The following is a 144,179-nucleotide window of genomic DNA, read 5'->3' as shown; positions in this document are numbered from 1 at the left end:
CTGGGCTGGATTTGAACTCACATTCCTCCTATCTCAGCTCCACAAATCGCTGGGATGATCGGCCCATACCGCCAGGCTGGTTGGTAGCTACATTCTGTATACCTGGCAGATGGTGGAACCTCCAGGAGAAGCCTGTCTGTGAAGGGGGTTTCAAAGAAGAAGAACCAAAATGGACGTGCTTTGGTTCAAACAATTAAGCAGGTGTCAGGAGGCCATCAGACAATCACCCAGAAGATAGCGAATCACTGAAACACCTCTGACACGCCCCCATCCTAACCCCACCTCCCACTCGCTCCCACCCACCGAGTGAGCCAGAGGCTATATCATCACCAAGTCCTTCATAACAGCTTAACTTCAAACCCCTGACTAACAGATGATGTCATCGCCAACTCTTTTGAGGTTCAAAGCTAAAGGCAGAGACTCCTTTTCAAGGCTGCTGAAGCCTGTGTTTTCCTAGATTGTAACCCTAATTAGCCTCCCAATAAAGGCAGTGCTCTTTGTTTTTGACTTGGTTTTATTTTGCTTCCCCCTCTTTCTGAATCTACTTTGGGTGTCAAGTCTAAGAGGACTTCTATCCTAAAGTTTCTCTGCTCTCCCTTCATCTGAAAGATCCCTGCCTTAGATTCAAGCCATGCACCTAACAGGTTGCATGTGGGGTGAGGTGCGGTCTGAGTGAGTTTGATTTTTTTTTTAATGTTCTTCTGTCTGTAGATGCTCTTGGCTACTCTGTGGTGACTTCTGATAACCAACCCCACCCTCCTTATGATTTATTTCATTTCTGTATTTTGCTTCCTTAGGAGCCTAGGGCTAGCCTGAGGGTTTGACTGACTGGAGCAACAGCTTTTTTTTTTTTTTTTTTTTTTTTTTAAATCTGGAAACTCAGTGCAACGTTCCCACTGTACCTCCTGCCCAGCTTCTCTTGCAAAGTTGAGAGGGTAAAGTGAAGACATGTTTGACAAATCAATTTTATAGTCACAAGTCCTCAGAGCAGATACGGGTGAGATATGGGTTCTCTCTTGCACAGGCTACCTTCCCTCACAAAAATACTGACCTGGTTACTTATGTGATCCTTAGCATACAAATCACTGTCTTAGTTAGGGCTCTGTTGCTGTGAAGACTCACCATGACCCAGGCCACTTTTATAAAGGACAGCAGTCCATGGGGCTGGCTCATAGTTTCAGAGGCTCAGTTCATTGTCATCATGGAGGGAAGCATGTGTGCAGGCAGACACGGTGCTGGAGAAGGAGCCGAGAACTCTACATCTTGGCAGCTTGGCAGCAGAATGGGGACTGTGTCACACTGGCCAGACAGGAGCATATAAGACCTCAAAGCCTGCTTCTAGTGATGCACTTCCTCCCACAAGGTCACACTTATTCCAATAAGGCATACCTCCTAATAGTGCCACTCCCTATGGGCCAAACACTCAAATACACGAGTCTGGTGGGGTGTGTGTCATACCTATTTATACTAACACAATCACCCAACAACATTTTATTTATGCTCAAAGGGACAGGTAACAAAGTAAGAACATATATCTATGTTCACATTTTTCCTATATTTCTTTTTTTTTCTTTTCTTTTCTTTTCTTTTTTTTTTACTGTAAGACAGAGTCTCACTAGGTAGCCCTGGACAATACGGAATTCACTATATAGACCAGGCTGGCCTTGAATTCTGAGAAGTCCATCCACCTCTGCCTCTCTAGTGCTGAAATTAAAGGTGTGTGCCAGCACACCCAGATATGCGTATGTGGTATGCGTAACTATGCACAGATATCTAAATATCTGGGGTCACGAGAAATTTTCTTGGGTGGAGAAACGGTTGGGAAGGGGTTTTGAGTAGAAACACAGAAGTCCGATGAGGATCGCCCTCAGTTGAACAGCTTAACTCTGCATAATCACTGCACATCTCAGCAGCTCTGGCAAGTCTTGAACCAGAAATAACTTACCCTGCATCACCAGGACTTTCTCCAGGATGTACACTCAGTCCCGTGTGCTATCTGAAGCTCACAAGCTTCTTTTCTCAGTGCTGGTGTTCAGTACCATCTCGGAGGGCAGGCAACCATGTCCGACAGCACAAGAAATGAAAACCAACAACTAAGACAGTTGCTGTAGAGGTCTGCAGGTCACACTTGACTCCTTCCTCCAGGGCCAGCAGCCTCCTTGTGGCCTGGGGGAGGAGAAAGGGGCACCTGGATGTTAGCAAGGCATGTACTTGGAAGTCTACACAAGCAGATTTCAACCATGACAGTGTAGCAAAGGTTGGTGCTATAGGTGGGGGCTCCTCTGGGCCTGGAGGACACTTGTTGTAGACAAATAAGCCAGTGGGGTCAATGATGGCTCTGTTAGCATCATTAAAGGCAGGGTTATCTCAGTGGTAGCTCCCTACAGCGCTTCACCCTCATCTGAAAGGTGGCTGCCCTGCCACAAGGAACCATGGCTGAGGTCTCTTCTTCCTTGTCAATTGGTGCCATTTTATAAAGACAGCCTGCCTCTTCGTAGTCTTCTTTCCAGGGGGTCATTTTGGATTTGTGCATACATTCAAATCGCCCCACATTCAGCCAGCAGGATCCCTGCTTGCCGAACACCTTAGCATGCCTCCAAGCCGTCTTTGGACACATCCTTATTCTGAGATGGAAAGACGCTTCAAGCTGACTTTGTCATGTCTCTCATGGTGGTCCAGATCTGTCACATTTCTTTTGGTAGAGATTGGTGTTTTGAATTCCAACTCTAGGTGCCTGGTGTGCTCAGTACTGTCCAGTGTCAATCATATGTCTATCTGGTGATACCTTTATGTCTAGTCCAGTATCTGTGGGGTCTTCCCCACTCCCCTTTAAGTTTACATCTCCTTTCCCATCCTGACATTTCCCAACACCTATAGATGCATACAGTCACCCACTCTTACAACATGCCAATAGTTTTGAAAGGACCACCCTACCATTCCTGAAAACAAAGACAGCAAGCTAAGACTTGGCATTTCTTAGCAGCTCCTTGTCCTGAGATTTGTCTCTCTGGAAGGACTGCAGAGGAAACCTCAAAAACCCCTTGAATTGCTATGTACCTGTGGGGTGATAACAGGATGACAGATAGCTACCTCTGCTACCCCATCTGCTTCTGATCAAAAGGGCATTAGTGACACACACCTTTAATCCCAACACTTGGAAGGCAGAGGCAGGTGCATCTCTGAGTTTGAGGCTAACCTGGTCTACAGAAAGAGCTTCAGGATACCCAGAACTACACGGTGAAACTGTCTGGAAAAAACAAAACCGAGAGTGGGGATAGGGAATAAATAAGCACACATTTGAACATAAATAAGAATGGAAGAGAGTTTCTTTGCAGAGAGCAAAGATGGAGATTATTTCCCAGGATATTAGAGTGGAGACTTTGTTTCACTTGAGGGTAGAATGGATGTTGTGTACACTGAAGCAGTCTTCCAGAATGTGAGTGCCGGGCTGGCGCTTTCTTCACTCTTCTAAGCAAGTAAGAGTGGAGAGGAACCCTGAGGTAGGTTATGGATGGACTCAGAATGTTACAGTGCTGCCTGGTGAGGCGACCATGGGACATCTTGTGAGCACCATAGGTCAAAATTCAAAAAGGGATGTTGAATATCTCCAACAACTTGTGTGTTGAGGGCCAAGGGCCAGATGATGGATCTTTGGGGAAGTGAGGGATTACTGAGGCCTTGTGTGTGTGTGTGTGTGTGTGTGTGTGTGTGAGAGAGAGAGAGAGAGAGAGAGAGAGAGAGAGAGAGCGAGTTAGTGCAGGTAGCAAGGCTATGAACTCTGCATGAAGTGATGGAAACTAGGAGGTGGCTTTGGTCACTGGGATATTGTTAGGGGTGTGCCTTATCCTGGCCCTTTTCTGTCTCTTTACCTCTAGTCTATCGTGAGCTGAGTTACTTTGCTCTCCCATGGGTTCCTGGCCATGGTGTTCCGCCACCATGCTGGGTCCAGAAGCAACAGGGCAAAAGATCAGGGATGGAAACCCGTGAGACCATGGATCGAAACAAATCTGTCTTTCCTTAAATTGCGTTTTCTGGGATATTCAATCACAAGATGAAAAGTATGATACACCTGGTATGATTTCTGTTGCTATGGCAAAGTCCCTGAAGCTAAGTAACAGAAAAGAGAGTTATTTGGCCCACCGTTCTGAAGTTTCAGAGTGGCCGAATCCGGATGTCTATGGGGAGGCCATAACAGATGGCCTCATGACAGATGGTCTCACGGTTGTGGGAATGCATTTGGAAGAGGGATTCAGGGCAGGTGCCAAACTTGATTATATCAACCCATTTTCTCCAGAACTAATCCAGTCTAACAGGCAGACTTAATCCATTCACAAAGTTAGAGACGACATGACCTAATTACCTTTCACTGGTCCCCATGTCTTAAACGCTTCACCACCGTGGCCCCCACACAGGAACAAGCCTGAAGCATGCTAGCCTCTCAGGGTATATATCCAAAGGGTGGCAAAGCCAGTCTCCACTGGGGCTTCAGACTTACCCAGCATTTAAACTGCTGACTGCAGGAACTGTGCCTGTTGAAGGTGGCCGGCAGAAAGTTCCAGGCTTTGACTATTTCTCTCTGGGATCATTGCTATTGTCCTATGAGGACCCTGCAGCTGTGTTTGGTCAACAAACTATTGTTACCAAAGTTTGGCAGCTGGGTTGCCACTTTGACCTTTATTTCTCCTAAATGTAGTAACACATGAGATCAATTAACACTATGCAAATCCCACTATTTAGAAAAAGATTTTACTTTTCTAGTGTATGTCTCTATGTGTATGCTTGGGAATGCTAGTGCCTGGGAGGACATAGGTATTTCCTGGAGCTGCACTTACAGGTGGTTGTGAGCCACCTGACCAAGGCGGCAGGAACCCAGTTCGGGTCTTCTGTTAGAACAGCACATGCTTTTAACTGCTGGTGAGCATCTCTCTGGACCCATCGACATTCTAAACACTGTAGGATTTCTTTAATTGAGGTGCAAATAGTGCTACATCCTGGAGGAGTGGCTGTGTGAAACGCTGTATGGGCAACAAAATTAAAATATCCCAGTTAAAATGTTTCTCCAGCTCTGTAAACAGCCAAATGCTTGTGTCCTGAGAATTCAGCCTATTATCCCCACCCCCACCCCCTGCTTCTTGAACCTACCTAGCAAGGCCACTATTCATCATCTATGTTTCCTTGGAAACCATTGATAAGATTTCAAAACACTTCAAAACAATATAACCGTTCTCTGAGATGTTTCCATGGTTGCTGGGGAAACATGGTCCTCTTTTTGGCTGCAGGAGGAAAGAGGTTGGGGACTCCCATGCTACAGGCAAAACTGGATCTCCAAGACAAGCTCACCCTCTGAGAGGAAGGGATGTGGACCCCCAGGTCGGCCCAGCTCTGCTAAGTGGAGTCCAGCCTCTGTCCCCTGGTTACTTATTGTAAAGGGCCAGGGGCTACACCCTTATTCTCCACTTCCTCCAATACAACCCTAGACAGAAACTCTGGGGAAACACATTGCCTTGCATTGTACAGCACTCGGGTTTCTCTCTCGGCCTCACTTCCCTGGTGTTCTCTCTGCCCCGCCCCGTCCCCACTCCCATTCCCCACCCCTGACACTTTCTATGTCTTGTAGTTCAAAATCAAGGGGACAATGAACAAGGTATTGAAGAACCACAGACCCAGGACTTCATCTGGCTTCCCAAATCCCACTGTCTTAGTTAGGGTTTCTCTTGCTGCGATGAAACACCATGACCAAAAGCTAGTTGGAGAGGAAAGGACTGATTTGACTTACACTTTCACATTGTAGTACATCACTGAAGGAAGCCAGGACAGGAACTCAAAATGGGATAGAATCTGGAGGCAAGAGTTGATGCAGAGGCCACGGAGGAGTGCTGCTTACTGGCTTGCTCACATGGCTTGCTTAGCCTGCTTTCATATATAATTCAGGACCACCAGCCCAGGGATGGCACCGCCCACAATAGGCTAGGCCCTCTCCAATCCTTCACTAAGAAAGTACCCTGTAGGCTTGCCCACAGCCCATTACGGAGGCATTTTTAAAAATTTATTTTGAGAGTTCCTCCTCTCAGATGACTTTAGCTTGTGTCAAGTTGACACACCAGTTCATAAAAAGCTGCATCCTGTGCATCTGGGTGGGTTTGTAAGATGAGTGGGTACAGGTCTTGGATCACACCTGGTACCCACACATCTCTTATATGACATGTTGCCTTGTGAGGCTGAAGCCACATAGGAACAAATACCTTGGCAGTGCTGAGGCTTCTCTGCATGGGAAAGATGGAAGAGCCCCACTCCCAGGGAGGGAGGCTTGCCTGACACTTCATCTCCTTCCTGTTTGCCTCCTCACAAAGTCTGTCCTGAAATTTACCATTTCCTGTACCAAGCCCCATTGCGTCAGACTATTAGCAAAGAAATGAAAAGCAAACAGAGAACGGGCAGGCCTTGTCTACCCTGATGACTTCCTTTCTGAGCTCCGCCTTGGAGAAGATGATCCCTGTGGGATCTCTGCAGTTCCTTCCTCCCTATTCCTATGCTTGACCAGGGCCTTGGGACCCTCTTCCAGATAAATCAATGGCCTTGACACACCCTCCTTATAGATACATGGATGACCTAAATCGGTTTCTTTAGTTCTTGACTTATTTTTAGTTACTTGTGAAGTCATTGTCCCAAACAAAAGCATTATCTCTGGCAGAGGTGGTGCTTCTGGTCTGCCTGTCCTCTTCTGCATGAGGCTGGCCTCCATAGTCTCGGGGTCTGCCACCTCCTTGCTGTCCTGTACAGATAGGCTGTATTACCTGGGTGTGTAATAGTGAGAGGTTTCTCCTTCCACCCTTCCTGAGACCAGCATGCATTGCTTTCTTGTTTAGGTCAAAAGTGCAGCCAGTAATAAACATGTCTCTTGTTATTCATGATCAACCTGAGTCTGTGTCTCCTTCTTTAATTAGACTTTTATTTATTCATGAGAAATGTGCACACACACACACACACACACACACACATACATTGAATGAAATATGGTCGTACCCACTCCCCATTTCCCTTCTTTTTTAAAAATTTTAATTAATTTTTATTTATATGAGTACACAGTAGATTTTTTTCAGACACACCAGAAGAGGGCATCAGATCCCATTACAGATGGTTGTGAGCCACCATGTGGTTGCTGAGAATTGAATTCAGCCCTCTGGAAGAGCAGTCAGTGCTCTTAACCACTGAGCCATCTCCAGCTCCTCCATTTCTGTTCTTCAACACCATTTTTTCCTAATGCATATATATGAAGGGGGCGGGGAGGGAGAGAGAGAGGACCCATACAAGCCAATGAATACATGGGTGTGAAGCTATCCATTTGCACAGGGGAAAATCTACCACTTTGAAAGCTCACAAAGGAACGGTTGGTTCTCCCTCCCCTGCCACCATCAATCACTAATGGGTCCCCATTAAGGGTGAAACCTGGAGCGCTCCTCCCTGTCTGTCCTGGAAGTCTACCTGGCTTGGTCTTATGCAGGCCTTGTGCATAAGCTTGGCTACCATGAGTTCATGAGTGTGACAGCCATGCCATGTCCAGATGATGGCTTCTTACAGCCTCCCCTGCCCCCACCCCGACATCCTTACTTTTTTCCCACCTCCTCTTCTGAGGTGTCCCTGAGCCTTGGGGAGGAAAGGAAGTCGAGATAGATGTTCTATCTAGAGTAGAGCACCCAGCCTCTTCTTTGTGTATCTCTTGTTTCAACCTTATGCTGTTTTCCTCAGGAGGCAGCTTGGGCAGCACTTCCCCACCTGAAGTCCTCTATGCCATGGCCCCATCCATGGATGTCACCAGGGACTTCCTTACCTGACTCGGGTACACATAGGTCTCAATGACCTAACTCCTGACCCGAGTCTCCTTTCTATGTCTCTGCAGATCTTGAGAGCTGAGCCAGTGGGGAAGCCAGCTCAGTGTGCTCCCTTCCCTTCCCCACATGTCCTCCCACAGGTTCACTCTCTGGCATATTTGTACAGATCTATGAATGATTGATGCCTTACTGTATTAAAACACTAGAAAATAGTACTATTCTTGGCCTTTCAGCCTCCAGCAGTGTATCCATTCTCTGGCCTGTCAATAGGATTACACAGTGACACCAGCAAGTCTAATGTAGAACAGGCTGCTTCAAAGGTTGACTCTCGACTTGAACACACAAGCAAAGCTGTCAGTAGGAAACTAGGATCAGGACCAGGTACCATAGCTGCCTACAGCACAGCATGTGGGGAGAGTTCCTCAGAGTTATGCATGGAATTATTTCCACATGGAGCAGCCCAAAGGGCTGATGGGAAAGGACATCAAAGAGCAGACCAGAGACAAAGAGGGTGCAGAGGCCTCATAGAGAAATGGATCATAGAGGAATCCCCCAGGATGATGACACAGAGGAACCCCCTGGGGATGATGAGGGATCTAGAAACATCACCCAACTAACTGATCAATTAGCGAATGTCAGCCAACAAACAAACCATGCAATTTCTCAGCCATGAAGTATCAGCAAAGATATATTAATGTTATAGTTCTGAGGAAACTGGGTGGCAAATTGATGGAAAACTAAATAATAGATGGATTGGGCTGACTTCTCTCCTTTATCTTTTCTCCATCTCTGCTGCACTTGGAGATGCTGTACACCCCTGGGGTCCACTGTGATCAAAGGTTTGCTCTTGCGTGTGGTTCTGTGAAAAGGTTGTACTCTCGGGAGGTCTTTAGGTCACTTGGGTATGAGGAATCTCTTGTACAACCCCAAGGGCAGTTCTCCAGAAAAGGATGTCATAAAAGCCTCTCCCATCCTCTGTGACACTCTCTCTCATTTAAATGCCTGTTCCAGAAGTGACCACTTGCTTCTGCCATGATATAAAGTCACCAGGGGACAGACCAACAGGGCTGCCCACCTTGGGTTTCAAACCTCTAAATCCATGAGCCCTCTCTCTGTAATTAGCTGGAGTCAGGGGTTTTGTTACAGGGACAAAAAGCTGACTAACGCATTATGGAAGGTGGGACATAAAAAATTTATGGCTCCTGTCAACTTATGAAGGACAGCCTGAGCCCACGTTGGTCCTCTAGATCCAGCCCTCTGTGACATGGGGTGACAGGACTAACCTGAGGTTACCTCAAGACATTCAACCAGAGAAATCCAGTAGGGAGTCAAAGAACCCGGAAATGACAGGCCATCTCCAGCAAATGAATAGCACGAAAGAACCAGAGGTGGGGGCACAATTGTCATAGTCACAAGAGAATGAGCAGCCCCAGAGCAGAGAGCAGAATGGATGGAAAATGAGCAGAGATGGGTTATTAGAGGGTATTAAGGGATCACTGCTAATCTTTCAGCTGTGATACTAATATTGTGTGTTTAAACTTTAATCACTTTCTGGCTACAAGTAAGTCCTTGGATTTTTTTTTTCTTTTCTTTTCTTTTTTTTAAGATGAGCTGACACGATTTGCTTTAAATGCTTCAAACAAGTAAAAATCAGTTTTAGGAAGGACAGGATGTGGGCGATTGTTAGAGTCAGCATTGAGAAGCCGTTATGTTCTTTCTATTTTTTCCTAGTAAAAGATAAGAAAGAGTAGTTCAGGCCAGTTTTTACCTGCTGTGCCATCTCACCAGCTTGAGTCTTTTACTCATAATTATATTATTTCAGTTTTACTTGATTTATTTTTGCGTGTTTTATGTGTTTTGTGGTGCCATAAATAGGATTTGTTAACTTTCTAATTACTTTCCATTACCCATAAGATGATAGTACTTTTATCAAATTAACCTAATACAGATGGTGTTGGTAAACTCACATTTGAGGTCTAACAATTGGTTTAATAAATTCCCTGGGATTTGCCACACAAAAAAGTCTGTCATCCAAGAGCAGGAGGAGCCGACCTGCCTGCCTTCCTTGCCTCTCTGATCTTTCCTTTTTATAAAGTTTTTTAATTTTTAATTCTGTTATTACCATTAGTACGTGCACGCTGTGGGCTTTCTCCTTCTACTTGAGTTCTGGTCATCTCTCTGGCCCTCCTTTTTCTTACCTCATGGCTAGATTGTGGTTAAACGTAATGTCCATGCCTTGTACTGGATCCCAGGAGGACAATTCAGTCCTTTTTCTTTAAATGTAAGTTTGATATTCATTTTCACAAGGACTTTTTTCATTGTGAACTTTCTACTGTTCCCAGCATTAGCTCAAAGTCAAGTTTTGTCAGATTTTTTTTTCATGTTAATTCTCTCTTATTCTGCAAATCCTATCCACTACTCTGTGAATTTCCAAACAATATGGCAACTATACGGTCTTTCTTAAACATTTTAAAATTTATTTTATTTAATACTTATGAGCACTTCCTTGCATGGGTGTCTGTGCCCCATGTGCCTGAGGAAGCCAGAAGAAGGTTTCAGATGATCCTCTGCAAAAGCAACAAGTGCTCTTTGCCATTGGGTCACCTCTTCAGCCACCACCACCCAGTATATTCCAGACGTAACTGCTATCTGATGGGTGGTTGTGGGCTGGTGTTCCGGAGGTCTCACATGGAGATCTCTGGTGCAGCCAGGCGTGCGGGTTCAGGCAAAGGGGAGAGAACTCAAGCAGGAAGGGAAGCTGCTTCCACTGCCTTCCCTGCTGCTGCTGCCCGGCCACCATTTCAGCCGCTGCAAGGACTTCAGCCAGGCTGAGCCAGCAAGAGACTGGCTAGTGGGCACAGAGTGCAGAGAAACCAATGGCGGCGATTTCGAGAGAGCAGGTCTCTTCCCAAGCCGTATTGTTAGAGCTCTTATGTGGGAAGCTCTCAGACGACGGAATAATTCCTGGACACCTTTAATCCTTCTGGATAGGGTTCTTATGTACAGTTTGGAAATGGAGCAGGGTCTGAGAACAGGTCAGACCTAGTGGCTTGGCCTGAGAGCTTGGGAATACCTCATCTACGTATTTGGGGGTGTGGTTGTGCTTTTATGTGACTGGTCTGTCTTGAGCCTATGTGACCTGTGGTCATGTCCTCACCTGTAGAGGAGGGACTTGGGGCGTTACCCTATGCAACTCAAACCTCTTTACAGGGGGATGTGGGGAAGGGCTTTAGTTGTGATAGAGGGGCCTGATCTCCAGGAAAATCAGGAAGCTTCCTAATGTCCTTTAGGGTGCTCGGGGCTTCAACTTATCTCGACTGGGAATCAGGATACCTTTCACCACCCACAGCCCCACAGTTGCCTTAATTTCGTTGATCAGTTCTATATAGATCCTGCTGGCCTGAGAAATCTTCCTGCTTCAATCTCCTGAGTGTAAGGATTAGAGGCATGGGCCACCATACCTAGATGTTCTAAGTTTCTTTTTATCACCTGCCTACAGTAATGTCATATAAACATAGACAGAGACGTGTGGATTCGATGTAGGTATAGATAAAGAGGCAAGATATAGACTGGCACCTGGGAACGTTTTGTTGTGTATCATGATAATCCTTATGTTTCTTGACTGTTTTGTAGAGTCTGAGAACATCCAGAGCATCCCACAGCATCCCCACAGCATCCCACAACATCCAGAGCATCCCACAGCATTCCCACAGCATTCAGAGCATCCCAGGGCATCCCACAGCATTCAGAGCATTCCAGAACATCCCTACAGCATCCCACAGCAATCCACAGCATCCCAGGGCATCCCATAACATCCAGAGCATTGCAGAGCATCTTAGCTGACATTTTCTCACACACTTCTCTCCCACCTCCCCACAGAGTCCATTTGCTGGAACTTTGTTTGGATGTTCACTGGACTGCTCGGTCCTGTTCTCTAGCTCACTAAAACAGTTCCCCACTCCTGGTCTCCATTTGGGTCATCCCTCTGTATCTCTAAGCTCATTAATCTTTGCTTCCCTGGCATCTACTCAGACTGTAAAGCCATTAGTTTCTGTTTTGAGTATTGCATTTTCTAGCTCTCACGGTTCCATTGTCTTTTGTTTTTCTGTTTTAATTCCTCCTCCCTCTCTCCTATTATTTTCAAGTCCATTTCTCACTATGTTATTGTTCTCCATGGGATACGTTTTTAAAACATTTATTTATTTTATGTATGTATATAGGTGGTTTGGTTGCATATGTGTGTGTGTGTGTGTGTGTGTATGTGTGCGTGTAGTGTATGTGTGTATACAATGTGAATACAGTGTCAGCCAGAAGAGGCTAGAACAGGATGTTTTATCCTCTGAAACTGTGAGCCAGATGTAGGTGCAGGGAATCTAACTCAGGTCCTGCAGGAGAACAAATACTTGTAACAACTGAACCATCTCTTCAGCCTTGTATCAGCTGTTTTAAAAAGTCTTTCTCTGTTAAATATGTTTGCTCCATCATTTACTTCTTTCCTGGGAATGTGTAATGCTTAGTGCTGTCACCTCGACAGAATCTAAAATCACGTGGGAGTGAAGCTTCAGGAAATGTCTGTAGGAGATTATATTAATCACATTAAATTGAGGTGGGAAGACCTGTCCACTGCGGGCAGCACTACCATTCCCTAGGCTTGAGATCCTAGACTGTATATAATAGCGAAACAAAGCTGAACACTAGCAAGCCCATATTGCTCTCTTCTAATAGTTGGCTTAATGTGACCAGATGCTTCAAGTTCCTGCCACCTTGACCTTCTCCAAACTCTGTTCTAATTGGGAGATAACACAAACCCTTCCTTAAAACGCTTTTGACTAGTCATTTTATCATAGCAACCAGACAAGAAAGTAAAGCAGTCTGCTCTTGTAACTGTGTGTCACCATCTCTCCTCTCTTCTGGCTGGATACTGGGTGTCGTGAATCCTCCATTGTGAAGGGTCTACATTCCCTTGTCTTCCTTTAAGAAGTGACTCAGCATTTGTGGCTGGCATTGCATTATTTTTGAATCAGGCTGATCTAGTTGAGACTTGCCTTGGCTCCTGACAGGGTTCTTGCCTGTGACTAATGTATAACCTTTTGAACTGTTTCTTGGATGCCCTGCCTGCTTGATGTAGTCTTCTGCCTGTCTGGTCAGAACCATGCATTCTAGCAACTGCCCAACAGTTCAGTAGCTGCCACCCTTCTTCCCTCCCCAGGCAGATCTTGGGCTGTTCAGCACAGTGATGGTGCGGCCCAAGTATGTGTAGGTCCACAAAGCTCTTCACGTTGACAAAGCTGGGCCCTAAAGCTGCAGGTAGCGATGTTCGGTTCCTGCAATTTTTCAGAGCAAGGACAGACATTTAGAGTTGGAGTTATGAGATTTTTTTAAAAAAACTATTTTATATGTTTTTAAATATGATGGCATTTTTGTTTCTTTAGGCAGCCCTAAACACAGCTAAAGAAGCTTCTTTAAGGGATATTAATAAGGTAAGCAGAGGGCGGAAGAGATAGCCCCGCAGTTAAGAGCACTTGCTGTTCTTCCAGGCTCAGATTTCACTTGGCAGCCCACAACCATCTCTAACTCAGACGCCCTCTTCTGGCCTCTGCAGACACTGCAACCATGTGGTCCAGACATACATGCAGGCAAAACACCCATACACATAAACAATTCAAAATGATTTAAGAAGTGGAGAGGCAGCACACAAAGAAACTCTCTGGCCAGCTAGCACCGGCTGTAGCCAGCCCTTTGCATAAGATCAGTGGTTTTCAACCTGTGGGTTGTGCCCCCTTGGAGTCTACGGTCCTTTCCACAGGTATCACTCTAAGACGAACTGAATATCAGATATTTACATGACGGTTCATAACAATAGCAAAATTACAGTTGTGAAGTAGCTGCAAAAGTAATTTGGCGGTTGGGGGTCATGACCACATGAAGAACTGTATTAAAGGGCCGCAGGACTAGGGTGGAGAAATAGTGCATTAGAACATAACCAACAGCCCTGTGCTCAGCTTCTGTTTAGAGGCTCTGCCATGTGTCCCTCCTATCATTTCCCTCCCCCCTCCCCTCCCCTCCTCCCACAAGTTCCCTTTCCTTCTATTCATGCCCTACCTAATGCCATGTTTAGTTTGTCCAATCCCTGCCCCCTTCCGCTGGCCTTCAGGGATGTGAGGTGTTGCAGAGCCAGACAAAGGCTCACCCCAAGTCTCCTGGGGAGACAATTGAAGGCAACAGTCTTTGTGAGGGAGGCAAAATCAGAAAGTAATGTCCCTCAGAGCTAGGAGGGTTTTATTACCAGAGCTCAAGCAAAGCAAGGGCCATGGGGATGTCACCCACAGGAGGATGGGGATAGATATAAGAAAAAGAGACATCTCCATGGAAGGGGCTGCCACCTTGTGCTTTCAGAGGAGGGGAGGGTCCAAGGTCAGACCACACTTCTGGGCTTAGCTTTCTCAGCTGCCAACTGTGACCTTTGTGAGCTTACATGGTCTCCGCAGAGGCCCTGCTTTAGAAGAGGCATGTAAGCTGGCAGACTTGACTTTCATTCCCGAGTTGTTTGAGAACAGTCTCCGGCAATTTACTGACTGGCTGGAGTTGTTCCGGTCCCTCTACAGGATTGTGGGCAAACTTCCACAGAGAGGCTATGACCCCTTACACAGCCCACAGAGTGCCTAACTTTTGATGCAGCCCCAGACACTTTAAAATTCACAAGTCGTTGGAAGAGAGCCTAACATGTTCTAAAGACTCACACTTCATGAGATACACTTCCTTTAAGATAGGTTAGAGTAACGATAAACAAAGAAGATTTATGGGAAAGAGACCCGGATTCCAATTCACCCTCAGAGCTTTCATGAAAGGGCTGACAAGCCCCAGAATTACAGCTTCTCAGAAGTGCACAGCTATTCCCTTGGGTGTGTAGGAAGTGTAGATCAAAGGTACTTTGGGTGATTTTAAAAAATACCATCTTGTGCAGTCATGAAAGGGAGGTTGGGTCAAACTATTCCTAGTAATTTTTAGTGAAAGGTTGAGTCAAGGGTTGCGTATTTTGAGTTTCTTCTTTCAGAGATGGAGGGGATTTTGCTCTTTTTTTTCTTAGACCGTATTTTTCTAAAGATAGACTCAATATTTTCTTCCCTTATACATTATAGCCCAGCCACGATCTCCAGTTGTATTATGATACAGTCATTGTGTCATAATAAGGGGACATCTGGAGGCTGCAGTTTCCAGCTATATCTCTTTAAGATTAAAGATTTTCCAATTCAGATTCCATAGTTAATGTAAAGAACAAGGAAAGGAGGTGGGGGGAATGCTTTTAAGTTTGTGTTTTAAATAGTTTAGCAGGACCTGCTGGCACATGGCTATAATCCTAGCCCTTGAGAGGAGGCTGAGGCAGAAGGATGCCTCTGAGTTCAAGGATACTTGGGGCTACAAAAATAGAAAATCAAATTTCTGTTGAATTGTCTATCAGTTAACAAGTTCTTGGTCTTTGGAAAATTGTCACCTTGCACGAATTTCCCTGGAAAAATTATCCTTAAAACCTTCTCCAGGGAGTGGCCCAGCCTAGAAGTTCACTGGCAGTTTATGGGGTGCAGTGGGACCCTCGGCTGTTTGTGTCTAAGGTGCCATAACTTTTAGAGGCTGGCTGCTGTAAGATTGGGGGGAGGCCTGTAATGGAGATGAGGAAACATCACAGGAGGACAGGAAGTCAGTCTACCTCACGGACTTGAACTCTGTGTTAAAGCCGAGGGTTGCACTGGCAGTCCGGTATGTCCTGGGCACCTCTTTGGTCCCATGAAGACTCTCTTCCTCTGGATTCAGCCCTCTCCTGCTGCCTTCCACCTGTCTCTGTGCTGGAGAGCGGGCCTCCTTCCCCACTTGAATGCCTAGTTAGGAGACAATCCAACTTGTGTTCTCAGACCCTCCGAGTACCCAGCAAAGGTCTCGAAGAAAGACCTCCGAGCTTTCCTGGCCATGAAGAACATGAACAGAGCAAGGTCTGTCCTGGCCTGCCTTATTGAGCTGTTTGCTGATAACAAAGGCAGACAAAGAGGGGCTGTGCCCAAAACTGGGACTTTGGCTGTGCCTACAGATGAATGAAGCAATCTGATTATTTTATCTATTCTTCTCTTCTGTCTTGGGTTGTTTTGTTTTTGTTGTTGTCTGTTTTATTTTTTCTCTCTTTTTCACGGCAGGGTTCTGTAGATGAGATGAGGCTGGCCTCAAACTCCGAGATCTGCCTGCCTCTGCCTCCTGAGTGCTAGAGTTAAAGGTATGCACCATCACTTCCTGTCACACACACACACACACACACACACACACACACACACACACATATTGGGGCTGACAAGATGACAGGTAAAGGTACCTGTCACCCAACCTGATGACCTGGGTTTGATCTCTGCCATCCACAAGCGGACTCCTGAGAACTGCTTTCCGATCGCCACGTGGGCCATGTGGCATAAGCTCTCTGAGTAAATAAATACATTTAAAATTTTTAAATACATATACACACATGTGAGGTCCTTTTTCTACTTGTGTATTAGGCAGGATGGAGGTTAGCTACAGTTACAGCTCTCAGAGAAGTTGAGGCAGGAGGATTGCTTTAGCCTAGAAGATGGAGACCAGCCTGGGTAATCTATCTAAAACAAATAAAGGGGGGGGGAAGGGTGGGAAACAAGTAGGTAATCACAGATAAAAGTAAAAGGCACACATTTTGCTTCCATCAGGAATCCTTCCGGATGCCCCAGATGTGTCCACCCTTTTCTGTTATCTGAACGGTAACAGAAGTCACTATATACTGTTCTCAGCCAACATGAGTGAGACAGGGAACTCTGACCTCTCGCCATACTTAGATATCAATTTTCTGGCCTAGTTTTGGATTGTGTTTCCCAAGCAAGTGAACTCTTAGGCTCTCCAGCTTGGCCAGGGAAGCCCCTTTGTCCTGGCCCCCAGGCCCCTCCTCCAACCCCCCGATTGGCTAGGAAAGCCAGTTTGTCCTGCACCTCCTAACCTCGGAGTGGCCAGGGAAGCCAGTTTGTCTCCCTTTCCCTGCCCCCTCCTGCTTCCCACCCCCACCGACCTTTCTTTTCTTATAGACAGAGTCCCTGGTGATCTGTGGTTACATTCTCAACCTATTATGCCCCTACCTGAGAAACTGATAACCCTAGCTGTCCACTGCATGGCCCTGCCAGCTGAGATGCCAGACGGTCTTGGCAGAGCCTCTGTGGCAGAGTCCTTGCTTCCTTGGTAAGGACAGATGGGGTTCCTGTCTGGAGGTGCCCAACCGCTTCCACCGTGGAGGAAAGCCAGACCCTGTGGGTGAAGGCGCTTGTAGGGAGAAACAGGAAGTTGGTCTCTTAACCCAGATCATTCATCCACAGGGATAACCAGTCACTTGAGAAAAAAAAAAAGAGTCCTTTCAGCAACACAGCTGCTCTGGGTACCAGTGCCATCCTGGCAGCTGGTAGATGGTGCTCTTCACAGGCAGGGAGCACAGATGCATTGCTGGCAAGTCGGGGGTGCAGGTGGGCTCAGCCGGCATGAGCTACAGACACTTCCAGCTGCCTCTGACTTCCATTTCCAGACTCCTCTCTAGCTGATAACACTACGGAGGAGACGGAGAAGACCGTAGGCTTTCTCCCAACAGGGGCGTCCTCTCCCCCCAGTCCTGGGCCAGCAGCTAGGTTTTTGTGGATGGTGAGCCTGTTTAAGGATCTCTAAAAAGCTGTGTGTCTCCTCAGAAGACTGAGACCAATTTAACACAAAATGCATGCACCAGCTGGGGTTCCACAGACCTTTCAAATCCACGTGTGGGTCCTGGGTGGGGGAATAAATAACCTTGTTCAAGGTGTATACACCTAATTCTGATTATCTGTGGATTCATGCCCACTCTGTTGATTAATTGCATGCCAATTAGATACTTTGATTTTTTTTAAATTTTGCAAATTGGGGTATTCGTTCTATTTCTTGGGTACTTACAGCCAATTCCAAATTGCTGTCATTTCATAAATTACTGTCTGTAATAGCTGGAGGATTGGGAAACTAGCATTCGCTCAGAGAAACCAACTAAACAGTACAAAGGAGGAATCACTGAAGCAGGCCCCCCTCAAATGCCAGTCTCCCATGAAGGCCAAGTACTTCAGGGGTCTAACTCCAAATGCATTTGTTTCCGTGGAAGTGTGGGTTCCACACCTATTGGTGGACTTGTTCCTTTACTGTATCCTGGAGAGCCTTACCCCAGTCATAGAGACTGGCCAAACATTTTGCTGCATAAATGTACTTCAATCTATTTTCCTGCACTGCTATGGGTGGATGTCATGCTTCCTCAAGTCCTAAGAAGTCCCCTCAGCTCAGCTGGTCTCATGGCTGTCTCCTGGTCAGCCACCAGAGTGTTCCCCACCAGAGGAAACTAAAGCCCAAAAGCCAGGGGCCTGGAGAGATGGCTGACCTGTTAAGAGAGCGCTCTCTGCTCTCAGAGGACTGGCGTTTGACTCACAGCGCCCACAGGATGGCTCACGACTGTCTGTGACTCCAGTCCCAGGGGCTCTAAGGCCCTCTGACCTGCTTGTCATCAAGCACACATGTGGGGCACAGAGACACAGCGGGCAAAACACTCGTGCATATAAAATTAAACTAAAAAAAAAAAAAAAAGACAGAAGAACGTATAGTAAAACCCTTCTTCTGGGCTGAGCAACATGGCTCGGTAAGTGAACATGCTTACTGTGTAAGCCTGGCTACCTGGGTTAGATTTTCCAAAACCGACATCATGGTGGAAGAGAGAATAAAGTCAGCAGGGTTGCCCTCTAACCTTCAAATGTATGTGGCACACACATCACACACACACACACACACACAGACGTACACATACACACACACTGCATACTCCCATAATAAATAAAACGTTTGAAACTTTGTTCCGCTTAACCATTCCCTCACATAAAACATCCAAAGCTAGATATTACCTTTAACCTCACCATTTCCTTTGAATTAAGGATTATTTTTGTTTGGTTTTGTGACTGTGTTTGTGAGTGTGTGTGTGTATCTGAGTGTGTGTCTATGTTTCTGTGCTGAACTGGCTAATTTTGTGTCAACTTGACACATGCTGAAGTTACCACAGAGAAAGGAGCCTCAGTTGAGGAAATGCCTCCATGAGATCCAGCTGTAAGGTATTTTCTCAACTAGTGATCAAGGGGGAGGGCCCAACCCATTGTGGGTGGTGCCATCCCTGGCCCCGCCCATTGTGGGTGGGGCTATCCCTGGGTTCTATAAGAAAGCAGGCTGAACAAGCCAGAAGAAACAACCCAGTAAGCAACATCCCTCCATGGCCTCTGCATCAGCTCATTCCTCCATGGCCTCTGCATCAGCTCCGGCTTCCTAACCTGCTTGAGTTCCGGTCCTGACTTCCTCTGGTGATGACAGCAATGTGGAAGTGTGAGCTGAATAAAGCCTTTCCTTGCTAACTGTGTCTTGGTCATGATGCTTTGTGCAGCAATAGAAACCCTGACTAAGACAAAGGAATACAAGCATAGTGAGATATTCTTATGACAGCCTGACCATGTTTTTGTTAGGTCTGTGGAAGAACTTTGGAACTTTGGGTTAAAATAGCCCCTGGGATGTTAAGAGCTCTCTGGGATGTTTTGTGGGAGCTTGGAAGATAAAGTTTAGAACAGTGCAGAAGATGGAGGCCTGGATTGTGAAATTTCAGAGGGAAGATTAAAGACTCTTATCAGGGCTGGGCCATTGCGGTTTTGATTGTGAAGATTCTGTGGTTTTGGCTAGCTGGGGCTGAAGAATCAACTGTGATTAACAAGATACAAGATTACTAAAGCAAAACTTTTACAGTATTAGGACAAATGATGCTGCCTAGCTAGAGCTAAGAAATTACTGATTAAGAAGAGACCAAAATCACCAAGGTGAAATCTTTGGAGAGTGCTTCTCAAGGGCACAGAGAAGCTGTGTTCCAGAGGCAGCCACAGTTGTACCTCGTGTTAGCAGCTGGATTTGCTAATGTATAAGAGTCACCCAGTTAGTACTGGTTTTGAAATATGAAGGGGTATCTGCTGGTGCTTGGTACTGTGAGAGGCCAGGAGAGGTCATTGGTGAAGGTACAGCCTCAGTGGTAATTGAAGGCTCAGGACTGAAGGGGTCACACAGAGTAGTTGAGGCTTGACACCATGAAAAGAGCCTATGAGAGGCTATTTGTGAAAGTGCAGCCCAATTGCAGCAGAAGACAGCAGTGCTTGGGAGAAGTTAATATGGGATGACCACCAAGAACCGCAGCAGCAGTGGAGTACACGAAGCTGGAGCCTGGAAGCCAAGCAACGTGTTACAGAGAGCAAAGCTGAAGAAGTGATCTAAGCCTTGGAGGAGCCCAGAAGATCATGAGTGGACCCCAGACACTGGACGGTTAGAGTTTGATTTTGATTTTATTTGATTGCGACTATGCCCTGATATTTTTACCTCTTGAAGTAAGAAAATGTTGGTGGAGTCCACAGTTAAGAGACTTTGAATTATAAAAGACTTCAAATTTCAAAAGAGTTTGAATATTTTAAAGGGATTGATAATTTTATATGTTGAATTTGTAAAGACTTTTAAAGTTATTTAAAGTTATTTAAATTTGGGGGATGAATAAGAAAGTAAGGGTTGAGGCTTCATAGTGATGTTTGTCTGTAAAGTTGATTCAAGCTGGAGTTATTAAAGAGAAAAAAGCCTTCCTTGAGAAAAGGCCTCCATGAGATCCAGCTGTAAGGCATTTTCTAATTAGAGGTTGATGAGGGAGGACCTAGCCCATTGTGGGTGGTACTATCCCTGGGTTGATAGTCTGGGTTCTATAAAAATGCAGGCTGAGCAAACCAGAAGAAACAGTCCAGTAAGCAGCACCCCTCCGTGGCCTCTGGATCAGCTTCTGCCTCTAGGTTTCTGCCCTGTGTGAGTTTCTGTCCTGACTTCCTTTGGTGTTGAACAGCAATGTGGAAGCATAAGCTGAATAAACCCTTTCCTCTCCAACTAGCTTCTTGGTCATGATGTTAAGACGTGTCTGTTTCTGTGTGTGTGTTTCTCTGTGTGTCTGTATGTTTGTGTGTCTGTGTCTATGCTTGTGTGTTTGTGTCTGTGTGTGTCTCTGTGTGTATATCTGTGTTTCTGTGTGTGGGTGTGTGTTTCCTGTGTGTGTGTGTCTTAGGCTGGTATTAGGCACTGTTCTGACACTCTCCACCCTCCCTATAGCCTTTCAGATGAACCCAGGGCTTGATGTTTCACCAAGCTAACCTGCTTCAGGCATTCCCTATCTTCACATCCTTCCAAGTGAAATAAAAAGGTGAGTAGCCATGAGTACTGCAGAGCCAAGTCTTCCTGCTTGTGTGGCAAACACTTTGCTCAGAGGGTAATCTCTTTAAGCTAGGGATTTCTGAGTCACATATAACTGCTCCCTGAGCATGCTGGGTCTGGGAATTCAAATAAGAATGATCCCCCTAGACTCATAGATTTGAATGCTTAGTTCCACTTAGGGAGTGGAACTGTTCAAAAGGATTAGAAGGATGTGTGGCTTTGTTTGAGGAAGCTGACCTGGGGTTCAAAGCTAGGTCCAGTCTCTGTCTCTGTCTCTCTGTCTCTGTCTCTCTCTTTCTCTGCCTACAAGTCAGGATGTAGAACTCTCAGCTACTGTTCCAGCACCATGCCTACCTGTGTGCCACCATGCTCCCTGCCATGATGATAATGGATTAAACCTCAAACTGTAATTTAATGCTTTCTTTTGTAAGAGTTGCATTGGTCATGGTATCTCCACAGCAATAGAACAGTGAGAAAGGGACATCGCATGTCGTGAGGGGACTGGATGGCTACATGTGAACTTCAGTGCCATAGCTGTGTGAGCTTGAGAAAATTGCTTAGCCTTTCTGTTTCCTCTTAGTAATATTTAATCTGAGAGTTTCTTCCCTGACTTTGACCATCTAGTTTCCAAATAAAAGACACATATAACTTTTATAATAAGCCTCAATCAGCACTAGAGCTGGGTAGATGTTAGGAATTAGTTCTGTTTGTCTTAGTTTGGCCCCCAAAATCAGCTATCTGTGTGTCCAAGCACTGAAGGCCCCTTTCCCCAGTTGGTTTTTTATTGATCAGTAAATAGCCAATGGACAGTGGCTGGGCAGCATGAACGAGAAGGGAGGTTCCAGGGATGGGGGAAGGGAGAATGAAGGAGGGGGAAGAAAGATAGCCAGGAGAAGGGATAGGACAGACCACGCTGGGAAGGAACAGGAGGGAATAATGGCTGAACTGTAGATACAGGAAGGAAAGCAGCCTCCAGGACTGCCCAGAAGTGTCGTGGGCAGCAAAGTCAGAGGGTATCCCAGAAGAAGTCAGGGAAGTAAAGATAAAATATGGACTTGGGAGGTGTTAAACCAGAAATACTGGAGGAGAGTGTTTGCTGGCCATGTGGAGTTTTAGAAGTGCCTAACCACTGAGATAGTCAAGGCATCTCAAAATTAAGGTGGTGTGTGTGTGTGTGTGTGTGTGTGTGTGTGTGTGTGTGTGTGTCTTTCATTAACGAATCCAGAGGGCTCTGCTGGGTGGCTGGAAGCTCCACCCCTGGGGAGCATAGAGCAGATTAACTAATTCGCTGCTACTGGCAGATATCTACTCTAAATGTTATTAAATTTTATTTTCTATTAATAACCCCAAATTATAACTTACTATTATTTGGGCTGCTCTTAACTCCAATTGGCCAACCTTCAGGACCATGCTTTCTTGACTCCCAACCCATGGTGTCTTATCCTTCTCTCTGCTGCCTTCTCCCTCTTGTGGTCTCCTCTGACCCCAAGGCCAGGAACACCAAGGCCCACCTACTGCAATTCTGTCCAGCTGTGGGCACCTTTATTCACTAGTCAGAAAGAACTTGGGGGCAAGATCACACAGCATCCCTTGGGTCTATTTGCATATATGTATTGGTCTTGGGGGCAACCAGACCTTGGGGGCTGGCACTTAGTATTGTAATACATAGCAACAGAACAACCTCGACAGTTTCCTTTCTTAACTATGAAACATGGGCAGTAATTGTACCTGTCACATGAGACACTGCCAGGATCCAATAAGCTCTTGTCTCAGAAGTGCTACCACAAAGGATGGTTATCAAGTAAGCGCTAAGCAAGTATCTGCGGTTTTTATTAGTCTGGGTGCCAATGAAGGACGCTCAGCGCGGGCAGAAAGGAACAAATGCAGGAAAAAAGTTCATGCATGACCTGGCAGCCAGCCTACCCGGCACACTGTATTTCTAGATAAGAAGCATGGCACACCATGCCCTGGAAGTTGGAACGCTGAGTTCTGAGGTAGTGTGAGTAGCTGGTCTGCCGATGAGTCTGCAGTCCCTATATCTCCCGCAATATGCTTCTTCCGCACAGAGACCCTGCTGGTCTGAGCGTTCACTATCCAGGTAACGTGCGAACCAATCACAGCCGACAGGCTCCTAGCGTGTAAGTTATTGTTCATGTGCAAGAAAGCAGATGCAGTTCCCTGAAACCGCCTTCAGACTGACTTATCTTCTTGCTTTTTACTGACCTCCAGGCATTGCTGTCTCGTTGGATGCCCCAGTATAGATGGCAGGGGCACTCCTATAGAAGCATGTGTATTGGCCACAGTAAGGGACCAGAGAGCTCTGATTCATCCTGTAGAATCACACAGACCACTTCTTCCCTGAAACTGAAGGCCACGGAGCCTGCCCTGCTGTGAGAAAGCCCTTTTGCAAAGTCCCAACTGCAGACTGGTCCACATTGATTTTGAGACCTGTGGGGCTGCAAGTTACTGAAAGGCCACTCACTGCTCCTGAAAATAGCCTATCTGTCAGTCCTTTGCTCACACCCTGAGGTGACTTCTCTCCTCCTCTGGGAGCTCACTGTGCTGCTGGGAGTCACCAGCAAAGGCGATAAAGACCCCGTTGCTAAACCCTGGGGCCATCTCTCCCTCATGTGGGGGCAACTGGGGTCACAGTTACGTAATTTATATCAGAGAAAACTCCCAGAAAGCAATGACCCGGCTTTAATTAAAGCTCAGAGGGCAGTGGCTGCTAGCGGGACAGGGAGAGCAGCCTGCAGGGTATATTACTGAAACAGGAATCACATCAGAAACATCCCAGCCCCCTCCAGACTCTCACACTACAGTCCGCTCTCCAGCCCTGTGTTTTAGCACTGGGTTAAAACCAGTTTTCCTCACACCTTGGTACCCCTAAGAATGTGTTGGAAAGCTTGCCGGATGCAGATCCACACCCCCCTCCGCCCCAATGTCATTGCCTTTCTTGTGTACCTCCTATTGGGTCTAATGTCAATCCATGATCTGCACCACTCCATTAAAAAGGAAAATCAAATGGTCTCGGTTGAAGTCCCTCTGTCTTCCTTGGGGTATGGTGTTCAAGTCTGACTTCTCCCATAGCTGCAAGAAGAAAGTATCATAATTATATTTAATATTGAGCCGGAGATCTGTTGTCCTCTGAATGTCTTGCAAAGTAAGATCAGATATTGTAAATGATTTTCAATATTTAATTCAAAATGATTGTTGTTGTTGTTGGTGGTGGTTTGTTTGGTTTTGATACAGATTATCTCGATGAGGCCCTGGATGTCCCAGAACTTGGACTAAGCAACCCTTGAACTTGCAGATATCCCCCTGCCTCTGCCTTCCACAGTACTGGAATTAAACGCTCATGTCACCATTCCTGGCTTATTGTAAGTATTTAAATAATTTAAATAATGCAAAGAGAGGTACTGTATGCTGAATACATCTTGAAAATAGCCCTATCAGTAAGGACGGGGAACAGCTGCCTATCTGAAGCACCATACGATTGAAAGGCAGAGCTCACCTCTGAGGAAGGGAAACTATATTCCGGAATACAGTCATGTGTAAAAAAACCAAGTTCCTTTCATTTGAATGCCGATTTCTGTTTTGGAGTTGGAGCCCCTTTCATGGAAAATATTCATTCCCAGCCGACAGGCTCCTCCCAGTTCTAAGGGGAACACCTCCTCAGGAGATCATCCCTCCAGCCAGCTTAGGGTTCAGTGTAAACTACATTCTCTTGATTTTGTTTGGGAAACAATGAAACCTGCACACTGTGGTTTTGGTTAGCATTCCTTCTAGGCTCTGCCCCACAGTCACCTGGCAACAGCCAGGTGTGCCAGACTCACCATAAAAGGAGCTGTTTTCCCTCCTCATTCTTACTCTCCTACTCTCTTACTCTCCTCCCTCTGTCCCTTCTCTCCCCATTCCCCTCCCCCACCCCTCTCCTTATGTTCAAGGCAGGCCTCTACTTCTCTTCTCCCTCCCTCCCTTCCTCCCTCCCTCTCACCCTCCCTTTGTCTTTCTCTGTCTCTACTCTCTCCTCAATGCCCTTCCCCATGCCCTAAATAAACTCTGTTCCATACTGTATCTGTCATACCTCTAGGGGAAGGGATGCCTCAGCATGGGCCCACAGAGGCACTCCCTTCCACCTCACCATACTGTGCCTCTTCCAAACATATTCATGGCTCTGTCTGTCTGTCTGTCTTTTTATAAAATACAGCAGTCTTTGGTCTTCATTACTCCTGCCCTGACTTCCCACAGTGGTGAACTCCTACCTGGAAGTGTACGCAGAAAAACCCATTTCTCCCCAAGAGGCCCTGGGTCATGGTGTTCTGTCACAGCATCAGGAACCCTAACTAAGCCAACTAAAGGGAAAAAGAAAACAAAGGGCCAGGACTTGCAAGACATGCTAGAGACCTCCTGCAAAAGCACATTTACTCTTCTTTTGGTGGCTCGGTAGCTTAGCGACATTAGCCATCAGAACATCTCTATGTATTTTGTACAAATCTAATATTTGAAAATGATAGTGCCTCCCACGTCACAGGGACTGCACATAAATCCCCAGGTCTGTGTGAATGATTTCTAACTAGGTCAAGTACTCCAGAGCTCTAGCACACATTCATCACCTCTTCTCCCTTCAGTTTCTCAACTCATCTGTCACATGGAGAATGTGATAATTAGGGCTATATACGGGTGCTGTGTGAATGCCGCAGAGAAGGGTAATCCAATCTTCTGAAGTTTTTAATGCATAATTACACTCCTAGGCATTTGCTGCCTTCATAAGGAATCTGCCTCCAAAACATGCTCTGGCTCTTTTACACAGGGGCTTCCTGTCTTGAGTTGCTATGAGTGCGGACTTCATTCAGCATAAATCCGTTCCATACTTGTTTCACCAACTAGGCTGAGAGTTAAACAGGAAAGGGACTGAATTCACTAGCTCTCCTTTCCTAGTAGATGGGAAGGCAAACAGCTATATGCCAGGCAACTACCTGCAACCCCCTCAGACCCCCCTCCCCATCTCCTGATTGTTTGGATGTAACAGCCAACTCTCAGAAAGGGTTTGGCCACTCAGAGATGACCTGAGTTGCTGGTGCTTCCTAGAACACATCTGCTGTTCATACCCACTAAGGATGATCTTGCACCCTGGGTATGAGCTGATTTTGCACTTAGGACTGTAGAAAAACATGTGGGTGTGTGAAAACTAAAGCAAGCACCGGTTCTTCCAATGTGTGAATCTCAGCTGGGCTGAACATATGCAACATTACAACAGAAAGACCAGGGAATCAAGACAAGCAGACACAGAACTTTCTAGAAACAGCCTAGAAAGTTCCACTCTCCCAACCCCCCCAAAACATATATCTGTTTAGCAAAATAAAAAGTACAGCCAGGTGCACCCAAAGGTCTCTGGGCATGAATTCCTGGCCTCATTTTCCTCAGAGCACTTGCCTGCCATGGGTGTTTGGTCAACCACAAACTGACCTGTGTGTGTGGATATTCTGGCTGCCCTACTGTCATACCAAGTTGCTGCAAAACAAGAACAGACGGCTGTGGAAAGCAAAGCAAGGGACTTTAGCGTCTTAAAGGAAGATGCCCTAAGAGGAATCCAATCAACAGAGCTGAAACTGGAAGAGATCAACAATCCACAGGCAGATACTTAGGCACCAGCAACCCAAGTGGCAAGGGCTGACTGGCACTGGTGCTCCTGGAGGGATGCCCCTCTTTCAATGTTAAATAGCCAGGGACTGTCTAGTGTCCCCATGAGGAACATACTGCAGTAGCAGGCCTGCCAAGCACTAGGGAAGCTATAAACTGTCACAGTCTCCTGCGACCCCATGGCAGGATCATCTCACCCCTGTTAGAAAGCCAGATACGTCTCCCAATTCACTTGCCTGTTCCTATAGTCACTGGCTTCCAAATCAAAGTTCCTAATGGTGGAAGCTGGTCAAAGTATATATTTAGCTGCAAGGGAAGCTGAGAATCTGTGCCTTGAGGGCTCCGGATATAGCAAGAGTGTTTGCAAGGAGGCAAGACACACAGAGAGGGTATATTACAGACCACCGAGAGCTTCATGGTTCAGGGAGCCATGAGTCAGTAGTACCCCACATCCCTCCTTAAATCCACAGTTCAAGTCTTGAAAAATGTGCAGTGCCTGTCCCCACCCAGCCTTCCACATCGCCAAGTAAGGTAGTAGAGCAGCTGCCATCACTGGCACCCATTGTCAACCAGTGTCAGTCCACAGGTAAAAGGCATGTCACTACCCAAAAGAAACAAAGGGATGCATTTTAGGATTAGGACCAATTTGCCAAAATGTGTTTTAGTGACAATTACAGGGTGATGTCCAAACTCATTTTATGTGAGTAAGTAGAAGTCACATTGGCTCCTCAACAATCTGCTTGGTGGCACAGACACCTCCACTGTAGACGAGGGAAGAACCCAAGAGACAGACTAAGGAGAGAGATCACAAGTTCAGACCATCTGTGAGCAGAGAGGACAAGACAGTAACAGTCACAGGGAAGCTGAGAAGGAACAGAAAGATTGGTAGTTGATTTTCAAGCCTAATGTCCACTGTGGTAGATGTAACAAAAGAGTCCTGTATTCTACGTCCTGTTCATCGGCTTCCTTTCAGGTCTGGCCTTTCTGTCCTCAATCTTTCAACGTGGAGCTGAAGTTCTAGATACATGGCACCTTTTGTCTGATTTATGTCTTAGTCTAATTTCCTCCCCAGACACAGCATCTGACCTTATTGCCCCCACATTCCAGGAAAGCTCTGCATTAATGCTTCCCTCTCCCCCAACTCCCAACCAACCCCAGTGGGGAACCTTGCCACTCTCTCAGAGGCCCGCAGATGCCTGCCTAATCGAACACAGATGCATGGATCCCCATCTTGCCTCCTACATCCTGTGCAGCTCTACTATTCCTGAGTCTGAGGCGGGAGACTGTTCACTGACCTAGATTGCTTATCTGGCTCACTTTGGGGAACCGCTACGACAAAATACTGAAGACTTCCTCCCAATTCTGGAGACCAGAAGCTTGCCATTAAGGAGAAGAATGGGTCTCTTCCAGGATGTCTTGCAGAGATGAACACAGAGGAGAGCAAGTGAACTGAATGCTACGGAGGAGCCCTAATTAATCCAATCACTTCTTAAAGGCAATTAATACCACTTCATTGGCCGTTATATTTCACACCTAATCTAAGCATTTTAATTATTTTTAATCATGTGTGTGTGTGTGTGTGTGTGTGTGTGCATGTGAGTACTGTGCCCATGGAGTACTGAAGAAGATGCCAGGTCTCCTGGAACTGAAGTTACAGGTGGTTGTAAGCTACCTGCCTGATGTGGGCACTGGGAACTGAACTTGGGTCCTCTTCGAAAGCAGTGTCTTCTCTTAACCAGTGAGCCAACTCTCCAGCTCCATATCTAAGTAAATAAATACCTTAAGTTGATTAATTTGAGATGGGGTTTTATTGTGTAGCCCACAGCCTCAGATTCATAATTCTCCTGCCTCAACTTTCTGAACACCCAAATCATGGCCATGTACCACAGCACTTGAGAGGTGCATTTCAAACCACAGCACACATGCCCTGTTTCCACTTTGCCATTTATTTATTTATTTATCGCATATGTTTAATGTGTGTGCATGTGTGTGCATGTGTGTGAATTTGGGCATGTGACTGCTACAGAATGAAAGGCAAAGGCAAAAAGTGGTCTCAGATTGTGTTTGCTCAGTGGGGAAAGGGTCAGCATGGCAACCCAGGCTCTGATCTTCAGAAGCCACTTAAAAGCCAGATGTTATGGTACCCCTGTCACCCTGAACTAGGGGTCTGGGGACAGGTACATTTGGGGGCTTGTTTGCCATCCAGCTTATGCAAAACATGAGCTCCAACTCCATCAAGAGGCCACGTTTCAAAAAAAAAAATTAAATGAATGACTGAATAAAGTGAGGTATTGTATTAGTCAGGGTTCTCTAGAGTCATAGAACTTATGGAATCTCTTTCTCTATATATTAGGGGAATTTGTGATTATGACTTGCAAGTCTGTAGTCCAACTAACCCAACAATGGGCAGCTGTGGAGGGAAAGTCCAAGAATCTAGTATCTGCTTAGTCTCACGAGTCTGGTTGTTCCAGCTGTTCTTCAGTAGCAGTAGGTTAAACAGATGTGCTGGCAAGTAAGTGCAAGCAGGCAGAGACTGAATCTTCCTTCTTCCAACGTCCTTGTGTAGGTCTCCAGCAGAAGGTGTGCCACCAGGCCTGGATCTGTAACTTGCTTTGTCCTAGGCTGACTTTGAACTCACAGATCTTCTTGCCTCCATCTCCTGGGATTAAAGGCATGTACTACCTGGCCAGGGCCTAATCTTTTTATGGCCACTATGCCTCAAGATCTCCATGCCAAAATCCAGGGACAGAAACTCGGGTCTCCCAGCCTCAAGATCTGGGTCATAGTTGAAGCCCTCTAATTCTGGATTGTAGTTCATTCCAGATATAGTCAAGTTCACAACCAGAATAGCCATTTCAGGTATGATAGAGAGCAAGAGACTTTAGACTTGAGCCTTTCACTTATATCACTTATGTGCAAAAGTGAATAAACCTTGGAAACACAAAACACATGTCCATGTTTATACCTATAGCACCATACACACACACACACACACACACACACACACACACACACACTCACATGGAGAATTCCTATCTCACAGGAGCTAAGGGCTGAGGAGTGGGTACTTGGTGAGCTGTTAGACAGGGGCTGCCTGTATATAGCAACAGTGCCCTACACATTTCAAACATCTGGAAAGACTTGGAGAATTTTCTTTTTAGCACAATGTACTTTGCTTGAGAGTTGGGTGTAGTTGTGCACACTGGAAACCCCAGTACCCGAGAGAGGCAGGAGAATCAGGTGTTCCTAAGTATCCCTAAGTATTAAGTATTAAGTTTCAAAACTAAGTATTGAGTTTGAGGCCAGCCTGGGGGTACAGAGGAGTCTGACTCAAAAGAAGAAAAGTTTTTGAGATAAGTATTTAGCTGGATTCAACCTTAATACATTTACCAAATACATTATTATGGTAGTGTAAACATCAGAACTACATAGTATTTGGTTTTTTCCATTTTTAACATTAAAATAAATAATAACTGTATAATAAGTAAAATTATTAAAATTTATGTATTTTATCAGGCATGTGAGGGTGTGTTATCTAGAACCAACTGTAGTTACTGTTCCTCACACAGTACTTTACCAGAGATGTGCCCCAAGGCAACCCACTCTGTCCTTGCCCTTGCTCGGAATCCTTCTCTTCAGTTCTGGCTTCTAACCCTGGATATTGATCTGACAGACTGCTGGCTCCTATCAGCTTGTTGGCTCCTTTGGGACAGCACATCCCTTGAGTCTAGGGCAGTGCCTAGCTGATAGCAACAGTTACTCACTACTAAAGCATTGCTCCCTTTTAGAGCCTCCAGGACAGCTCTCCGCCCTACCTCTCCTCCATAGCCTCTCCCACACCACCTACTTAGAGGTTTAGGTACGTACCTTATGGTGCTGTTCTTCTCCTCTGTCTCTCTGCAGCTGCTCCTCATGGCCCCCCGCGGCCCCCCTCCACTCCACTGAGCATGCCAATCCCCCTTGAACGTCAGCTGTTCCCTCCTGTGTAAGACCTTCCCCAAAAGAACTGATGGTCCCCTGCTGGGACACCTTTGAACCCTGTGTTGGTGACAGGCACTGTTCAGCTCTTGTAGGTGCCACCTAGCCATAGTTGACAGGACAATATGATGTATTCTGAGAAGCCTTCGGTTACCCTCTGTGATGAAAAATACACTCAGCACTATTCATATATATATATATATATATATATATATATATATATATATATATATATATATACACACACATATATATATATGAATGTTTACTATATATTGCATATGCATGTATATTTTATATTTATGGATAGTTTTAAGACAAATCAGTTAAAATGAAAAGTTAAGAAATACAACTTTAGGTACTTAAAAAAAGTCACTTCAAACCCCAATTAATTCCTTCAGGTCTTAGCCCCTCTCCCATCAAGCAAAATATTAAGTTAGAGGATCAAAGATTTTAAAACACCACCCTTCCTAGCTTGGAGCAAAAATATTAATACAAGAGATTTTTAGAATAATGTGCATAGCTAATGTGTGGGAGATTGGCTTCCTAAGAATGAGCTTTTTTTTTTTTTTTTTTTTTTTTTTTGTAATGAAGGGAAATTGCCTTTTCATTTTCATTATCTTCTTGGCATTAATATTTCTGTCAAGAGTTTCTATAGGCAAAGAACTAATGTTATAGACACTCCTGAGAATTCTCAGACCTCTATGTCTGTGAATATTTTTGCAGATGTCTAAATGCTTATCAGTGTGTTGAGAGTCTGGTGGGAGAAAACCTCCATTATTTTGTGTCTGATTGGAAAGTCTCCACCAATGTGTTGGGTGTCTAGCATGGATGAGACCTCCCATTACTGTCTTGAATACCTGGTCAGATGAGGCCTCTGTCAATGTGCCGCATGTCTGGTACTGATGAGAGACTACAGCCATTGTTTGTCTGGTTGAGTAAGACCAACCATTGTGTGCTCTGTGGAGTGTGTTGCCCCAGACCTTCAATCACAGTGCTTAGTGTCTGGTGCAGATGAGCCCTTTCACTGGGTGGAGTTATCAGTGTGTATACTTAAAATCTGTAATCATAATCTTTGCTACATGGACCGAAAGGGATACGTGGCGTATTCACTGTCCTCCTTGGTTTTATTTTAAGCATTTATAGAATTCTGATGTGTCTCTTGCCTTCATCAAAGTGTCAAGAGGTCGGTGGCACAAAGATCAGATTGAGTTCCTTTCAGGCTAGTTTACGAAACACCAAGATTTTTGTAAAGTCTGTGACAGCATCAGGCACCTAATAAAAAGGTTTGGGATATGGTTTGCTGAGTTCTGTTCCTCAAGTGTTCTTTGACTGCCTCAGATCTGAGCGTTCAATGCATTCATTATTTAAGTCTCCACTTGCTTTTGTGTTGGTAGTGAGCAGAGCTCGAAGGCTCCACCCCAGAGGCTGCCTACAGCCATCACAGCTTAAAATTTCTTATACATAGGAAGGACAACAAACATCTTGGGGTTTAGAGACAGACAGACTTCTTCCATGGAGAGCGCAGTGTGTAACCCTGCCAGGAGGAAGGTAAGGAAATAGCCGGGCAGCAAGGGCTTCTGGAGCCAGGTCTGGAATTCCAGCTACTTGGAAAGCTGAGGCAGAGGGATGCTGAAAATCCAAGGCTTTGTCTTCAGAGGGAATTAAAAAATGACCTGGGCAAGTTCCGTGAGACTCTATCTTAAAAATATCAAGAGCCTAGACACAGCGGTAGAGTGCTTGCCTAGCATAGGTGAGGGTCTAGGTTCGAGCCCCAGTAACTCCCTCAAAGAAGACTTCTTTCTGTGTTTCACGAGGGGGAACAGAGACACTAGAGTGTACAGGAAATAGGATTTGGAGCATTTGGGGGAGGGGTTGGTGATAGAGCAAAGATCTTACTTCCAGCCTCACTGCTTGGCTGTTAAGCTCTGGTAAGCTGTGATCTGGAAGGTTCTACGACAAGTTTGAACTTGGATGTTCTGATGAGATGATAAACACTCGAGAAGAGAATTTCCAAAGTATGACTCAGTATGCACCGAAGGTGGAGGTCAAAGCAAAAACTTACCATGGGTAAAACCTGTCTTATTTTCTTAAAAATTAAAGCCTGTTTTTTAAAGCTTTATCATTTTATTTGTAATTACATATGTGGATACGTGGGTATGTCCGTGTGAAAGCAAGAGCCTGTAGAGGCAGCGGGGTTAGAGCCCCTGGAACTGGAGGTACAGGTAGTTGTGAGCTGTCCAGTATGGGTGCTGGGAACTGAGCCCTGGTCCTCTGCAAGAGCAGATTTTAGCCACTGAGCTACCTCTCCAGCAACCCATAACCACACTGCTTTTGTTTGCTTTTAGTTTTCTGAGGCGGGGTCTTACTACGCAGACCAGGTTGGCCTTAAAGTCAAAGATTCGCCTGCTGTCATTAAAGGTTGTACGCTACCAAGTCCGGTACCTAATTTTTACATCTTCTCTTATTATCTGGTCCCAAGGGGACACCTACAAATTCCCAAGCTGTGTGCTACTTGCCAATATCAGTAGTATCTGTGTCAACAGAACTAAAACGCCGATTTTCACCGAGTGGCTTGGGAGGCAAGACGGCACGCTGCCTTCCATGGTGTCTGAAAGCGATGTATCTAAATCTGCTACCTGTGAGTTCTGTGGATTAGTCTGTGAAGATGAAACCACATTAGGTTATGGTGGGACCCAAATCCGGCTATTGGTGTCCTAATGAGGGAATGGACTGGGTCGGTCATCTGATACCTTCATTTTAGACCTCTGGCCTCCGCAATGGAGAAAGGATGTAGTTTTTAAGTTCGTAGCATCTGTTAGCACTGCTCTGGGGTAAAATCCTTGCCTATAGCCTGGGGGTGGGGGCAGGGCACTTGCCTAACCTAATTAAGGCTCTAGTAGTGTCCACGCTTATCGCTTGGAGAAAAATCCATTTTCCTATTAGCCGCTCGTAACATGTAAGTTATTGGGGCTATATGGGATTATGTCTTCAACTGCAAAATGATTCAGCAAATCAGTCTAAAATGAGAACAGGTTTATCTGGACTCACACATCAGGAGTCGATGTCAAGGACTGACTGGCTTTGCTGTTAGAGCCTTTGAAAACATACACAGAAGGGACCACATGGCCAAAGAGGCCATTTACTCCAAGGCCAGGTTAAAAACAAAACAAAAACAAAATCCCAAAACAACAACAGAAACCCAAAGGAAGGGTCTGTCTCCCCACTCACATGGGGGTGGGAGGGACACACACTTCAGTATCCTACCCTCCTCCCATCAGGCCCTACCTTTCAAAGGTTCCACTCCCCACGCCCCAACAGTGACCTGCTGAGGACCAAGCCTCAGGGCCTGTGGGGGACACTTGAGATCCAGGATGGAGTAGACAGAATTAACATAGAAGATGGAGGGGCTGAGCTCACAGGGCTCTGGACCATTTGACAAACCTAGGCTGATCAGAGGCTTAGCTTCTCAATGCTGCCCATGTGTCAATGCTAGAGACACATCTCCCCAGGTCTGGCCTGTTTTGGTCCAGCTGGGATTTTGTCTTCAACTACAAAATAGGTGGAAACTCATCAAATCATGCTAAAATGACAACAGGTTTATCTGGACTAGATCAGGGGTTGATGTCCAGGACTGATTGGCCTGTCGTGGGCTGTCCAATTGAAGATACTCTCCCAAGCAGGCTCTTGATGAGCTCAGCTCCTCCCCACCACCTCTAGCTGGGGTTGGTCCCCAGGACCAGTACCTGCACTCCTGGGTCCACTTTTCCTGACAACAGGAATTACACACCTGGACAAGGCCTCCATTGCATGCTGCTCTCAGCAGGCCCAGAAGATGCCAACTACACTCAGAAACCCGTGATGGGGGATGATGGTACTCTTTCCAGGGGGTAGAGACCAGGAACAAGGAGCAACATCTGCCTCCTTCACTTGGGTGCCTTGGGTAACACTGACTCCCACTTGGCTGTAATAATGAATACACTGCCCACTCAGGAACAATGAACTTAACAAGAAAAAACATCCCCAATACACCAACTGCCACACTGTCAGAGTGACCAACAGGAACCCATTCACTGACTTCATGCCAGGTTTTATTTAAAGAGCCTGGCTGGGCACAGAAAGACACACACACACACACACACACACACACACACACACACACACACACACACTAACCTGTTAAAAATATCCAAATAAAATTTACTGCAACTTTTATAGAATTTAATTTGTGCTACAAGACTTGTTGCATAGGAAACTATTCAAAGCCCCTGAGGAAAAATATCCATGGCTTAAGGTGCAACTGGTTTTGTTTCTTCTTTGGGGAAAAAGGCAAAAAGAGATGCTTTCTGGGCAAAATGAACGTACAGAGTGTGGAGCATTACTGTAGTAACCAGGGAGTCCTGTGATTTAGATCTTGCGGCATTAATACCTACTGTGTATTTTTAAGTCGGTTGGTCTGTGGGTTCTGATTCAGAAGCTACAGTCACTTCAGCTCAACACAAAGGCTGTACACTGATCATCAGCCTGTTCTTGCAAAGCAGATGGTGGGCCTGGAACTGCCCCTGTAAACAGACAGCCAGAGTCTTCCCCATTGCCAGGGTCACTTAGCTGCTAATCTTTCTGGTGTGTGTTCCACTTCCTGTTCCCTCCCCAAATGCTACAGCTACTGTGTGACCCTGGAAGCCAATCAACATGGACCGCATGACCCATCACCTTGAAGTTCAATACAACCCTCTGCAAGCTCCCAGCTTTCCAGAGAGCAGCACTCAGGGAAAAGGTTCCCTGTGCTGATATTTAAATTGCTGGATAATTACGTTACCCCTTGTACTGTTATTCCTAAGGAGATGCTGGCACCCCAGAGAGGAAGAGGTTAAACATGAGGGATGAAGTGTGCAGTTTGGCAACAGCAGATGGCACCTCTACATGCCAGCATGTGATGCCACCTGAAAGGTCACCAGGTGACCATGGACATAGTAAGAGCTAGGGTCACCAGGTTCTGTTTGGGTGCTAGGGCGTTCTTCCCACCTATGGCAGAGGCGGAGCTTCCCTGAGGGAGACAGCATTCGATGGCCAGAATAGCAGGGACCACCTTGCTCTCAGGAGGCATTGTCCTTCAGAATGGTTACGGCAAATAACCAAATACACAGGGGTGAAAGGGACCCCCAAGTCCAGCAGATTTCTTATTTGTTGGAAGAATCTCAATGGTACTAAGATACCAAGCAGGGACTTGGCAGCTTACCGAAGCAAACAGACCAACATATTGTGTGGATGGCCACTGAGGACAGCAAGGTGGAAGGAAGGAAGGGTAGGTAGCCTCAGGGCCACCTACTGAAAGCCATCAGGTCCCCGGACTTGCCTTCTCACAGGTGACAAGTGGAAAATGTCTGCAGAGAGCCAACTCCTTTTCCACTTGGAGTGTTGAAATGGAAGAAACACCTGTGGCCTTAAAATATCCATACACACCTAGGACATAATTTAAAAAGGCCTTTAAAGAACATAAGAACCTCAACAGCATTTGCTTTTACTAAGGTGAATTTTTTTTAAATAACCTTTACAGTCCATTAAAAAATTAGATACCACCTTTCTTATGTCCTCTCTAAGTCTTCTGTTAAAAAAAAAGTGATTTTAAATTTAAACATACATCTCAACAAATAGAAAGCAACAACAGTTGGCAACTGGAAGTAGAAAGCCCCTGGGACCTGCCCCTGAATAGTGGGGAGGGGAAGAGAGTCAAAAGTCCTCAGTCCCTCCTGGGCATGGCTCGCAGATGGGCCTCAACCTGAGCAGCCATCCCTCCCTGTACCACCGGGAAATGGCAGGGCCCCACAGTGGACAGATGATGGGTGGAGTCTCAGCCCTGGTAGGCGGAGTTCCAGTCCTGGTGGGCGGAGTTCCAGCATTGGTGGGCGGAGTTCCAGCCCTGGTGAGCAGTAGGGTAGGGGTCCCACTCAGATCACAAAGTCATCATGGTCTGCGGGGCTGAAGGCAGCTGCCCTCAGGATGTCCAGTGAGTTCACCAGGATCAATGTCCCCGTGAGGTGCTTCCAGCGTCTGGTGATGGGGTTCTTCATCTTGTCCAGGCCTATGTGCAGTTCTTGGATAACATCTCGGTAGCTGTCCCCAATCTGGTGGCTCCAGGTGAGTAAGAAGTCATAGGCGGGTTTCCACATGGCCTGGGTGATGAGTAGAAACATCAAAAAAGAGAAAGGTCAGGACAATGAGCTCCCCCAGTCACTCCTATGGCACAGCAGCAGATGAAGCTGCTACCCGGTCTACACTGGGGAAAGAGTCCTCTGTTTCTGAGTCACAGGATGGAGCACCGACTTTCACCTGTGTCATGTATCAAAAACTGCCCATGCAAAGAAAGCACACACTTATGCTTGGGCCTTCCTGCCTTGTGAGTCTTAAGCAGCTCTCCCGGGGTCACTACAAACAGGCAGCATCTGTCTGGGCCTGACTCCAGCACACCTACCTTTGTCTAAGTTAGGTAACATAGTAGGAATTCAACCAATAGAGTGGACCCCCCCAGGGCACAGTTACCGCACTGATTTTACAGGAGGTAATTTAAAAGTAAAGTTAGCAAGAGAGGACAGTGCACACTGTGGCAGAGCAGGCCTGATCCCTCCACGCCAGGTTCTGAAGATAAGGACCCTCAGAACAGGCTGACGGCTCCCACCTAGCCAGGGTATACTTTGTACTGGGCACACTCTCTTCCTCAGCCTACCCTGCAAGCGTGCTATGAGGTAGATCGTTTATTATGGTATCCCAAAGGTCCTAGGAACGGAGGGGCAAAGAAAGTAAAAACTAAGGGGTTGGAGCCCCACCCACCTCACTGTCTACTACTCCATTCCTGTCTCGGTGAGGAGATTCATAGGCGTCCATCTGTTGCTTGGAGACCTTGGCTAGCTTCTCAGCCAGTTCCCTCCAGCGCTGTGCCACTTCGACAGCTGTGGTCAGGAGCACAAAGTCCTGGATGAGTCTGACCACCAGGCCCTGACAGTCCATTTTCAGCAAAGCCTGGAAAGATAAAATGCAGAATGAGAGACCAGGGTAGGCTTGGTTTGGGGGGATGGTCAACCTGTAGATGATGCCCTTTATCCTGAGAGTTCTAAGGTCTGTGAAGCGTCCAGGCCCTCTGCCCAGCACCATGAATGTGCAAGAAAATAGAGATGCATTACGGGGCCTTTCGGATATAACATGAAAAATAGTAAGACCACAGTAGGCAGGCCACCATGGCTAATGTCCTTTTAAGAGCCACCTACCCATGAACCCGAGCTGGATCGATAACTCTTTCCAGAGGCAGTAGGAGAAAATGAGAGGTACTTCCAGTTATGGGAAAGCCTGACTCAAGCTGGCCAAGCACATCTGTTGTGCTGGTAATAGGACATACTGGCAGATCCCGAGCAGCTAAGTCCAGAGCCCCTCAGACAGAGATCAGAGAGAAAGTCCAGAGGCAGAAGCAGGCCCCAGTTTCTTGAGGCTTTCTCTATGATCGTGGGCACAGGACACCAGGAGTTGACCCAAACACAATGCGGGGGTGGAAGAGTTATGCCTCATGTCAACTACTTTTGTATTTCTGAAAGGGGCTGATTATTGCTTGGATTTTGATATCTGGAAAGAAATTGTTTTAAATAAAACTAAGTATGTGTTTATTTTCGGAAGACAAAAAAAAAAGGGTGACCGACCATGTGTATAGCGGTGTGTCTTGGAGTGGATGTGTGGTGTGCCCCAGCAAATGTCAGGTTTAAGCTTTGATGGGCTATGGGTTTAGGGATAAATTGAGGCAGGAAAGGTCACCTCTGCTCTGTGTTGACCTGGGAGAGGATGCAAATGAACAGAGGACTTGACAGCAAGTCACTCAGTCACATCAAATAAGCCTGGGTATCTATGCACCTGGGTGCCTGGCTCTGGAGGTGGCCTCATATCCTAGGTGACAGAGTGCGTCAAAATCACCTGCTTCGGATTCAAGTCAACTCTTGGCAGGACCCAGTAAACCTGCTCTCTCCCCTGGGGCTCTAGGCACAGGATACAAAGGTCTTGAGAAATTCAGGCCACTTTCTGGCCACTGTTGGTCAGGAGAGTACACAGCCAGGTCCGGGGCAGCCAAGGCTCCTGGGTAGCCGTTAATGACTAGGCTAATGCTTTTGACGTCAGCCATGAGGTTGTTTCACCTCTCCTGCCCTCCACAGGGCTCTTCCCATTCCACTCTTTCTGAGCCCAGCACTGGCTCTACCTGTCACCAGCTGCTCATACCACCCAGTGTGTTTGAGTGCATTCTCCAAACGGTGAAGCACGCCTCAGGATTCCAGCTCTGGGGTTCCCACCCCTCACATGACTTACTCAAGTATACAAAGGCATGCTGGGAAATAACAAAGGAAACAAAACACAATATTGATTTTAGATAGAATTTTGCTAATATGAGGGAAGGGACCGATTGAAATTGTGGCTTGTAGGCCACATGGTTTCTGTCCCAGCATTTCAGGGGGCAGAAAGACATTGCCTGAGAGCAGTTCTTCTACTTTTATTTCTGTTGCTGTGAGAAACATCTTGACTTAAAGCAACACGGGAAGAAGGGGTTATGTGACTTACAATTTCAGGTGACAGTTTATCACTGAGGGGACGTCAAGGCAGGAACTCAACTGCCCAGGCATTTCATACTCACAGTCAAGAGCAGAAAGAAACAAATACCCATCCTGTCTGCTTCTTGCTTTCGGTTTTATACAGTTTCAGGTCTCCATGCCTAGAGAATGGCACTGCCCATAGAGGGCTAGGTCTTCCTACATCAATCATTGATCAAGATAATCCCCATGCGGACATTACCACAGGCCAACCTGATCTAAACAATTCTTCAGTTGAAACTCTCTTTACAAGCAGTTCTAGGTTGTGGTAAGCTGACTTTAACCATCACAGCAACTACAGACAGCTGGGAGGCCAAGGGACATGCTGTGTCATTGTAAGATATTATTTACAGTAACAGTTGGGGACAGGCGATGTGGTTGCTAACCTGCTTTACAAGCTCTTAGGAAAACAGGTAAGCTAGTACTTGGGCTTTTGTTAGTGTGTTTGCTCCTGAGATGCTCCAGTCTGGATGGAAGAGCTTTCCTGCACAATACGAGGGGCATGGCTGATGGAGCTACGTCTTCACCCAGTTAACCACACAGCCAACAGCTCAGTCTCTGCGGCCTCCTAGTCTGCAGGATAAGGTAGGGTTTTCCTCCTGACCCAACCTGAGTCTCTTTGACACTCTTCCAGCCCAGACTCTTATTCTCCTGATAGCCACCCACCTTGGTGTCTTGGGCAGCTCTATCCACTGCCCTGCTAGAGACAAATGCCTTCCTGGTTTGTGCCTTACAATCTCACTCCTTCTCACACACAAAGGGCTCATTGCAGGCTTTTCTCTATAAGTCCCAAGCTGTGATCCAATGAAGTACTGGAGGCTTTGTCCTTAGTGGTAGCTTCAGGATAGGATTCAGGGGTGGGGCTTTTACAGTCCTCCCATGGTTTTTTTGGTGTCACTGTGAGCTCGTTCTACTTAAACGTCTTTTCCCCTCATTCCAACTAACAACTTCTTTCACCAAAAGAACAGAGACTACAGGACCCATTCAAGGTGGTGTTCTTGAAATGGGAAACTGTTTTACACTAAAGGCATTGCTGCCTGGGACTAGAGAGATGGCTCAGTAGGTGACAGCATTTGCTCAAAAAATGCTGTCACTTCAGTATTAATAGATTTGATGTCCCCCTTTAGTCTCCAAGGGTACAAAAGCATGTGTTTATACACACACACACACACACACACACACACACACACACACACACACACAATTTTAAAGTGTATTGCCTTAAACTAAAAAGCATATTACTGGATACAACCCACCAGAGTCCCTGAAGAGTTGGTTCCTTGGGCGTCCTGCCTGTGACCCTTTTCTCCCCAGGCCACTTCAAACCTGTGTTGGCGAGACGACAGTAACTAGAAGGTGCACACAAGCCTGCAGTCAAACTGTTCCTCCCTCAGTGTCTTCACAGAATACACACATGAGCATAAGCATATGCTTCCACCTGGCTTTCAAACAGAAAGCCCTCTTCCCAAGGCTCACATGGTACAACAGAAGATGCATCAGGATCCCAACACCTCAAAAACAGGACATTCTGCAGTTTCTCCCCTTCGGGAAACAACTCCAACCCCCCCACACCGAACTTCAGGCTACAGAACCAAGTCCCGGACCCCTGCCAGGGTCTGGGCCAACATGGATGGAGCTTCTCAGAACCTTCCAAGAGTCTCCTGTCGCTCTCAGCCAGCTGACTCCAAAGTGACACTGGCTATCTATGTACCCAACAGTGCTTTCTGCTCCCTGGACCTAGAATACAACACACAGGCTTCCCAGAGGTTCTTGCACTTTGGTCATCAAAACCACCGTTGCCTCCCATCAAATATGAAAAGGTACCAGAGCTCAGTCTGTTCCAGAAAAGCCAACTGTGGAACACCCACTGCAAAATCCTACCCACTGTCAAGGACAACAGAGCACTTGAGTGACATAGGCCAACAGCCCTTGCTACACCCAGGGCAGGAATGAGTAGAGAACGGAATTATGATGGGACCCATAGGAAAACACAGAAGGCTCAGCTGCTTAGCTGCTGCCATTGCTCACACACCAGTCATTCACTACCCCCACCCCCTCAGTTTTTGAGAATGTCTTCTGTGCCCTGTTTCCTCCATGGAGTTCAGATGTAATGAAGGGCAGGAATGAGAAACAAATGCACAGCAATCTTGATCTTGACTTGAGCAAGCACCAGTGAAGATTCAGAAACACAAGCTTGCCCCATCAGGAGCTGGAAGGGACACTGGAAGGGACATCTGAGAGAATTCATTGTCAGGAGCACCAGGCAAGAAAGACACCAGCTTCCGGGGCTCCCTGCAAGAGACAGCTGCTGCATAGAAGACACAGAGAAAAGGCCACAGGCAGAGGCCTTGGCAGCCACAGGTCCAAGGTGCAGGGGAGGAGCCTGGTGGCGGTGGAGAGGAGCCTCTAGCCTTTGCTAAGGCTTCTCCCTTCTACTCTGAACAGTGGACACCTCAAACCTTCAAGTTCTTACTTATTCTAGTTATAGTTGGCAGAGCAGAGATGTTGACGGTACTAAGGTAGTTGACAAGAAGAGGGCACTGGCCTGGCTGCAGCCAAGTCTATAGAAAACCTGACTGACCCTTGGCCATGAATCCATGAGAAAAGAAGCAGGCGGACGATATTGGGGTTAGCCAGCTTTTGAAGTTTGGCCAGTTATTGAAATTCAGCTGTTCTGGAGGCATTGCCTGAGATAGCTGGGGAGAACAGAACACGGAGGAACCGGTTTTCTTTTTTATTATAAAACTGCCCTTGCCCCAGGGCCAAGTTTCAGCCAAGGCTAAGTTGTATCTCCTCCAGTCAGGACGGCAGAGGGGACACAGTGGTGCATAGAACCCTCCAGACCCCTGCCACAGACCAAAAAGCCAAAAATCTTCAAACATGCAATGTTGAGTAAGAGAGACCACGAGTGAAGTATTCAGGAACTGGGCAGAGAGCCCCCATCCCTACTGCTCGCCCACAGCTGAAGGAACTCAACCTATTCCAGGTAAATGTCCTTCAGCTGTGGGCGGGACAATCAATGCTGTTTATGTTCCATGCAAACGCCCAATTCTGCAGGCAATGAAGGATTGCTGTCAGAGGGCTCTCAGGGAGCACGTGCTACTGCCCTGGGAAGCTCCAACTAGCTAGCAAGGGCAGGGCAGGGGAGGGGTGGGCTCTCTGTGACCTCCTGGAAATCCATTTCAGATGGCAATATAGCAGAAAGAGAGCTGTTCAACCCCTGTGGGAGACCTGCATGCGGAGCCCATGGCTGTCCCCATTTACCTCTGGCTTCTTTCCCAGTGAAACTGCTGCTATCAAATCCCCTGGGACCTAACCGTCAAGGGCCCTCATAAGGACAATCCACACTGCCATCTGCCTTCCTGGGGAGTCTCAGGCTTGTTTGTCCCGTGCTGTGTCATGACATGTTACCACGGGCCATATTCAAAGGCCCTGCTCTACCTTGGAGGGTCATCTGCACTGACTCAGAGATGTGTGATGATGTCATACAGGGGGGCAGGTGGGGATAGGACGTGGAGTAAAAGAATGGCCAAAAAGCTGGGAATAGTGGAAGCAGGAAGGATCAAAAAGAGCTCACCAGTGTTTCTCCTGAGAGTGGTGGTCGGAGCCACACAACAGGGGCGGGTGGCCAGTGGGAAAACACGGGGCTGTTCCACTACCTTATGCTCTAAAGCCCAGGATGCTGCAAGACCGGAAAAGGTCTCCAACAACATCCCTAGCTAGTCTGAGTCAGTGTGTCTCAGAACCAGACATGGAATCTCTCTTTTTCAAGTATTTCTCAGAATGCCAATCTGTTTTATACCAGCCAAGAGTCTGGCCCCCGTGGACTCAGATGAACCCCAGGCATCGAGAAGGTGTTCTCAGTAGAGACAGATGTTGGAGATGCCAGGAAACATAAGGCAAGAACTCACATCAAAGCCAGGCCAGGCTCTGGGGCAAAGGCTTTTACCACTATGTCACAGCCTTTTGGGGACATAATGAGACAGAGATATCCTTCAAAGACCCAGGTAGAAGCTTCTGGATCATAGCCCCATGCCCTTTTCCCATGGTCCTGGTTTGCTCTCTATTGCTGTGATAATCATCATGGCCAAAAGGAACCTGGGGAAAGAAAGGATTTATTTGGCTTACACGTCCTGATCACCGTCAATCAGCAAAGGAAGCCAGGGTAGGAACTCAAGCGGGAGCAGAGGAATGAGAACCAGGGGGTTTATGGGCTTGCTTCCCATGGCTCTCTCCGTCTGCTTTCTTACACAAGTCAGGATGAGCTGACAGAGACAGCAGATTCCTCAGTGGATCGTATGATCCTCCCACATCATTCATTAACCAAGGGAATGCTCTCAGACTTGCCCTTAAGCCAATTGATGGGGGCAAGTTCTCTGTTTAGGTTCCTATTCCTAGGGAATCTATAGGTTGTGTCCAGTTGTCAAAAACTAACCAGCGAATTCAGGACCAAAGGGAACCATCGAGGCTCGGAACTGTAGCAGAAGAGGAGAGAGACATCTTTAAGGACCCCACGACTTCCAACAGTGTCCTCATGACTCGGCCCCGTATAACCCATGCTTGTCCACCCCAGGAAGCTCACCCGAGGTTTGGACACCTCTGCCTAGGACTCACCATCACCAGCTCCTTCTGGAAGGACTTCCGGTCCTTGTTGTCAGGGTTGTTACAGTCTTCCTTCAGCTTTTCCAGAACAGACGCCACCCGCTCTGGTTCGCTGTCCAGCTCTGCCCGGCAGAAGAAGGTGATTGGCAGGTTTCCGTAACCCAGGGCGTCGGCAAAGGCCCGCCAGCTGCTGATGTTCTCCATGAGCAAGGTCCGCACAGAGGCGTAGATGTAGGTGAGGAACTTGCAGGGCCGCAGGATCTGTTCCAGCAACACCGAGGTGCTCAGCTCGGGCCCCGAGAACAGGCTGGGCCGGGCCTTGCCGACAACCAGCACGTTCTTGGTATGCACCAGGCCCACCTTGCCCTGATAGTAGCCAATGTACCACTCTTTGGTCCACAGTTGTCCCTTGAGCCGGATGCGCTCCTCGCTGAGCAGGGCCACGATGTCACCCTTCTTGTATTCCAGCAGGTAGTGACTCTTGTTCTGTCGAACCACCGTCTTTAGAAGCTTGCCAAACTTGAGACTGGACACAGGGCGGTCCTGAAACGTCGGATACTTGGTAGTGACAACAAACGGGGACAAGATTATCTTCCCAACCTCATTCTTCTTGAGAAACCTCCTCTGGCCCGATGGCTTAATGGCGCTCTTAGGGGGTGGCTGTGGGGTCTGGACACAAAACTGCGTGAGGATCGCGTCTTGATCATCCTTGACCTGCACCCTCAGTGTGAAGTCGGACAGCTCATTGGGGTTCTGGGAGATGACAGAGAAGATCAGACGGCTAACCTTACCCAGTTTCATCTGGAACCCTCTTACTACTTTGGCTTGCTCGTTGGCCTTGACCTCATAGTTGGTCATGTTGGAGAACATACACACTCTGAGATCCTGCGGCCTGGACAGGATGAACTGGTGCTTACCCCACAGCTGTAGGGCCACGGGGGCAGGACTGGGAGCCTGCCGAGTAACCTCACTGACCAGGAGGGTCTTAGGGGCGCAATCATGTCCAAAAATGGTCACCACTGTCTTGAAGGATGGATGGATATGTTTGGGACCATAGAGACCTACGGTGACCCTCTTGTTGATGAAATCCCACACGGTGGAAGGGTAGAGGATGTTGGAGCCCTGGGCAACGATGGCTAGGTACATGCAGGGTTCCAGGTTGTCCAGCTGTACCTGTATCGTGTCCCCATAGCTGTAGGCGAGGGGGATGGGTGCATAAGGCCCCTCCTTTGAGTCACTTCTTAGGCACTGTAGGACCACTGTGCTTTTGCTAAAGATGTCGCCCTTCACCTCGGCAGAGACCTTCATCTCCAAGATGATGAATGTCCTCACCTCTAGGTTGCTCAGCTTCACCTCCACCACGGGGCTTATGCTGGTGGACCTGTCACTGTTAAGGTCCAGCGGAGGGTCCAGCAAGGCTTTCATGGAAATCTGCTGCGTCTCCCCAGGGGCTACGTGGCCCTCTGGCACGTGGATACTGATGTTGGTGTCGGGAAGCTGCACAGAGCCCCCAGAACTATCAAGCTTGCACACAATATTTGTCTCCACTGCTTGGGTCTGGCCCCAACCCGGGCTTTGGCCAAGCAGGTCCAAGTCATGGCAGGAACGGGCCAGCTTCCGGTGATTCAGCCAGGCGGTTCGGAAGTCTTCTCGGCTTTGAAACTGTTCCGGGGCAGGTGACTTCAAGCCTGTGAAGAAGCTGGATGTTGGGGGAGCATCTGATTTGGCTTGCAGGACGGAGAGTTCCGAAAGGCTGTAGGAACGCTTGCTTCTGAAGAAGGGGTTGTCCCGCTTGACAGGCTGCTCCGTGTGGAGTCCATTGGTGACTGGGAGCTCATCAAAGATGTTGCCGGTGCTGTTGGTGGTGGCCGAGCTTGATTCAGTGAAGGAAGATGTGCCCGTGTCAAACAGGAGCAAATCCACGGTGCTCTTGGGGTTTAGCTCACCCATACTGGGTTGTGCATTCCCATTCAGAAAGGGGTTCGTTCGGACTCCATTCCAGAAAGGGTTGTTACTATAGGGTCTGCCAGATTCTTTCTGGTCATCTGTCCAGCCCCCTAGCAGATCTAGCTCCTTGGCAACTTCATCGGGGCTGTCCGGGAGATTGTCAATCATGCCACTGTCACTCAGGGTAGAGTTCCGGTAGTTCAACGGCTGCACGTAGGAGGAAGGGATGTAGCCCATCTCGGTGGTGTTGTGAGCATACCACCACTCCCCGCCAGACGTGTCCAAGACGTAGAGGTGGTCGCCCTTGGAGAACTTCAGGGTGGTGAAGTTGTTTGGGCAATAGTCTTTGATCGCAATCACTTCCTTTGCGTTTCCAAAAGGCGTGGGGTTGTCTACGAGCAAGGCACTGGGGGAAGGCACTGCGTAAAACAAAGAGACAGAGAGTGAGGTCAGGCCCACAGGCACAGGAGACACTTCCAAACTGGGAGGGGGAGCTGGGGGGTTGGGGGTTTTGGGTGAGTGGGACAGGCTAGAAACAGATGGTGCCATGATGTAGTCACCAACCTGGCTAGGATAACAATAGAAACCGGCCAGGGTGAAGGTCCACTCAGCCACTTTCCAAGTCAACCTTCCAACTGTGGCAAAGGACCCAGAAGAATGTCCCTCAGCCACCTTAGAAAGACAGACTACATGACAGGTAGTGGACATGTCCCCTTGTTTTTACCTAATTTCTGACAGGACTGTCATTATGGTGAAAGAGAGGTCAGATATGAATGCTGGAGAGCACACTGATGCGCTGGGCAAGGCAGTGGTCCAGTGATGCTCTGGGCTAGGCAGTGGCCCAGTGATGCTCTGGGCTAGGCAGTGGCCTAGTGATGCTCTGGGTTAGGCAGTGGCTAAATGATGCTCTGGGTTAGGCAGTGGCTAAATGATGCTCTGGGTTAGGCAGTGGCTAAATGATGCTCTGGGTTAGGCAGTGGCTAAATGATGCTCTGGGTTAGGCAGTGGCCCAGTGATGCTCTGGGCTAGGCAGTGGCTCAGTGATGCTCTGGGTTAGGCAGTTGCCTGCTGCATGTACAGACAGGGAACAAGGGCCCTCAGATTCCGGTGAAGATCATTGAGTCCTTGTCTTTTTTGGAAGATAGGAAAGGAGCAGAGCAAGTCCTTGATAATCAGGACTAGCTCAGATTCACAGCACCACCCATACCTCACCTTTCTTTATGTGAGTGATTTTTTAATTTGTTTGGAGTCTGACCCCAGCTTACCTCCCCAGACAGGGTTTCTGTGTCTTGGAACTGGCTCTGTACACCACCTGCCTCTGCCTCCCGAGTGCTGAGATTAAAGGCATACACCACTGCCTGGCTGGATTATTATTATTATTATTATTTTAAATGATGTATTATTTTAAATGACGTATGGGACCCCAACTTTTTGACAATCAGAGGTCTAGCCATGCATTGTGTTACCACCCAATAACTACTTTTACTTAAACGCAGCCTGAGAAACAATCACTTTAGAAACAACCCCAGGTAGTGCCTGGTTCTTCTGCCAACCATGCTTGTGAATACCACAGACAACACCCGAGCAGACAAAAGAAGTCATCTTCTTGGGATGTGTACTTAGAAAAACAATGAATGTGTTGAACTCCCACGTGTGCCGGGCCCAGGTGAGATGCTTATTCAGGGGACAGAGAAGATACTCTCTGATGGAAACAGGCATGGGGACATCCCCCAGGGCAAGCACCCTGCCATGGCCTTATTCAGGCTGTAGACATCTGGTCTCTGAAGCTAACAGAGAGAAACATTCTTTCCTTTTAAGATGAAATTAAGTTGTTTGTTTACACGTGCATGCACAGGGCAATAGTGCAGACAGAGGGTAATTTCCAGGACTAGTGGCATCAGGAACTGATTTCATGTCGTCAGGCTTAAGCAACAAAAGCACTCTTACCTACGGAAACCATCTTGCTAGATCAAAGTCTTGTCTAAAGCCTACTGTGGATACAGAAACAAGTAAAAAGACAAAATTCTCAGCTAAACCAATTTAACAGCTGCTTGATACAAGATGAAGTCCGAGGCCACTGGGGCTTCAACTGTCACACTGGCTGCCCATTTTCTGCCAGGTTCTTTCCCCCCCAAAAAAAGGTGACACAACAAATCAGATCTTGTCACCTTGGGCCAAGCTTGGGAAACAGACAAGGAATCTTTTAGCAGGCAGGGGTGTGCCCAGCTTTCCTGGGCCCTGGAACCTTCCCCCCCACTTTAAAAGGATGCAAAGCACATCTCAGTGCCCTGGTGCTGCCGGCTCACCAGACCTGAGCCGAATTGCCTTTTGGTGCCAGGTAGCCACTGGAGCCCCAATTCTCTTGATTTGGCATCTTTCTCAGTAGGCTGTGGTGAGGCCTGATGGTGCTCCGCCTGACACTGGAGTCATACGTAAGTCATCTGAAATCCATTCGCTCCCTTCTAATTTCACTTTTTCCTCCTGAACCTAGCACTTGTTAGGGTAAGAGGGGAAACTCTCCTTTTCCCTCAGAGTTTATTAGAATAAACAGGCCAAGTTTAAATTGAAGAGAAGGTGAAAAATATTCACTAGTGTGCAAAAGGGGGAGTCAAGGAATTCCCTCATTTCTAAAGGGAAGCAGGGGAAACAGGGAAAATAGTGCGTGACTTTTAGGGGAAACTATGTGCTTGGGAACACTGCCATCCTCTCTTTCAGACAAAAGCAGGTGCAACAAAGCTGGTAAAGTTTGTCCAGGTGAGTTTGGGAATCAGGGAAGGAAGGAAGAAATCCTCCTGGGTCTGGACTTCTAGTGGAAGGAATCTCTCCCTGTATCCGTATCACCCCACCCCCGCCCCACTCCGTCTGTCACCACAGTCACTACACTGCAGACGTTAGGAGATTTAGAGTCCTTTCTGTGGTGGACAGGTAAGGAGGAGCAGGTTCAGAGTCCCAGGAGGCATCCTCCTTGTGCCTCAGGCAAATGTGACTCCAGACATGGGACTCACAGAGCTGGGCTACTGCACACTTAGCTCTTACCTTCCTATCCTGTCACCTTTTCCTATGACTCCTCACACATCAAACCTGCCTAGAAACTTTCAAGTTTAGCCTCGAATTGGGGGGGGGTCTTCACTTCCCCCTAAAGGTTCCCATGTCTTGCTAGCATACATGTAAATTGTCTGTATGTATTACACTCATCAATCTCCTGGTTAAAGAGGCCATGTCTGAAAAGGGTGGAAGTCTTCATCTCTCAGAAAGACGTAAGCTCCACAGGAGCCTAGCACACAGTAGGTGGGCAGGGAATATCCATGAACTGATAGTCACATGTTAGGACCAGAATGTTTGAAACCTTTGGCTACCAAGTCACAACAGTTACAAATTGTATTAGTTCCCTTTTCCTATTGTTGTGACAAATACCCAGCCAAGTAATGGCACAGAGAAAGGTTTTGTTTTGGCTCATGGTTTGAAAGTACCATGGCAGAGAATGCACCGTTAGTGGTGTGAGGCGGCTGGTCTGCAATCAGGAAGCAGGGACAGAGGAATGCCAGTGCTCAGCTGGCTTCCCCATTTTCTCCTTTTTAAAATCTAGTCCAGGGGATGGTGCTGAGTCTTCAGCCTAATTAACCTTACTTAGCTCTGTCTGGGAACTCCATCACTGGCTAAAGTGTCTCTTGGGTGATTTTCAATTCTGTCAAGCTGAACATAGGAACCATCACACAAATCCTGACGCTAAAAGGATGGGAGGAAACAAAGTCCCCAAAGGGACAGAGCGGTGTCCTCTCTGGAGTGAACTAATGTGAGCACTGCAGGTAACAGTCAAGGGACACGGGAACCCGAGGGAAGTCACACTTAGCTCTTACCTTCCTGCCTACAGGAGCCAGTCTACAAGAAGATGCAAAATCACAAAGTGTTTATTTATTAAAGACCCTCAGCCCAAGGGAACTGAAGACTGATAACCCTGGAAGGCCAAGCAGGGAGATTCGGAGATGGATGAGGAGAATATGAGCTGTAGGAAAGCCAGAGAATGCTAGGCCCTAGTGGGGTCTGTCTGCTTCCATCTCTTAACTTCTGGGTCTGTCACTTCTCCCCGAGGCGTGGGGCAGGGCTCCTTCTGAATAAGCTCTTAATTAATAAGCTCCACATCTGACTAAGATGGAGACTTGGGAAGGTTAGGTGGCATGGTAGGCCTTCCTCCTGGCTCAGGGCTCTCCCTGACCTTCTGAGAGGAACTCTTTCTTTGATATGTCAAGAAGGGGCAGAGCCAGGAGGACTGGTCACACTGCGCTTATGAGGCCTTCATCCTCAGCCCCAAGAGACAATGCAGGAGAAGTGGGACGAGAAAAGTGGCTTGGGCAGGGTTAGAGGCCACAGAAGCACTTCTCTCCCACATCTGTGCCCTCCAGTAACAGGATACTTACTCATTCTCTTCCCTGATGCAAGAACTAGAAATATTCGATCGAACAAAACAATCAAAGCACTCCATTCCTGTGGTGTTCTCTTCAAGTAATTAATTCTCTTACAGCAATATTTTCAAAATAATAATAAAAAAAAAGGCCAAAGCACTTAAGCATGCTTTGCACAGTCTGAACTACATCAATAGAAATCATCATCTTAGCTTTACCAGACTCAAGAGTAAGAATGGTTTTTACTTAAAAATCTGAGCACTCTCCCTCTAGGACACAGGGAAATACATTCCACTCAGAGACCCGGCTCTCTCATCCCTTGGGGACTACCGTGGTGGACTGTTGTCAATTCCCTCCTGGAGGACGCGCATACATCATCTCTATCCATTGCAGACGACACTTGGGAACGAGCGGACATGAGGACAGAGACTTTACTCATCCAAATCCTCATGGAATCCCATCTTAATGAGACTCGGTGAGTACGGCCTAGACCGGTCATTTTATAATACACAAACCCTCCCTGGGTGTTTGCAACTTCAGGGTCCGGAATAACACATTTTCTATGCCCTGGTCCAAGTGTTTATGTAGGCAAACCATGAATGAGGACAGAAGACCCCATCCTCAGCAGGGGCCTTGGCAAGAGCTGCTTGCCTTTGGAGGTACGAAAGCGATACACCCAGGTGGGACAGGCTGGCATCGAGGTGAGGGAACTTCTGATCAGACTGAGGCTCTTCAGGCCCGAGTGACCTCAGATTCTCAGATGCAGCACACCGGCTCTGTACACCGGCTCTGTACACTTGGCCAAGGCCATTTGCTTTTGGGTCACAGCTGTTATTTTTTTAAATACTCAGCTCTTTCCTCTATGTTTTGAGCACAAAACCATGCATGTTCCACTCACCTTTCCTAGCCACCTCCCAACCCCAAAGCTTGAAGTAAGAACACGTTGCCCCTTACCCGACTGCAAAACAAAACAAAAACAAAAACAACAAAACAAAACAAAAAAAAACCCCTAAAAAGCAAAAAAACCCCTAAAAACAAATGTTCCATTATTTATAGCAACTCCTACTGACTCTGTTGCTAGAACACCTTCCAGTCTGTTCCCCTTCTTTCAAAGAACACCTGCAGCACAGTGCTTAACACTGTGCTAAGCCAGGGCGGGGAGGCAAGAAACCGGTGCAAAGGCTCGGGGGCTGTGGCTCCAGTCCAGGATCACTTAGTTCTGAGTTTGCCAAGGGAGAAGGAACAGAGATAAAGTTCTGAGTGTTCGGTGTGAGAAAGAAGACAAGGAGAGACTTCAGAGTAAGCGGTCAGTGCTATCTGGCCCCCTTCAAGGAGGGCCTGTGTGTGTGTGTGTGTGTGTGTGTATGTGTGTGTGTGTGTACTAGCACGCGCATGCATATGTGATGAACTGCCAATGCTGTAAGAAGGCTGACCACAGTAACACAGGGACCTCGATGCTACCAATGCATCCCAAGGCACAAACCACTAGATGTGGTCCAGCAAGGTCAAAGTAGACTTTCAGGAATCAAATGACATCCTGGTGGGATCCATGCATGTAGCTGAATGGTTTGCCCAACAGCCCAATTCTGAAAGCTAGCCAGCCAGCCTGGTACACTCCATAATAAGTTCTAGGTTCAGGAGGAGTCTCTGTCTCATACACCAGGCGGGTGGCATCTGACTGACATCTGGCCTCCAAGTGAACTTGCATTCATGTGTACCCTAACCCATGTGTTTCCTGCACACATAAGTCAGTAAGTGCATGCATGTACACACACACAACCTTCTCCCTACACACCCAAAGACAAACAGCACTGTTTCAGGGAGGAAGGGCTAGCAGGAAGGTGAGAGGGCGGACTATAAAACTGGCTGCCTATATACCCAAGAGCCATCGATATCCTAAGGCAGGGGTTGGTAGGAACTTACCTTTGACATCATTAAAGCTTGTCTCCGAGAAGCCCTCGCTCAGGTCGATCAGGGTCCCCTCTGACTTGCACCGAGGGAGGCCACTGGAGTTAGCTGCCCGGATGCGCTGGGCTGCCATGGCGAACCTCTTGGGTAGGTGGAGTACTACGGTCTCATGTCTCCTCCTCTAGTTCCAGAGGGGACAGCGGCTGCTGTCTCCTATAGTCACGCTACACGGCAGGGTCAACTTGGCGGGGTGCTTCTTCCTGAAGGGAGAGGAGAAATAATTTCCTCTGGACAAGTGAAACATGGCTTCGAGGGTAATCCTACGGGAGGGGGGGAGACCTCTTTTTCCCAGACCATTCCAGTGAAGAGAGGCCCAATTCATTGCTCTGGCCCGGGAGCAGAGGCAGCAAGCTGCACAGACCCTGTGCCCAGTGGGCACACAGAGACGCTCTCCCTAGGGTACAATGGGCATCTGTGAAATGCATCCCAGCACCTGGATGGCCATTCAATGCAGTCGAAGAGGACAGCCTCGGACTGTGCAGTTCATTACCATTTCCAGCACTCAGGAAGAAAACAACCCCTGTCTGGGGCCCTATTGGTGGAGCAGCCGTGGGAGGCTTGGCACAAGCAACAGAGAGCCAGGGACACGATTTGCTCTTGAAGCCTTGCCATGGCTGGGGGTGGGGGTGCTGCTTCCTGCCTGTGTGTACCCCCAGTCCCCACTGGACCTAAGCAGACATCATAAGCCCAGTCTTTGAGTGTGTAGCTAATTCACGTGAACCTGGGCATACGATTGAACCTCTATTTCTGGGCCCGTGATGGACACGCTGTAAGGCTTGTTCTTGGTGGGACTAAACCAGGACTGACAGACAAGAAATAGCAACAAGAGCTGATTTCCATGTGTGAATCTTGCAGCTTCTCTATCAGAAACCAATGCGTACTGTCTCAGCCGGTCACTATCATCCCCAAATAATGGGGCTCTCAACACTCCGTCTAGAACATGGCTGGAAATGAGGTCTCTGAAGCACGTGTGGCAATCCTCACGTAGCTCTCTATGACCAAGTGGGCGAGCTCTCCAGCCCCAGGCACTACATCCCCCGCTCAAAGGGCCTACGCAGAGAAGGAGCAAGCTCAGCACCCACCTCCTGCTGACAGTACACAACCTGAATCCATTTCATCCCTCCTGTTTGTGCTCATCATCTGGGATCAAAAAACTCATTGACTACACTTGGCGTTTTCTTTTAAAGGAATATACATGACAGAATGATATAGAACATGAAGCAAAGTCTCAGTGAACACCAATCATTACTACCACGCATCAGAGCCCAGCCTTGGCCCCTATGACCAGTGGGCAAAGATCCAAGAAAGGCTTCCAACTTCCCGCCCACCTTAAGGCTCCAGAAGGTCACTGCTTGCAAGCTCTCTACGCCAAAGAATTGGTGTCGTTTTCGGACACTGGGGGAAATCATGACAGAGGGAACAGGCTGAGGAGTGGGACGGGGGACGTCACTTCAGGAATGGGTTAGAGTCCATACTTAACCTAAGCTTGCAAATGTTCCATCTGTGCAATGCCAAGTGTTCCCTCTAAAGGCTGGGGTATCTAAAGAGAGGCGGCAGACTGTGCAGCCGGTATGGAAGGGGAGGGGAGGTTAGGAGATGCCTACGGGCGGTGATGGCTCATGACATGCTTGTCCCGATGATGCTGGAGAAGCCCAGAGCTGCTGAGGACCCCGTGTGAGAAGGGTGTGTTTTGGCTCTTCATCAGCTCTAGGGACATAGGTATTTGCTACCTGTGCTGGCTTTTCTCTCGTGTCTAACAAGTCCCCCCGTCAGAAATGAATTGGTCATCTCTGTCATCCCTCCCCTCTTACTCCCTTAAGGTATGTGGTGTGTGTGTGTGCGTGTGTGAGAGAGAGGGGAGGGTGGGGGGGGAGAGAAAGAGAGAGAGAGAGAGAGAGAGAGAGAGAGAGAGAGAGAGAGAGAGAGAGAGAGATAAGACTGTCCTAGTCCAGGCCACAAGACTGATTTTGTAGAGGGTTAAAGAATCTGAGTCCAAATGGCATAAAAAAGGGGCATTCAAGCTTCAAGGAAACCCTATGGCATTGGCTCCCATATAAACAGCCTGGGCTGTGATGGGCCACAGGAAAAGAAGGCAGAGTACCAGGCACAGTAGCCCTGTTCCAAGGCACCGGACCTGGTGCCTAGCCAAGTGAGTGGGGACCAGGGCTGGATGGGTCAGCTCATCTTTCTCTGATGACTTTTGGAAGCCACTGAAGGTGTGGTGGCTTGAATGAGAAATGTCTCCCATAGGACCCAGTGTTTGGTCCCTAGATGGTGGCCCCATTTGGGGAGTTTTCAGGGTGGTTTTGTGAGATTAAAAGGTTCACTCTCTGCCTCTGTGCTTCTCTGCCTGTGGTTCAGCATGTGAGCGCTCGCTTCCTACATCTACTACGCTTGCTGCCATGCCTGCCTGCCACAGTGAGCTCTTATCCCTCTGGAACCATATGTCAAAATAAATCCTCTCTTCCATATGTGCTTTAGCATAACCACAGGCAAGTACCTAACACTCCTGGCTGAGAACCGTCATGCTATGTAGTTAAGGAAAAAAAATGCTATTTTTTTGGGGGGGGGGGATGGTTACTTCTGGTCTAAGAGAGCTGAATGCTGTTGGCCAGATGCAGGCATAGAACACCACACTGAAGGATCAGCTGGACAGCCTCGCCTCCCTCAAAGTCTAGAACAGAAGGCCATGGCACACAGAGGTACCAGGAGATTCCTGAGTAGGCAGCTTTATCAGGGCAGGGCAGGCTGGACACCGGTACATCGAATGCAAGGCTGAGGTTCTGCAGTTTCTCCACAGTCACCACGAAGAACTCAGAGGTCAGTGGAAAACACAAATGATCCATATAGAAAATGGCCAGGGCCCTCTCATGACCATCCAAGCACTTGGGAGCCAGAAGCAGGCAGATCTAAGTTCGAAGCAAGCTTTGTCTATAAAGCAAGTTCCAGGACAGCCAGAGCTACACAGAGGAACCCTATCTTGAAAAACCGGAAAAGAAAGACATACAGGAAGGAAGGAAGGAAGGAAGGAAGGAAGGAAGGAAGAAAGGAAGGAAGGAAGCAGGCCAGATGTGACAGCTCATGCCTTTAATCCCAGTACCTGGGAGGCAGAGGCAGGCAGATCTCTGAGTTAAAGAGGGATCAGATCCAGGCCTCAGGAGTGGACACAGAGTTGTAAAAAGATGAACCATGGCTGTCTCTTATGGGTAGACATAGCTAGTGCCCTGAGCCAGGGGAGGGACAAAATGGCTGTCAGTAGTTACACAGAGTCTGGTAGGGTATAAAACAAAGAAACCCGACACCTGCAGAGGAGACACTGGAGGGACAGACAGGTTACCTTCTATGGATCCTCCCCTGATGAAGAAGCCGAGCTCTTAATGTGACCCTGACATGCCTTGCATTTAAACTGGCACCCATGCCCTCGCTCACACACAGCTGGGAACCAATGCACACCCCCCCCCACACACACACATACCGACTCCTCTCATGGAGTAGAGGACTTTTGTCTCCTGGTAAACAAACAAGAAAGATAGCTTTTCCCCTCCAGTGACAGTCAGTCCTTGAATTGGATCCTGGTACTGTCGATGCCACACGGGGTGCAAACAGGGACACTAACTGCCCTTTCCTTTAGGGACATTTTCCTGCAGGAAAGAGACAGGACAGTTAGTCCCTCTAGACCTGCCTGGGGCTCCCTCCTCTCCTCTCAGGATACAGTTCAGGCAGTTGGAACGTGAAGCCTCTTTTACCAGCTACACTGCTTTGTGTCCTGCATACAGAGAGTATGTCAGCTGGACTTGCCCTGCCCTCTGTAACACCACCCACAAGACCCTGGTCAAGACACTTCCCCTTCCTTACTAGGGCCTCTCACTGTCCTAGCCTGACCCTCTGAGCTGACAAGACCTAGAGACCAACCCTCAGCCTCTCACTTACTTTGCAGAATCAATTTATCCCAGGAGGCCTTGAAACAGCCTCAAGGTTGGCAAGAGGGCCAGGTGGCCCTGTAGACAAGATGCCGTCCCTTAGAAGCTATGGCTGTCTGGTGCCTGGCTGGCTTCTGCTTCCACAGCCTCACAGTGGTGCTGGGGGTTCCCTGATTCCTCTACCATCTGTCCTAGTGGGAACTTTGTTTTCTTCAAGGTTAGGCCATCTTGTTCCCTCAAATCTCCAGGGATTATTTCTTGTCTCTAAGGAAGCAAGTCAGCAACCCAGCCAGGTCTGCTGTGCCCTTGTGGCTTAGTTTCACCTTCATCTCCTGCTTTGTGGAGCTGCACACCCCTGCTGACTACATTTGGACCTGCTGGGTCTCAGGCCTAACAGCTGCCCTTTGCATTTTCATTCCTTGCCCAAATGAAAACCAGTGTGGCTTACCTGGTCTTCCAGGAAGCCCGGCTTCTCTGCATCCCCTCCCTCTTGGCTCTACCCACTTCCCCGGGGCTCTGCAAGGTTTAGGTGACTCATGGGCACTAGCTCATGGGTGTCAGATCAGCTCAGTCAACCATTGTCCCCAGGGCTCTCACTGTTGATCGCTCTCTGGGCCCATCATGGCTCAGGTAGCTGGCCAGATTCCTATTCGACACCCACCATTCTGGGATACAGGACCACAGGGGTGTTTAGGTTTTCCTGGGTCTAAAGCCAACTGAAAGTTGGCTTCACACCATCATCCCCTAGCTTTTACTTGCCACTGGCAGCCAGACTGCCAGAGGACCCCCATACCCTTCAGCGCCACACACACACATATCTCTCCACTGTTAGAGAGTAACCTCCATCTGACCCTTCCCAGCACCAGCACACCACCTCGGCTCAGCTCAATTACAGTAATTGGCTCCTTCCCACCAGGCGGCCCGCATCCAGCAGTCTACACGTCAATCAGCAGTCAGAGGCTGCCAGGCTTCTCCACCCACCCTTTGCTCTCAGGAGTGCTAACAGCACCTCCAGGCCCTCTCTGCACTGCCTACCCTGTTGTCTCTTGGGTCAGTTTTCTATAGGTCTTGTCAAAATTCACTTCCCACAACAGGTCCCCAAGACATGCTGTTTCGGAGGCCAGGAAAGTTCTCCCCAGGCAATCACTAGACTCACCCACTCACGTATACATCCATTCATCCACCCATCCACCCACCCACCCATCCATCCATCTATGCATCCATCCATCCATCCATCCATCCATCCATCCATCCATCCATCCATCCACACACCCATCCACACACCTACTCACTACCATATAGCATCTGATTGGTAGAAAGAGGAACTCCTTCACCACACACTCTTTCTGTACTGAAGTTCTGCTTTTCTTAGCAAGAGGCCCCTAGGATGTGAGCTCACCCAGTCTCTGTTGTTGCTGTGCTGTGCAGAATTCCTACTATACCATGACGATGATGCAGATGATGATGATGACAACAACGAGGGGTCTGAGGTATTTTGTAAGCACCTTGGGTGATCTTTTATGGAGCCAAGAGGTTGTTGTGACTTGATGACATGCAGCATGTTGAACTTAGGAAACCCATCCTGCCGATTCTCCCCCCCAAACACTGAAAGACTGCTTCTGTGAGCACCGCAGAAGTACCCAGACATCCAGGTTGAGCAAAAAAAAAAAAAAAAAAAAAAAAAAAAAGATAGCCACATTTCTCCAAAAGGACACCTCCATTTCTCAGTCTCTAGCCATCCTTTCTCCAGGGTAGCCTGCCTATCCTCTGGTCACTCTCGGAACACTGGCTGGGGCAGGCAATAAATGACACCACTTCAATGTTCCAGATGTGTCTGTGAGTGGAAGCATCCCTCTGTGGGTCCAGAAGGCTGCTGTGGGTCTCACTCCTCAAACTACTGACTTCCTTTCCTGGGTGTCAGGGCTGACTTGTTTAGAGACAAGACCCCAGGAGTTCAGAGGCTGGCCAGCACTCCACACTGACAGAGGCGCTGGCGGATCCTGCAAGCTGCCTCAGGCCCTCCCTGCTGCTGCCAGCCAGCTCTCAGCTCCTCCCAGTCACGGGATCTGTATGTGGTGGCCTTTCTGCCAACACCCTGGCTCCAGGAACAATGAAACTACCCAATTCAGGAAAGGCACCAAGATGGGGTGTGTCTTGGGTTAGCAGGACCATGTGTGACTTGGGCAGAAACCAGGCATCTGAGAGGAAGAACCATGGCTGGAGGAGGAGAGCAGGGCATGAACGTTAGCAGTGCCTCCCTCACCAGTTCCGGTTGTATTAACGTGACTCACCTTTTATATCTACTTGCAGTCTGCGGAGTACTGGGCTGATTTCGACAGATTTCTCCCAGCAAACAATAAAAGAATGAGTTTTGACCTGCCCTGTGATTCATACCCCCAGCCTCTGGACAAAAAAATCTTAATATTTGCCCTCTTTCTGGCTCCCTAAAAAAAACAGCTACACAAGAAGTAGCTTGGCTTCCTAGGAGCCCATCACTCTGAGACTAGAAGACTTCCACGGCCTTAATACTTCAGCACCCGATCTCTCGAGGATGGCAAAACCACGGGACTTTGCTTCTAAGCCTCTACTGGACTGGACTGGAGTAAGCACTCTACCAAGTGGGGACAACATGGCTCTAAGTCGGGGCTGCCTAGAGAAGCAGGTGAGGAGAGCATGCTTAGATACCTCCTCCTGAGGGAGTCAGCTCTGCCCAGGGGGATGGGAACCCTGCCCACAGCTTGGCAGACAGGCCTCTGTTCCCTCCAGCCACCTGTAGATAAAGTAGAGTGCTGCCCCGTGGTTTCCAAAGGGGGCCCAAGGATTAGACTCCCATGCGGGCTCCTGTGTGTTTCAGGGACATGTGAGGCTGTAGAGTAGGTGTCAGTGGTTTGGAGATGTGAGAAGCCTGTGCTCTGCCACTGAGGAGTCGGGGACAGATGAATGCCTAAAGACTCTGTCTCATGCTCTAAAGATGGGTTGCCTTTTTCATGTCCACTGCAACTATGGCATAAAGTCAGCAGACACTGAGGTTCTATGTCCCATGGGGAAAGGTAGTAACTCGTCTACTTTCCTCAACCATCCCTGCAATAGATAGGACCCACCAGTGACTTGAAGGGGAGCCTAAGGGCCAGGGGCAGCTGGGAAACATTGCACTGTTGCCTTGTAACAGTGGAGAGCAAGCAGGCTAGACTGGGTGGGGTCAGTAACAAAAGAACAGAGAACTGAGTCTGAAGAGCACAGGGTTGTGGTGGAGGATCAAGAGAGCTCTCTGGTCACACTGTTCATGCCGTAGTAGACAAAACAAGCCCTGTGCCCCACACTGCTGAAAACCTCAAGAGTCTGGAGGCCAGCCAAGGAGAGTACGGCAATGCCTGTCTCCTAGGACCCTAGAGTTACTCATCACAAGCACGGCTGTGGGCTGTTCTGCTGAGCCATTCGGGAAACCAACCAAGCCAGTGTGTGGTGCAGCTGATGGCGGGCGAGGCATAAGGAAGATCTTGTGACCAGCCCAGACAGCACAATACTTCCAAGCTCTGATCCCATTCAATGACCCTGAGGAAAAGGCACAATTATCTCCCAAGTGTGGTCACAGCATGGAGAAATAGAGAGGTTCATTCATCTAACTCAAGTCTATACTCCATCTGACACCTTACCCAAGACTGCAAGCCAGGAGATGTGATTTCCAACACTAGTCACTGGCTCCCATACTGGAAAACAAACCAAAAGCTAACACCAACCAACCAACCAATCAACCAAACCAACAAACACAGCTAGATGTGGTGACTCATGCTTTTGCAATCTAAAAATTGAGGCAGGATCCCAAGTTCAAGGTCAACCTGGGCTACAGAGACCCTGTCTCAAAACACAAAGTTCAGACACCCTACCACATATGTATAATTAGTGCTCTTTAAATAGATTGATCCACTTGGGCTGGAGAAGAGGTTCAGTTGTTAAATGTTCTTGATGCTCTTGCAGAGAGTCTGGGGTTCGGTTCCTACATCTGGGCTGAACAGCCTACAAGCACCTGAAATGCCAATTTCAGCCTGTAAAACCTTCTTCAGGTCTTTGCAGGCAATCACACACACATGGCATTCACTTACAGACCATACACATAGCTAAATATAAAAATATAAATAAATCTACCTACTTGACAGCTGGCTTTGTTTTAAGGATGCTTTTTAAAGTCTACCCAGGCAGGACTGAAAACATCTCTTCCACTCATCACAGAAGTCTTACGATGGTTGGTATTACTCTGGGAATAGTCACTCCGCTCACTTCAAAAGGGAGGGAGAGTCCAGGCCTGGCCATATTGGAAGGGGTATCCCCGAGGCTAAGGGGGAAGCTACTGTAACCGAGGCAGATCCATGGCAGCCCATGACAGTCCTTGAAAAAAATCAGGGTAGAAGGAAGAGCTGTGCCCATCAAATGGATCCCGAGAAAAAGAAAACAATAACAACAAAGTGACACACACCACACTGCCCAGTGTCGGACAGGATGGCCAAAGGCTCTCTCTTAGCTTCAGTTATTAGTAGGTAAGTGTCTGCCTCTCAGCCAGAGGCAGGGAGCCAAGCTGGAAGGGGACAGTTGCAATGTCACCTATCAGCTTTGTTAAGCAGCTAACATGGAGGCAGGTCTATGTAGAATATGTCTTTATTCACATGGCTAGGGAGGTAGAGGCAGGAGAATTGCCTCAAATGCAGAGGTCAGCATGAGATAGAGTAAGACCATGTTCGGGGGCAAGGGGAAGAGAAAGGAGACAGCATTTAGCACAGTAAGCAATTGGTAACATTCCTGGGATGAAAGCTTACTTTTTTCCTGGAGAGCAACTGCTCAGAGTCACTGACTAGGTATCTAGAGCAATGAACCCATCAGAAACTCGACCTTTGCCAAGGCTTAATGGGGGAAATGGAGAAGGAACCTCTATCCACCCTACTGCCCCTCATGGCTGTCTGTCCTTAGGAAATTAGAGATGGAGACAGAATACCCACAATGCCATGGAAACAGAATGCCCTAAGCACCCTGCTTGAGCTGGAGGGTAGCACATCTCTTTAAAGGCATCCTTGGCATAGGACAGCTCAAAGAACGATGTAGCACAGAAATAAACCAGTCCAACAAATTTAACGGCAAATGCTTAATCTACACTTAATCTACACTTTATTTCCAGAGGTGTACATTTGACAGAAAAAAAAATGTTGGCCTATAGTGGTAAGGACTCTTCTCCTTTCTGAAGTTGAGTTTCCTTGTTTTCTGACTTTTTTAGTCCCTTAAAGAGGATGGAAATTGGAACTTTCATAAGTCCCATTCCCAGCCTCTGCTTCAAGCCTTGGCTCTTGCAGGTGTTCTTTGACTTGGCAAGGCACAGAGGCACGCCGTCTGACGGTGAGTGGGTCCCCAACATTTCAAACTCTCTCATGACACTTGTGGAGGGAACTAGCCGAGTGGGTGAACCTGAGGTACCCTGTGCTGGTTCTGTGGCCGGGGTAAGTCAGTAGGACATCGCTCAAACTTCCTTTCCCTTACAATCCCACTCCTTAGATGGTGGGACTCCTCAAGAGAAGAGGAAGTTAGACCTAGCCAGGCTGGACAAGCGAATGGTCTCCTTCCCTTCTTCCTTTTCTGTTCGGGGATGGGGTGAGGAGTGGTCACTCTGTAGCCCAGGCTAGCCTGACTTGGCAGTCCTTCTGCCTCTACTCCTCAGTAGCTGGGATCACAGTCCTGGGCTTCCATGCCTGGCTTTTAAATCATGCTGTTAGGACAACTTTCTAGATGTGAACAGCAGAGCCTGGCTGGGTGATCTGCTGGAAGGTTCTGGAAACTCAACCTCTCAACAGCAGTGGGAGTTCGTGTCCCACCCTTCGTAGCGAGCTGAAGGTAAGCTCTGCTAACCGACTAAGTAGGAGCAGACGTTCAAGTCTGAGTCACTTTCCTTCCCCACCACCCAGAGCTCAGTGTCATGTGAAGGAGTCAGCAAGGGACCAATAGTACAGTCAGTGGCTCTGTGAAAGTAGCACTTGGTGACAAGGTCCAGTGTCTGTCTGGACAGCAACAAGATAGCTTTGTGTTATGTGTCTCAGAGCATACCTTGTCATGTGACAGGGCCCATGTTTTTCATTTAAAAAAGATTTATTTATGTGTATGTTTGCCTGTATGTATGTATGTATGTATGTATGTATGTATGTATGTATGCATGTGAACATCATGCATGCAGTACCTGAGGAGTCCAGAAGGAGGGCAGCAGATCCCCAGAACTGGAATTACAGATAATTATGAGCTGCTTGTCATGTGGATGCTGGGAACTTGAACTCAGGTCCTCTGCAAGAGCCAGTGCTCTTAAACTGTGAGATAAGAACTTGTGTCTCTCTGTCTGGTCCTATTTCCCATCCAGAGGATGTTCACACGGAGTCAGTTGCTAGCATCTTTCCCACCCTGCTGTTTGAGCGTATCCACTGGCTGGCTTGAAGTCTGTATTATGTGCTCATATCAATCTTTCCTGTCTGGCTTTCCCTGTATGCACAGCATGGCCTCTCTTAATGAAAAATTTGATGAGCGTTCTCATCTATTTCCTTTACTTAAAAAATTGGTTTGTGTGCTGACATTAATGTACAAAGAATTTATTTGGCTTCTCGGTGAGGAATGTCACAAAATTAATTAGCAAAGAACTGAGTAATTACCTCTGTATGGTGTTCCTAAACAACATGTTTCCTCCAGACTAAAGCAATGTCACCAGCACAGACTTTAATACATACAGACATAAGGGTCTGCACTGGGACCATTCTGTGTCAGTAGCCTGACAATGTCTGTGGTAATCTCCTCTTACGTTGTGAGAGCATTTCCATTGGCCACTGTTCTGCAAATTCCTATCATAGTGTGTTTGACACCCCTTTTTTCCTTCCATCATCTTTAGAATAATTTAATATAAAATACTTCCTCATCACTTAATCCCCTCAAAGAGTGAGCCCACTGGCTCTTTTTGGCACTAGGTCAATGAAAACTGACATCTTCTAGTCCATCTTTTGTCTAAAGGTGTGGTGGGTCTCCATTTGTTTAATTTTCTGTAACAGGACAGAGAATAAATTGAACTTTGAGGACCAAATGTTGTTACAAAGACTCAATTCTGTTCTTTCAGTCAAAAACAAGTCACAACCCTTACAACAGCAAACATCTGTGACTATGTTCCAATAAAGTATTGTTAATAAAACACAAATGGCAGGCCATTTGTCAAGCTTAAGAGCAAGTCCTCCCACTGTCAAGCTTAAGAGCAAGTGAGTTCAGAGTCCAGTACTCACCAAACCTAACCACTGTCTATGTGTGTTAGGAATATAAAAGTATTCAGAAATCAACACCAGCCTGGTCTAAACAGCAAGTCTGAGGCCAGCCTAGGCTACATGAGACCTGGCTCAAAGAGCCAACTCACTTCCTGTCCAGAAAGCATCTTAGAAACATTTTAAACTGAGTTTCAGTGTAGTTACTACCATGAACATCTTTTTCCCCCCCTTTTGTATTTTCAGGGGAGTATTTCTGGAAAAGGGAAGTGGCTGACTTCTGTATCTTCCTAATTTATATTCTGTAGCCAAAACTGTGCTTTAGAGCAGCAGTTCTCAACCCGAGGGTCATGACCCCCACAGGGGTCGCATGCCAGCCTGCAGATTAGACATTCGCATCATAATTCCTAACAGTGGCAAAATTACAGTTATGAAGTAGTAACGAAAATAATTTGATGGTTGCGGGTCGTCACAACACGAAGAACTATTAAAGGGTCACAGCATTAGGAAGGTGGAGAGCCGCTGATTTATAGATTCTGATAAGCAGTATCAATTTGTGCAGACGAGGGCACCAAGCCCTGATCTGCTAGTCTGCCTGGCGTGGCCATGCTTCCCTGACTTCCTCGTCTACCAAAACCCGCCCTCTTCCTGGCACATTGATCCACCCTAGGTTCTTTCTCATAGTCTAGTCAATAATTGATTTAAAATATTACGTTTGAGGTTGGGCATGGTGACTCATGAATGTAACCCTAGCCCTTGGGAGGTTGAATCGGGATGAGTTTGACAGCGGCTGGGGTTATACAGTGAGTTCTAGTCACCCTGATTTATAGTGAAGGCCCTGACTCAATATCCAAACCAACCAAACAAGATAAATGCATGTGTGTATATGACGCTCAACATTTCTAAACAGAAATTTTAGTCTGTCGTTCTTTCTTTTAAAACTTCCGCTCTTGGGGCTGGAGACATGACCGAAAGGAAGAGAGCCTCATGTGATGGTGACCTTGAAATTCTTTTCCTTGGTACTTCATGACTGGCATTTTGCTACTGTTATGAACCACAATGTAAACACCTGATGTGCAGGGTCTCTGGTATACAATCCCTGTGGGGACACACAAACTACACCTTAAGAACTTCTGCTTTTCCGGGGGACCTGGGTTTGGGTGTGGTCTGGTTCCCAGCACCCCCATGGCGGTTCACAATCACCTGTAGCTGCAGTTTGAAGGGATATGCTGCTTTCTCTGGCCTCCATGGACACCTGCACACACAGGATACACATGTGCTCACACAGGCCCACATGCATGCATTAAAACAACGACAAACCCAAAAGCTTTGAAACGCTACCCTTAGGCTAGCGAGATGTCTCTGTAGACAACCTGCGACTGATCCTGGGGTTCATACGGTGAAGAACAGGACCAACTCCTTCACCTTGTCTTCTGACCCTCACGTGTTTGCCAGCAGAGGTGGGGACAGGGCTGTGCTCTTTAAAACATAAATCTTTAGAATCCCTAAAGAGAATAAATGCAGCCTGCGGCCTTGGGCCTCAGACGGCTCTCCAGCAACATGATATTGAGAGATGTGATTCCCAGAACAGTTTGAGGACCAGCCACTTCCTGAAGAGGCAGCAGCGGCAAGCCAGGGGGTAGTGACAGTGAGGTCTGGCCCTCCTGCCAATGGGACCACGTGTTCCAATGTTACCCTGCTTCCTCTCTACAGTGGGCCTCGGATATAGCCCCGATCTGACTGTTTCTGTTGCTCCCCAATCCTGACAAGGTACCAGATTCTAACTGGGCTCAGGGCAGGGACCTCTGCTCTCTCTCAGCCAATCCCTTCCCAGGCTCAGACCCCCTTCAACACCATTCTCCTTCCAGCATCTGGGTGACTCCTGGTGCTTTGAATGAACTCTTGGCTGTGTAAAAAAGGCCACTCAACCTCTCCCGGCACAGTACCCCATGTTCTCCTACTGCACTTTAACTTATCTGACTGGCAGTTACCCCTGGCAGGCAAGCTCTGTCCCACAGAACTTCACTTGCCATCTTGAAGACCCTTCAGCCTCTCCCCAGTGCAGCTGCGGTCACTCTACTTTGGGGGTTCCTTTCTAGCTCCCATCTTTGCTTCCATCGCCTTCTTTGTGCCGAGCCTGTTCTCAGCCACCTCAGAGCACTTGGAGCAGCCCTGCTCCTGATGACTCTGCTTCCTGGTGCCGGGCTGGAAGTTGCTCAGCCGCAAGAAAACTGAAGCTAAACGTTAGAGCGGTGAAGGGGCGAATTGACAACTTGGAGTCCCGAGCCCTCCCTATTTGGGTGGAGAAGCGATAGTCTCCCAGGTCCCTCCATCTGAAGACAGCACCCTCCCCTCCACCTGCGGACTCCAAAGCCTTAGCAGTCTCATGGCTGTGGTGGAAACGAAAGAGGCACCCGAGCCACTCTCATTAAAAGCATGGCTCACAAACCTCAAAGAGTGTTTCCTTGCCAAGACCATGAGAGGATGGAGGAGGAAATTCCTGTCAAGTGACGGTTCAGGGCAGGCAATAGGCACTGGAGGTGTGCCCACCAGTCCAGGAGGAACCTGGGAGGTTCCAACCCGTCTTCCACTAAGACCAGGAGGGCAGGGGATGCCTTTTGTCAATTCCCCACTCCCTATCCTCACCTCTAGAAGCACGCCTTGTTCATGAAAGCCCCCATGGCTTCTAGTAGAACACACTCACTACCCACAGTCCTATCTCCACTCCCGTCTCTACCCCCAGGGCAGACCCTGAGCTCTCTCCAGAGGAAGACATTAACAATTTAGATGTGAGGTATCTGACAAGAGTTTAGATATAACGTATCCTAATATTCTAACCTGGTCTGTATCTCTTTCTTGTGCATAGTGTGGAAAGAAACATCATTTTATCCAAAGACAAACAGAAAAGACTGCGGAAGAGGGCTCCAGGTGATGAGGCTGCTTGTCACTTTCTGTGCCCCCCAGATCTTCTCCCCCCTTTATGCTCCACTTTAGGGCGAGGTCATGTGTGCCCCAGTCCGGCACCACAGGGGCTTTTGTGGTCAAGCTGAACTGGCAATGGCTTGGAGGTTCTCGGAGGGGCTGAGAACAGGCCAGGCTCGGCCACACTCCGGTCTGCAGAACTTCTGGAAGTTTGTCAAGCAAGCTGCTCTCGCTCCTATCACAAAAACTATGCGGCCCTAAAACAGGAAGCAACATACAGGGCATTTCTTATTTCCAATTCTCAAGACGTGTCAGTTCCTCTTTACCCCCTTCCTCCCTGGACCTTAGGAGTCCAGGCTGCTCAGTCTTGACACTACCCACCCTTTTAGAAATCAGGCAATTCTGTGCCGGGGGCTTTCCTCAGCTTCCAGGCAGATCTGCTACGCCTTTCTTCTCCACCCTCTAGATGCCAGCAACCTCCTCCCCTCCCATCGTGGTTTGATGACTCCAATGTTGCAAGAGTAAACTCCAATGGACCGCAAGTGTATCCCCCAAGCCTGACCAGGGCCCTCCATATGACTATGACTAATATTCAGCAGTATGAGAAGCCCATGAAGTGGCCCGCCTACATCTCCCATAGCCCTGAGCTGATCATAAAGGTATGCTGAGCACCGAAGGCCTCCTTGAAGGGGGAATACCTGGGCCCAGGGACTTAAAGGGCTCATGGAAAATTCTGCAGCTTGAAATGTGTTTCAAGATATCCTTGTATCTCCCGGAGTACCCTAGAGAGGGCCCCCAGAATACATCAAGTTTACACCTATACACTTGGGCCAAGTTTATGCTCTTTAGCTCTTAGCTGTAAGGCCTGGGAAGCAGGGAGACCCTAGTGCCCTGTCTCATTTGAGCCAGAATAGAACAAAAGAAGACAGGGTGTAAGACTGGAAATGTGGCCTTGTGTTACTCAGGCCAGGGAGCGGAACCTTTGTAGATGACTTGTGTTCTTCAGCATGTCAAAACTTACGGAGGGACCTTGTCCTTTCCCCCAGCCCCAGGCTCTGCAGACTGCTTTACGGGCCCTGTCACCTCCCAATGGCCACACCCCACTGTGGTTTGAACACAAAGGGTTTCTGGGTGCTTCATTAAACAGGGGGGCTGACTTTATAAAGCATTAGTCACTTTCTAAGTCTGACCTCCTTTGGCCTTTTTGCCACCTGGGCTGTGTGCACGGAAGATTTAAAGACTCCCGTGCACCCTCTTCTCCGCTGCTTGAGATGTTCACGAACCAGCCGAGGGGCTCGTTTAAGGGGAGTGCCGCATGAAGGTGTCAAAAGAAGCTCTGGCCAAAATCTTAACTCCGGAAAAATGTGGAGGGTCTGGCGACCACACAATATTCAGAGGCCCAGTGCAACCTTCCCCACGGGTGACCAAGTAGCAATGTCATTAGGGTAGCCCTAACTCAGTATGATGGGCAGTTCTTGTTTATGAAGAGACAGGCGTGGACACACACACAGAGAGAGAAAACCCAGAGAGTCAGGAAACCTCCATGTGCCAATGATGCCATGACTCCAGAGCGGGAATGCCCCCTCCATCGCCGCCAGGGAACCAACTGTGCAGGCACTAGGTTTTGAACATTCACAGGACGTTCTTGTGTTGGTAGAGCTATCCTGTGCTAAGGTCACAGGTCTGACAATACTTCTGGGCCAATGGTGGACAGCACGAGTAACGGTGGCCTCATAAGAGCATACTACCTACACACGGCTACCCTGACTTACGCACACACATTCTACAGCGTTCACACAAGATGTCACACTTCTCAGAGCTACCTTCCTTGTTAAGCAGCACATGGCTGTGCCTGGCTGTGTCCTGTCCAGCTCAGGGAGTCTACACAGTCTGCTCAGGGGCTAAACCTATAACTTTGTGGACCCTGGGTGGCCCTGTTCACCCTTTCTCTTTCTGTCACAACTAACTCGACAGCTGTCTCCCAGACGCAGTTCCTCATACGGATGGTACAACTTCCTTGCCCCACACTTTCTGGGTGTACTTTCCAAAACCACCAGCCACTGCCTGGTCCTGCTTGGCAGATTCTTGAGGGATGAGTCTGACGCTGGCAGACATCCAGTAATTACCCTTCTAGGCCCGGAGTGGGATTTTAAAATACCTCGCTAAGTTACTTCAAGAGTCACAGAGAGGCATTTGAAGGGAGGCAAGTAACTGGGCGTTTGAAGATGGTTATGGGAAGATGCTGTCTGCACACTGTGATTCACTAGGAACACCCCACCCCACTAGAAACTAGGATGGGGGTACAGGACCAGAGAACGGAGACCCCAAAGCCCTGCAAGTATAGCCAAAGGATTTTTTTTTTAAATCCGAAGTCCTGTTGGGCCCAGGCAACTGTACCAGGACAGACATCAACCAACAAAGCCATGCAAAGGGACACCCACAGTTACTTAAGTAGAGCATGCACAGATCCACAACGGGAACCAAGGGCGTAGGCCATGGACACGGAGTCTCCAAAAACTCATCTCTTACCACATTGATGAGACATGTCCTGAAATGGACCTTCAAGATATTAAAATATGTCTTCTGGTATAAACCGAACCTTGCCACTGTCCAAGAGACAGCAATCCTGGGAGAGACCAGCAAACTGTAGAGCTGGCTACAAACATCTGCCAGTCTCCCTGCAATAGGCTGGTTGTCCCTGAAGCCTGTGAGATGTGCAGACTATGTTACTTACACTCTAAAAGAGAAAGGCCAGACCCTATACACTCAGGTCGGCCCTTAGCACCATGGCCTAGACCTAGCAGGGCCCACTGTGTTTCGAGGCTAGCGTGGTCTCCTATGATCCTTGGCTCATTCAGCTGATCCTCAGTGGAATATTAAAACAGTCTATAGTGGGGACCGTGGAAGGAAAAGAGAATGTGGGACTCGGAGTCGGATTGAGTGTGAACACATTCACGCGAGTCGGTGGTGGGGGAGGCTGGCAAGAGCAAGGCCTGTGGACCCGCAGGTCCTCCCTCACAGTACTCAGGGATATGGGCCCCTCTCACACACTGGGGGATGGGCTCCCCCAGGCTTTACATAGACTCGAGTGCATGAGAAAACAAGGGCAAAGGGAGAAGTAACGGATGGCTCTGCTCCCACTGAAGAGCACTTCATGGAACAGATGGTTATCCTTGGCTTCTCCACGGTGCGCACAGAGTGCAATCAACATTACTGTCTATCACTGACCAATGCTTAATGTAAGAGGAACCCTGGGAACCTGTCCAAGAAGGTCCAGGGCCATTCATATCTCCTGTCAGCCAGCTGTCCCCGGGGTGCTCTGAGTAGCAGTCAGCACCCTGAGACACTTTCACTGCAGCCGAGGGTTCATAGAACATTATTAAAGCTGCTCCGGGTTGGCACCGAGGTTGTGGTCACCTGCCCCAGGGGCCTGCGCTTTACTGTAAAAGAACCTCACTGAAACTGCTGATTCTACCCCACGCCTCTCTGGCCGCAGCAGGAGCCGTGTCTGCCCTTCAGTCTCCAGCACACAACACAGAACCTGAGACTCAGCAACAACCACCCAGGTCTATGGTGCTCACTCCCCAAACCGGGAATGCTTATGTGCACAGCTGACTGGTACCTGTACGGTGCAGGTTCCTGCTCTGGAAATGCAAAGGCTGTGGGAAGTGGAGGCTCCCTGAAGTCACAGCTGTTGGACTGGGCATCTACCAGAAACAGAGAAAAGCCAAACCGTGACTGCTCCCCTACTTGGGGGAAGCCACAATACAGATGGCACCAAGGAACAGAGCCACAGTTGTGAGCTGCACTGTGCCCCCTCACCAGTAGATCCAAGTCCTCACTCTGTGGGTTGTGCATGTGAGCTTACTGAGAAACGGAGTCTTGCAGATGTGGTCATGTTCTGTTGGGCAAGTTCACTGTGGATTAGGGTGGGTCTTCCATCCACTCATGGGCACCCCTTTAAGAAAAAGAGGTTTAGATGCAGAGAGAGAAAGGGATGGACCATGTGAGGATAGAGGTGGGCATCAGAGGAATGTGACCATGAGCCCTGGGGGACCACTGGGGACCATCACCTGCCATCACCAGAAACCAAGAAGAGGCAAAGGTACAGAGGCTCGCCAGAATTCCAGAGGGAGAGGGGCCCTGTCACATTTCCACTAGGTTTTGAGAGAATGCATTTCTGCATGGCTTACTCTTCCCTCGGGACTAGAGGGAGCTGCTCCCAGGACCCGGCAGACATTCAAGCCTCCTATATAAATGAGCATACTGTTTACAGATAACATATATATACCCTCCAGTACCCTTTAAATGTTGTTGTTAATGTTCAGGGGGAAAAAAACTGACCAGGATATAAAACTTGGTACAGGAAAATTTACTTGAGGTTGGCTGGGTCTACAGAACCAGAATAAAACAGGAGAGTGTAATTTTTTTTCTGAACTAGGGACAGAACCTAGCACCTCACACATACTAGCTCCAGCACCCTACCATTGAACTGCACCCCCTCTACCACCGGCTGCTAGAAAACCACCTGAGGGGTGGGTATGCAGCGGACTTTATTTCACGAGCTTCTGCATGCTAATTTGCATAAACAGCATGGCCACCCTATGCTAGAGGCTCATACATCCATTTCCACAGACGAGGAAATGAAGGTGAAGAACCAGGCCACGTGGCCAAAGTCCACCACCCTCAGTGAGGCAGGGGTGAGCCACTGAAGGACCTCGCTCCCTGATTCCATGCACACACAAGCAGGCCAAGCTAGGCAACACAGTCAGGAGCAAGGGAGCCAGGCTGGGCCGCCTGCAGAAGCATTGTGTGTGACAACACTCCAGGTACGTTTCCCCACCCTAACCCCTCAAGCAACAGGCCTTCAAGCGCTCTGAAGGTTGGTGTATTTTAGAGGAAGTGTTTCTATTTTTAAAAAAATGCAGTGGCAAAAGGTCATTTGTGAAGACTTGAGCTCTCAGCTAATATAGTGGCTGGTTGTCAATATCTGGAATGAACCACAATCCAGAATTGGAAGGCTCACCTGTGATCCTGATCTTGAGGCCGGGAGATACAAGTTTCTGACCCGGATCTTTGCATGGAGCTCTTGAGGCATAGTGGTTACGAATCTCAGACACTAAGGCAAAGAGATCTCTGGGTTCAAGGTCATCTGGGACAAAGCAAGTCTCAGATCCACGAGTGGTGGTACACACCTTTATTTTGGGACACACCTTCTGTTGGAGGCCTACATAGGGACATTGGAAGAAGGGAGACTCTCTTTGCCTGCTTGCCTTGTGGGACTGAGCATAGGCTAGATCTGCTGCTGACCATTGTTGGGGAGTTGGACTACAGACTGTAAGTCACCAACAAATTCCCTTACTATATAGAGACTACCCATAAGTTCTGTGACTCTAGAGAACCCCAACTAATACAGCTACCGAACATAATCTCATGCAAATCAGCTGGCTTCCATGCCTGGAAGATAAAGTCAAGCTGGTCCCTCCAACAGTCCCTGATCACCTTGAACCTACCTCACTGGGTAAAGGCCTTGGTCCCCGGGTATGTGGTGGTCATCAGTACTCAGAGTACATTTGGTGGAGAGATAGGTACCTTCCTATTTTCTCCCTTTGGAGTCACGGCACAAAGTGATCCCTGTGGGAACTTGCCTTCTCTTCAGAGGAGCCTCTGCCACAGGCTGGAACCCAGCAGTGCTAAGTGATGGGCAACCTATCAGACAGGTTTTCATGGGACAATGGGCACAGCTAGGCCTGGGGCCTTCTGGCAATCCAGATTTGTTTTTTTACAACTCTTATGGAAAGAACAAGGGGAGAGGTTCTTGGCACTAGAGCCAGAGTGACCTAAAGCCAGAGGGCACAGGGCATTTTCTCGAAGCTTCTCTGTAGCTTTAAAGTGCCTAAGGAACAGGGGTGGTATGTGGTCCAGGAGAGACACAGGCATTGAAGAAGCAGCATTTACAAGTGGCTTGGCCTCTGCCAGGCGCTTCTCTGCCCTCCTCTGCTTTATGACTGTATGGTCCTCTCAGAATTCCCACTAGCTGCTTCTGACCCTTCTTTTGGTCCCTTGGGGGAGCTGGAAGCCTGTCAGTTCTCATAGCAACAGGCCTCCCTCTCTCCCACTGGCTGGCCCAGCCCTGTGGTCTACCAGACTGACTGAAAATCTCCTTCCTCTAAACTCACAAACATCCTCTTTCCTGCCTTTCTGGACCAAGCACCCACCTCAGGCTTCATGAGACCAGAGAGGAGGCTTCTTCTAGGGCCCACATGACCCTCTAGCCACACAGAGGCCTCCTACTGCCCCCTCTTGTTTGAGGGTTCATCTCACTCTTGCTGGGGACTTCTCGCCCTTCTTTGGTCACTTCCTTCTCCTGCTAGCCTTCAAGAATTCAAAGTCCTGTGTACATCCTGGTCCAGCCTGTCTCCTCTCTGTGGGCTGGGTCACAGTTGGGAAGCAAGCAGCCCAAAGATTTCCCGAAGGAAGCCACTTGCACTGCAGGAGGTGAGACAGGACACCAGGAGGCTCCCCACCGCTCTGCCCTAGGCCTCTTCTTTCTCTTCTGCACCACAAACAGGATAGGGTGGCTGTAACACATGCTCTAGGCACAAAAAAGCAACACCACATTCAGCTTTTCTTGGGCACCTGTCTGCCCAGCACCAGGACCAGGGCAAGTGGCTACAGCCAGAATTAGCAATGGAGCCAGGAGGGCTGGAGCTGACAGCTGCAGGAGCTAAAGCCTGCCTCTCACCCAGCAGAGACGTCTCTATGGCCAGGAGCACAGACTGGACAGACAGTGGAAGCCGTCAGGTGCCCGGCATGAGAGGACCCAGTCAGGCATGCCCTATGTCAACTGTGTCAGAGACGGGCTCATCTTTCTCCTTATAACACACTCGCCTTCTTTTCTCTCTCTGTAGGAAAGGTATGTGTCAACCTTTGAAGTTTCAAAGCTTAAGCAGCTTGCCTAGCTTGCTGTGGAACCCAGGGTGGCAAGAAGATTCAGGCTCCCTGTCCCACCTCGGAGGACTTCACCCAGCATAGACAAGAACAGCCATCACTCAAGGCCCAACAGGAAAGGAACATTTTTTTTTTCCAAGTTGTGGGGAGGGTGTTGGAAGGGAGGGGGCAGGGAGAAGGGGAAGTGGCTACAGGAGACAGGAATCCCTCAGGAGAGGAAGCTGGGTATCCCCAGGTGTGGCTGTTCAAATGGACTCACAGAAGGAACAGCAAGGTCATCAGGGTAGACTCAGATGCTGCAGCTCAGAGGATGTCCAGGAAGCTGCTTCCTCAGAAAGCTTCCTGGGATTTACCCCTGGACTGCACACCTGGCCTTGGGTTGTCTTGACACGCCTGGGGCTCACTAGGACATGGCTCCTGGACACTACTGTGCTGTACACATCACACTGGGGACAGAGACAAAGAATGTGTGACTGACCCACATGAGTCACAAGGCAACTGGAGTTTCTGGGCAAACCAAGCCTTAGAGCTTAGGGATTCATGCTAGATGGGGGCCATTAGGGATCCATGGTAGACTGGGGCCAAGCATGGGGGGAGGGAGTGGGGGGGTCAACAGCTGAAGGTCTCAAAGAACTTGGACACGCAAAGTCAGCTCTTCAAAGATAAAATGAAACAACTTACTCCACACCATTTGCAACAACCGCCAAAGGGTGCAAATGGTCCCATGACCCCTGAAGGATGAACAGACCAACAAGACGGAATTGTCACACACCTGTAGAAAGGTGTAGAATGCCTGTGCACGCCACAGTGTAACTGAATCTTTAAAAGTCATGCTAGGTGGAAGACTGACTCCACTCACCGAAAGCCGCAGACTGTTGGAGACCATTTGAGAATGTTCTTTGACTTAGGTTGTTTGAAACATGACTGAACCATCCTAACAGCTCGTGATGGCGTGAGTCTGGACAAGCAGACCACAGAGATGAGAACCCCAAGTCAAACTCTCAAGATGGGGGTGATCAGACAAAGCATCATCCTGAACAGAGTGCCTACAACATCACCTTCAGGAGTGTATGTAAGACATGTTGGAGGGAAACAGAGGCGGGAATTACCTTGTGACTACGCTGACCAATACTTAAAAGTCACTCTCAGGAGGTGCAGTGCCGCCTGTGATGGGTTAGTGACACGCCTAACTGAAGACTGTCGGTCCATGAGTTTACCCACGTGACGAACCATCTGTACTGTGTACAATGAGAACATGTTTCTGCTCTCGGGATCGAGGCACAGATGGGCAGAAAGAAAGCCTGTATCCAGATACAGAGGTGGAACAAGGGAAGGCTCAGCAAGCTTCTCCAGGGTGTCACCTGCAGACAGCCACCGGTTTCAGGTGCTGAGAACCAGAGTATCTGGTGTTGTCCCTGGAGCTTTGGATTCCTAAAGCATTTGTGCACGCTTTCCAGGATCCTTTAAAAATCAACTCAAACTGGCTGAGCAAACCCCGACTCTAGCTGAGAGAAGGCTGGGAGTCTGGCCCTAGAGCCACCTGGATACAGACATTTAAGAGGGGCAGCCTCTGGCATCTTGTCAGCTACTGTGGACTCAATGCCTTATATACTCAAGGTTTATCTCACCTGGGTACGGGTCCACTCAGAACTGAACTTCTCCCTCCTGTCTTCTAGAGGAACCAAGTAAGCCATGGCAAGCTCAGCCAGAGGCCAAGCTGTGAGTTCAAATCTAGGCTTCAGCCCAAGAATCACTTAGGACGTAGGAGAAAGAGTTCCATAAAATGGTTGTGGTGAATGGGGTTGGAGGGGAGGGGTCTTTCTTGGCAGGTAAGACTGCAAGCAGTTGCTCTTCTCTGTGCCATAGACCCTGTCACTCAGTGGGGATGCCACCCCATCCACTGAGTAGTGCTCTGACTTATATTTCTCCGAGCCTGTGAAATCTCAGGCCCCGAAGGCCTCAGCCTGGGCACAGTTCTGCTGGCCAGCTGACCTTAGCCGCTAGGTGCTTCCTGGACCACCTCCCAGTCTGATCTGAAGGGAACTGAAGATAGATCAGGTCCACGTGGCAGGGATGGATTGTCCACAGGCAGGTGTCATGTCCAAAAGACCCCTGGAGAACTCAGTTTGAAAACCAATCATGTGGAATAAATACCTAAGAACGTCCAGGGATTCTTTGGAGTAAGGCCAAGTTATACAATCCCCCGAGACTCAGCACCCCAGGTTGGGTCAAGGACTCCACTGTGACTTGCATGAAGACTAGCCTGCAGAGGACACCAAGCTCTCTTGAAACCAAGAGATCAAAGCCACCCAGGAGTCAGGTGCTCAGCACTGCAGCAGAGCCAGTGGCTTATGAACAGCCTCTCTGCATCCGGCTACTGCCAGACAATTTCTTCCTGTACTGGGCCACTTTAGAACCTTCTCTGGCTTTGCAGCATCTGAGCTCATGGATATCTGGGGGATCCCGGCTAATGGTGCTGAGCTCAGATGACTCGGTCTGGGTCGGTCTCTCCCAGCAGCTGGCCTTGATTTAAAGATGTTCAACTTGGAGGCACAAGTTCCTCATCTGTAAAAGTGAAGCCTGAATGAACGCTGAGCCCAAGGCACCTGGCCCTGGGAGGATCAAGAGAGAGGAATCAACTGGAGCTTTGTATGCTGCTAAGCATAGCCCGAGCCTAATCGTAAACCAATGCAGAGGGTTTTACCAACACTGATCAAAACCTGGGCTGTCTTCCCACATTCCCCTTGTCAAGGTCAAAGAGAACATCACTTGTAACCTACCTCCTAAGGGGCACTGGTGGTGTGTGCACACCTTTAATCTCAGCCCAGGGGAAACACAGGCAGGTGGATCTCTGAGTTTGAGGGTCTACAGAGGGAGTTCCAGGTCAGCCAGGGCTACACAGAGAAACCTTGTCCCAGAAAAACAAAACAAAAACCCACTTTCTTTGAAAGTCTCCTCACAAGTCCACCCTAGCACCTCAGCACCAAGAGTTCTGCCAGCTTAGGAGTATGCTCTGCCTATAACCTGACCAGGAACCACCTTCTGGTAAGTAGCATGACCTGTTCCCTGGGCCTGTGGAGTCATTAGAAAGCATCTCCACATTTCAACCGCGTTCAACAGCATCCACAGGGATTTCACAAGGCAGGTGGTTCCAAGAGCAAAGCATATGAACATATGCCCTTTCAAATGCCAGAGAAAGAAAATCTATCAGGAACATGGGTTTGACAATGGCTTCTGTTGGTGGCTTCTGGGAGACATTCAGTTTCTTTTTGGGGACTGACTTATGGTTAGTTCTGTTCCACAGGCCTTAAGGCCTTCTTTCAGGGCTGGGCTATTGGCAGTTGTTTTTACAGGTAATCCTTCGAGCATCTGGTAAAGGTGGCTGATGGCTCAGTAGTTAAGAGCTCTTCTGGAGGACCCAAGTTTACTTTCCAGCACCACACAGCGGCTCATAACCATCTGTAACTCCCATCCAAAAAGATCTGTTTTACATCCTCTTTTGACCACCAGGGCATTGCACAGACACACACAGACACACACACACACACACACACACACACACACACACACAACTATTTTTTAGAACTACATCTAGTGAAGATGTATAGGAAACTGAAGTACCGTGAAGGTTTGCCGGAACAACAGGGGTTTCGAACCCTCTGTGAATCACACTAGGGGTTCCTGAGCCCAGTGTACATCAAATGTTCTCTGTGTGAACAGAGTGTGGGCCGTGTCAAGGGAGAAGGAAAGGACCCAAGATGTGTTCACTGAGCGCACAGTCCAGGGCTGCTGGTGGCTCTGGCAGGGCACTGGACAGGGACAAGATAGGTGACACATCAATGAGGTTTCAGACAAGCCACCTTCAAATCTCTGCTTCTTCCACGGCCTACTTCACAGTGGTTGGACCTATGGCCTTTTCACCACAACACACACCAGGCTCCAGGACCTGTCTCTGCCCAAGGGAAAATGAGCCTCACAGCTGTCTGCCACACACCAAAACAACAGACCACACTGCAGGAGCACAAGTCCAAGTTTGTCCCTTACTCATAAGTCCTAGCATCTACCTAGGTGAACTAAGAAATCCCGAGTGGCCAGGGCCATGTCCCACAAAGACTTGCTATGCAAGGGCTGGCAGCCATCCCTGGGTCAGGTGCTCCTAGAGTGAGAAGCAGAGACCCGGTGACAGGGCAGGACATACAAACAAGGGCAAATGATTCTGCAAATCCTGAAGGGCAGCCTCACTCCTCAAGGTCTGGCTCCCAGGTCCTGCTGTGTTAAGACTCTGGATCCTCCTTCTAACTGCCTAGTCCCTTTCTTCTCCATCAAGACTGAGCACGAATTCCATTCCCTTGTAGTCCTTGGGAATCTTCTGAGATTCTGAATTCCTGTTTACAGAGGGGGAAATGAATGTCCAAGGAAACTAGTCTATGCAAATACAAAATTAATCTATGTAAATCCACACTAATTTATGCAAATGCTACTGTGGCTAGAACCAAAGAAAAATCACCTGCACTTAGAAAACAACTGTTTTGTTTTTGAGAGAGTCTTACTATGTGTGTATATAGGTAACCTACCTGGCCTGAACTTGCAGAGATCCTCCTGCCTCTGTCTACCAAGGGTTGAGCTATCATACCCAGTTTTAAGAAGAGAAGCTATACATTCTTTGCATAGATAGTTTTAATAATTAAAAAATGAAATACAGGGCTAAATATGCAGCTCAGGTGGTAGAATATTTGCCCAGCGTGCACAAAGCCATGGTATTAATCATCCGTTCTTAATTCTGCATAACAGTCATGGTGCCCATTCCTACAAACCCAGCACTCCGGAGATAGGCATGAACGTCAGGAGCCCAAAGTCATCCTTGGCTACATAGCCAGTCAGAGCTAACTTGGCCAGTGTGGGGCCCTATCAAACAAATTAATGCAATCCATCCTCCTTATCAGAGCTCCTACATTCAGGAATCCAAACAACCACAGGCAAACATATTTAGACAAAACAAAAACAAAACCAGTATCTAGGTCAGGGGTTAATTCAGAGACTCATGACTGGTCAACATGCCGAGAATAACTGATTGTGGTAACTCAGTCATGGATGGGGAATTTTACAGTCCTCCCCACGATCTGGGGATCATCAGGGAAGAGAGGGTCAGAGAGAATGACACTAGGAGGGTGTGGAGGGACACTGTGAAATGCTGTCCTCTGGCATCACTTAGCAGGTTAGTGCACACACACACAAGTTGAGGTTACCTCTCCTGGTAGGAGAGACATGCCCCAGGGGGCTGGTCTCACACTCATGTGTATATTCAGAACTAACGGGACTCGGGAGGTGACAAGAAGAGGCCATGAAGTTGGAAAGAGGATGTGGTAGTGATGATCCAAGGGGAAGTGGGTGGAGCAGATGCAATCAAAATACACTATAGGCACATATGAAGTTCTCAGAGAATAAATAAAAATGTTATCTAAACTTAGGTCAGGGGCTAGACAAGTGCACGTAGAAGCCCATAAGACCCGAGTTCAGTTCCCAACACACAGGTCGGGCAGCTCATCTCTTGTAGCTTCAGCCTTACGGGGACCATCGTTCTCTCTGTAATCCAAGGGCACCTGTCCATACTCGGGCCTGTACATCTCCACATATAAGTAAAATAGGAACAAATCTTTAAAAAAGTGTCTGTACAAGACAAGTACAGTTTTTCTTCATGGTTACTCCCTCAAGAATACAGTGCAAAAAGTAGACGGCATTCACCCTGTATCTGGTACTAGGAGTCATACGGGGCTGCAATGGAGTACGTGGGGGATGTAGGTTATAGTCAGTGTGGCACGGAGGTACAGGACGGGGTGATCTGAAGGGGTCTCATCACCCACTCCTGTGGCTGCCAGGTGAGATGTGCACACTGCCCATCTGCTTTCCCTACATGTCAGTGTGCCCGGTCTGCTGTAAACACTGAGCTGACAGGGCCCCCTGGGCACAGGGCCTGGGAATGAGTGTCTCTAAACGGACTGGAAGGGTCTTAGGAGTTTAAGTGTATTTCACTGAGATGGTCTAAAGCTCTTAATATAAACAACACTGGAATTTTTCTTCCTCTACAACCCGCCCCCCCCCCCAAAGCCTCAAGTATGTTGAGAATGTCTTCCCTGTCCCCAGGGCACACCTGCTTGAAGGCGGTTGAAGAGGTTGTCGTGTGGGCAGCCTCTTATAGACTATGTGTAGACTTAGGTTCCTTTTTCTATCCAGTCTCCCCAGCCCCCCCACCCCCGCCCCTGCTGCTGATCTTGTCCACCTTCAGCTCAAGTCCTTTACTGAAGATGCACAGATTTTGTAGCTATTTCAAGGCAGAGGTCTTGGAAGACGCCAAGAACAACCCCCTACAGCCACTGCCAGTCATGGGCCTCCTTAAACACCTGCCAGGAACTATGAGGTCACACTTGACCCCCAGGGAGGCCCACGGGGACCCAAGGGAGAGACTCGGCACTTGAATGTCACCTGGCTGGAAATGACCTGATCCAGCTGAGGGTTTCATGCTGGTCAGGCTGTGGGCATTAGTTATTATGACTCTTGCTGAGAGCCACTGTCTCCTGCCCTGTGTCCTGATTCCAATTCGCAGCTCAAAAGTGAGCCCATGACTTTGTCTCATAAAGCCACACCTCCTAAGGGTCCCATCACCCCACAGTGGTACCACAGCCTGAGAGTGAAGTCTTCAACACATGGGCCTCTAAGGGGCATTCAAGATTGTAAGGTATGTAACACAGGGTCTAAAAATTTGTTAGTGACTCTCTAAAATATCCAGGTGGGAGGTGGCTGCATAGAATGGTTTCAGCTGTGCCCCTTAAAAAAAAAATCGACAAGGCCAGCCACCATAAATTGATGGAATCCTCCTTTTAGACTACTTAATTTTTTAAAGGGAATTATTTATTTATTTTATGTATCTGAATATACTGTAGCTCTCTTCAGACACACTAGAAGAGGGTATCAGATCCCATTACAGATGGTTGTGAGCCACCATGTGGTTGCTGGGAATTGAACTCATGACCTCTGGAAGAGCAGTCAGTGCTCTTAACCGCTGAGCCATCTCTTCAGCCTTCCCATTTAATTTTTAATTGTATATTTGACTTTTAAAGACAATTGCCATTCCAATATTAACTTCACCTGTTAATTTCTACTCTGTGGCTCCTTAGTGGTTCACCACACAGTCAGTGAAGGGATCAGGAATATGGCGCATGCCCAATGGCTCCTGTGGCCTTCCAGGTGCAGGCTAAGAAGTGAATCAAGGTAACCTGAAGGGCACACAAACCTGATGCGATTCTAGGCCTGGGCTTTTTGCTATTTCAGACTGACCCTCTGGGCTAAGCCTGTATGGGGGCCTCTCAGAAGCCTATTTTCTCATCTGGGCACATAGAGTGCTCAGTGCCTAAAAAAGTCAAGAATAGCGGGTGATCAGCAAAGCCACAGGGTCTGGATCCACACTCAGGTGTGGAACATTGAGGTGACCTCAGAGTGGCAAGGTTGGGGTGGGGGATGATGGGACTCACAGGACAGAGGGCTCAGGCTCTCCATGACCTCGGGTTCCCTGCCTGTCCTTCCCTGCTGGGCTGAGCTCCTAACTGCCTTAGGTGACACTGGGAATTAGACAGACCCCCTGGTAGACAGGGGGGCTTGCCGTGGCTAGGGGATAAAGGTGTTGAATTTCCTCTTACCCTCCTGACTTGAGACAAAAGCCAAAGTAGCCTATAACAAATGTCCTGTAGGCTTTTGTCTCCCACTGGCAGGCTCCCTACTGATGGTCCAGGTCCAAGGCTAAGTCAGGACAAGTCACACAACAGTTGTGGGCCCATCAACCTCCATGTCTGTCTTAAAATTAACTAACCCTAAATTAGGAGAGGGAGGACTTCAGAGACTTAAAGAAAACAAACGGCCCTAAATAGACCAAAGTCCCTGTGCTTTGCAGTCAGAGGGCCTTTCTCTCTGCATGCCTGTTTCCAACCCCCTAAAACCCTTCCTTCAACTGCTCTCTCTGCTCCTGTGCGCAGTGTTTCTATGATTTCTACAGTGCTACCTGCAGCACCTAAGACTTTTCCCACCTTTTAATTCTTTACTTGGCAGAGAGAAGGCATCTGTCAGGCAAGACCCCTAGACGGTGTCACAGGTACATGGGCTGGACCACTGTGTCCATCCCTTTGAGCAGTCACATGCAAAGGTCATAGGGCAAAATATTTCCAACGGGAGCAAAGAGGGGTCAGGAGCAGGCTAAGCTTTTCACCTCTATAGCAGGTGCTCCAGGAAAACAACAGAAATGGCGACTGTTAACATTCTGTCTATGCTCCGCCCCACAGTTACCTGGCAACAGCCAGGTATGCCTGGCAGTATAAAAGGGGCTGCTCGCCCCTCCTCACTCTCTTGCTCTCTTGCCCTTTTGCTATCTTCCCTCTTTGTCCCTTCTCTTCCCATTCCCTTCCCTGCCCCCTTCCATCCTCTCATGGCCGTCCTCTACTCTTCTTCTCTACTCCTCTCTCTCTGCCTCTACTACCCTCTTAACCCCCCCCATGCCCTGAATAAACTCTATTCTATACTACACCATCGTGTGGCTGGTCCCTCAGGGGGAAGAGATGCTCCAACATGGGCCTACCAGAGGCATCCCTTTCCCCACCACACCTCACCACACCTCCACAGAACATATCTCCCCCAACCCCCTTCACCTTTTTATAAACACAACTGCCACCAGTGCAGAACTCTGGGCATAGAAACCCTGGGTAGCTCTCTCTATCACAATGACCTCTGAGCCAATCCGGCTATGAATGTAAAGACCGAGAACATGGGAGGAAAAAAAGAATCACAGGAACTGGCCACAGTGTATCCCAGCCACCATGCGCTGGGCTTTCTGGGTGCTGAGATGACTGGAGTATAGTCACCACACTGCGCCCAAAGATGGACCCCCTTGGGGTGAGCCACAGAGCCTGTCTTGCTGCGCTGAGTTCCCAGGCGGGAGACACCTCCTATTTCCTGCCCCCTGACATCCTCCTGGCCCTGTGCATCTGGCAGAGTGCCAGAGAAAGCAAAGCTCACAAATACCACCCAGGAAAGTGCTGGGGCCAAAGAGCAGATGCCCTTCAATCCCCTCTAACACAGATCAGAGATCAGAACAGGGCCTGCTTGACCAGCCTTCACCCCACAGCCCAGACCAGTAAGACTGATGCGGGGAGCAGAGGCAGCCCCCAGTCCCCTGGAAACCCCGTCGCTCATCCGGAGAGAATGAAGCTACAGCAACTGATAGTCATTTCGGCGCCCAGGCTCCCCCTCTGGCTAATGCCAGGACAAAAGAATGTGAGGAATGTGGATGGCTGTTTCCACAGCCCAAACAGATCAGCATCTACAGGGCAAGGAAAGGCACTTATAAGGAGAAGGCCTGCTGCTGGCCACTTCCTGGGCATTTAACCCTCAAACCCTGGGACTGACAGCTCCTGCGTGCTTTGCGGTATCCCAGGACACCAAGGCACACTCCCTACCCTAGGGAACACAGATCAGACAAAAAAGATGGGAAAGACATAGAAACAAATGCCAAGCAGCTTTCTTGGCTTCACAGAGGGCACCGTGGATTTAGAAAAAAATTCCCGGACAACTCTCATAGCCAGCGGTGGGTTTTATTTAAATGCATACGTGTTCCAGAATGTAAGATGACGTGACCCGGCAGATGGTCCTCAAACTCCCTACTCAGCCTCCACAGCAAGGGCCTCATGCTAAGTGGTAGCCATTGTTTACCATCAGGCAAGGAAAGACACAAGGTGCCGTCATATCATGTGGAAATTCCTCCCCCACTGACTTTACTGGGGACAGTGACAGTTGGTCCTACTGACAGCAGGATGGAAAAGGTCAGAAACTAATCCAAGAACACAACACCAAGTACCCACTAATCCTCTGGTCCAGCCCTTCCTCTCCTAGAATGGGGGTTGGGGTGATCTATAACCTTGGGGCCAATGGAACCGACTGCTTCCCGATAGACTTGGGAAACTCATATTAGAATAACAGCTCCTTTGTGCAAAGGCAGGATAGGCCACTGGCCCTGCCCCATGCTGTTACCCATGACAGCAAGCTGCTGGGCTGGTTTGTCCATAGGAAATGAATGGGAATTCTCAGAAAGTAAACAGGAACGTGGCCATCCCGGAAACACACAGGTGCCAGCCTCAGGCAGCTGACCTTTGCCAGCTGGGCACACTGTGAACTGGAGGGGATGAAGGGAGAAGCTGATGGTTGGGTGTCAGAGAAAGAACAAGTCACCAGAAACTTCTGCAAGCTATTTATTTTCCCTCGCTTCGGCGAGTCTTTGTGTGCTGGATTCCCTCCTCTCTACCCCTGACATGTACGCATTGGCCGGTGCATCTCAAGCACCATGTGCTGTTGCTGGAGGTTAAAGGGAGCAACCCCATATCCAGGGCCTGCTTACCTGCTGGAGGATGTTGGCCTCCTGATGTCAGAGAAAGAATTCCAAGACCCAGCCTTCCATCCAAGAGAAGAGGGATGCCCTAGGAGACAGAAAGACCAGCGTGAGAAGATTCTGAGACTGGGCTCTGTCAAAAGGAGTCTTTGCAGAGCTGGGGTAGGTATAGCCAGTTAGGCAGTGGACCCTCCACTGCAGGCCTACCAGGGCTTCACGGCTGGAAGGGCACAGCAACCATTTCTGGGCTACTTCCGCACCAGCCACTGGTTATTATCAGAGTAGCAGCCAAACCCAGGCAGATTCAAGCCCAATGGAGCCGTGTGGTCCCTTCCCGAGATACCTCAGGTATCTTGGTGACACAGTGAGACAGCCACAGAATGAGCACCACCAGCAAGGGCAGAATTGATGGCCATGTACCAAGTAAGATATGGTGGCTAAAGGCTTGAGTTCCTGGAGCCATCTACCCCAGATCAACTTTTGAGAACTGGGGTGGCTGTACTGCTGTGCACATTTATAGGAATGCTGTTCTGGGCAGAGCAGGAGTCTGGACACCCTCCTACCTCAAATATCACTCTATACGCAACAACTGTCTTGCACAGACCCATACCTCATACCTTCACAAACCAGTACCTGTGTCCCTGTTCCCGCACCCATGTAACATACACCCACAGGGCTTTACCTCTGGGTCAATGGAAGTGCAAATCCCTGATGTAGCAAAAGGTGGAGAGCAGAGAAAGTTACCCTACTGAAGAGGCCCCGGAAATGCCAGTTGAGGAAGCAAATGGGCCTTGTAAACACAAAGGTTGTGTTTGACATCATGGGTACCGGCTTGGTATATATCACCAGAAAGGCTAGGACACCACAAAAAGAAATGCTCATAAACAAGAAAGACCTCAATCCCCAAAGAAAACAATGGGAGGGACCATTCAGGGCACCATGGTCTATCTAGCTCATGGGCTTGTTGGAGGAGGGCCAGCTTTCTTAAGTCAAAAGAGTCCAAAGTACTGGGTAATCCCTGAGGGAGTACTTACAGGATTTCAGTCAAGAAGCTCATGTCAAAAAAGGGATAGAACCCTGAGTTCAGAAAAGCAGGCTGGCTCTGAGATGGCCCAATGACCATCAGCCATCCTGGTGCTGGGGAATGGGAGGGAGAGTTGGCTAGGGGTTACTACGCTGGGAGGCCCAGCAGACAGGGGTAGAGATCGCTGGTTCTTGACTCTTCTTCCTGCTCTAACTCTCTGGAGACCCAAGGTCTTTGCACAACAACAAAAATGGTTGTATAAAGACTAGGGAGCCAGGGCCCATCAGTTGTCACAACATCAAAGATAACCATATAAAATGAACGTGGGCAGACAGAGCCACCCTAAACTCCTGAAGGTGCCTATATCTCCACACTTGCTTCCAGAAACCCTGTCACTGGAAAGAATCTGTGTGGCCCCCCTACAAACCCCAACACCAAGAGGACAACACTGATGTGTCTTCAGGAGTCTCAAAGCACCAGAATCTTCTCCCACTGCCCAATAAGAAGGTGCTCATGTCACTGTGGTCATTTCTCATGGTCCTGGAGGGCATGAAACTTCAGAGCTTGACCCTAGCTGAGTGCTAGAAGGTTGAACAAAGGCTACCATATCCCCAAATTCAAACAGCAAACTACAGAGACAGAGCTGTCCACACCCCACTCCAATATGGCTAGCAAGTCTCTCTGCTTCCACCTTCTTAGATGGCCTCCCCACAGGCCGCAGTATCTTGGAATGTGACTTCAACTGGAGAAAGATGCTAAAGAGGTAAAATGAGATTAAGGCCCAAACACAGTATGACGAGGTGATTTGCTAAATGGAAAATGTGGAGGCCTGCAATCACAGCAACAAATGGTTGTGATGCTGGCAATGGTAAGGGCCAATGGCCTCCAGGTGCCATCAGCTGTCCCAGGCCCAGTCCCTTATGGCAGCCCCGAGAGAGCCTACTCTGCCTACACACACACACACACACACACACACACACACACACACACTGGACTCTAGGAAAACTAATTTCTGTTGTTTGTGCTACCCCGTGCCTTGTGGTTTTCCATTAAAACTGTCTATGAAGTAATTCACCACACCCAGTCCTCTCATCTGCAAAACATAGAAAGGAGGTGGGTATCAAGGTTCTGCCATTCTGGATGCTGCTGAGGAAGACAGACCTGAGACAGCTAATGCTGTCACACCCACCTCACTTGGTACAAGTCTTTAGGAACGGCCTTGCTGGGCTCTGTAATCGAGCCAATAGCTCACGTTCTATACTCTGTCTCAGCACCCCAAGATGGCTCTCCAGAAGACATCTATGCATAGGTCTCCTACCTGTATCCCCAGCACTTCCTTGGGCAAGTGGTGAGGTTCCAGAACAAACACACAAGACAGAAATACGTGAATCCTTACCCTACATCAGAGGCAACCTATGGCCAACATGAGTGCCCCTGTGAGGCCCACAAAGAGAAGATGCTTATATATTTTTACACAGTTGGGAGATGGGATAGAATGAATCAAAAGACGAGTATTTCATGAGGTAGGCATTCCATGACATTCACATCGAAGTCTTACACTGATGGCTCACTGGATAAACCGACATGTCAGCTACTGTCTCCTCTGAGGCTTCTGGGCTACAAGCACGGGGCAGCTTCGGAGCCCTTCTGGCCACAAAGCTGAAAGACCTGTTTCCTGGCTTTCCAGAGATGTTTACAAGCCCCTGTTCCATGCCAGGCTACTTACGCAACAGGAACAGGGCCAGGAGGCTGCAGGCTCAAGCCAGAGGCAAGTGGGCCTCCACCCACAGGTGTGGGCTGGAGGCCAGGAGTGGTGCCAAGAGCAGCCAGCACACCGAGGGCACAGGAAGAGCAAGGACAAGGACGTGTCCACAGGGGAAAGCAAGAACCAACCCAACACAACTTCCAAGTTAGGTTCCAACCTGGAAAGGAGAAAAACAAAAACCACCTCCAGAGTCCTTTACAAAGGAGGGGTGCAGTCTTGATTCCTTTGGTGATAGGTTGCCTCCCAAGCTCCGGCAGCCCCGGTGAGGTCCAGGGGTGTCCTAAAATTCCAGGGCCTGGCTGTGTACTTAACCCCCAGCTTCCCACTCTGTGGTAGTCTGACTTGCGCAAAACCGCTCATGAAAGTCAGGGCTTGGTGGCTCTTTAGTTAAATGCTTCCTGCATTAAAAAGCATGGGATATGAACCTGATCCCCTAGAACCACTCCTGGGGTGTGGGCTACCAGTACTTGGCTTTCAACATTTCTTGAAAAGCCATTTTGTCCAGGTTTTAATGGCCTCTTTCATCCCGCCTCAGAGCCCTCACCGTCTGACCCACCTCATACTCTGGCCTGTACTAGCAGAAGAGGTTTTTATTGACCTCGGTTTCTTCAGACAAGATCTCATGTAGCCCAGGTTGGTCTATATGCTATAGAGCCAAGGATACCTCCAGATGTTTCCGCCTGAAGACGTTCACCAGCTAAGTCTGTGACCACGATCTAAAAGCTACTGAAAAGCAAGCCACTTCCCCAAGCAGAGTGCAGCCCGTGCTCAGATTATGACCTGGTAACTTTCCTGGGTAACCGGTGAACAACCCCCGTGTGGGAATGAGCAGTTCGTTTGCAGGACTTAGTGTTCACGAGAGGAAGCAACCTGGAACAGGGGACTGGTGACCATCGTCAATCACATGTGTGCATACATTCAGAAGAAACCTGACAGGTCTGGTATCATGTTTTCTGGACTCCCCCCCCCCAATACCCCTATCTGTTAAAACAAGGCTCTCAATAGCAAGTGAGTTTGCTGCCTCCCCCCCTTTTATTCCCCCAGCAAGCCCATGAACCACTTAGGAGAATGGCGGGATGGATCTTGGCTTTTATTTCTTCAAAAAAGAAGCTGCCCAACACTCAGCACCAAGGACACAGTAGAAATGTCTCTGAATGCTTAGAACTCCATGTCTTACATCTGAGTAAGAGGCTGGTGTTCCCAAACACTGGCGTGTGTCAGAGAACTGTTTGCCACAGTCCAACCCCCTCACGCTGCCCAGCGTCATTCCTGACGCTGACGTGTGAGAGTGTTCACTACTTACAGGGCCCCAGCCGATTCTTTGAAAAAGCACTATCATAGTGAACCTGAAATGTGTTTTTCCATCTGTCCTCTCCGTTACGTTACTGTCCTCGGCAAGCCGGTGAGGCAGCTTGACAGGTGTCCCCCGCCCCAGCCCAAGCACCATGAGCAGGAAAGGAAGGCTTTTGGTGGCTTGCAGAGGACGGAGGGTGCAGAGCTGGGGTTGTGAACCGATGCTGTACAACTCGAACATCTGTGACCTCTATAATTAGAGGAAGAAATACAAAGAGGAGAGTCCTTCACAAAGCAGGCTGCAGGGACCGGATGTCTGCAAGCGGCAACATAATGCAGTCCTATGTTGAACTTCCTTCCTTCTCCTTCCCTTACAGGTAACAAAACCTCCCAGCTCTAAAAGTTGGATAAAGTTAAATATCCTGCCTAAGGCAGATGAAGGCAGCTGTGGCCAGGTCTCCACGGAACACGGAAGAGGCTGCAAAGTCAGAGCAAAGGTGAGTGCGTGAAACCTAGGGTTATCCATCAGCAGTTAGGTTCTCAAATCCCAGCCCACCCTGGAAGACCGTGAAGTCCTCCCTCCTGGATGCTGGGTGGGCTGATAAGATAACATCATTTATGGTCCCTGGTTCGCAGAGCACTGGCTCCACCTTTCACAAGCCCTCTCGGCCAGCTCCCCTCCCCTCCAGCAGCATAGAAGGACAGCCTGGGAGAGGAGGGTTGCCCCCTGCCCACCAAGGACCACCAGGATGGGGCTGTCAGCTGACCTCTTCAGAACTCTTTCTTACAGGTCAAATCTTCACCCCGGCAACCTCACACCTTGACAACAGTAGAGAAAGAAATGCAGCCAGAGGCCGGCGCCTTTCAAAGAGACCCAAATTCTTTCCATGCCTAAGTCACTGTGGAGGGAGAGCTTTCCTCCCCTCTTCAGCACTGCAATGGGTGGGGTAAGACAGGCTGGGGGTTGGGGTGACAATCACAGTTGAGAAAGCACCCCCCACCAGACATCTGAGCAAAGTGGGAAAAGGGTGGGGCTGCTTACTTTATAAAGACTTGTGGTTCACGAATCTGATAGGTTATCTAAAGCCAGTCCTTTCAAATCCACCACTTCGTCAGAGATGGAAACTGAGAAAGGAAAACCCTTGGGAGCCCCAAACCTTCATGAAGTTATAAGACCCAAATGAGACTTCAGTGGAAACCCCTCAGAGATGATCATAGCATTACCCACTCCCACACCGCAAGAAACAACGTTCATCTATTTGTTACTATGTATCCTGTGCTTTCATCTATTTGTTACTTTGTATCCTGTGCATGCACGGGGAGGCCAAGACCAACCTCAGGTGTCATACCCAGGAGGGGCCTTGTTTTTTGAGACAGCGTTTTACACTGGGACCTGAGGCCACCAATGAGGCCAGGCTGACTAGCCAGGGAGCTCCAGGGACCTGCAACCTCTAGGACAGGGATATGTACCACACACACACCACGGTCACCTTTTATATGTGAGTGCTGAGAACTGAACTCAGGTTCACAGGCTTATCTTGTTACCATGTTACAAGAAATACCTTGTAACTCTCCAGTCTGTAAGAAATACCTTGTATTTTTTTTTTAAACCTCACATTTGTAATCTTCCTGTCTCACTGCTGGAGTGCTGGGATTAGAGGTGTGTGCCGCAGCCCCAGACAGTGTCTTAGTTTTAAGCACACATAATTTTTAATTGAAAATAATGCAAACTTGAAAAGCAGTCGATTTGGCCGTGGCTCTGTTGGACTGTAAAAGTGTTCTGGGAGGCCTCAGGATCTTTGATTCAGGGCTCAGTGACCCACCCAACCTGCCAGCTAGCTTCATTTGCCTTCATTCCACAGCTCCCGGCTTTGGTAAAGCCGAAACAAACAGAAGTAGTGTTTCCACCCACCCAGAGAGGCCCTGTAGCTATGAGAGCGGGCTCTGCCTTAGTCTCCCTGGCCTGTGACTATTCTACACATCTACTTATTCCCGATTCTCTTCTTCCCGAGCCCCATTAATTAGGCATGAAAGGTTAGCCCGCCAGAACGAGGTTCCCGCCCCACATGTCTAGCTAGGGCTTACTTGGCTCCCAGGGATGTGACGTTATGGATGGCCATCGCTGTGTCACCTCACTGTCCTCACCAGCTCCCTTTCCTCTGTGCCTCTATAAAGCAGCAATTTGGCAAGGTTAGCAAGTATGCTGGAAATCAAAGAAAGGCGGGGAGGGGGAGAGGGAGGTTGAACATGAAAGATGAACATTGCCTGCATGCTTTAGCATGAGACCAAAAAAAAAAAAAAAAGACCCAGCAATCCCGGAATGACAAGGGAGGACAGGCTCCTCTGAGCTGCTCAAACTTCACCCCTCCCATGTTCTTTCCACCTTTTCTTACGTCACAGCGTTGGCTTGGAGTCACCTGTCTCCAAGCCCATCGGCTGGAGAAGAAATACTCCCTTCCAGGGCTGTTCTTGGATGCCAACTTGACAGCATTTGAAATTAACTACAGTCCAAGCAGTTGGGCAGACTTCTGGGGGATTTTCTCTGGACTAAATTATTTGAAGTGAGAAGACCCACCTTAAAACTGGGACACACATTCTAGTGGCAGCCTGCAGACAGGATGGGAAGAAGAAGCTCTCTCGTTGCTTGCCCTCACTCTCTACAGCAATTCCGGTCCTTCACTGGCATTAGAGCCTTCTTTGGGATTCCAGTGTGTACTTAAAGATGTGCTGAGACATCCAACCTCATGCAATTTAAGAAAAAAAAAAAAAAAAAGCTTTGCATTGAGAAACAGCCATTGTTGGACTATACTGTCGAACTATAGTCTGTAAGCCATTCTAATAAATCCCATATATATTCATTCTGTCCATTCTGCTTCTCTATAGAACCCTGAACAACACATCTCCCTTTCTTACAACCCTCAGGAATCAGGGAGAAAGCCTAACAGAAGTCCATACCGCAAGAGGCACCATACCATAATGGATATCACACCGTGGTGATGCACAGATCCCTTTCAGGGGGCAACCAGGATAAGTGCAGATGCTGGGTGCTCCCTGTAGGGTGATGCTCCCCATCGCAGCACACAAGGCCTCAGTTAAAAACCCCAAAGAAACCCTAGATCCATGCTCCCTGCCCCTAGGAACAATTCCAAGGCATGGTGTCATAGCTCCCTGAGAAGGTCACAGCCCAGGGCAGCCTCAGTGCCCACAAGGCCATTCCTCCAGCAGTTCACCTCTTGCTGTTTCCTCTCTCACATCTTTCTCCTGGTGCCCAAAATCTTGCTCCTGACAGTAGTCACCATCTAAAATACCAGGCTCTGCATTTGTGTGTGTGTGTGTGTGTGTGTGTGTGTGTGTGTGTGTGTGTTGGGGGTTGGGAGAGGGGGTCACAGTCTAGAACAAATGGGAATGTACAGCTGTCTGTGTATGTGTGTATGAGTGTCTGTGTGTGTATGTCTGTGATGTGTATGGTGTGTGTGTGTGTGTGTGTGTGTGTGTGTGTGTGTGTGTGTTTGGGGGAGGGGTCATAGTCTGAAACAGATGGGAATGTACAGCTGGCTGTGTGTGTGTGCGTGTGTGTATATGTGTGTGTGTATATATGTGTGTTCGTGTGTATATGTGTGTGTGTATATGTGTGTGTGTGTGTGTGTGTGCGTGTGTGTATGTATGTGTGTTGGGAGAGGGTCACAGTTGGAACAGATGGGAATGTACAGCTGGCTCTAGGTCACTGGGTTGGCTTTTTGCCAAGACAACAAACACAAGGCTGATTGACCAAAAAAAGAAAAAAGAAAAAAAAGAAAAAAGGGGGGAAGAAAAAAAGGTCACTCTCCTCCTGGATGGTCTAGTCAATGCTGGAGGGTGACTTTGTACTGTTGCTACAAAAAGAAAAAGAAAGAAAAAAAAAATCCCAATTTAGAAAGCCATGCAAATATTTTGTTCCATTAATATGATGCATTTACACCCCTGCTAAATCGGAAGGGGAAGAGCAAGGGGCACCTGTGCTCTAATAGGTGGGTTTTCATCAATAATACATAAAATCACCATGGATCACTCCCAGGCTAAGGATCACCAGAGGTCATGGGATTGGGGATTGCAGGTGCCGTGGTCCCGGGCCAATCAGCAGGAAAGCACACCCTGGAAGGAAGGGGGGCTCTGCTTAGCCATCACATCTGTGGATCCCCAGATCTCTGTCTCTCTCCTGTAGCACAGATGTATCCCATGTAGTTTTAGGGGCTAGAAATCTGAACCCAATCTTATGGGGTAAAGCCAAGGAGTTAGTCAAGGAGATAGGATGAGCAGGGAGGCCTAGAGCTAGAAACCCTTTCTCTATCCTTTTCAGCTTCTAGCATTCCCCAGTCTCCCTGTCTCCGTTCCCAAAGCACACCAGTTTAGTCTGTGATTGTCATCAGCTCCTGTGGTTGCACCTCTCTCTTCCTCCTCTTCCAAAGACACATGTGTTTGCGTGTAAGGCAGAAGTAGGAACAGCGCATGGTATGGCTTAGACATGGTTTAAAGTCTCCCGGACTAGAGATGCTAACAAAAGGTGAATGCTTTAAAAGGTGGGGCCAAGAAGAAGGTAATTGGGTGGTAGCATCACCCCTAAAAAATTCATCCAGCCCTCCCTGCACGAATCATGAAAATAGCAAGCCTTGTCCTAGCCTAGACTCTCTAGTTTTCTGTCTCTCCTGGGGATCTCCCCACCCAAGTTCCTACAGCAGTGCTACCCCCAAACTCTGCTGTAGATGCTGTTGGGAGGCTCTTGCATCTCTTTTTTATCAAGCCTCTAAAACACCAAGAAATCCTGACATCCCAGGCTCCTCCAGGCTGCAAAGAAGGAACAATCACAAAGACCAGGGTCCAGGTTTCTTTGAGGACACACACTCGATCAAACGCTGGATACTTTGCTACCCAACCCTCTCCCAGCTTCATGTGCCTCTCCTCTGTGCATACACACCTCCCCTTGTCCCGTACCTACAGGGTAAGTGTTCTATGAGACAAGACCTTTGTCCTGATCTCTTGTGCATGAGGAAGATCCTGGATTCTAGCAGGTACTATTGCCAAGATGATCACTGGCTATTCACACGTCACACCCTAGGTTCGAACAGACTGCTGAACCTAGGAGTCTTTCTTTCTTTTGTTTTCACACACACCAGAAGAGGGCATCAGATCCCATTACAGATGGTTGTTAGCGACCATGTGGCTGCTGGGATTTGAACTCAGAATCTCTGGAAGATCACTCAGTGCTCTTAACTGTTGAGCCATCTCTCCAGATCCAAACCTAGAGGATTCTGTTTGACCAGTGTGTTGGGTGAACAGCCCTGCCTCCCCTCCCCGCTGCCTTTAGTAGGCAAAAAGTGGAGGTCAGCAGTCAAACTCACAAGGGTCATTTAAAAAGAGAGGCGTTCTGCTGTGCTCTCTTCCCTTTCCGGCTGTCTTCTAGAAATAAACGAGTAAAATTAAATTTTTCTCGTGAACTATCAAAAGGAGTTGTTTGACAGCCTCTTTCCATTCCAATATCATTGGGCAAGGACCCAAAGCTGGGTGACGCCCACAACAAAGGTCGCCATGGAAACTGCTCACCTCCCTCCCGAAAACCATGACTTCACCTCCGTTCCTCCCAAACCCACTCCAGATTGTTACCGAAGAACCTTTGTGCAAACAAACACCAGCGGCTGCCTGAATGACAGGAAATGTGGCAGCTTTTCTTCTAATTTTAACTTGCTCCAGGAATGTGTGTGTGTTGGGAACACTCAGCCAGGGGCCCACATTCCTTTGCAGGCACCTCCAGGGAGCCCAGAGAAAAAAAGCAGCTCTCGGTCAGGAGGATGTTACTTCGACAGAGCTGAAATCCAGGGCCTGAGCACTCAGGTCAGGTCTGGAAAACAACCCCGCCAAGCGAACCCAGAGACAGAAGGATTCATGTGCGTCCCATTCTGTTTCAAAGCCCTTCATGGGGGGTGGGGGGGGGCTTAGCAATGAAAGAACAGGGAAAGAGCCAGTGTTTGCCATGTTCTAGTAAATTCCAAGATTTTGTAGGATCCAATAAGAAAAGTGAACCGAAACCATGCTAAGAATCTTCTGGTTGGAACAAAAGAGAAGAGTAACCATGTGACTTTGGGGGAGGGGAGGCAGGTGTACCCGCATTAAAAGTCTATCAGATACACATCACCCCGGGCAGCTCCGATGTCACAAGGTGGTCAGTGTAGACCTTGATTCGGAGGAACAGCTCTGGGGTGGGGGTGGGGTGCAGAGTATCCGATTTCGGGCAGTTTGCAGGAGGCAGACTTGCAGGGCAAAGCCCTTCCCTGTAACATTTTATCCTCCTTCAGGAGAAGCAGAGATGAGCCCATAGGCAGGCACTCTACAAAAATCCCCACAGTGAAAGTGGGGGAAATTCAGTTTTGCATCACACAGGTAAACCCAAGGGCAGCCAGGTTGGTAGAAAGGAACCCAGCACTACACAGCCAATGACCACAGACAACAGAGGTTGAACGTTTCTCCATTTCAGCGGCTCAGGAATCAGGGTTGATTTAGCTGAGGAAAGACACCTTCTTTTTCCGGGGTCTCAGCCTCTCAAGCATGGCTAAGGTCTCATCAAGACTCAGCAGGGAGGAGTCAACCTGATCCCCTGTTGGAGTGAACAGTGGTTTGTGGCTTCCTTGCCTTGCTGGTATGAGCCCACCCTTGTCCCAACCTAAGGGGAGTTTGTGAAGAGTTATTAATCAAGCTCACTCACCTAACCACAGAAGGGACATTGACCTTTTGGGGTGTGTGTGTGTGTGTGTGTGTGTGTGTGTGTGTGCGCGCACGCGCGCGCGTGCGTGTTTGTTTTTACTTGAGAAAGATTTATGTAAGCCCAGGCTGGCCTCAAGCTCCCTATATAGCCTTGAACTTGTGCTCCTCCTGCTTGTACCTGGAGTGCTGGAATCACGAGTGTGCACCACCCAAACCCTGCTTAACGGTGCTGAACTGGAACCCAGGACCTTGTCCATGCTAGGCAGCTCTATACCATAGAGCTCCAGTCTGAAACGTTATCATTCTGATGAATTAATTTTCTTAGAGGCAGCCAGAGACGGGAGAGAACAGCAGACCGAACTCTGTGTGTGGGGGACAAAAGCAAACAAGCAGAGGAGGGTCAACACACAACCAGGACAGGAACCGCTCTCTGCAGTTCCTTAAGATCCGCCAGACAAAAGAGCTGACTGAGCTAGATCGATGGCTCAGCGTTTAAGAGCACTTGCTGTCAGTTCAGGGGACCAGGGTTTGATTCCCAGCACCGACCTGGCAGCTCACAGCCATCTGTAATTCTCCCTGCAGGTAATCTGATGCCCTCTTTTGGCCTCCACCAACATCAGTCACACACATGGTGCACATACATGCAGGCAAAAAAAAAAAAAAAAAAAAAAAAAAAAAAAAGTGCTCATAGGCATAAAGAAAAAAATTTAAATCTTTTAGAAAAAAACAAAACAAAACATTTGAAAGGGGGGACAGGGAAGACAGGCTGAAGTCCGTCTGTCCCAGCAGTGGCTGTGTGAGTCTGGACAACAGCTGTCTGTTGTGATGCTTCAATGACCACACTGATGGTCTACATCGTGTCTACATCCACCCAAAGTTTAGGGGTCACCTGGTCCCTTGCATGGCAGTGGCATCGGATACTGAACACAGTGAGAGCCTCAGAAGACTCAGCTTGTTCCTGCTGGACATCCTCGGTTCCTGTTTATCTTGCTCAGAAACAGAGCCAAACCTCAACAGAGGCCTCTGATTCTTCAGGGAGGCCAGGTTGCTCCTCCCGGGTGGGGATGATGTACCCAGGGATCGCCCCACCTGTGTTAGGCAGGCACCATAGATGTAAAGTCTCTGAGGACCACAAAGACAGAACAGCAGTCAGCTCCCCTCTGTGTGATGTTCTGTTCTGTGACTGCCATCAAGCCTTGCCAGCACCCAGTGTACACCAAGAAAGTCACAGGGAGGCCTCAGCTGTCTACGCACTCACCCCCAACCGTAACATCTCAGAGGCCCAAGACAGGTGGCTAGCCACCCTGACAGGTCCTCATCCAGCAACAAATCCCCATGAATGCAGAAGCTATAGGCTGTCTGCCACCTGTTCCTCCTGAGAAGCTTCAGGTACGGAGGATGGAACACACCCTAGACTGTCCAGGATCGGAACCCAGTACCACCTGTCCTTACAGAACGTCCATAAGGCACGGGCCTGCTCACCCTCAGTTCTTCTGCCATCTCAACTCAGAAGGTTACTGTGGATAGGGAACACCTGAGAGGTGTCCAGAACTACACACAGTCCAGCCAGTTCCTGCAGCTGTCTCCCATCCTGGACCTGCTGGGTCACAAGATGAGTTCTTACTAGTCACTAGGTTGTTTCTGGGCAGGCAGGCAAGCTCTGAGAAGATATGGGCTGGAGGATTCCAGCATGTGTGAGCTGGGCCCTGGGAGGAAGCCCTCTTCCTCAAGCTAGGAACTTAAGTACAAGGTGTGTTCTCTCTGTCTCTCTCTTTTTCTGTCTCTGTTTCTGTCTCTCTCTGTGTGTCTCCCTGTCTATATGTGTGTGAGAGAGAACGCGAGATGTGCACACACAAATGCTTACTCCCAAGACCTGGGCTCATTCTGTACGCTGACTAACCCCATCTAATTTAACAGGTACCTTGATGTGACTCAGTATCTGGGCAAAGTTTATCCAGTCAACTTTCAGAAGAGCTAATCCCATTCCGCTTTCCATCCTCCCTCCTCTAAGTCACCAGCAGGATTAGCGCGGACCTTGACAGGTTCTCAATTCACCTGCCAACTCACTCCAAGGCCAGGAGCCCTGGGCTCTGAATTTCAGAGCAGTTTATTAATGGCCCATTGTCTTCAGCACCCTCCTCCCTCTCTCAGGTTCTCTCTGCAAAGAAACAATCCCTGCACTGCTTAGAAACTCCACCACTGCTAGCAGGGACATTTAGCTCACCTCTAAATGTCCAGGTCAGGACTGAACAAAGGACGAGAAGGGGATAGGAGCCCAGCTGGCTGAGCATCGCATTGCAGAGAAGGGAGATGCTGGACCTCCCCACTTACTACCTCCCTCTGGTCTTCATCTGCTCCAGGCTCCTATCCAGGACATCACACATCATCTTGCTGTCTTGACTGTGTAATTTCCCCATCTTTTGCTGTTAGGTGATCTTGGCAGTTCTGAGGACCAGCCAGGTGCTTTAAAAGCTGCTCTGCGTTGGGAGTTGTCTTGTGTTTTCCTTGCTAGCCCTATGGGGCTACGTGTCATTGGCAGGATGATCAGCCAGGGGGACGTCCGCTGTCATCATGGCAGACTGTCAGCAGGGTTTAGCATTGCTAGGTGGATTGTGGGCACCTGGCCAGCCTCTTTCAACACCCTTCACTAGGCCCCTGTCCCCCTCTCTGGCTCTTACCCCTTTCCGCTCACAGATGCTTCTGTGTCACTGCCAGCAAGAGAGGCCCAAGACCCAGGTCCCACGTGGATTATGCAACAGGAAGCACAAATCCAGGGGATGGAAGCGCTGGCTTAACTGCAGGCAGTAATATGTGAAACCTTTAGTTCCCTCACACCTGCCCTGACATCTGGATGCACTTGAGGTCGCTACTCAGTACTAAAAGAGTGGTCTGTAAGCCCACTGAAGCCTCAGTGGGAGTGGCAGGAAACATTGTCTAGAGGTGATATCTACGCTAATCACAAGACAACTAAAAAGGGGACTTGAGTGTCACCTGCCTTCCCCCAGACTCTTTATATGCCAACCTAGTCAAGTGGGCAACCCTGAATATAATAATAGTAATAACAGTGGGTAATCCGTGCATTGCTTAGAAGCTCCATCATAGGCAAGTCCCACCACACCCACAATCAAGAGCAGAAAGGAATGAATGAACGTGCCTTTCTCCGCTCTTACAGTCCAGGGCCCAAACCAGGCTGGTCTTCTCACATCAATTAAGGCAATCACCCACAGACATGCCCACAAGCTAACCCGATCCAGAGAAGCCGATCTCCCATACCCATCAAAGACTTTCTTCTCAGTTGATTCCAGATAGTGTCCCAGTGACCAAACTAGCCATTACTTGATCTATACTCAGCCTGAGACAGTCATTCCTAGTGACAGCCTTGCTCACCTGACAGTGGTGCTTAAAGTCTGTGGATGTCCTTTGCAGGTGAAAACTGGGATGCTAACCACTAGAAGACACAGCCAACCACTGAGTATATCAGGCCCTGGACTCTGCTTTAGGCCGCTTGGCTGTGAGACCCAGGCTCAGAGTTCAGAGACCAGCTTCTCTGGAGTCAGACTGTGCTGAAGAGGACAGGACAGTAAGGAGGGAGAAGAGACACAGGTCATGCACAGGAGCTAGGAAGACTCGAGAAGGATCTCTCCGATCTTGTGGCTCCAGGACAAACTACCTGTGCTTCATTGCTGACTCCTGAAGCTTGGGCAAACTGCTTAGTGTCTTGGTGACTGATGCCTTGATGGTCAGACTCTAGAATTAGTCCCCAGGCAGTTATGAAAGCCCGGTGGCGATGTGTTCCAGGCGTGGGAGGGAAAGGACACCACGCTCAGGTGCGACCAGAATTCTGGGCTCATGTCCCACTGCTGTGAACTTTAGTGGCGGCTGAAAGGTCCTGGGCCTTGCAGAAGGACGACAGCGGAAGACAGGCAGAGCCCAGAGACCTGCAAGCCGCCATTAAGATTTTAATGAAAGGGAACCAATTCCATTTTGTGATAACAATCCAACCCGCAGTAACCGGCCTTCCAAAGAGCTCTTGTGTGCACACTCACCCTCTGAAATACTCCATTTCCTCATACCACTGACTCCCGAGGCTCATGGCTCACCACCTTCTCTTGCCAGTTCCTGAACCCTCTGAAAAAGGCAGCTGTTTGTAAGACTGGGCACAGGTGGCCCAGAGGGGTAGGACCATGGCTCGTGCCAGGCACACTTCATGTCGCTTCTAATCGGGGTTCTTTCTTATGAGCCCCGTTACAAATCGCCATCCCCATTACAAATTGGTCTATGCCATGAACAGGCGAGGCCTATGGTAGTGAAACTCAACCTCAGGGTGAGATGCAGGCCAGCTCAAGTTTCCTCCCTTTCCTTAGTACTAGCCAGGGAACAATCTGAGGAAGGACAGGCCCCACATGTCATGGTCTGAAACTTGCCACTAGCCTGTGAGCTGAGCAACAGCTAAGTGACACCTTAAAGCACACCAAGAAATAGAACCCCACCCCCACCCCATCCAGCAATCACCAAATCATAATAACATCCCTATGGGGCTGCACCAACCCATCTCTAAGAGCTAAAAATCCACACAACTAGGGATGGGACCCTGCATTCGTCCTTATAGCTAGCTGTGTCCCAGGCAGGTGAGAAGCTGCTGCAATCTGAAGCCCCAGCTGATCTGGGAAAGCATTCAGGAATGAAGTCCCTGTCTGCAATGTAGCCCAGGCTGAGTAAGGAGGGCACAGCAACTAGGTGGCATGACGAACCAGTCTGTCCAATCAAGGGCAGGGGCGTCCATCTTCCCCAGAAATGCAGTGGCTTAGGTCAGGATTCTGCCTCTGTGAAAGCAGCTAGGCAGAGTGAAGTGGTACAGCCCTGTGGTTATTCCAGTCTTGAAGAGGAAGGATGGGTTGAAACTGTTACTACCCAGAATGCACAGAGCAGGCACCCTCACGTTCCAAGTCAATGAAGAAAGAGTCTTGGAAATGGACGCTCAGAAAGTGATTTCCCCCAGAACAGCTGCACAACTGGATGGCCTGAGGGTAACCTTGATGTCTACTAGTGGATGCTGTCCTTGTGCCCTGGCCAGTAAACATGGCAGGCTGCAAAACTGGACAACAAAGGACTCCGCTTTGACAATAATGCCTGTGTGATTTCTCTCATGGCAATAGTTATAGATTTTCATTTTCTTCTCTGACTTACGTTTTCTAAATTGTCCATAGCGAGTCTAGATCACGGGGAAAAAAAATGCAGCATCCCATGGCGCTCACATCACCGAGAGCCTTATGGTCCCCCATCTCAGGTCTGACCTCCACCTCGACGTGTTTTATGTGCTGTTTGCACCCACAGGGCTGTCTGTTGGCCCTAAACAATGGTTCAAGCCTGAAATTCCAGCATTTGGGAGGTTGATGCAGAAGAATGGGGAGTTCACAGACACTCCAGGCTATATGGTGAGCTGAGCTATAAGAGATCCAGTCTCAACAGACAAAAAACAAAGTCCTAATTTGCAAGGGTTTCAAGTGGCTCCAGGCAGAAGCTTGTTTCCTCCTGCCTTCCAGGAAAGGCTGTGGCAATACAGAGGCTGCAGGGAAGACAGGATAGAGGAGAGATGCTGGAAAGCCAGCTAAAGACTCTGTATGCTATCCTAGAAGTCTGGACTCACTGTAACACTCTAAGGCCTTTGGTCTCCCATGGATGGGCCAGGGGGAGGCACCATCAGATCCATAGTCTGGTTTTTGGAAAAAAGCCAAGACTGCAACGGTGTATCTGCTGGGTGAATCCAGGAAGCAAACATAGAAAGCTGGAGGTGGGGCTCAAAGGCATGCAACTAAAGTCACTGGCCACACTGTGACTCACAAACGGTTGTAGCAGGACTTCAAGGCCCCAGGAGGCCAGTGAGCATTCATGTTAACCCAAGCTCTCCAAGCCTCCATGAAGACAGAGCTGAGGTAGAAAGACCTGCCCTGCTCCAAAATCACTCACAGATCAAGATTAAACACACAAAAGGGAAACCCACATAAAATCCTGCAGACACTAACGAACTAGATATCAGAAACAAGAAAACTCTTTACAGCACTAGCAGAGACAGCATTCCCTGCCCCCCAGGGGCCACTGGAAAGGGGACAAGGGGTCTGGGTGTAACCCCAGGTGGCAGTAAGCATCACGGTCCATCATGGTTAGCTTTTATTGTCACTCACACACAATCTGGAATCACCTGGCAAGGCAGAACCGCAATTAATAACCCAAATCAGATTGGCTTATGGCCTTGTCTGGGAGAGGTTGTCTTTATAATTGACGTGGGAGGGTCCAGCCCACTGTGGGCATCACAATCCCTATGAAAAGGAGGTCTGGGCTATATAAGACAACTAGATCTAATTTTCAAAAGAACAGAGGAAGGAAGCTATCACCAAGGCGTGAAGACCAGCCACACAGAAACCTTTCTGTCGATACCAGGGCTGCCTGATAAAGATGTCCAGCATGCAACAGGAAGAACAACACCAATTATCTATGCCAAGTTCTCCGTCCCAGAGAAAACACGACCGACCGCTTTGCAAGTGCCCAAGAATAACCACAAACACTGCCAACTCCAAATAGCCACACTGAGCAGAGTTCAAAAAGTATTCAGAACATTCCAGCAGCCATCACTTCTGTGTTAGAAGAAAGGTCATTCTAGAACATTCTGTCAGGCATCATTACTATTAATTTGAGAGGGAGTCTCTGGTAGACCACAGTCCAAACAGCCCCCACTCTTCACTCCTTCCACTGAGGACTTGAGAAAAGAACCAGGCATCTGAGGCCACCCACTGGGAAGGGGTGGGTTTCTGCACAGTGGCCAGAGGTACTCTGGTCCACCAAGTGGTGAGCATCTTACTGGTGGGTGATCAGAAAAACAGCATATGGAGATGTGTGGCACAGATCACTGAGGTCAAAGATGCCTCTCCAACACCTTCCACGGAGCGCCATGAGCAGATCTCCTCAACCAGGCAGTAAGTAGGCCCGGATGGAGCCAAGGAGGGCGTGAGGAGAAGCAGCCGGTGTCACATCATACCGGAGTGCTTTGCGGCAGAGCTCTGGACAAGGCAGCTACAGCAACAGTATCTCTGTGAACACTGAAGGGTAAGGATGGTAAGAAGAGCCTATGGAAAAGGGGAAGAGATGGGAGGGGCTGTGATGTGAGGGCAGACACTAGACACAGCACAGGAGAATTCTCCTTTACCATGAGAACAGGTCAATACCAGTGCCCTAAGTTTTAGGTGTAGAGGTGCTCAGGGAGCAGAGTGGAGGGTGCTAACTACTGCATACAGACCGCTCCACAGGCCAAGAGCACAGGTAGCCTGGGGACAGCCAGGAGGTGAGAGATGGCAAAGCCAAGCATCAGGGTGAGGATGGCGGCTCCTCTAACACCTCCACATGCTCTCACCCAGGATCTCACCCAGTCAAGCCTCGCCTCCTGCCTTTGGACTACACCAGGCTCCTCAGATTATCCACCGGGATGTTTTCTGGCCCCCTCTCACATGTCACCTGCCATCCCTGGTTCCTGCCTCCCACTGTGCCCTTCAGACTGGTTCCAGCAATGGCCTGTGGAATCTGGAGGGCCTGCGACCAGACTGAGAGCAGCCCGAGGAAGACAGTCTGGTCCTTACTGCTGGCTTCGGGGCTTCTCAACTCAGTGTGATTTACTTTCTCTGTTAACACGAACACAGTCAAGTCCCCACTCCCTCAACTGGGACAGAAAAATAAGTTTCCAGGCAAAATGCTGAAGACTCTGGACAGGCTGTCAGAAATGTAGGAGGCCCTGTCTGTCACTACCGTTAGCCTGGCACACCAGAGACAGGTTGGACATGAGTATCCAAGACTCGAGAGCAGAGATTATACAAGCTTGGCCTCTCAAGTCAGTACAACTATGATATCCAATAGTTCCTCTCGAACCTATAACAAAGCAAAGCTCCGGAGTCTCTGCTAGACAGGCGATGCTCAATTGGTCGGTATTGGAAGAACCTGCCATCCATAAAAATGACTTAATCGATGCACTGTCGTGGCTTCAGTTCTTTCTCAACAAACCAGGGTCAGGACTATTTAACCCCGTGAATGTCCCTGGAGACTATATAAGTCAAAGATCCTGATGTAACTGTCTGGTAAGCCTTGGCAAACAGCAGCTACCACCACTCCTCTGACCCTCTCTGCTCCCATTTCAAAGGCACACTTTGCTTTGTTTCCTTAAATAGCGGGAGTGACCCAATGGTCTCCATGTCAAAGCTCACACCTAACCGGACACTGTTTGCGAGTTCTGTTGATGACTACCAGCAGCACCAACTGAAGGCAAAGACAACCACAAACAAATTCATAACCTCACAGTCACAGGCGCCCGAGATTTTCCCACAGTGCCCGGTTTCTTTTCATCTGCTAAAGCAGTCAGTTGGCATTTAGCTCTGAGTGTGTCAGTCAGCTGTTACTCCGCCTCCTGGCATAGCAGAGTTTCCCAGCTCACAGAGATCACTCCTCTCCATTGTAAGAATCAAACTCACGCTTAGCAAGTCGGTTTCTAGATGGCTTTTTAAAAGGCATTTGTGACATCATTCTTAGGTTTGGTGGTAGCATCCTAAGAACTTCCCCTGGGGATGCTGAGGACCTCCCCTTTCTTCAGAATCAGGCGGTATCCAAATTTCCCAAAGAATACTATCTAGGTGTAGGTGTGTTCAAGAGGCATCACTCTGGTAGTCGGTGATCTACAAGTTAACAGTAAACTTGGGTGTAGAGAAGATGGTCTTCAGAGGGGACCAGCCTCCTTCCTGATCAACTTCAGAAAAGCCGACACAGGCAGAGGAATCTATTTGCATCAGCAGAGGCAACCGGGCGATCAAATGTAGACCTATAGGGAGAGGCCCTTCAAGAGAGTAATTTTATAAAAATCTCCCAATGGAACTGGAGGAAACTGTTCCACTTGTGTGGCATTCGTGTGAGGCTGCAGGCAGGGAGCCCAACTCCTCTGCACACCAAGACTGTGAGGAGGGACTCCAGGTCTCAGTCCCTTGCCAGGTCACCTCCCAAGCTATGCCACCCCCTGGACTGCTCACCTCCTGGGCAGCATGCCCCCTGGCCTTTTAAATCATGCTCACACATCTAATCAAATGTCCCCAGTGTCCTCAAATAAAGTTCAAAGCTGACAGAAAGCCAGAAGGACCGTGTCTGACCAGGCACCTGCCTCTGGTATCCTCCTCAGGTGCTCTGGAAACTCTCTTTCCATTTCATACCTTTTGGTTCTTTGGGTTCTGCAAGCCTGGAACCTGTAGCCCACAAACTCCTACCTTACCTAACCTGGTCTACACCTTCCTACATGTCATAAGGCTTCTTTGGGAGTCCTCCCTTGCCCCAACTTCAACCTGTAATCCCTACCCCCCCCCCTCCGTGTACTTTAACACTTTCTCCTGTAATGAGTAAACACCCCAGCAGGGCTGTCTCTGGGGTCTACACACCTAGTCAGGCAGTGAGTGGGTTAACACTAAACCCAGCTCTCAACCTCAAACCCAGGGAAGGGAGCCCCTGGCACTCAGAACCAAATAACAAAGCTAATGAGCCCTGATCGTTCCAGACCGTTCCAGACCGCCAGTCAAGCCAGTCCGTGACCCTCCTTAGGGTTTTACAAGGCCCCCAAAATGCTGCTTCATGTTACCAATGGGTAGATGAGTCACACGAACAGTCAGTGCCAAAACCATTCTCAGGAGACGGGCCAAAAAAATATTCCACCCATAAATTGGTTTTCCTCTCTTGCCAGACTGGAGAAGTCCTATGACACCAGACTGCAGTCTGGAGGGAGAACTGTGGCCTGGCCATCAGTAGCCTGACCCAGGACTTCTCTGAATAAACGCAGGAGGTTCCCAAAGTCAAGTCAGCAACATCCTTCCCTGTGCTAAATCAAAATGCTCTTTATCTTTATCTTTTTCAAAATCTCCCCAGATACTACGGCATGACCAGAAGAGCTCAAGGCCCTGGCTCTCGAGTCTGAACACCTGGAAGTCACCACCCGTACCCTTCCTAGGTGCAGTCCCTCATTCCACCCCAGGGTCCCAACAGAAACACAACTTCCAAAAGCACCTTGAGGAATCAGCCCCGAGGAGGGGTAGGCAAGGGAGGCTGCTTTTAGAGCAAACAGACCCTGCCCCCAGCAGCATCACTGGGAGAGGGGCTTTACTGTACAGGGGTGACAGTCACCACTAGTCAGACGTGGTGAGAAGTGCTTCACAGACTTTTGAGCAGAGTAAAAGTAGGACTCATTCTAAGGGAAACTTACACTGAAAGATGCTGATGTTCATGAGATGCTCCCTGGCTGAGTGTAGCTTATGTTCAGAGCAACTATGAACTGTGTGGTTACACGGTAAGCGTGCTTTTAATACCAGCACCTCACTCTGGAGAGAGAGGCAAGAAAATCGCCTTCGAGTTCAAGACTAACTTGGTCTATTCAGCGAATTTTAGGAGAGCCAGGGCTACATACTGAGACCCTGTCTCAATAAATATAAAACGTACATGATAAACCTCAACACGAATCTGGCGTCAAAAGCAGGAATGCAAATCCTATTTATCAACCCAAACACATCAACTTCAGACAAGCAGCTTAAAAACAAAACAAAAAACGAAAACAAACAAAAAAAAACCCAAGTATTTGTTCAAAAACAGATCCCTGTAGCCAGAAGCACCATGACGGACCCTCAGATCTTGACACTCATGTAGAAAATGTGAATGGATTCCATCGTCAGTGTGTGGACCATTGCTGATGTGGACTTTCTCCCCTTTAACTTTCTTTTGTTCTAAAAGGACCGTGTAGTTATTGATGTAAATTCAATGCAGAAACAGATTTTGGTTAGTTGGTGTGTGTGGGGAGGGGGGAATGAAGGGAGGGAGAGACAGACAGACAGACAGACAGAGAATTTTTAGAAAAGAGAAAGCATGTTCTGTCAACAACTCATGCATCTGTGAAGTGATGCCGCCATCACTGGTGGCAACATGCTTCCCAACCCCCAGCCAAGCAAGGCAGAGAATCCTCTAGCAAGCTGCTTCCCACCTGCCTAGGGTCTTTCTATGCTGTCAGGCAGAGCAGACCAACCTATGTCTGGGTCCTGGAGCACACACTGCAGTATCTCATCTCTCTCTTCCTCTTCCTTATTCCCCTCCCCTACCTCAATTGGGCTCCTCCTCTTCCTCCTCCCCCCAGGACCTTGAACAAAGGACAAGGTAAACACACTGGCTCTTTAAAGGTCAGGTGGAATGTCCAAAGACTCAAAACCCAGCACTCTGTTCTGATGACATCCTGACCAGGTCACACCTTCGGCGTGTCACTACCCTGGGCACAAAACACTCCATTTACTCAACATTTAAGAACACACTCCAGTGTATGAGAGGTCCAAAGTGAGAATGAATCCTAAATCCACCTCAGACAGGGTGTGGACACTTCTAGTGACCTCGTTTGAAAATCCCAACAGCAAGAGGTCACCACATAGAGACCCAACTTCAAAAGGAACGAATGGGGAAGCCCAGGTTCCTCTGCACTGTGACTAGAAACTGGCACAGCAAAAGGCCACTGTAGAGGCCCCCAGGGAAAAGGAGTTCTCAAATTCCAGCTCACCAAAGTCTCCTTTCAGCTATTGTTTGCCACAACGGCCTGGTACAAATGCTGCATGCTAGGAGAACCTGATAGGTGTTCGGTTACTTAATTCCCAGCCGGGATCTTCCTGGATGACTTCGGGTTATGCAAACTAGCCCATTTCAGATTTGACTGACCACAAAGAAACAGCTACTTACAGACATGTTGCAATGCCCGCTAGAGGGAAAAGCCCAATAAAGTCAGGAAGAATCTAAAACCACAGTGTGTGTGTGTGTGTGTGTGTGTGTGTGTGTGTGTGTGTGTGTGTGTGTGTGTGTGTGTTTGTCCCCAAACAGTGACATGTCCTTTGCCTCTATCCAGATAATTCTGATAAAAACATACACAGAAAGATCTGCAGTGGCTGCTGTCTTCAATGGACCCTCATGTCTTATCTCCACGATGGCCTTGGAGAGGTACCCAATTCAAATGCCATTTCCTCGCCCCAACCCTTAGAAGGTGAGCTATTATTCCATGGCTTCCCAGTACCTGCCAGGAAGAGAACTGCTCTTTGAAAGGCTTTGGGGACAGGTTTCTGAAATGTAACATAAGCTTTGTAGTAGGATGTCAGGAGAAGACTGAAGCTAAGAGCAAACTGTAGAGCCAGGTCTATGTGGCTGCTCTCTGTTCGCTCTCTAAGCACCACTGGGCTGCACAGGGCATAGGCTGCTGTGGGCCAGCACGGCGTGTTAATATTTCATATGTAATACGTAGGCACCCATGACTCGTTTTCTGGAAGATCATTACATCGTGCCCAAATTTTCTATATGCACAGGCTACGGGCAAACTTTTGAAATTGCTGTCAGTCAGAGCCATAATTCTTGGGGGATTTCAAACACTTAGATGCACTTGAATTTTTTAGGATATCCTATGGACAGCTCTGTATCCTAAAGCTATTGAACATTCAAGCCCCTTTACAAAGAGCAACGGTATAACACTGGCCAACTAAGGCAGGGTATATCTATCTACCAGAATTAAAAACTAAATTGCATACAACTCTGTAACGGCTACTTTACAGTACTTCTAAGGAAGCTGATTATTATTCCTAAGCCAGACTACTAAAGCCAGAAATTACTTTGGTCTTATATTCTAAGTTTTAGAGTGCCAAGATGTCTTAGAAGAGAAAGTTAGGCTTGTCAGAGTTGCCACTGTGATTCCTTGGCCAGTGCAGTCCACTGTGCACAGAAGATGCATAGACTGTAAGATAAAAAGGGCAGGGGAGGTCAGTCAGCAAAGGGACAAAGTTCCATCCCCAGAACCTTATAAAACTAAGAGCAGGGTGTGACGACACTCATAATCACAGTACTGGGGTCTGAAAGACTGACTGACCAACCGGCCAAGCTTACTGCTGCGTTCCAGGTCAGAGAGAATGTCTCGTAAAGTAAAACCAAGTAGATGGTGTCTGAGGAATGATATCCAAGACTGTCCTCTGGCCTCCACATACACATGCACATATGCATGGTCACCTGTACAGAGATGTGCACCCACACTTAGGTTTGTTACTCCCCCCCCACATGCACGCACACATGCACACACACACACACACACACACACACACACACACACACACACACGTAAAGGGAAAAGTTCACTGGACAGATAGACAAATGGTACCGGGCAGCTCTTGACCTTGGTAAAACAGGGGATATCTGTTCGGGGGGCCTGATGGGACCCTGGGGATGAAGGTATCCCATGAGCCATGTCTTCAGTACAAAATCTCCCCACCCCAGCCCTCACACATCTGTGCAAAGGGCTGCAGATGTAACACCTGGGCAGGTACTTAGAGGCTGTTCTTAGCCTGCTAGTCCTGAAGGATGTCTCTCCCTCCTTCCCTGGGGCCTTACTGCCCATGGATGTCAGCTCCTGAATAGCTGAGAGCATCTTGTCTATTTGTTAACCCTTCACTTGATGGATCTGCTTCGGTTACTGTGTAATTCTCCTTTGTCCTAGAGGCTTCCCCTCTAACAGCACAGCTCCTTCAGGCCTAACCCACAAGCCTCCGGGCCTTCATCCTAGGGCTCTCAGTTTCCTGTGAGAGCACACAGCACCCGATGCCACCTTCTTCTGCATCTGCACACCCTTAGCCCTTCTACCCACCTTCACAGGTGACCTAAGGTGGCAGCCTCACAGTGAGTCTCCGGAACCCACAAAGCAGAGAAGAACCTATGCTTGTCCCCTTTCCTGTGGTTCCTTCTCTTCCCCTGCCTGTGACCTGGTGTCTTCTCCAACACTACACATACAACACAGAGGTGATTCCAACACCTCTTCCCAACCAGATCTGCTAACCATAGCTGGCTAACAGTTAAAGGACACTTCCCATGTACTTAATGCTGCTAAAAAGCGTTCTTAGGTTTTAAAATGATTTTACTGCTAATCGTGATGGAGAAAATATAAGTGCCCCTTATATGTGCGACATGCCCAGTGATTTTTAAAAAGACCCTTGATATGGCCCTGGACCATTTCCCTCCTTTACCTGGATGGTTCCCAGGAAGGCTGCTGGGCATCCTTACCTCTGCTTTAACATGCAAGATCACCTCAAACACACCCAGGACCAAATCCTTTCTACCCAGACTTCTTCCATGCCTCACCCCAAGCTACCTGTCCAATTTTCTTCTCACCCAAATTCCTCATTGCATACATCAGTGGTACTGAAGCCTGAGTTTGTGTGAGCATCACCTGGGCACTTTTGAAAGTTATCGATGACAGCTAAGGAGGGAAAGTGCTTGCCTTGGAAAACAGGAGGACCTGAGTTGAGTCCCCTACCGCCCACTTCAGAAAGCTGACATGGTGGTGCAATGTTTGTAATCCCCGGGCTAGGGGTTCGCTGGCCAACCAGCCCAGCATAACCTGGTGAGCTCGAGGCCAATGGGAGACCTTGTTTAAAAAAAACAAGGTATAGGAGAACTGGAGAGATGGCTCAGTGGTTAGAAGCACTTTGTCTCTCTTGCAGAGGACCTGGGTTTGGTTCTCAGCCCACACATGGTGGTGTCACCTGTAGCACTAGTCTTAGAGACTCAGGTACCCTCTTGTGACTTCCTCGGGAGTCAGGCACTCATATGGGCAGGCAAAATTAAAAAGTGGGTAGCTTCTTAGCATGACAGTAAGATTGATCTGACCTCCACCAGTACAACACCACACACACACACACACACACACACACACACACACACACACACACACCTCTATAAACCTAGAGGCCCACACCCAGAGAGGTTCCTACCAGATGGGAGCAAAACACACATTTTTAAGGTCCCTAGTGATTTTAAGGTGGTCTGAGTTTTGAGGTTCCCTTGCTGGTAAAATTAGGTTGCATAGTGTCGGATTTCCACACCCCCTCCCCCATAAAACCTCTGCAACATTTGATTGCATCCAGAAAGACCCTGCCCAAGTTAGCCAATTATGTCACCTCACTGAAGGGGTTGGTGGAGAAGCTCGGCACATGCAAGATGACCTGAACCCCCCCCCCTTTTTTTTCTTCTTTTGCTGGCTCTCGAATATGATTAAATGTGTAGGAATTTTGCCAGCCCACACCCGGTGGGAGTGTTTAAACCACAGAAATTGGTAGAAGCTGCCACCCAGGCTCTTTGTTTTTCTCCCCTGGAGCAGGTTCCCAGCACACAGCTGGCACCTAGCCTCCTACACGAGAGGCTGGGTAAACAGGCCTTCAGATTTCAGTCAGGCTCTGGGATCTTCACAGGTGGCCAGGAGAAGACTGAAAAGAATTTGGATCCATAAAATTCTCTGAAAGAAAGATTTGTAGTTTTTGTTGTTGTTATTCAATGGGCTCAGAAGAGTTGAGCTAACAGGCGGTCATCCACAAAGTTCTCCTGGGACAGGCCTCCACTGAACAGATAAGAACAATCTTGTTAGTGTGTCTTTTATTCGGCTGTAAAGAGGAAGGTGGAATTCTTATCACTTAACAGCCTTCCTATCATCTTAACTCCTGTGATGTCATCAGTCCAGAACACCTCTCTAGGTGGTACAGGGCAGGCTTCTTAGTCAGCTCCGACAAGCCTTGCAGCTGCAGAACCTCAGATCTTCCCGCTGCATCCGGCTCTGCCCTGCAGACAGGTAGGGGGAAGACACCCGCTGCAGGAGGGAGGGTGCACGCTGGCTGCCTTCCACCAGGCCGAGAAGGCTTCATCACCTTCAGGGTGTGAGCTGGTTTATAACAGCGAAGAAAGACAGCGTCCGGCTATTTCTATGCCTGTTTCTTAACACTCCCCAAATGCATGACTGGGAGTGTTTGCTTCTTTAATTTAATGTGTGTGTGTGTGTGTGTGTGTGTGTGTGTGTGCGCGCGAATGCGCGAGCACAAGCTCTGGAATGCACTGATCCAGGTTCAAATCCTGGCTCAAGTATGCATCAACCTATCGAGGTGGAGAGCTAGCACAATTCTGCCTGCTTTCCTGTCCATGCGAGGATCTATGTGGACTCCCTGAAGTGCATACAGAAAGATTCCAAAAAGATAGAGAAAATATCACTAGAGTGATGTTGTTTTTATGACAAAGCTTGTCCTGGAGAGACTCTACATATGTCTATTCATCCCAGATGGGAAGCCCATGACAGACCAAAGTACAAGTGCCCCCACCGAAAATCCAACTTGGTGAACCAATGAGTTTTATTGGGCTTACTTACCGGAACTGAAATGACTCAAGACAGCTGAGTCACCAAAGCCTACCCCAGCATGGGTGACAGCTCACTAGAACCAGGAGCACACTGCGCAGCCAGCAGACATCTCAACAGGTTGGAGTGTCCTTTCTAAGTAACTCAGCTTGTCTCTACCTCTTTCCGGTAAGTAGAATGGCCTCTGCTTTTGCCAGGCAGCTGGTCTGATCCCAGAATCCTCTCAGCTTCTGTTGCTTACTCTGGAAAGGGACCTAGTGAGTCTGGTCAGTTTCAGGGACTTCCTGAAGCTATTTTGAGTTGCTTACCTAACTGTTTAATGTTCTCTCCATTTCCGGCAGGATGCAATGGAGAAAACCGTTACACAAAAGATGTCTAGTTGTCTTATCCATCCATCCGATGGAAGTCAGTGTTCCACAGCTTGCTGACAACTGGTGGGTAAGCAAAAGACTAGCTGTTCTTCCATATAGGATGGTCACCTCTCCCTCCTTAAAACTTAGCCTTAACACCTTCATTTCTGAAGCCCTGTGCAAACTCTGCCTTCTGGAGACTTGCATCTTCTCCCAGGAGCTGGCCTCCATGCCTGGGGTGTGAAGTTATGCAATACAGATGCCCTGGAGCCTACTGAGTAGCTGGCCAAGGCTTCTTGGAGGACACTGAATGTAGACGCATTGTTCCCTGAGTGTCTAGGGGTTTGGTCAACAATTTTCCTGTCACTTTTCCAAAGAGGGGCAGCTGTAGGGCTTGTGTTGTGCAAAGTTTTTCTAGAGCCAGGACCTGCACAAAGCCACTAGAAGCTGTACTGGAAATGGGGAGACAAATGCAGCAGCCAACAGTGCATTTGTGGTTGACACAGCTATCTGCTGGTTATCCCCATTCCTGGCCGTCAGATAGTAACCTTGGGACAAAGATATCTTGGTGCTTTATCTCTAGGGCCCTGGGAAATGTCCCAGGGACCTGATTCCAAGTCTCCGGAGAAAGATGGTAACACAATCCCACACAGGTGTCAACCCTGAAAATAACAAAGCAATAGGAAGCCACAAAGCTGTCCACTTACTGAACAGGATTCCATCTGAGAGTTAAGATGCTGTGCTTAGAGCTGGGATTGCAAGTGGCTCTAACCTCTTTCAGGTCAAGGGCTCTCGGAGAAACACCAATGGCCTTCTCCCCCAAGAGACTCTCCTGTATACACACACACACACACACACACACACACACACACACACACAGACACACACCAGCTACAGAGAGTCAAAGGCTCTTAATTGGCTGGGAACAGAGAACTCAAACCCAAGAGGCCTCCCAGGAATCGAGGGTGTAAACCCCTATTCACCATTCACTCTTCTATCTCATAATCAGACTAAAACCAACATTAGAATAAAAAGAAAGTCTATGCAAACAGCCCAGAGGGGAATAATTTCAGCCTGCTGCTGGATTAGCAAATAGCAAAGGAGAAATTCTAGGAAGACCCACCCCCAGCCCCTTCTACCTGCACCCAGAAAATTAGCAACACAACTTCTGTAAACAGCAACCAGAGTGAGGGGTGCCTCATCGACAATTTATCCAGCCAGCTTTCTGGATCCTTCCAAGGCCCTGTGTGAGCTCACATCTGCAACTGACCCGGGCCACACATCAAAGTGCTGGTGGGAACAACAATTAGAAACGAAACTATCAAAGGGTCACCAGCAACGTGAAGAAAATCTTCCAGCCTGGCTCTCGGCGGGGAGACAGGGTGAGGACAAAAGGCAGCTTGTGCCTCACCTCTCTGTCTGGATCCTTATTAATTGTTCTTTAAGAACATTAAAGCCTGGTGCCAGGACCTGGGGACAACAGGAAAAAAAAGGAAAGTCCACCGAGGCCTTGCCGGCATTTCTGCAGCCAGCCTCAGAGGCGGTCATTGTTCAGTCGGTAAACACGTGAGACATAAAACAAATCGCTGGGAAACCAGGTTGTTCACTTCATGTGTCCTCCCAGGACCAACTGCTCTCTCTTGGAGGGTGACCTGGGCAGACATTTACAGGGCAGTCTACAGTTTTGCATGTACCGGGTTCCAATGCCCCCTGACTTTAGGACACCTCCACCCCACCCCCAAGTCCAAAAGATGCTTCAGGAAGGGTCCTTGAGAAAAGCAGTTACTTCCAAGCCTCTCACTTGGAAAGACTTAGCCTGCACCAAGAGTGTGCTCTGGGATCCCTGGAGCCTGCCTAGATCTTGCTTCCTGGGCAGAATAACCAAGCACCAGGTAGCTTGTTTTACCCAGCTACCTAGATGACACCGTACAGCAGCTAAATGCTCCCTAGCACATTGAAATACAGCCGCTGTCCATCTAAGGATGCCAAAAACGCTCTGCAAACCACCCATTAAATTTTATGGTGGCCTAGGAAGCAGATTGAGAATCATTACTGTCATTTTTACAAGGCTCGGCACCAAAACCACGGACTGGGCTGAGGTACCGGGTTCCCCCGTCTCTCCCCCCTTTTCTCCATCTGTAGCCACCATCTCATGGGAAACCCCAGTACATCAAAAGGGTACTCATGACTATCAGAAACAGCCTTTGTGGTAAGGCAGGTCAAAATATCCAAACTTTGGACACGAGACAATCAGAAAGGCGGGGAGTGGACGGTTTCATGCAAGGGTTTTCTCGGAGTTAGGCAAGAAGGCGCCAGGTATAATTTAACGATCAAATCTACAAGGCTGTGACACCCCCATCCCAACCCCAACGAACGTGAGATCCGCGTAGATCTCTGGTGTTGTTTATTTCCGCTCTGGACACTCATTGTTTTTATTATCAGAGCAAAAGTTATACGAACTTTATTTCTGCTGCTAAATCACAGAACACCAATCTGCTGCACTAACAAGGGAAGAATAAACAGGAATAAAGCCCAGCATGGTATTCCCTTTCAAATCTCATAGATCCACGAGGCTCCACAACCTTCTGCGCAAGCAGAGCGGCCAGCCAGCTCTCCACCGCTCCTCCCGCGCGGCATCTGCAGGCGCCCCACACCCGCACCAGCCAGCCCCACAGTCCGCACCAAGCCCCCCAAACCTGCACACTACAAGCCAGATCCTAGCTGGGAGCCCCCTGGCCCCCAAACCCTCTAACAAGACACACTGAGCGGCGCAGGGCGGCTTCCTGGTAAACAGCACTTGCAGAACAACGCTCCACTATCCTAACCGCTCCCACCCGCACACCCCGGCGCTGTCACCTCGGGGCTGCACGGTCACTCGATCACCAAGACAGAAACTGGAGTTTTCAATTTCATCCCCTAGGAAGGCTCTCCGAAGAAGTTGAAATGTGCATTGTCACCAAGTTTAACCCGGAGCCGCGCTCTCTTCGCTCCTCCTCAGTACCGCGCGGGTGGCGCCGCGACCCCTCTCCGCCCTCCCCGCGCCCCAGGCCCCAGCGACCACGATCAGCAGCCCGGGTCCAGGGGTGACCACATAGGCAGGGCACCGGGAGCTGCTCCAGGCTAGCCGCGCCCCTGCGCCCGGGATGCTGCCCGAAGCCACAGCGCGCGCGGGGGTAGGGTGCGCTGTCCGGCCCCGGGTTCCTACCTGGCTTGCATGGCGCCCCACGGGTCCTGCGGCTCCCTTGTCCTGTGGGGCTCACCCGGCCGGGGACGCGCGCGACTCCGAGAACCTCGTACGCAGCGATCGAGGCAACGGAGGTGGTGAGGTGCCCAGCCGCCGCGACAGCCCAGAGCGCTTGGTCCCCGCCGGCGGGCGCAGAGGTGGTCTGGGCCGGGGCGGGGCGCGAGCACGGGCGGGGCTCGGGCGCAAACAGCGGGCTCGAGGAAGGCGGAGCGCAAGCAGAGACCGCGGGAGGGGCGGGGCCAAAACTGGAGGCGGAGCGGGAGTGAGAGGCGGGGTCAAGCTCAGGCTGGGTCGTAGGGACCCGGGACGGAATTGCACTCTCGAGGAGGAGTCTCTGGCGGAGAGGCAGGTCCTAGACAATACTGGGCCAAACGTGGGCGGGGCGTGCCCAAAGGGGCGTAGCCAATATGAGGTTGGAGCGAGTAGGGGCTGTGCCCGGAGCTTTGGGGAGGGCAGTTCTTAGTAAAGGCGGGGCTTGGCTGAAGGGGGAGGGTTGTCTTGGAGGGGCGGGGACGACTGAGCGGCTGATTTACTTAGGGAAACCAGCTTGGCTGACTGGCGCCTCCACTGCTGGGGCGCGATTCCCGCCAACACTCCTCCTTTCTCCTTCCATAACAGCGCCAGTTGAGAGAGCGCGGGTGGGACCTCGGGGATCCTTACCCCTGAACTCATAGATGAACAAAGACGATGGAGACCTCCGATGCTTGGTTCGAGGGGAGCCTTCGGTCCCCCGGGAGTGGTTAAGCAGTAAAACGGAGAAAAAAAAAAAAACAAAAAACTCAGCTTAGGGAACAGCTACAAGGGGAGGAGAGCTGCCCACTAGGTACACTGCAACTGAATACATGCCAGCTACACTCCCTCTGCTCAGACTCACACACAGAAGTAGACGCTCGCTCGTTGCGAGCTCAGTGAATGAACAAACTGCGAAGGCAACGGAGCAAAAACCGAAGCTTGGCTACTCTCATGAGTCATTCTCACGGGAGCAGACAGAGGCCTGTAGGGTTGATTGCCTCAGTGAGGTCAAACCAGCCTTTGCGGGTGGTGGTGGTGGTGGTGAGGGCAGGGAATGAAGGCTGCCACTTGGAGCCAGTAGCAATCACGTCTTTAATGTTGTCACAGATCCAAATCCAGCAGCCCATAGAGTGCATCTTCACTGTAATCGCCGGCGACTGTTATTGTTCTTATTTTCAAAGTGACTTCAGATGTTAACGCAGATTGTCAAATTCAGCAAGATCACACGGGAGGTGGGCGTCGGAGTCAGAATGTCAGAATTCTAGCCAGTTTTCTATCTCCCGAGCTCTTTATGCTCCCTTTCCCCTCAATCCTTGCACTTGATGGTGGAATTTCATATTCTCTTAGAACATGGACACGAGTACAATGTTCCTTAAATGTAGCTGTAGACCTTAAAAGAGCCAGCCTCTTAAAGTGCAAGTGACTTACCTGGTTGGAGGAGGTGGGTGGAGGGGACAAAAGCATCCAGACCAGGGTAAGGGGGTAGGTGGGGGGGGGGGGGAGGCCAGGAGCCAGCCTGCCATGCTAGGATCTCTAGGCCTCTGTGTGAGTTACTTATCTATATGAGTATGAAAATTAAATACAGAGCATAGGCCTCAGCGGAGTGCCTAGCACAAAGTAGCAGTCACTACGTACTAGCAATTTGTACTGCTGCTACTCAAAATGACTCATGTCTACAGCATGTCAGAAAGAGAGGAGGATGTGAATGAACACAGGCTGGGGTTATAGCTCAGTTGTTAGTGTGCGTGCCCAACATGCACAAAGCCCTGGGCCCCATCCTCAGCACCAAATAAATGGGAATGTGGTGGCTCAAGCCAGTACTCAAGAGATTGAGGAAGGGGTACTGAAGGAAGGTGGAGGTGGGAGGATCAAAAGCTGAAGGTCATACTCCCCTACATAGTAAATTCAGGGTCAGCCTGGGATGCATAAGACCCCGTCTTGGAAAATGGAAAGATGGATCAGAGGTTAAGAGCTGGTTGCTCTTCCAGAGGACTAAGCTTCGGTTCCTAGCTCTCTCGTGCCATCTTGCAACCATCTCTAACTGGAGTTCCAGGGGATCTGACACCATTTGCCCTTCGCAGCACTAGGCATACCAGTGGTACACGGACACACACTCAAGCAAAACACTCCTTTACACAAAATAAAAATAAATTTTAAAAAAAGACCTGTTGCGTTAGGTGTCATATGCCTTAATCCCAGTGTTTGCTAAAATGGAGCGGGAGGATTATGAATTCAAAGACAGCTTAGATCTATTACCAGACTGAATCTGTCTCAAAAGAAGAAAAGCTTAGAAACATTGAAAAAGACAAGCGAGTTGTAAATGATCAAAGATATAAAAAGATGAGTCCCCAAACTGTGCGAATGGCCCAGCACATGAAAGGCTCCTCAGCTGCACTGAGCAAACAGCTCAAAAAAGAGCAAGGACGTGAGAGAGCCCAAGTGTGGCCTAGGTGATTCTTGGGCTACTGGAAGCGGGGGGTCGGAGACACCACACATCCAAGTATGGAGCTGGGCAGAAATCCAGACTGCATCATGATGCTTTGCCTGGGGGGCGGGGCAGAGGACACGGCTCCAGTGTCCACCGGAACACAGTATGTGGTGTAGTCTTCAGGCCAGCTTCCTGAGTGAGGAGTAGATGGGATCCAGGACCTTGAAGCCAAATAAGGAAGAGGAAGAGGAGCCCACTTCTTCCTGCCATAAGTCGGATCTGACTTTGGAAGAACTAAACCGGGGAGAAAGAACACTGTGTGTTTAAGTTAAGTCATCTGTGAAGCATTCTGAGTGTTCTGGAAGGAACGCGGTCCCTAGATATGCTTCCCAGTGAACCGAAGCTTCGTGGTTCCACCAGTTTTTTATGGTTTGCTCTTTTGTAAAGGTTGCTAAGTCGGAAGAGGAGAAAATGAGCCACCCCAAGCAGTCACATGCGTTCGAGTATTCAGAAAGCATCATGAGTGCAAATGCGACAGCAATAACCCAGTCAGTACTTGGGGTCTTCAGCACAAGAACAATGCTTGTTTGTATCGTGGATTCAAGAGTTCCAGGAGCCGGGCACAGTGTCACATGCCCACAGTCACATTAGTTGGAAGATAGAGGCAGGAGGGTCAGGGATTCAAGGTCAGTTTCTCTTACAGACTGGGTTCCAGGTCAGCCTGGGGTCCATGAGACCTTGTCTTAAAACACATAAAAAAGCAAAAAAAAATATATTAGAGAAAAGTTGATATAAATGTTGTGCTGGCTGGTTTTGTGTCAACCTGACACAAGCTGAAATTATCACCAAGAAGGAACCTCAGTTGAGGAAATGCCTCCATGAGATCCAGCTGTAAGGCATTTTCTCAACTAGTGATCAAGGGGTGAGGGCCCATTGTGGATGGTGCCATCCCTGGGCTGGTAGACCTGGGTTCTATAAGAAAGCAGGCAGAGCAAGACTGGGGAAGCAAGACAGTAAGTAACATCCCTCCGTGGCCCCTGCATCAGCTCCTGCTTCCTGACCTGCTAGAGTTCTGGTCCTGACTCCTTTGGTGACGAACAGCAATGTGGAAGTATAAGCTGAATAAACCCTTTCCTCCCCAACTTGCTTCTTGGTCATGATGTTTTGTGCAGGAATAGAAACCCTGACTAAGACAAATCAAACCCTCTCTTGACATCTCATGGTGAAGGTGGATTACTTGTCTATCTAGAGGCTTATTATAAGCTAAGACCATGTACATGCATGTGTGTATGTATGTGTGTGTGCGTGCATGTGTATGTGTGTGTGTATACTTATAGCTAAACATAAACATGTACTGAAAGACCCAGTGTGGTAGGCTGGACATCTGATTGTCAGGACTCAAATGCCATCTCCACTATCTGATTGATGGCTGAGTGACATGAAGCAAGGCCACCCTGAGCCTGTGTTCTCACCTTAGGATAGGTGTAATTAGATGGCTCAGCAGGTAAAAGCACTTGTCACGAAAAGCCTGACAGCCTGAGTTCAATCCCAGGAACACACATGGTGGAAGGAATTGCCCTCTGACCTCTATACCCAGTTTGTGACATGAACACAGCCTTCTTTCTCCCAATGAATAAGTAAACAAATAAATGTTTTAAGAACATACAGATGGGTGTGGTGCTTTCGAGAATTAATGAAGATAATGTGTACATATTGTTTGGCATAGTACTAGGTACACAGTGCATCACTCACAGAGATAAACTACTATTTATACATAAATGTGCTGACAAATGAAGTGAAATGAATGAGATCAAAACGAATGGTTCTTAAATGAACTCCAAATAGAAATGAATGTCCTTTTCAAAGAGACGCTCATGTTGCTTTTAGGAAGCAGGTTACTGAGAGTGTCCAAGATAGTGCCTCAGCCAAGTTCTGTATAGGTTCTCCTTGGTGTGTGTGTGCAAGGCGTGCTAAGAGACTGCCTTTTGGGGATGTCTCATATGTCGTTAAGCCTTGCGTTTGTAATCTACCCCTACAGAATCACGTTTGGAATCCTTGGTTCCCAGCCTAGTGGTACTATATTGGGAATGCTGTAGAACCCTTAGGAGCTGAGGCCTCCCTGGTAAAAGTATGTCATTCAGGATAAGGATTTCCCTGTGAGAACCTGGCCCCTGCTTCTTGTCTTCTGCTCTGCCTCCTGACTACCCATGATAACAAGTCTCTCATACATCCCCTCCACCTGAAACTAATGCTTCCCTCACTTTCTGAACTGAAAACCTGCTGAAACTGTGAGTCAAATTTAATGCCCTCCCCCGCCCCCGCCGCATTCTCCCTCTTAGGTATTTTGTTGTACGGATACAAAAGTAACTGGCTTCTGACATCGGTATCCAGGAAAGTGAGACTCAGAGAAGAGAGGAGACATAGAACACCTATTACTACACCCAGCCATGTTCCATGGGTCGTCCCTGCTCCATGCTAAGTAGTCAGTAAAGCAGCCAAAGCACTGCCAGGGAGAACGGCTCAAACAAGAGCAATGCCAAGTGTCTTGCTGTGCTGAACTCTGCACACACTCTCTAGTGAGCCACAGTGCTCTGGCCACCTGTAAAACACTTTACATAAGGAATAACTGCTTAGGAGTCAAAAGCAGGCCCATTTATGAGGGTGCATGCTCAGCCATGAGATAAAAAGGATAGTGTTTCTTTAGGGGGATGAAATCAATAAGGATCAACACAGTGGTGTGGAGGGGAAATAAGATAAATTGAGAGCTCCTAGGGAAGGAAGAGTCATTCTTTGGGGGTGTAATCTGACCCCTGGCAGGTTCCCCTTTCTCAATGGATTTTACACACATGTGCACACACACACACACACACACACACACACACACACACAATTAAAAATACATTTTTTTCTTTTTAAAAAATAGAAAGCAATTCAAAGCTGTTTGCTCTGGCTTCAACCGTGAGGAGAGATTGCCTGCCCCTGAACCCAGGACTTGGAGCACAGCCCCATGTCCTTCTGCAGACAGCATCGTGAAGAAAAACTAAAGACAAAGCTGCCTTCTTCTTAAAAGCTTAGTCTTTCGATCAGTGACAAACATCTAAAAGTCCCATTTAAGAGATTGTTTAATTAACCGAATCTGCAGGAAAGACCCTCTGCTTTTTTTGTGTGTTTGTTTTAAACTGACAAGGCATCAACATGATTCTTAGACTAGTATTTGAAATGGAAAGTTAGATTTATAATAAACTAATGTTACAATGTATTCTTTGTTATGTGTTAAAAGAGAGTCAACTATGAGCCAGGTGTACTGGTATTCATTTGTAATGCTAGTGGGGGGCGTGTGAGGGTGAGGGGTGGGAGAGTGCTGAGGCAGGGGAACCTCAAGTCTGAGGCCAGCCAGAGCTACCCAGCAAGTTCTTGCCTTAAAAATTCAATAAGGGGCTGGAAAGATGGCGCAGCAGTTAAGAACACTGACCAGAGGTCTTGAGTTCAATTCCCAGCAACCACATGGTGGCTCACAACCATCTGTAAAATGATCCTATGCCCTCTCCTGGTGTGTTTGAAGACAACTACACTGTACTCATATACATAAAATAGATAGTCATTTAAAAAAATATCAACAAGTTAAGCAAGCAAATGAACTGGGAGATGTAGCTCAGTTGGTAGAGTACTTACTTGGCAGGCACAAAACCTAGGTTCAATTCCCAGCATCAAATAAACTAGATGCCTGTAATCTCTGGCAGGGATAAATAAATAAATAGATAGCTGACAACAGCAACAAAATTAAAGCATTAATATTTTAAGCTGGGCATGGTGGCTCACACCTTTAATCCCAGCACTTGGGAGGCAGAGGCAGGTAGATCTCTGAGTTTGAGGCCAGCCTGCTGTCCAGAGTGAGATCCAGAACAGCCAAGTCTACACAGAGAAACCCTGTCTTGAAAAATACACAAAATAAATTTTGATATTTTGAAAAGCAGTTCTATTTCTCTCTTAACACCCACACTTAAACCTGTGTTAAACGTTTTTGTAATAAAACTCCAACCTCACTTTCAAAAATAAAACAATGAAAATCAGCTGTGATTCTAAAACAGTAATCATCATGGTACTGAGGTCAGCTGCTGACTCCAGGGGCCACAGCTGAATTCTCAGAATTCAGAACCAAGGTAACCGCCCTCACATGCCTTAGCTTTTCTGGCTTTGGAGACAAATTCTATACATATTTTAAACATGAATCTGATTTGAAAGTTAGCCTAAAGTGATACAGATTTTGTTGTCACAAAGTCTAAGACATACTGTTTACGGTAAGTTGCTATAGCTATACATTTATTTCTTAGGTCTCTCTCAGTGTATGTGCTGGGAATCAAACCCAGGACCTTAATGAACATGCTAAGAAACCCCTATGCCACTGAGCTACACCCAGAATCTTTCTTTATATATCCATTCTCAGAGTAAACATCGAGACACTAATCTGTAACTTACCTTTTAACATTTCCTCATTTTCATGACATCCTAGGTATGCAAGGGCAAATCGAATGTTTCAGATCAAGTAAATATAACCTCCTTTGTAAAAATAAAATCATTAAACAATAAAATCATTAGACAGTCAAGAAATGTCTACTTGGACTAATGAATAATACCTGTTAAAGAATAGCAAGTATTGTTAAGAAAGTATTTATTGACCCTCTACTATTTTCCAACCCCTGGGCATGGGTCTGAGAGAGGATGATCCCCAGAGAGATAAGCAGATCTGCTTGTGCCACTGGGGTGCTAGTAAGGAGAAGAAAAGAGTCACAAGCCCATGATAGGTGCCTTATAGAAAGCCCAAGGAGCTTTGAAGTATAAGGCGACTGCTCTGGGGATTGAGGTTAAAGCAGGTCAGGGAAAACTGAGGTCAGATACAGCAGGGAAAGGAAGGGATGTGGTGGGCAGAGACCCTGTGGCTGCCAAGAACATGGTTATGTGTTATGTGCATGGTTACATAACTGAAAAGAAACTCTTAAGGTGGGAATGGATAAGGTGAAGTTAAAGGAATTCTAAGGGGGACCGTGTCAGGAACCAAGAGTCATGGGTGCTCCAGACACAGCTTTCTAATCTTTAGTACTTCTCTACCAGTCCAGAGAATATAGCTTTACCAAGAATTTACTATTACAGTCTTATAGGAAAGAATGTCTAATTTAGTCAGAAAATATTGTGTGACCTGTTCGTCATTCTGGGAGATGTTTGTTCTTCAAACTCTAAAATATTGAGTCTATCTATCTTGGTGGTTGTCTTCAAACACACACACACACACACACACACACACACACACACACACACATGAGTGACTAGGACATCATGAAAACACTAGACTCTCAATGTACAATCCAGAAGGTCCATGAAGAATCCAGAAAGGATGCAGACAAAATGATTGGCTTCAATGGAACTTCTGGAAATAACTCCAAATAGTCACTACTTCCATCCTTTATTCATTGTGAATGCAATAACTGTATCTGGAGTGCTTACTGAGTGCCAAGCAATGTGTGAAAAGCTGAGGAGAAGACAATTTGTGTTCTGGCCCCTTCTACCTAGAGAGCACCTAGCTACACAGACTGGCAGTACTCTGTACTGCAGAAGAAAAAGGGAAAAAACAATGGGATCAGGGCTCCAGAACACAGAAATAGAACAAGCTATGATACGTTAGAGGAGGGGAAGAAATGATGAAGAGCTGAGGTGGATAAAATGCAGACTACAAAAGCAACTCAAAAGACCAGTAAAAGTAAGAGTTGGGTGACTGAAATAATAAAACCAGGAGCTCTCAGCTCAACCAACTACAAGGAAAAGAGAGAAGACTTGGTGAATCAGAAACAAGAGATGTTACTGTAGGCTTGGATTTTTCAAAACATACCTTAATTATGGTTCTTTAATACTTCAACCTCCCTTCTAGCCCACTACCTACCAGAGGTAGAAGAAAAGAAAGGTTAATAGAAAATAGGGGTTGTGAAATACGTCTTTGGGGGTGATTTTTTGTTAGTAGTTGAGCCTTGTAGCAAAACACCAAACACAAATCAATAACAGCAGTCCAGTCCACTCAGCAAACACCAAATCTGAATCAGCATCAGTGGCTAGATTCAGAAGAAACCACAAGGCCCTGCCACCACAAGTCCATAGAAGTGGCAAGAAGCAGTGTTTCTCCCTACAAAGAAATAACATCAGTGGAGAAAGCAAGGTGAACCAATACAAGAGGGTTGTCAGCAAAGACCAGTGCCAGCAAAGCCTAATGATGACCAGCAAAGAGTTGCAAGGTGAACCAATGCAAGAGCAATGGTCACTGTCTGTTGGGTTGTACTTATACTCTTTCCAAACATCACATGCATCCGCTCAAGCAAAACACATCACATGCCCTTTTACCAGACAACTTTCAGAAAAATATATCGTGTCTGTTCTTAGCAAAACATCCTTTCATAAGACAGCGTCCAGAAAAACAACACACAATGGAACCAAATCTCCAAAAAACCAGGAATTCCCATTTCATGTTACAACTACCACAGAAATCTAGGGGCTCCTGAGAGAGTACTATAAGTTACACCAGTGACCCACCTAAACTGATAAGCTGCTGGACTGTTACAGTGTCACTCTGATGTCATGATAAATGCAGTAACAAAAGTAACTTAGAGAAGGAAAAGGTTAATTTCTTGTTTGAGTGTCTCTCAACAGCAGCTCTTACTGCTTATATATGCTGCAGGTGGCTGGAGGGGTGGCTAATGAATCTGGTTAGTTTCAGGAACTTCCTAAAGCTGTTGAATTTACTTCATAAGGTTTAAGCAACTTCCCTGCAGAATGGAATGTTTCACCTCCCCTTTGAACATCCTGAGTTTTAAAAGCTTCCTTGCAAGACAGGATGTTTTATCTTAGAAGAAAATGGCTACCCAATAACACTATACAGGAAATTCATACAATTCTGGGGGGGGGATAATCTGATTATAAACTGGGTTAGGAATCTGAAATAAACATTTCTGCAAAAGGACAATCAACAGAAATATGAACATGCTTAATATCACTAAATACTTGGGGACTATAAACAACAGAGTTGGGTACCAACTCATAGTTATCAGACTGGATATTATCAAAGAATAGGACAGGAGAGATGCCACAGCAGTTAAGAACATTTACTATTCTTGCAGAGGACCTGAGTTCACTTCCCAGCACCCTCTATGAATAGCTGATGACTTTTTTCTCCAGTTCTATCTGATACCCCTGACCTCCTAGGGCACTTACCTTCATGTGTGCATACCCCCAAACATAATAAAAATCAAAATTGTTAAAAGAAGAAGAAAAAAAGAAGTAGAAGAAGAAGAGGAGGAGGAGGAAGAGGAGGAAGAGGAGGAAGAAGAAAAGTCAGGTCTAGTGGTTTAGCCTTGTAATCCTTGCCATTCGGAAGGCAGAAACAGCAAGATTGCAAATTCATGGCTAGTCTTGGCTACAGAGTGAATCCAAGGCCAGCCTGGCACCTTAAGACGACCAAGTCTCAAAATAGCAAAACGTAAACAAATTAAAAAGCAATAAAACAAATGGAAAGGTAAGCAGTGAGGGTGTACCTGAGAGGAAGGAGTACTTAAGATGTTTGCTTAGCCTAACCAACTTTGGGTTCAACTTCTGTCAACACACACACACACACACACACACACACACACACACACACACACACACTTCACAGGAAGGTCACAGGAAACAAAACACAGGTACTTTGTTGGTGTGGATGAAAATTAGTGCCACTACTGTAGAAAACAGTATTGAGAGTTTTCTGCAAACTGAAAATATCTTTGGCATGATCCAGTGATCCCACTTCTGGATATTTACCCAAAGTTTTGACATCAGTATGTCAGAGGATGACCATGTCACTTGCAACACTATTCCCAGTGATGGATACGGAACGTAACTTCTCACAGGCAGGTGGATGAAACAAAGGAATGGCGTATGCACAATTCAAACTCTACCACGTCCAGCAGGGAAGGAAACTCTGCTGGTTCCCAGCAATCTGGATGAAACTGGAGAACGATTATGCTAAGTGAAATAAAGCAGGCACGGAAAGGCAAATACCACCTGTTCCCACTCATCTGTGGAATTTAGAACAACAGACACCGAAATTAAAATGGCTGTTATGGAGTCGGAGTGGGGGTGAGGGAATGTGGATGAGGGGATAGAAAGTCTCACCTCAGACCAGGGGGAGACAAGTTGTACAGTGTGACAAACATAGTTGTGTTGATGGCTAGTGTTGATTGTCACCTTGGAAGGATCCAGAATCACCTCAGAGATAAGCCTCCAGGCATACCTGTGAGGTGTTATCTTAACCAGGTCGACCTCTGGCTGTGTCCCTGTGAGGCAGATCGTCTTGATTAGGTTTATGATGAGAGAAGACCCACTCTGAAAGTGGACAGCACCATTTCCTGGTCTGGGGTCTTGTACTATGAAAAGATGAGAAAACGGGCTGAACGGGAGTCATTGACTTTTCTCTGATTCTTACGTGCCGGTTTGATGTGACCAGCTGTCTCTCCAAGATGAAGTGTGCCTCAAGTGTGAGCCAATAAAAACCTTTTCTCCCTCGAGTCACTTTTGTCAGGTCTCAGGTGTCACTACAACAAGAAAAGAAACCAAGAGATGGTAAGTGTCACTGTAATATACATACATTTCTAAATCCCTAAGTATAATTATTGTGTTTTATAACGCAGTATAATTGGGGACGTGGCTACCTTGATCCCTAAGGAATCATACCATGTGATAGGCCTAATACAAAGAAAGTTTATTGGGAAAGGGAGTGGAGGGGGGAGCTGAAAAGTGGTAGAGGCAGAGAAAGGGGGGAGAAGGAAAGAAAGAGAAAGAAAGGAAGAGAGAAAGAGTGACTGGCTGGCCAGAAATATGTGGGAACAGAGAGAGAGAGAGAGAGAGAGAGAGAGAGAGAGAGAGAGGTCTGAGTTAGCGAGCCGTCCTTCTTCATACACTCGGCAGCAATGAAAGCTGTTGCTAGGTATTTGTAGGGTGTAGCCTAGTGGAATTGACTGTAAACCAACAATAATTTCAAGTATTTTCACCAAAGAAGAAGAAGAGGAAGAAGAGAAGGAGGAGCATTTGGGTTGGACATGATAATTAGCTTGATTTAACTGCAAGTGTTCATATATCACTTCAGCAATCCGGCTGTACACACATATAAACACATATAATCCATAAATACACATCATTGTAATTTCTTAATGTCTATTAAAATGGTAATTATCTGTGACTGGAAGACAATCAGTTTGTGTGTTTAAATACTATAGACTGGTTTGCATGTAATTTCTTTAGAAAACTTACTTAGTACATTTCTTGAACCCCTCCCCCCCCCGTAGATTAAAGGAAACTATGTAACTATGTTTCTGTGTGTGGGTATATGCAGGTGCGTGCCGTGCCTTCAGAGACCAGAAGAGAACATGGAACTCCTTAGAGCTGGAATTGCATGTGGTTGTGAACTTTCCAGTGTAGATGCTGGGAATTGAACCTGGGTCTTCTGCAAGAGCCCTGCATGCTTATAACTGCTAAGCCATCTCTCCAGCCCCCACTCACTGAGTTACTTTTCCAGGGGAGCACCAATTACAGGCCAAAGAAATGATTCAACTAAGTCAAGCTTGGGGAACCAAAGAATTTACTGGTATTACATCCAGGAGCATGGGTGACTCAAAGGCCCCGTCACTGAAAAGGCCCCCAGCATGGACGGCCACTCCCAAAAGCTGCGTCCCTCGAGCTCCCTGCCTGGCTTGCAGACAGCTCCACTGAAGACTTGTCCACTGTTTGCAGCTCACCTTCGCAGAGGAGCCTGGGAGCCCTGCGACTTCGCAGTCTTCTGGAACTGAGCACATTTTTCTTTACTTTCCCTGTGTTAAGAGCTCCCCGCCCCACCCGGAGAGAATATTTCAACTCGGAGGAAATCGCTGCGCAACACCATCTGTAGGCTTTTCTTCTGCTTTGCTGTTCCACCTACTGGTGGGCAGAGCTCTTCTCTCCATGTGCGCTGCTTAAGATGCTGAAAAGGGCAGGTTCACAATCCCTTGTCCCTCCCTCCTTCCCATTAGCCTCTTTCCCGTCTCTCTGTGTGACAAGAGCTCTCTCTACCTTTCAGCCACATTAAGCATATTTATTTTTGCGTTGCCTATTCTGGATGGAGTCACAGTCACAGGGACTAGATTTGAGATTAGTGTTAATAGACTCTTTCTTGCTGGTGATTCTGGACCACGTGGATTTTGTTGGTGTTGGTGTGGTATGGTATGAGTGTGTGTGGTGTGTGTGTGTGTGTTATGTATGTGTGTGTATGTAGTGTGTGTGTGTGTGTGTGTGTATGTGTGTATGTATATACACATTGGTGTATTTGAGACTGGCCTCCAACTCTATGCATCCAAAGATGAATTTTTGACCTCCCACCCCCATTTTTCAAGTGCTAGGATTATAGATGTGTGTCACCATGTGACTCTTCACATGGTTTTTTAACACCTACAGAACTAATGGTGTAATGTGTTCTTAGACTCTGGTGTATCACCTTCAATAGAAACCTTTTCCTCATGTTATTACTTCTATGACCCATGAAGAAAAAACTCTCCTGGGTGCGTTTCTGAAGGACTAACAACGCCCAACTCTAGGTGAAGTAATTCTAGTCAGCCCGAGCATGGCAAACATGGCTCTGGCAGGCCGTGCCCTTCTCCCCCATTCCCTCTGTCTTGGTAAAAACTATTGGCTTACATCGCTAAAGCTAGCCACTGAGGTCTTTTTTCTTCATTTGACCAATTCCTCCTCCTGAGGCTGACTACCAAGACCCAAATATCAAACTATTGAAGTCCAGCAATCTAAAGCCCCCTTTGACTCATCTAATAAACATACCCACTTAAAATTAAATATTCCTCCTAACACAGGGTTTCCCTTGTACCTTTACAAACTGCCATTTGTCTGTGGACTGTGTCTGTCTCGTTTCTATCAACAGGCATTTCTTTGTCCTGTCCTCTGGGACAAATCCTCCTCCTCCCTCTCCCTCGTTCCCTTCCCCTTCTCTCTCATCTTCTAGCTCCTGTCTTTGTCTCTTATACCCTGCCCTTAATAAATAAATCTCCCTGGTGCTGAGAACTGGTCTTTGGAGTGTCCTGAGTTCATACTTGGCCTTACCCTAGGCAAACGGGATGGACATTCTAAAAGACAGACTCTCGTAGTGTAGGGAGTAGGAGCACCTAACATGCCAGAGGGTCTTTTAGACACCAACAGAAGGCACAGAACACCAACAGAAGGCACAGAACAAACAAAGACTATATTAAAAGCCTGTAATTACATACTGCATATTTTAAAAGGTTAATCTTTCTTGTCTTCTTTCTGACAGTTTCAACCTGACACAAGCTTGCCCCAAACTCGCCATTCTCCTGCCTCAGCTGTTGAGCAATGAGATTATAAGCATTTACTACTATGCCTAACAAAAGACTGAAATCTCTGCTATGTGTTTGCAGCTTCTAAGGTAGAGGAAGAGGAATGGATCCGTAGGAAGCTAGTTTTTGGGCATCTTCTCTTCCAAGTAACTTGTATCTTTCAGCTGGGATCACCCAGAGCCCCACAGGGACTTGTTTTTTCAAATGCTTGGTGCCTTTGCTTTCCAAGTCTTCATCAGTGACTCCCACAGGAACATATTTCTCACACTGTACCCATCACCCTGAGGTTGGACCACCCAGCCTGACCTCTGGATCTTGCTTCTAAGACACCTATGGGTAGAATCATGTTATAACTCTGATTATCCTTTTTTTGAATGACTTAAAAATATTCTCACCAAGAGCAAATCTCCGGGAAATCGAAAGAGTCACGAGTGTCACACAACAGTAAGATCTACGAGAACACTGTGGCCAGTCTCACACACAGCACCACAGAGTTCCTAAGGAGCAGAGGCCATGCACACGCATTAATTACAACATTCTCAGCTTTCCAGAGATTTCCTGGGTGCAACGGCCTTGCTTCTGTGACACTCGATGCTCAGGGCTGAGCCCTGCCCACACCTGAGAGGGAGGGTGGAATGAAGGGGCACTCTCTTCCTTTAGGTTAAATTTTTATTACATTAATTTATTTGGGTGTGCGTATGTGCATGTGTGCTCATACACATACATGGTGGCCACAGCACTGATGTGGTGGTCAGAGGACAACTTTCAGGAACCTATTCTCGTCTATTTTATAAATACCAGACATAGAACCCTGGTCATCAGGTAGGGTGTTAGGTGCTACCTATCCACTGAGCCCTTTTTAAAAAAAAAAAATCAAAATGTCACATTAGACTCATGTATCTCTAAGAAGGGTTTGGCTAGTCACCGACTATTAATGTTAAGGTCATAAAGCCATTTTAAAAGCTGAAGTGTTTAAAATAATAAACCAAGATTTTTATCCCAGCACTGTCTCACTCAGAAGAATGCCAACTCTGTTTTACCCAGAGATCACTGGCAATTCCAGACAAAAAGAAACATGGCAAATTATATGTAAGTGTTCTATGTATGAATGGGACTTCATCGCTTCATCCAGGGGTCAGAGTTCATCTTGTGAAGATAATCTCTTTTTCTGTTATTGTTCTCAGAAGTTTCTCTTTGTTCTTAGGTTATGAGCTTTTATTCTTTAGACTTAAAGCACAGGGTGTTTAAACGTGATAACATCTGCCATTCAAAGGTCCCTTTATACAGTAAGGAAGACAGACCAGAAGAAGCAAAGATGTGTCAGGAGACAGAGGTGCTTCTTGCTGACACTGAAGCAAGCAGTGATGAGACCTGTAGTCATGGTAGCAAGCAAAGGATGCACTCAGTAATGTTAATGTCTGTCTTAGGGTCTTATTGCTATGAAGAGACACTATGACCAAGGCAACTCTTTAAAGGCAAACATTTAGTTGGGAGCTGGCTTACAGTTTCAGAGGTTCAGTCTATTATTACCATGGTGGGAAACATATCAGCATCCAGGCAGGCATGGTACTGGAGAAAGAGCTGCGAGTTCTACATCTTGATGTGAAGGCAGCCAAAAGGAGATCAGATAGCCAGGAGGAGGCTCCCTAATCAGGAAGGTAAACTAAAATAGGCTCAGGAAGTTCCTGAAATGAACCAGATTTACTACCCTCTTCCTGCCAAACTAAGCAATAAAGGTGGCAAAGAAGACCCTGGGAACAGATCTACTGCCCAGAAGAGGTTTAGGCCAACTGAGTCACTTGGAAAGGACAGTCTCAAACCAATTAAAGTGGCTGCAGGCTCTGCAGTATGTTTCAGGTTCCCAGCTTTTATCACCCATGCTGAAGTGGGCTTTGGTGACACAGCTGTCTTTGAGTTATTTCTGCTTATGTAAGTGAGCCCTTAGCCACACTCCTATAAGAAACCCTAATAAAATTCATTGCTTCATCAAGTTGAATTTTGCTGGTATTTTGGCCTATTGTGGGATCCTTATGTGGGGTTAGTAGCATCTCCCCAAGAAAGATTTTTTTTTTCAAGAAACAGGAGACAATAAGGTCAGATCTGGACACTTGAGTTATTTCTGTGACAACTAGCCAAAGCCATTGTGTTCCCTATAGAGTCTGGTACTTTTCAACGTCACGTCTACTGTAGCTCCATCTGGCCTGGCGCTTGCTATGTAGATCAGGCTGGGTTGGAACTCAGAGGAATCCTCCTGCCTCTGTGGTCATTAAAGGCCACCACAATCAGTTCAGAATCTCATTCTTAAAAGAGTGGCCTGGGTTGAACTTGCAGCCTTGGGTCAGTCAGGACAGGAGAAAACTGCCATTTGTCCCTGGGGATCTTTTACCCAATGCTTTGAATATCCTGCCTCAGTGCCTCTGGACCCAGGGTAATTACCACCCCCCACTCCAATACTCCCTCCCCTTCCCTGCTCCCCCTCATAGGGTCGCTCACCTACAGCGTCTACAGTTTCTACTTTAAAACCAGTCTCCTCTTCCTTCAGGAGGCTTCCCAGCAGCTACAGGCTGTCAGCTCCGTCTTGCTGTGTCTCATGCTTGGTGTGTACAGTCTATTGACTGTTTAAGCCTCTGTGCACATCTATGAGTGGATTTCTAGTTTAGGTTAACTGAGGTGGGAAGACCTGTCTGAACCGTAGGTGCCTCATGGTAACACACATACACGCACACACGCACGCACATGTGCATATGGTGTGATTAGATTCTCTGGAGCAGATGTATCATGGAAGAAGGACTCTCCAACCCCACTCTTTCCTTTACAGAAGGATTTATCAGAAAGCATATTTCTTGCCGACTTTGATAGTGAGTTTCCTTTGAGAATGGCCCTGTAGCCGCTGTTGGCATTAAAAGAACAAAGTCTAGACAAGGAGAGGAAAAAAAAGGGGGGGGGGGGACGAGGCTACTGCTCAGATAGCAAACAGAACAGAGAGAGTACAACCTGCAAGAGAATGGGATGGAAATGAAGCCAAGACAAAGGAGCAAGGATGAATGGATAAAATCAGGTGTGGATAAGTCAGACCGCCAAGGTGACAGCAAACATCGGGTGTGGTTTCCTGAAGGGGACTGTAGGGAGGCTAGCTGAGCCTTAGAGAACACCTACACTGGAGACCCAGCCCACTCAGACTGACACCTAGGCTGCCCACACCTTCTCAGTGGGGAGCTTTCTGCTTATCCTTATCTATATGCTAATGAGCTTTTGTTTACACATCAGGCCAGAAGCAGTCTGCCATCACCAGGTCCAGCTTACAGACATCTGTTAGCTATACCTCCTCTCCCAGTTGGCCCAAGATGGAGGGACCTGAGATCCTAGGGGTGATCAGACTCTGTCCCAGGGAAACCAGTGTACTAACTATACTAACTCTGTGTCTGAGACAAGGGAACAGCCAATCGTTTTCATTCATGATTCGCAGCACACACTGGAATTTCACCTCATTCGGTGACCTTTGTCTCAGAGCACAGGGAGAGCAAATCATGGCTTAGGGGCCATCTATCTCTGTATCTGCACTTCTCCATAGTGCTGTGAGACCAAAACAGGAAAAATACCACCTTGCAGGTTAAGAGTTCTGTTTGCAGTTAAGAGTAAGTTCCTGTTTGTCCTATGCTTGTTTGACCCATCTGCACCAGATGTGCTTGATCCCGTGGGGATGGGGGAAGGTGCGTGGACAGGAAATATGTAAGCATGTACACTTGCTCCTGATTGGATGCAGGCGGGAGGTTTGTAGGCAGAAACTGACATCAGGATGTGTGTTTGCTCCTGATTGGAGCTGATGAGAAATGCAGTGACTATAAGTTTTGTCCTTTTTTAAAAATAATTATTTTATTGGATACTCTCTGTATTTGCATTTCAAATGTTATCCCCCCTTTCCCATTCCTCCTCCTCCTCAACTGTCTCCACAAAGGTGCATCCTTTCCCAGTCCCCCTCTCCACTTCAGTGCCTTGTCATTCCCCTACATTGGGAAAATGTGCCCTCAGTGGACCAAAGGCCTCTTTTTACATTGATGCCAGACACTGCTATCCTCTGCTACGTATGCGACTGGAACCATGGGCCTCTCCATATGTGCTCAATGTTTTCGTCCTTGGGAGTTATGGAGGGTTTGGTTGGTTGATAATGTTGTTCTTCCCTGAGGCTGCAAACCCTTTTTGCTCCTTCAGTCCTTTTTCTAGTACCTTCATTGGGGTCCCTGGATGATCTTTTCTCAAATCCCTGCTCGTCTATTTGTCCCTTTATTTTCTCCTGTGAACATTTTGTTCTTCCTTCTAAGAAAGACTGAGGCATCCACTTTCTGATCTTCCTTCTCTTTGAGCTTCATAAGTTCTTTGGATGGTTTCTTGGGTATTCTGAGCTTTTTGGGCTAGTATCTGCTTATAAGTGAGTGCATACCATGAGTGCTCTTTTGTGACTGGGTTACGTCAGTTAAGATGATAGCTTAAAGTTCCATCCATTTGCCAACAAATTTAATGAAGGCATTGTTTTAAGAAGCTGAGCAGTACTCCATTGTGTATATGTACCACAATTTCTGTATCCATTCCTTTGTTGAAGGACATCTGGGAGCACGTGTCCTTGTTAGATGTTTGAGCGGTTTTTTTTCCCTTGGGGGTATATGCCCAGGAGTGGTATAGCTGAGTCCTCAGGTAGGACTATGTCCAATTTTCTGAGGAACCATCAGACTGATTTCTAAAGTGGTTGTACAAGTTTACAACTCCACCAACAGTGGAGGAATGTTCCTTTTTTTCCACATCCTCGCCAGCATCTGCTGTCACCTGAGTTTTGATCTTAGCCATTCTGAGTGGTGTGAGATGAAATCCTAGGGTTGTTTTGATTTGAATTTCCCTGATAGCTAGAGATGTTGAACATTTATTTAGGTGTTTTTAAGGCATTTGGTATTTCTCAGTTGAGAATTTTTTTGTTTAGCTCTGTACCCCATTGTTTAATAGGATTATTGGTTCTCTATTGTCTAAGTTCTTAAGTTCTTTGTATATCTTGCCCTCTATCAGATGTAGAATTGGTAAAGATCTTTTTCCAATTTGTTGGTTGCCTTTTTGTCCTCTTGATAGTGTTCTTTGCCTTACAGAAGCTTTGCAATTTCATGAGGTCCCATTTGTCGATTCTTGGTCTTAGAGCATAAGCCATTGGTATTGTGGTCAGGAAAATTTCCCCTGTGCCTATATGTTCTAAGTTCTTCCTCACTTTCTGTTCTGTTAGTTTAAGTGTACCTGGTTTTATGTTGAGATTTTTGATCCACTTGTACTTGAGCTTTGTAAAAGGAGATATGAAAGGATTGATTTGAATTTTTCCACATGCTGACTGCCAGTTGAACCAGCACCATTTGTTAAAGAGGATGCCTTTTTTTTTTATTGCATGTTTTTAACTCCTTTGTCAATGATCAAGTGACCATATGTGTGTGGATTCATTTCTGGATCTTTGATTCTAGTCCACTGATCTACCTGCCTGTCTCTCTATCGATATCAGGCTGTTTTTATCACAATTGATCTGTAATACAGCTTGAGTTCAGGGATGGTGATTCCCCGGAAGTTTTTTTTTTTTTTTTTTTATAATTCCAAATGAATTTGCAAATTTCTCTTTCTAACTCTATGAAGAATTGAGTTGTAATTTTGGTGGGGGATTGAATTGAATTTGTAGATTGCCTTAGGCAAGATGGCCATTTTTACTATGTTGATCCTTCCAATCCATGAGCATGGGAGATCTTTCCATATTCTGAGGTCTTCTTGAATTTCCTTCTTCAGAGACTTGAAGTTCTTGTCATACAGATCTTTCACTTGCTTGGTTAGGGTCACACCACAGTATTTTATATTCTTTGTGACTATTGTGAAGGGTATCAATTCTCTAATTTTTTTCTCAGCCTATTGTCCTTTGAGTAGAGGAAAGCTACTGATTTGTTTAAGCTAATTTTATACCCAGCCATTTTGCTGAAGGTATTTATCAGCTGTAAAAGTTCTCTGGTGGAATTTTTGGGGTCACTTAAGAATACTATCATATCATCTGCAAATAGTGACATTTTGACTACTTCCTTTCCAATGTGTATCCCTTTGACCTCTTTTGCTTTCTGATTACTCTGGCTGGTACTTCCAGTACTATATTGAATAGGTAGGGAGAGAGTGGGCAGCCTTGTCTAGTCCCTGATTTTAGTGGGATTGCTTCAAGTTTCTCACCATTTAGTTTGATGTTGGCTACTGGTTTGCTGTATATTGTTTTTACTGTGTTTAAGTATGAGCCTCGAATTCTTGACCTTTCCAAGACTTTTATCATAAAGGGGTGTTGAATTTTGTCAAATGCTTTTTCAGCATCTAAAGAAATAATTTTTTTAAGCCCCTGCAAAATGTGACTTGTGGCCATTTTCTGAGAATCCAAAGACGGGCCTTGTCAGAGTCCATACCAGTCAATATTTAATAAAGCTCCTTCTAATTTGGCTGTGAATTATGTTGGTGGTCTTATTCTCCATCGGTGGGATTAATAGTTGTCTGGCACACAGTAACAGTGGGGTACAAACCAAGGATTCCTAATAGCCAAGCCTTTGCTTGTGGCTCAGAGCTTGGAAAGTGACTTCCCAGTATTGGAATTTACTTAAAAATTTGATTTTGAGACAATGTTTCTTTGTGTAGCCCTGGCTGTCCTAGACCTACGTCAGTAGACTAGGTTTGCCTGGAACTCACAGAAATCTATTAGTCCCTGCCTCTCCAGTATTGTGATTAAATATGTGCCCCCTACCTCCTGTGTGTTTCAGTTTGGTCATCCTTTCTATACATCAACTGGGATGCCAGCTTATTGGGGCACAACTCTTCCTTCAACCCTCAGCGGCCCTTAGACTTTTAGAAACCTCAGCTCAAGCCAACCCCTGATTTGGGCTTGGATGCAGAGAGAAATTTTAGTACTAGCCAGGATGAGGTAGATCTGGAGTTTGAAGGAGATATTTCAATATATTTTAAGCATGAAGTTAGAGAGGAAATGCTCAGAGGCCTGAAAGATTCACAGGAGAATGTGGCTATGAGCTTCTCATAGCAAGTGAGTCATAACCAAGTGGGGGTTTGAGCTCTCCTAGGGACTCCCAGCTCCCAACTTGTTGCTGCTTTCTTTTGTTTTTACAGTAGTTGTATTTAATGTTTTGGTGGGGTTTGCAGCAACCTGTCATCCAGATGTTGCTAAGAGAGCTAATGAAATCATCTGACAAAATCTACAGGGTATCTGACAGGATTAGCTGGCCCGGACACAACAAAGTAGGCTGTTTTCACTCCAACAGTTGTGTTTGAGATGTCTAGATGCCTCAGAAAAGGGAAGCGGCAATGCCCAAGGTCAGACATATCCAGGCTGTAAGCCTGGGTCACTGTTTCTTTAATATAAACGTCCTCTGTGAAAGGAATAATTACTGTATGTCTGTAGCCTTCACAGCAAGTGTTAAGAATGTTGGAAATGCCTCTCAGCCAGCACGGTGCTTCCATTAGACCAATGTTTTTCAAACTGAGCATCTTAATCCTTAAATGACCCCTTTACAAGGGTTGTACAAGACCACTGGAAAACACATTTACATCACAATTCACAATAGTAAGCAACATTACAGTTATGAGATAGCAACAAAAAATGTATTTATGGCTGGAAGTCACCGCAATCAAGAAATCATATTAAAGGGTGACAGCATTAGGAAGATTGAGGACCACTGAATTAGACTCTAGAGTGAGGGTCTACTTACTTTCTCTTCCCATGTCCCATAATTTCTGTCTGTCTATCCCAACTCAAGCTTGCCTTCGCCTCCTCACACCTCTCTCATTGCCTTTCTACCGTCTCCATCTGTTTTGCTCGCAGTGCATTTTAGTTTGCTAAGAGTTTAGAATCTCCTCACCTTGTTTGAACACATTTGGATTCCTGAATGCATTAGGTAAAGTTCTCTAAAGGAACAGAGCTGAGGGAATGGGTATATATTAAAATGGGATTTGTTAGGTTGGCCTGCAGGATTTAATCCAGGAACTCCAACAGCTGTTTTCTCATGCTGGAGAGGCTGAGAACCTCAGTCCACAAGGCTGGATGTTTCAGTCTCAATCTGGTTCTGAAGGTTGGAAGGATTCCTGGAGAGCTGCTGATCCAGGCTGCACTGGAATCCTGAAGAAGGTGAGTTTAGTATTAGTGAAGGGATGCCGCAGCAGCAGGGTAGAAGAACTCACCTGTGAGAGTGAAGGCCAGCAGGCAAAGAGCAACCTTTCTTTCCCAAGCTCTATGTGGGTGGTCGCCAGAAGGGCCTTTCTGCTTCAAATCTGATCAGAAAAACCCCTCACAGGTGTGCCCAGCAGCTTGGATGTCAGTTGATTCCAGCTGCAGTGGAGTTGACAACCCTGATTAGCCATCACCCTGAAACAACAAATTAAAATTGACTCAACATTTAACAGCTCATTACTGTCTGTTAATAAATGTTTATTCAACATTTATAATTAGAGAGGTTTTGTTTGTTTGTTTTGAAGTTCGGAGGCCGCTCCCTGTCCTCACAGAGGCCAGGCAAATGCCCCACAGCTGAGCTCTACCCCACCTTCGTTTGCGCTCTTACTCTGGACCTCACTCATGGTGGTGCTATTTTCAGAAACACTCGACCTTCCCTAAATATTTATTAATGGAGTATTTTTATAGCCAGATATGCCTTTAAACATTTACTTTGCAGACATCCTCTTGTGAAGGTTTGTTTATAAAACTGCTCAGAAGAAAATAAGAGCTGCTCTAACTTCACAGGACTGGAGTGATTTTAACAGCAGCAGTGAAAGCTTATTTGGTTTTTGGCTTTGCTGCGAAATGATGGATTGGGTTCTTTTGTGTCTTTTGTGGTTCTGATGTTTATAGCACCCATCCGAGAATAGATGGGTCCAGATTATCTGCAAGAGGGGCTTCAGCTAGACCAGCCCACCACAGAAGCTTGAGCCTTGGGGATACGGAGCAAGAGGGTTTTTGTTTTTTATTTTATTTTATTTTTGTTTTTGTTTTGGGGAGGTTCATAACAGGTGAGAGATGGTGGATTCACCCAGTATGCACACATCTGACATGGGGATACATACTCACACGAGCACAAACGCACACTCCATCAGACAATCCTGAGGGTGCCTTTCTGGTGTCAGGGATTTGTCTCTTCCTGACTGTCTCCTCTGGTTCTCATTTTGGTGGAAGAGCAGTTAGCCTGTGCACTGTGAGTGTGCCTGCACCCTCCTCCTTCCACAGGGCCGTCTCCAATTTACATATGCAGTTTTCTAACTTCAGATACCTAACTTAGACTAGTTATCAGCTGTCTTAAAAAACCATGATCCAACTTTAACTGGGTATTTTCCAGCACTTTCTCTGGCAAGAGAAAATAGATTTGCTGGAGTGAGCTACTCACAAATCTCTTTAGAGAGTTAGGATTTAAATATTTGGCAGACTGTTGGAGCACAAAATAAATGCCATTTATTATTATTATTATTATTATTATTATTATTACTGTTATTTTAGGAAGGCCTATTACTTAAAAGCCATGAGGTTATTTTCTTAGACCTTATAGGTCAATTATTCCCAGTTGGATAATTTCTACATAGTACAGAAAGCAATTTGAGGCTGGAGTGTTACCCCACAGGCAAGGTTTGCTCCTGGGCCCTGGTGAACCTCCAGGGACTGGCACACCTGTGGATGGCCTCTGGTCACGAGTGACTCCAGAGGATCAAACTCATCTGTACCTGCCTTACGTCACTTGTTTTTCAGAGAAGCTTTCTGCTCTTTTCTTCTCTGTACGGCTGGAGAGGCGGTTCTGAGCAAGACCAGGATATGTGGTGAGCTTTTCAGAGCTAAAAAAAAGTCGTTTCTAACATGATGCATGCATATATGACATTCTTACTGAAGTTCAAAAAGCTGATGCCCTTCACATCTAGTCTCAGAGTATCTCTGTGTCCCCAACCACCTACCCTGCCCAGTACCAGTTGCTTAATGTAATTACAGTGAACACACATGCCTTGTATGTAGCTAGCAAGCCTCAACTCATCTTTGGACATGTTCCCAAATGCCTAAGAAGAAAACTTGGCATTTGATATTTATTGTTGAAAGCCATGGCTTGGATAATCCATGTGCCCTTTGCTAAGTGCTGGTTAAAGACCAAGAAGCACAGAACCAGCAGAGTCTCTGAGCACACAAAAGCCATAATTCATTAGGCTACTAACGATGAAGGATACTCCCCTACTGCATAGGACTGACCCCTGACGAATTGGCCTCCATTACTCATCCAGCCGGAGGATATGTTTGCAAGATGTCTGTGGGAGTTGTCTAAAACCCAGGGTTCTTTGAATAGCAATTTGCACCTTTAAAGCTCACCCGGCAATTATTCTTAAGCAGCCATCTGGTATCCACCTACCCGATCGTCACCTTTAACAGTTATCTAGAAGTTTCATTATTCACGTTTTTAGCACATGTACTTTCAATTCTAGGGACAAGTCTTTCACTATTAGAATTTTTTTTGTTGTGCCAAAAATGGAATACACAGGGTAGAATTTTGTTTGCTGCTTTCCTTTCCAGAAGAGGCACAAAATGGACTTAGGGTCACATGTTAATAGGATGCTCAGGGTCATCCCAGGGTCAATGTCATATGGCACACACTCCTTTTTCCTTCCTCCTAGATCAGCTTGCTTCTTCACTGAAGGTGCACAGGGGTCCTTGGAGGATCATGACATAGTGGAGGAAGTTCTTGTTATCTGCGTCTTCTGAGCAGAGGACCTTTTAGGTTCAAAGGGAGCCTTTATCCCTCCTCCACATCACCTGAGTCCCAAGCTTACCAAAGGCCACATCTTCTTGCCCACCCTGTTTGAGATTAGCCTGATGCAAGCTCTCTGTAGGTAGTGAGAGAAGAGGGGTGTGGTGAAGACTATAAATTGCAGAACAGAAGCTGGGATTAAAAGGAACATTTGGGGCACGTGAGCCACTTTTCTGTTGCCTCGATGAAACACCATGACCAAGGCAGTTTACAAAAGAAAGCACTGATTTGGGCTTATGTTTTCAGAGGAATAAGAGTCGGTCATGGTGGGAAAGCTCAGCAGCAGGAACGGGAAACAAAGAGCTCACACCCTCCACCACAAGCACAAAGTAGAGACGGGGAAATGGAAGTGGGCGAGGTGATAAACTCTCAGAGCTTACCTTGAGTGACATACTTTCTCCAGTACCTTGTGCCACCTAAACCTCCCCAGACACTGCCATCATTTATCGGGTATGGAATTTTCAAATACCCTAGCCTATGGGAGACATTACTCATCCAAACTACCACAAAGGATTAACAAAGCAACGTGTCGATCAGTGAATGTGACTACGGGAGCTTAAAGTCGGACAAGAAAAAACCCAGCCAGATGGGGAAGAGGACCGGGCAGGGCTCTGGGACAATGAAGCCCTTGTGGAACGTATGTAAACCGCTATCGTATTTTGCATATTCTTGTTTCTAATGGAACTAACCAGAATGGACCAAATCACATGGAGCCTCCACTGAAGTAGAACCCCAGGTCCCCTCCCAGACTAAAGAGCTGAACATGATAATGGACAAGGACTGCTTGGTGTCTGGGAGAGCATTAGCCCTCTGCCGCGGTGAAACTATAATCGGGATGCATAAATGTGAGAACAAAGAGGCATCGGCCTCCTTGACAGATGGCAGGACACCTGCAGGCCGATAATGGAAGTGTCAGTTGGCACTAACAGTAGCCGACAGTCAAGGTCAGAGCCTGACAGAACGAAGGCCAGAGGCAGACAGAATTGGACTTCAATCACCCCTAACTGGATGGTGAGTATGTGAACAGCTTCTGAACATCTCCTCGGTTGGGCCAGGAGAAGCAGGCACAGAATATGTGGTCCCTCCATTACAGTAGACTGTGAGCTATCACAGTCTACTCTCCTGGGGTAGCTCCAGAGACTTAGGCAGTCCCACAGCAATGACCTCATCCTTTGTCCAAGTCCTGTCACAGATCTATAAAAACCCTGGAAGGAAGGGTGGTGGTTTGGGGACCCCCCCACACACACACTCTAGAATTTCTTACTTTCCCCTAATTTTTCACTGCCCCTCATTTTCTCAGTCTTCCCTAGTTCCCCTCAATAAAGCTTCTGTTTTGCTCATTCCCATAAGAGTCCATGTTCTTAGTCTTCATTGGCACGAGAAAACAAACTCCAAGCCACTGTTCTGGGGGTGACCTTTGGTGACTATACTAGTTATATTTTTTTTTTCTTTTTTTCTTTTTGCTCAACTTGACGTAAGCAAGAGTCATTTGGAAAGAGAGAGCATCACTTCAGAAAATGCCTCCATCAGATGCGCTGCAGGCAAGACCGTGGGACATTTTCTTGATTCGTGATTGATGGAGGAGGGCCCAGCCCACTGTGGGCAGTGCCACTTCTAGGCAGCTGGTCCCGAGTCAGACAAGAAAACAGGTTAAGTGAGCCATGGGAAGTAAGACAGTAGGCAGCACTTCTTTATGGCCTCGGCTTCAGTTTCTGCCTTCAGGTTCTTTATGACGTTTGTAAGCTACAAGCTGTTCCTCCTGGTGTTGCTTTCAGCTATGGTCTTTATGACAGCAGTAAATAGAAAGTTAGGACAATGACTATGTCTGATGCCCTAGGCCTTGGGCCATGCATCACTGGGCTGTGAAAGAACCCATGGCACCCACAATCCCTACTTTGACCCTGGTCCACGTGTTCCATGGCTGCACCAGGCAGGAGAATTTCCAAGGATGCTTTCCTCTTGGCTACTCAGCCATAGAACCTCTTCTAAATATTCCAGGACTATCGCATCTTCCGAGTGTGCTGGGAAAATAAGTCTAAATCCTATTATGGAAGCCGAATCCAGGTAAATGGGACAGCTTCCGGCCACGTGAGCAGGACCTCATTCTCCACTGCACCTTCCAAACTTTCTATAGCAGTGCCTGAGTGCATGGTGGTGGCTCGTTCATTTACTGAGGACCAGCAGGATGCAAGGGACCAAGGATAAAAGATGATGACAACCTGCTCCATCTACCCTATCTGTGTGGCCGCCACCCCTGCTTCTCCAGGTCTCTCAGTGAGTCTGCGCACTGCATCTCAGATGTTTTTTCTACTTAAAGCATCAAGAGTCAGCTTTTGCTGCTGGTGGCCAACAATCTGGCTGATGAAACACAGCACAGGGCAGTGCATGGGCGTTCTGCGTTGATGCTTGATTTGGGGGCAGGGTTCTTCATGATTTTGAGATTTCTCATCACCTGGCTCTTTGCCTATGTGACCTCAGCTGTCAGCTGTCCTTTCTGGAAAATGACATCACAGAGTGGTCCTGGCTTCCTAGAAATTTTCATTCACTAAGTCGGTTTTTTAAATAACTATATATTGTATTTGTTTGTTTGTTTGGAATGTCTTAACAAGTCGACTACAGAATGGGGTGGATTACACAACAGAAATTTGTTTTGTCACAATTTTGAGGCCAAGAATCTGTTGGTGGGCTTGCTTCTTAGGCACTTCTGCATGGCTTTCAGGTGGTTTAGCACACTGGTATCTTTACCGTCCCCCCAGTGTCCTTCCTCTAATCTCCTCTGTAAGGACATTTATTCTATTAGTTTAGAGCCACTGGTCTTTATTTGACTTATCTTAAAGGCCCTGCCTCCAAATGCAGTTACTTTATTCTAAAGAACTCAAAGTTAAGAGTTTCCAGGGGAAGAGCACTGCATGATGTGTCTAAGGGCTGAAGCCTTCAGTCAATTTTAAATGTTGTCACTACTCCAAAGGGTGTGGAAGGCCTCTTCCTTGTCTGTTATCATGGCTACAGGGCTCTGCCTGCCTGGATGGTGGAAATGTGTTGGGGCAATTGTCCTTTGTCACCTTAATGACACTACAGAAGAACATTAGCAGGTGAGGCTGACTCATAGTGGAAGGTTGGACACTAGGACTCTGCCCTCCTTTGCTTTTGTTGTTAAGCTTGGTTTTCCAAAGGCTTGCTGTTAAAATGAGGTAAGGTAGCACAGTCTTCTCCCAAGGGCTGTCTCTGAAGCTGTGAAGTTTTCATTGTCCAACATGTTGTTGAAACAATAGCTATGTGTGATGGTTTGAATTCGGAGTATTTCTCCGTAGGCTTCAGTATTTGAAGATTCAACTCCGTGTTGAAAACACTGTTTGGGGGAAGTTTAGGAAGTGTGGCCTTGTTGGAAGACACATGTCCCTGGAATCAGTCGAGAGTTTAAACCCTGGACCTAATTCTCTTCTGTTCGTTTTGTTCTTGTGTTTGATGATGGAAAATTCTTTCCCCCCAAAACATGGTTGGCTTGTTTACAATTATTTGTTTATTTTATATATACAAATACGCTATACCTGTCGTCAGACACACCAGAAGAGGGCGTCAGACCCCATTACAGATGGTTGTGAGCCACCATGTGGGTGCTGGGAATTGAACTCAGGACCTCTGGAAGAGCAGTCAGTGCTCTTAACCGCCGAGCCATCTCCAGCTCCTGACCCTACTGTTATGCCTGCTGAAACAGAGTCTTATTCCTCAGGAACTGCAAGCCAAAATAAACTTTTCCTTCCATAAGTTGCTTTGGTCATAGTGTTTTATCACGAGAAAAAAGCAACTAATATTGCTGTGTCTCTAGGAGTTGAAATGGATTAGTCAGGCTCATGGGGCAGAAGCAAGTTGTAACCACCTCAGTGAAAAAGCTTGTCCTTCTAGCGTTTCTCCTTCTTCCTGTGTTAGTTTCCTGAAGATGCTCACAGAAATGCCCCTTCACCCAGACTAAGGAGAGATTCCCACTTGGCGATGCAAGGAGCTTGCTGGGGTCCCTTACAGGAACATGGGGGGGGGGGTCACTGAGGTATCGGGAGCTCTGACAAGAAGTCCACCCCAGGTAGAGTGAGAACTCAGTCAAACCACAGTGGAGATGTTGTCTTGCCCATTGATTGCTCAGTGCTACAGACCTCAGGAAGGAGCCTGGAGGGTCTTTTAAGTTCTTGTGCATTTGGTGAGTCTGTGAGTGAGTCTCCAGGAGGGGGATTCCTTTGTGGGAAATAGCTCCAGAGTCATTCTGCAGAGAATCTCAGGTAATGCTTGGCGGGTCTTTTGTGCCATTGGCCTCCTGGGACTGGGAGGGGTTTCTGACCACTTTAATCACTTTAGTTCAGTCCTGGGGCATTAGCTGGAGAAGCTGAGAGGCTTCTTTGTGATGCATGAGACAGACAGGGTAATCTGTATTTCTTTTTCTTCTTCTCAGCCTCGCTGTGTTAAAAGTCCTGCAGACAAGCACATTCTCAGGAGACACGGAAAGCAAATCAAGAGTGAATTATAAAACATTCATGATCCCTTCTTCCCCTTTTCTTAAAACAGGCTGAATATACAATATGCGCACTTGAGTCTTGCTTTTTCTGGTATGATGAGCAGAGATTATATTTAAAAGCAAGTTTCAAATGTGAGTCCCTCTGGTATTTCCAGGAACCGGCCCTCTGTGTAGATCTGGAGACCCACCCATGCCCACCCCTCCTGTGGATAGCAAATGATAGCATTGTCACCCCTTTCAGAACCCTCAACATATTTCAGATGCGTCTGATGTGCCTCGTGAATGCATAGCGATTTGCACTTCACCGTAAAACACGTCGTTGCCGGGCAGAGCACTCAGTTTCCTGCTGGGGATTTGAAATCAAATGTCACAGTCCAATTATGAGGGATCTCAGAACATCAGGTGTGGCTGGAGGTGGTACATTACCATAGAAACTGGAAGCTTCTGAGCCAAGAAAGGAAAATAACTAGGATCTGATTATCCAAGAATCCTGGAAACGGCGTTTGTAGGAATCTATCTCTCTGTCTCCCTATCTCTACTTATCTGTCTACCTGTCTGTCTGTTCGTCCATCCACCATTTAT

General features: G+C 47.7%; 1 protein-coding gene across 2 annotated transcripts; it reads right to left on the bottom strand.

The window, feature by feature from the left end:
• Positions 1 to 34,972: 34,972 nt before the first annotated feature.
• SH3BP4 (SH3 domain binding protein 4) lies at positions 34,973 to 114,520 on the bottom strand. Of its 2 annotated transcripts, XM_080933341.1 has the most exons (6): positions 114,393 to 114,520; positions 83,790 to 83,868; positions 52,258 to 52,502; positions 44,000 to 46,353; positions 37,596 to 37,784; positions 34,973 to 36,940 (listed from the first exon to the last, which is right to left on the bottom strand). In XM_080933341.1, exons 3-6 carry the CDS (start codon positions 52,373 to 52,375, stop codon positions 36,716 to 36,718), a joined length of 2,886 nt encoding a protein of 961 aa, XP_080789467.1. In that variant the 5' UTR covers positions 52,376 to 52,502; positions 83,790 to 83,868; positions 114,393 to 114,520; the 3' UTR covers positions 34,973 to 36,715. The 2 variants fall into 2 exon arrangements, with proteins under 2 accessions (XP_080789467.1, XP_080789468.1); XM_080933342.1 differs by lacking the exons at positions 83,790 to 83,868; positions 114,393 to 114,520 and adding an exon at positions 55,778 to 55,886.
• Between the last annotated feature and the right edge of the window lie 29,659 nt (positions 114,521 to 144,179).

This window comes from Micromys minutus (genome assembly GCF_963924665.1).
Source record: "Micromys minutus genome assembly, chromosome: 19".
Classification (NCBI taxonomy): Eukaryota; Metazoa; Chordata; class Mammalia; order Rodentia; family Muridae; genus Micromys; species Micromys minutus.
The sequence above is the reverse complement of the archived record's forward strand: the minus strand, read 5'-3'. Positions and strand labels throughout refer to the sequence as shown.

Bases quoted from the DNA above. Each gene is read 5' to 3' on its own strand.
- SH3BP4 (XM_080933341.1), bottom strand. From the start codon at position 52,375: ATGGCAGCCCAGCGCATCCGGGCAGCTAACTCCAGTGGCCTCCCTCGG. The intron at 46,354-52,257 runs GTAAGTTCCTAC...TGTTTTACGCAG, and splicing joins AAGCTTTAATGATGTCAAAG to TGCCTTCCCCCAGTGCCTTG. The intron at 37,785-43,999 runs GTGAGTCCTAGG...TTATCTTTCCAG, and splicing joins TCCAGAAGGAGCTGGTGATG to GCTTTGCTGAAAATGGACTG.